The sequence below is a fragment of the Pristiophorus japonicus genome, chromosome 11 (assembly GCF_044704955.1).
Source record: "Pristiophorus japonicus isolate sPriJap1 chromosome 11, sPriJap1.hap1, whole genome shotgun sequence".
NCBI lineage: Eukaryota > Metazoa > Chordata > Chondrichthyes > Pristiophoridae > Pristiophorus > Pristiophorus japonicus.
The window spans coordinates 104494396-104638574 of record NC_091987.1 but is presented as its reverse complement, the minus strand read 5'-3'; the positions used below and the strand labels follow the sequence as shown (position 1 = coordinate 104638574).

General features: G+C 44.5%; 2 protein-coding genes and 1 pseudogene across 4 annotated transcripts; 1 reads left to right on the top strand and 2 right to left on the bottom strand.

Annotated features, from left to right (window-relative positions):
• Positions 1 to 59616: 59616 nt before the first annotated feature.
• Positions 59617 to 59854, bottom strand: LOC139276548 (U2 spliceosomal RNA; annotated as a pseudogene).
• A 17349-nt stretch (positions 59855 to 77203) lies between these two features.
• LOC139275819 (non-histone chromosomal protein HMG-14-like) lies at positions 77204 to 80284 on the bottom strand. Its single transcript, XM_070893028.1, has 6 exons — positions 80087 to 80284; positions 79237 to 79254; positions 78596 to 78622; positions 78461 to 78511; positions 78292 to 78387; positions 77204 to 78217 (listed from the first exon to the last, which is right to left on the bottom strand). Exons 1-6 carry the CDS (start codon positions 80099 to 80101, stop codon positions 78179 to 78181), a joined length of 246 nt encoding a protein of 81 aa, XP_070749129.1. The 5' UTR covers positions 80102 to 80284; the 3' UTR covers positions 77204 to 78178.
• A 156-nt stretch (positions 80285 to 80440) lies between these two features.
• get1 (guided entry of tail-anchored proteins factor 1) lies at positions 80441 to 140226 on the top strand. 3 transcript variants are annotated; one of them, XM_070893846.1, is made up of 5 exons: positions 80441 to 80505; positions 106983 to 107148; positions 121913 to 121980; positions 123912 to 124026; positions 136546 to 140226. In XM_070893846.1, exons 1-5 carry the CDS (start codon positions 80503 to 80505, stop codon positions 136617 to 136619), a joined length of 426 nt encoding a protein of 141 aa, XP_070749947.1. In that variant the 5' UTR covers positions 80441 to 80502; the 3' UTR covers positions 136620 to 140226. The 3 variants fall into 3 exon arrangements, with proteins under 3 accessions (XP_070749947.1, XP_070749945.1, XP_070749946.1); XM_070893844.1 differs by lacking the exon at positions 80441 to 80505 and adding an exon at positions 80512 to 80924; XM_070893845.1 differs by lacking the exon at positions 80441 to 80505 and adding an exon at positions 80955 to 81024.
• Positions 140227 to 144179: the final 3953 nt, after the last annotated feature.

The following is a 144179-nucleotide window of genomic DNA, read 5'->3' as shown; positions in this document are numbered from 1 at the left end:
CATTGGCCACGAGACCATCCTACGAAAACTTTTGACTGTGGAGACACCAACCCTCAGTAAGGCCATTGCAATAGCACAGGCGTTTATGTCCACCAGTGATAACACCAAACAAATCTCTCAGCACACAAGTGCTAGCAATGTTCAAAAATTAACTGGAACTGTGTTTGCGAGCAGAAATGTACAGGGCTGAACCCACGAGTCTGCAACTGCCAGCAGGCCTCAGGTGACCCAGATGACTGAGTCCGCAACAAAGGATGAATGCAAGGCAATTCACACCTTGTTGGCGTTGTGGAGGCTTCCATTCAGCCTATTCATCACGATTCAAAGGGTATGTTTGCAAGAGCTGTGGAACAATGGGGCACCTCCAACGAGCTTGCAAACAAGCTGCAAGCTCTGCAAAACCTGCTAACCACCACGTGGCAAAGGAAGATCGGTCCATGGTGGATCAAAGCAATTTTGAGCCTCAGAGAGAGGAGGCAGATGCTGAAGTACACGGCGTACACACATTTTCAATGAAATGTCCACCTATAATGCTAAATGTAAAATTGAATGGCTTATCCGTAGCCATGGAACTGGACACTGGCGCTGGTCAATCCATCATGAGTAAAAAGATGTTTGAGAGACTGTGGTGCAACAAGGCACTCAGACCAGCCCTGAGCCCTATCCACATGAAACTGAGAACATACACCAAAGAGCTCATCACTGTCCTGGGCAGCGCCATGGTCAAGGTCACCTACGAGGGCACGGTGCGCGAACTGCCACTCTGGATTGTCCCGGGCGATGGCCCCACGCTGCTTGGAAGGAGCTGGCTGGGCAAAATCCATTGGAACTGGGATGACATCCGAGCGCTATCACATGTCGATGAGGCCTCATGTACGCAGGTCCTTAACAAATTTCCTTCCCTTTTTAAGCCAGGCATTGGAAACTTTTCCGGGGCGAAGGTGCGGATGACCACTTGGTCCCAGATGCACGACCCATTCACCACAAGACGCGAGCGGTACCTCACATGATGAGGGAGAGAGTGCAAATCGAGCTGGACAGGCTGCAACATGAGGGCATCATCACCCTAGTGGAATTCAGCGAGTGGACCAGCCCAATTGTTCCAGTACTCAAAAGTGATGGCACGGTCAGGATTTGCGGCGATTATAAAGTAACTATTAATCGTTTCTCGCTACAGGACCAATACCCGCTACCTAACGCAGACGACCTACTTGCGACACTGGCAGGAGGCAAGACGTTCACCAAGCTCGACCTGACTTCGGCCTACATGACGCAGGAGCTGGAGGAGTCTTCGAAGGGCCTCACCTGCATCAACACGCACAAGGGACTGTTCATCTACAACAGATGACCATTTGGAATTCGGTCGGCTGCAGCGATCTTCCAGAGAAACATGGAGAGCATACTCAAGTCGGAACCACACACGGTGGTCTTTCAGGACGACATATTGGTCACGGGTCGGGACACCACTGAGCACCTGCAAAACCTGGAGGAGATCCTCCAGCGACTGGATCACGTAGGGCTGCGGCTGAAGAGGTCGAAATGCGTCTTCATGGCAACAGAAGTGAAGTTTTTGGGGCGAAAGATCGTGGCGGATGGCTTTCGGCCCACAGATGCCAAGACAGAGGCTATCAGGAACGCGCCCAGGCGACAGAACGTCACGGAGCTGCGGTCGTTCCTGGGACTACTCAACTATTTTGGTAACTTCCTACCGGGGTTAACCACCCTTTTAGAGCCCTTACATGTGTTATTGCGCGAAGGTGAGAACTGGGTATGGGGAAAAAACCAAGTAATTGCTTTTGAGAAAGCCAGAAACATTTTATGCCCCAGCAAGCTGCTTGTATTGTATAACCCGTGTAAAAGACTCGTGCTAGCATGTGATGCGTCGTCGTAAGGTGTCGGGTGTGTATTACAAGCTAACATTGTGGGGAAGTTGCAACCTGTCGCCTGTGCTTCCAGGAGCTTGTCTAAGGCCGAGAGGGCCTACAGCATGATTGAGAAAGAGGCATTAGCGTGTGTGTTCGGGCTAAAGGAAATGCATCAGTACCTGTTTGGCATCAAATTTGAGCTGGAAACCGATCACAAACCCCTCACATCCCTGTTCGCTGAAAACAAGGGGATAAATATTAATGCCTCAGCCCGCATACACAGGTGGGCACTTGCGCTATCAGCCTATAACTATACCATCCGCCACAGGCCAGGCACCGAGAACTGTGGATGCTCTCAGTCGGCTACCATTGCCCACCACGGGCGTGGAAATGGCGCAGCCTGCAAACTTGTTGATAGTGGCGCAGCCCGCAGACTTGTTGATGGTCATGGAAGCGTTTGAAAATGATAAATCATCTGTCACGCCCGCCAGATTAGGACTTGCACCAGCCAAGATCCTCTGCTGTCCCCAGTAAAAAACTGTGTACTGCGTGGAAGCTGGGCCAGCATCCTCGTTGAAATGCAAGAGCTAATCAAGCTATTTCAGCGGCGAAAGGATGAGTTGTCCATTCAGGCAGACTGCCTGTTGTGCGGTAACCGTGTCGTGCTACCAAAAAAGGGCAGGGAGACGTTCATCTCGGATTTCCACAGCACACACCCGGGTATAGTAATGATGAAAGCGATAGCCAGATCCCACGTGTGGTGGCCCGGTATCAACTCTGATTTAGAATCCTGTGTACGGCAATGCAGCGTATGTGCTCAGTTGAGCAACGTGCCCAGAGAGGCACCACTATGTTTGTGGTCCTGGCCCTCTAGACCATGGTCAAGGATCCATGTCGACTATGCGGGCCCGTTTCTCGGTAAAATGTTCCTGGTGGTGGTGGATGCTTTTTCAAAATGGATTGAATGTGAAATCATGTCGGGAAGCACCGCCACCGCCACCATTGAAAGCCTGAGGGCCATATTTGCCACCCACGGCCTGCCTGACATACTGGTCAGTGACAACGGGCCATGTTTCACCAGTGCCGAATTTAAAGAATTCATGACCCGCAATGGGATCAAACATGTCACCTCAGCCCCGTTCAAACCAGCCTCCAATGGGCAGGCAGAGCGGGCAGTACAATCGATCAAACAGAGCCTCAAACGAGTCACAGAAGGCTCACTTCAAACCTGCCTGTCCCGAGTACTGCTCAGCTACCGCACGAGACCCCACTCGCTTACAGGGGTGCCCCCGGCTGAGTTACTCATAAAAAGGACACTTAAAACCAGACTCTCGCTGGTTCACGCCAACCTGCATGATCAGGTAGAGAACAGGCGACAGCAACAAAATGTAAATGATGGTCGCGCCACTGTGTTACGGGAAATTGATCTGAATGACCCTGTGTATGTGCGAAACTATGGACATGGTCCCAAGTGGATCGCGGACACGGTGATAGCTAAAGAAGGGAATAGGGTGTTTGTAGTCAAACTAGACAATGGACAAATTTGCAGAAAGCACCTGGACCAAACGAGGCTGCGGTTCACAGACTGCCCTGAACAACCCGCAGCAGACACCACCTTTTTCGAGCCCACAACACACACCCAAATGATCAACGACACCACACCGGACCAGGAAATCAAACCCATCACGTCCAACAGCCCAGGAAGGCCAGGCTCACCTAGCAGCCCTGCAGGGTCAACAACATGCCAGCCCAACGAGGGCACAGCGAACACACCAGAACAGACATTTGTACCGAGGCGGTCCACCAGGGTAAGAAAGGCTCCCGACCGCCTCACTTTGTAAATAGTTTTCACATTGACTTTTGGAGAGAGGGGAGTGATGTTGTGTATCTGTAAAGCATGCACTCCCATGTTCCGCCACCAGGGAGCTCATCCCCTGAAGTCCCAAGGGATCCCAGCATCCCTTGGGAGCACTGTATATAAGCTGGCCCCTAAGGCCTGTTCCTCACTCTGAAGTGTCTTATTAAAGACTGAGGTCATGTTACTTTAACCTCCCTGTATGCAGCCTCAGCTGTGTTAGCAACACAATAGGAAGGGTCGGAGGTATACGATCGCAGGGGGTTGGTGAAGCAGGTACACTGGATCACTGGATCTCGTGGAAAAGCATTTACCTCCTGGATTCAGCGGTCCTCACCTCCCTTTAGCCTCCGGGTTTCCCGAGGCCCTGAAAACTCAACCGGCCAGGGTTAAATTTAAAATGGTCGTTCAACATGAAGCGGGTATCCTCATTGTAATATTTAAATTGCCAACCGGTCTCCTGGGAGTGGGTTGGTGCCCTCCCCCATTCTGCCTCTGTTAAAACCGGAAGTGGGCAGGATTCAGACATTTAACATTTTCACATTCCACCCGACCCAAACCTGCCAATTTTGGGATGTTAAAATTCCCCTCATGGCCTCTGCGAAAGGGTGTAGAGTTGGATGGGAACAGCAGATAACAGACCATCGCCTACAATGCAAACATTCATTTTTTTTATAGACTGTGTATACCTTTTTATCCCTTTCCTGGTTTGTTACTTCTTCATACATTCTCTTTGTGAGAAATAATTATGTTGCTGGAGGTCGTTCTTATACTTATACAGCTACATATCCCTCCATGTGTAACATTTATCACATGGCCAAGACATTTTTTTTTTCATTCCTAGAATGTGGGCATCGCTGGCAGGGCCAGCATTTATTGCCCATTCCTAATTGATCTTTAGAAGGTTGTGATGAGCCACCTTCTTGAACCGCTGCAGTGCGCGTGGTGTAGGTACTCCAATTGTGCAGTTCGGGAGGGAGTTCCAGGATTTTGTTCCAGCAACTATGAAGGAATGGCGATAAATTTCCAAGTCAGGACAGTGTGTGACTTGGAGGGGAACTTGGAGGTGATGGTATTCCCATGCACCTGCTGCCCTTGTCCTTCTAGTTGGTCGAGGTTGTGGGTTTGGGAGGTGCTGTCGAAGAAGCCTTGGCATGTTTGCTGCAGTGCATCTTGTAGATGGTACACACTGCAGCAATGGTGTGCAGATGGTTGAGGAAATTAATGTTTAAGGTGGTGGATCTGGTGCCAATCAAGCTGGCTGCTTTTTCCTGGATGGTATCGAGCTTCTTGAGTGTTGTTGGAGCTGCACTCATCCAGGCAAGTGGAGAGTATTTCATCACACTCCTGACTTGTGCCTTGTAGATGATGGAAAAACTTTGGGGAGTCAGGAGGTGAGACACTCGCCGCAGAATACCCAGCCTCTGACTTGCTCTTGTACCCACAGTATTTATATGGCTGGTCTGGTTAATTTTCTGGTAAAGACTGAACCCCCAGGATATTGATGTTGGGCCATATCTAACTCCCTCTTGAAAATATCTAATGAGCTGGCATCAACAACTCTCTGTGGTAGAGTATTCCACAGGTTAACAACTCTCTGAGTGAAGAAGTTTCTCCTCACCTCGGTCCCAAATGGCTTACCACTTATCCTTAGACTGTGACCCCTGGTTCTGGACTTCCCCAACATCGGGAACATTCTTCCTGCATCGAACCTGTACAATTCTGTCAGAATTTTATATGTTTCTATGAGATCCCCTCTCATCCTTCTAAACTCCAGTGAATACAGGCCCAGTCGATCCAGTCTCTCCTCATATGTCAGTCCTGCAATACCGGGAATCAGTCTGGTAAACCTTCGCTGCACTCCCGCAATAGCAAGAATGTTCTTCCTCAGATTAGGAGACCAAAACTGAACACAATATTCCAGGTGAAGCCACACCAAAGCCCTGTACAACTGCAACAAGACTTCCCTGCTCCTATACTCAAATCCCCTAGCTATGACGGCCAACATGCCATTTGCCTTCTTCACCGCCTGCTGTACCTGCATGCCAACTTTCAATGACTGATGTACCATGACACCCAGGTCTCGTTGCACTTCCCCTTTTCCTAATCTGCCGCCATTCAGATAATATTCTGCCTTCGTGTTTTTGCCACCAAAGTGGATAACCTCACATTTATCCACATTATACTGCATCTGCCATGCATTTGCCCACTCATCTAACCTGTCCAAGTCACCCTGCAGCCTTTTAGCGTTCTCCTCACAGCTCACACCGCCACCCAGCTTAGTGTCATCTGCAAACTTGGATATATTACACTCAATTCCGTCATCAAAATCATTGATGTATATTGTAAATAGCTGGGGTCCCAGCACTGAGCCCTGCGGCACCCCACTTGTCACAGCCTGCCATTCTGAAAAGGCCCTATTCATCCCAACTCTCTGCTTCCTGTCTGCCAACCAGTTCTCTATCCACATCAATACATTACCCACAATACCATGTGCTTTAATTTAGCACACCAATCTCTTGTGTGGGACCTTGTCAAAAGCCTTTTGAAAGTCCAAATACACCACATCCACTGATGCCACACTCAGTCAAATGCTGCCTTGATTTCAAGGGCAGTCACTCTCACTTCACCTCTGGAATTCAGGTCTTATGTCCATAGTCTGGAGCTGAAAGGTCCTGGTGGAACCCAAACTGGGCATCGGTGAGCATGTTATTGGTGAGTAAGTACCACTTGGTAGCACTTTCGACAATAACTTCCATCACTTTGCTGATGACTGAGAGTAGGCCGATGGTTATTGACCAGATTGGATTTGTCCTGTTTTTTTGTGGACAAGACATACATGGGCAATGTTCCACATTGTTGTGTAGATGCCAGTGTTGTAGCTGTTTTTTTCTTATTAATTTGTTTGCGGGATGTGGGCAGCTAAGAGTCATATGTCACCCCACTTTTTAAAAAAGGAGGGAGAGAGAAAACAGGGAATTATAGACCGGTCAGCCTGACATCGGTAGTGGGTAAAATGATGGAATCAATTATTAAGGATGTCATAGCAGTGCATTTGGAAAGAGGTGACATGATAGGTCCAAGTCAGCATGGATTTGTGAAAGGGAAATCATGCTTGACAAATCTTCTGGAATTTTTTGAGGATGTTTCCAGTAGAGTGGACAAGGGAGAACCAGTTGATGTGGTATATTTGGACTTTCAGAAGGCGTTCGACAAGGTCCCACACAAGAGATTGATGTGCAAAGTTAAAGCACATGGGATTGGGGGTAGTGTGCTGACGTGGATTGAGAACTGGTTGTCAGACAGGAAGCAAAGAGTAGAAGTAAATGGCAGGCAGTGACTAGTGGGGTACCGCAAGGTTCTGTGCTGGGGCCCCAGCTGTTTACACTGTACATTAATGATTTAGATAAGGGGATTAAATGTAGTATCTCCAAATTTGCGGATGACACTAAGTTGGGTGGCAGTGTGAGCTGCGAGGAGGATGCTGTGAGGCTGCAGAGCGACTTGGATAGGTTAGGTGAGTGGGCAAATGCATGGCAGATGAAGTATAATGTGGATAAATGTGAGGTTATCCACTTTGGTGGTAAAAACAGAGAGACAGACTATTATCTGAATGGTGACAGATTAGGAAAAGGGGAGGTGCAAAGAGACCTGGGTGTCATGGTACATCAGTCATTGAAGGTTGGCATGCAGGTGCAGCAGGCGGTTAAGAAAGCAAATGGCATGTTGGCCTTCATAGCAAGGGGATTTGAGTACAGGGGCAGGGAGGTGTTGCTACAGTTGTACAGGGCCTTGGTGAGGCCACACCTGGAGTATTGTGTTCAGTTTTGGTCTCCTAACCTGAGGAAGGACATTCTTGCTATTGAGGGAGTGCAGCGAAGGTTCACCAGACTGATTCCCGGGATGGCGGGACTGACCTTTCAAGAAAGACTGGATCAACTGGGCTTGTATTCACTGGAGTTCAGAAGAATGAGAGGGGACCTCATAGAAACATTTAAAATTCTGACGGGGTTAGACAGGTTAGATGCAGGAAGAATGTTCTCAATGTTGGGGAAGTCCAGAACCAGAGGTCACAGTCTAAGGATAAGGGGTAAGCCATTTAGGATCGAGATGCGGAGGAACTTCTTCACCCAGAGAGTGGTGAACCTGTGGAATTCTCTACCACAGAAAGTTGTTGAGGCCAATTCACTAAATATATTCAAAAAGGAGTTAGATGAGGTCCTTACTACTAGGGGGATCAAGGGGTATGGCGAGAAAGCAGGAATGGGGTACTGAAGTTGAATGTTCAGCCATGAACTCATTGAATGGTGGTGCAGGCTAGAAGGGCCGAATGGCCTACTCCTGCACCTATTTTCTATGTTTCTATGTAGGCCAGACCAGGTAAGGATGGCAGATTTCCTTCTCTAAAGGACATTAGTGAACCAGATGGGTTTTTGCAACAATCCAGTAGTTTCATTCCTGATATGAGCTTTTTATTCCAGGTTTATTTATTAACGGAATTTAATTTCCCCAGCTGCCGTGATGGGATTTAAACTCATGTTTCCAGATAATTAGTCCAGGCCTCTGAATTACTAGTCCAGTGATATAACCACTCTGCTACCGTTCTCTATAAGCAATCCTCCAACCAACGAATCAGATCAAAGCTCTGTAGCTGTACTAGAAAAGCTTGGCTGGAGGCATGGCTAGTTCTGGAGCACAAGTCTTCAGCATGACAGCCGGGATGTTGTCGGGGCCCATAGCCTTTGCTGTATCCTGTGTGCTCAGCCATTTCTTGATATCACGTGGAGTGAATCGAATTGGCTGAAGACTGGCTTCTGTGATAGTGGGGACCTCAGGAGAAGGCCAATATGGATTGTTGTAGGAGGTAGGCACCTTTAGAATATACCAGAATACTAGGCATTAGGCACCTGCTAGATATATCTAAACGCATATAAGTTTAAAGTGGCCACACATAAAATGGCTGCCCAGGCATGATGGGAAATCAGGTAGTCAAGCTGTGAACTGTTGAATGTTCAATGACCGAGCAATAACCCTGTGAGGCCCACTATAGGAATGCCTTGGATGCAGGATAAGAATAATGAGGAGAGAACCCATCTCCCGTATTCAAGGCCATAAACCAATTAATTCCCCAGGAAGAAAGAGATAAGAGAACCCATCTCCTGTAAACAAGGTTATAAACCAATTATTTCTCCAAGAAGAAAGAACTAGTGAGAGAACCTATATCAATCAGCCCAAGCTGACAAGAGACGAACACATGGTTCCTGAGACAAAAGGGGAATTCTATTGGGTTAAAAGAACCTATATGTAATCTATAATCGTTGTGATTGGCTTGTGTCCAGCCGTGATGGGCTGTGTAACTGTAGTAAACTGTTTGTAACTGTTGTGAAACATATAAAAGTGAATGTAACCCTTTGTTCTGTGGAGAGAAGCCTGGACTCAGTCTTGTGATTTCCTCCCCGCTAAGCATAATAAAGGCCGCATCAGCATTGGAACCGACTCTGAGTGTTGAGTGATTCTTCTGAGAAAACACTAACGCTAACAGTGGCGTAGTCGACGGGATTTCCCGGAGTCGCTGGACGCCCTTGGAAAAACCCGGGTGAGTATAAAAAAAAAAGATTTTTAAGTATAAAGGGTGCGGAAGGTGGAAGCTGGTAGATCGACACGAGGAGACGGTCTAATATCTCAAACGCCTAGCCTGAGCCTGAATTAAGAGGACTTTTGTCCCACGTGACGGCCAGGAACCAAGTAGGCGTAGGGAACACACTTAGACCGTGGGATCGTGATACCGAGAGACATCTTCCGGACCCAGTAGTGTAATTTGAAATACCCCGGGGTAGAACCAAGCGGTGTACAGCGGATAACGGAATCCAAGCCTGTGAACAGGGTCGGACCAACGGGCCGAGCGGTGGTAGGTAGTCGTTAAGGATACGTAGAGCACTGCGGGAATTGCTTAAACGCGTTTTTAAGAATTGTATAAGTTTGTGTAACAGCAGAACTTGTGACCTGACAGTAGCCAAGAGACAGTTTACTACAAGTCGCGCTAGAAAGAAAGCGGACCTCTGAGAGTAGATTCCTAACGGTACTAGTCCTACCCAGGAATGGCCATGAAAACAAGTAAACTCGAGTGGGGACCAGAAGGGTCGCTTACCCGCCACCTGGCGGAAAAACAAAAGAAGCTAATTGAAAAAATGATTAAAGCAGGGTGGAATCCTCAGGAACTAGTTATGTGAGGAATTATTTCGATAAAACTACGAATTCCCTGAAAGGTCATGGATCCAAAAATAGAGCCGGCCAAAACAAGAAGAGAGACTGTTGTAAATGTCTGATCGTTGAGTGAGAAGTGTCTGTGTGATTTTTGACTGCAGAATGAATTTTTTATGTTTTCATGTTCCGAAAGCTTGGTTGGAAGAGGAATGCAAGTGTCTGTTTATTTTAGAAACAGAGTGAAAGTCTTTTTTTAACCCTTTGTAATGTTGTCCTGTATGTGGGAAGTTTTAAGACATTTAAGTTAGAAACGCAGGTGTGGATTTATTCGGATGATAAGTTACGGAGCTAGGAAAATAAACAAATAAAGGATAAGTTTGTTGAGCAAAAGATTTATTTGACACGCTCACTTACTTGCCGAAAGAAAACATGCAATGATTGATTGGGTTGAAAGACATAAATTTAGTCTCGGAATGAGATAAAGAATGCTTTAAAAAAAAAGAGCTTCTAGCAAAAAAAAAAGTTTTAAATAAAGATTGAAATTACAAAGTTTGAATTGGGATTTTGAGATATTCAGAGAAGGCACAGAAAATACTGAGGTGGATTCAAAAAAAAAAATTATTAAATTAAATCTGATCAGGTCAAACTTCTGGGCGAGTGGCGAGCTATCTGCGAAGGTGTAAAAGGGACTTTTGGAAAATGTTAAAAACAGCAAGCTTTAGTAACGACTTTGAAACTAGAGCATTTTGAGATAACGAAAGGCAGCCCTCAAACTCTCAAAGCAGGACTCCATTCCAGTTATGGAGAAAAAGAAAAAGATAAAGACGCCACTTTGAAAGTAAACAAATGATTTTAAATTAACAACTTTATGGAGTTACGAACCCTCCGTGTAAAATACAAAACCTAATTTGAAGAAAGAAAAAAAAGATGTAACGGACTAAATGGAAAAAGACATAACTTACTAAATATTAGTTGATGTTTGCTATGAAAAAGATATTGGTTTAATTAGAAGGAAAAAAAAAATTGGAATAAGTAAAAAACACTCTACATGGATTCGAATTTTAAATTATGAAAAAGTTTCAATGCAGTTTGAAAAGATTTCCAAAATGGACAGTGTTTATCAAAAAAAGTCCCGAACAGTCTAAACAAGCAGGAGGGTTTTGAAGATAACGAGGAGAAAGAGAGAAATTAAAAAAAAACAGAATTGAATTTCAGTAAACAAAATTGCTATTGTATGTGTGGTCTTGTTTTAAAACAATTTAAAAAAAAATTATTTGGCAAGTACTTGAATTAGAAGTTAAGAAAACATTGGAGTTTACTCGAATGATTTATGCTGTTTTTAACGGATTCCTAATTTCGAAGCCAGTTTTGAAGGCACAAAGACTTTTTTTCAGATGATTACATGAAGTCACGTAATGACATCAGGTCTTCTTACAAACCTGGAAAGGAGTTAACCCTTTCCATTGACAGCCGTTTTATACTGAACATTATTAATTTGGATTTCTTAATAGGAAAAAAAAGACTCACCTAACAGAGGAAACAAAAATAAAAACAGAACTAGCTTATGTAATAATACTTGCCTGATACAATAAAGAAATAGATACTCAATAAAACAAATTGAAGAGTTAAAAGCTAAGATAAACAGGCTGGAAGAGATAACGGGACTAGACGGATAGTGCAGTGCGCAGCCATAGCACCATCACCTCTGGCAATAGAGCCAATGTACCCCACGGTGGGTAGGTGTAGTCCACAAACCCAACCTAACGGTAAAGCAGACAGCGATGTTTGGAGGAATAGCTTTGGCCTTGGTCATAGGAGTTTGGGTAATATTTAAGTGGGTAAAGACACGGGCGCACACCCTACAGATTCAGCTCGAAATGGTTCGATTATAACCTTGTGCTTCTGATTTTGCAGGGTGACAGGGACACTCGTAGAGCAAAAAACTTAACCCCTGGTGACGACCAGGCCGTCTGTTTAAAATTACAGATAATACTTACCGGAATGGGAATACGAAAGGCGCTACTCGTAATATAGATAGCCCTGCGACATGCACGTACCCTGGGCAACACCGACGGACAGCAGAGCACGCTGGAAATAAACAACTACCTGAACTATGGAGTCTTGTTTAATTTAACGGACGGAATGTGCATCCCAGCAGCCAAGGACTGGAGCAAGGACAGGACTTATTTTAATGCATGGTTACAAGTGAATCCTAATAAGAATCCTAATAAGAATAAGAGTATGTGTACAGTGCTCCACGGGTATAAGGAGCAGATGCATTAAATGGAGGGATGTCAAAGGGCCTGATGAATGTACTTTCGGCATAATTTGCACGCCTCCGGGACAATCCCAGCAATCAGTCATCCGCAAGAAGGGAATGGGGCTGTGTGGGTATTACGAGGAGGCGGGGGCGGCTGCAATATCATTGTATGTATGTTTCTCACCCCCTCCGACACCACGCCCCATAAGAATCACTACATTGCCCGAGGAACTGCCTTGCCCCATAACTACGAAGGGACCAGAGAATGGGATTGTAATGTACAATGAGGGGGAACTGTTGTATGATAATGTTAAACATGAAATTGTGCCTGTTCTGACCAATATTTCAGGCATCCAGATGCCGGAATACTGTACAGAACAGTCAAGGAAGATGTACAATGTATTAAGTAAAGTTGTAATGCAGCAGGCTGCCAATGCAATGGGTGCCAGTAGGTTCCGGGGACAGGGGTTAGCCCCCAAGATGAAGAGGGAAATAGTTAATGATGTTGCTACCGTTTTCAATACAGGGACCTCCGTAGTGAACTCGATAGACATACAAGGATTAAATGAGAGGGTGGAATAGCTTAGAGGGGTGATGAAGGGGTTATTGGAGAGGGTGGAGCAAAACCAGGAAGACCAAGCCAACCTAGGAAAGGAGGGTGCCAAAATCCAGCTGGATGGCATCTCAGTCCTGGAAGCTCACGCCAGAACCATCAATCACCTCATTGATAGAGAACAGGAAGATACAGGGAAAGCAAAGACAGGGGCAACTCTGTCACGCTTATGGTCTGTGGATGGTGGGACAGATCCGCCACAATCTCGACCAGATCCAACGCGGGGAAGTACCCGATTGGATAGACAGTTCACATTTAGCTCAGTTGGCTAACCAAAGGGGGACACTGGATAATTGTACTCTGAAGGGACTGACCAGAGTATACCCAGCAATTCCAGATTGCCAGATGGGTAGGACTACTGGGATAGGGATAGTCCTGATGATCCCTATAGCCACGCTGGACTCAGGGCCGTTCCCCCTATACCAACGAGAGAATATCGGAATAATACGGGAAAATGTCTCCATACGCTACTACCTGACCACCACCTCTGCCGTTCGTCGAAACAACATACTTACCGGGATTTCCCTAGCAGATTGCAAGCAAAAGGGGGAAATCACAGTATGCCCTCACCCGGTGGGCAGAGGGGAGCGAGACGAGTGCGGGTTTAACCGAACCGACGGGTGTGTACTAGAAATAGTGCCCGCACACATGCACTTCGCGAGGGCAGGCTACGGAGGGAAGGGAAGATACTGCGTCTCTACTACTGAGCGTTCATTCCAGTATAATGACCTGCAGTGCCCTATACCACAGCCAAACTTTTGCTTTACACCACTATGACCTGTCGCGATCGGGCAAGCGCATATCACCCAGGTTAGGCGCTGGAAGTCCGAAGTTATTGAGGTAACCGATCAGCTCCATGATCATTTACAGGATTATGACGAACCAGATCAGGTCCTTATCCCACATCTAATCAAAGTATTACGAGAGTTGAGGCTCAGAGTGGGTCAATCCGTAAAGCTCTACCACCAACTACAAACTAAAATCAAAGTACTGGAAGAAGATACCGAGGTAGACTTACAAAGTCAGAGTTGGTGGAGAAAGGTCTGGGACTGGGGAATAAATGTGAACATCCACCCATGGATTCGAATAATTTCACATATACTGGTCGGGATACAATTGATCTTAGCAATAACATGGGGCGTAATGGCCTGCCAGGCATGCAGACACCACGCACAACGAAGACGGACAAATCACCGTTCCCCGGATACTAAACAAGCCTGTTTTATAAGGGGGCAGGAGGATTTGGCCTTTGTCAATTCGATTTAACCGGGACTCCTGAAACCGCGTGACTGGCCAGCACGTTGAGGCAGGGAGTACCGGGCCGTGCACAAAATCTAATAAAGGTCGAATGGTCGGTTAAAAGGGGACTAGGACTAGTCCCTTTACCGAAAGGGGGAGTTGTTGTAGGAGGTAGGCACCTTTAGAATATACCAGAATACTAGGCATTAGGCACCTGCTAGATATATCTAAACGCATATAAGTTTAAAGTGGCCACACATAAAATGGCTGCCCAGGCATGATGGGAAATCAGGTAGTCAAGCTGTGAACTGTTGAATGTTCAATGACCGAGCAATAACCCTGTGAGGCCCCACTATAGGAATGCCTTGGATGCAGGATAAGAATAATGAGGAGAGAACCCATCTCCCGTATTCAAGGCCATAAACCAATTAATTCCCCAGGAAGAAAGAGATAAGAGAACCCATCTCCTGTAAACAAGGTTATAAACCAATTATTTCTCCAAGAAGAAAGAACTAGTGAGAGAACCTATATCAATCAGCCCAAGCTGACAAGAGACGAACACATGGTTCCTGAGACATAAGGGGAATTCTATTGGGTTAAAAGAACCTATATGTAATCTATAATCATTGTGATTGGCTTGTGTCCAGCCGTGATGGGCTGTGTAACTGTAGTAAACTGTTTGTAACTGTTGTGAAACATATAAAAGTGAATGTAACCCTTTGTTCTGTGGAGAGAAGCCTGGACTCAGTCTTGTGATTTCCTCCCCGCTAAGCGTAATAAAGACCGCATCAGCATTGGAACCGACTCTGAGTGTTGAGTGATTCTTCTGAGAAAACACTAACGCTATCCACTCAGCAATTCTGGTTGAAGAAGGTTGCAAACACCTTGTCGTGTGCACTCGCATCCTGGGCTCTGCCATCATTGAGGATGGGGATGTTCATGGAGTCTCCTCCTCCTGTCAGTTGGTTAATGGCCCACCATCATTCACATCATCCCTTTTGTCTCTCTAATCTCTCCTGTCTTCCACCCTATCAGAGACCTTCCCTTTTGTTCTTTATTTCCCTCCCCCTTTCAGTGCTTCTTAAGAATGTGTTCTGTCCGAACACTCTCCAGTTCTGACAAAGGATCATCGACCCGAAACATTAACTATGCTTTCTTTCCACAGATGCTGCCTGACCCGCTGAGATTTCCAGCATCTGCAGTATTTTGCTTTTGTACCATTCATGACTGGATGTGGCAGGACTGCAGAGCTATGATCTTGTCCATTGGCTGTGGGATCGCTTCGCTCTGTCTATAGTATGCTGCTTCCGTTGTTTAGCTTGCAAATAGTCCTGTGTTGCAGCTTCCTCAGGTTGGTACCTCATTTTTAAGTACGCCTGGTGCTGCTCCTGGCATGCTCTTCTACACTCCTCATTGAATCAGGGTTCAATATTTAGTGCATGACTTTACCATTTAGAATAAATGTAATGCATGGAGGAATGTCTAACCACTGGTTAGTATTGATGAAAAATATAGCTTGCTTTTGTCAAATTTTGAGTTTAATATGAGTTCCAAGTCTTTTCACTCCAGAGTTATAAAACTCTGTGGAAAACTGGAATCAAAGGGAAAATTTTCCACCATGGTGCACCATGGAGCTTGAGCGGCCAGATGCAGGGGGCAGAATACTTGATGAGTGTGAGTGCCAAAAAATTGTTGGTGGTTTCTGACCAGGCAGAGCTGGGACTCAAGTGGCTCATTCTGCTGGAGAATACAATCCTCATTAAAGGCCTGAAAAGTGTGAAAATGAAAGCATAGTTTCCAACCCTCCCCTTTCCCAATGATTACATATGAAACAAAACACTATCGCCATGGGACTTTGTAAAATGAGCAAACTTCGAAAGCGACTTCCTGGCCTTACATGCTTAGGTTCTTAAAGATGTACGCTCCTTGGTTTTGAGAATGACAGTGAAGTTGTACTTTGTTTGCCTTTTTATTTTCGTTTGGTGCTGCTGCTTTTTTTAGGCACGGTTGTCTGTGCATGACAAGAGCCTCCTTTGGAAATTCCATTGCCCCCAGGGAACGTGAAGATGAGGAGCATTTGCAGAGATCCGCTGTTATCCAAGAATGTGACCACGGATCTTGCCAGAGCTAATTGACCACCTATACCCATAACCATTGCTAAAACTGTTCAATCAAACTGGGGACCTTCCTAGTCTTTGTAACTCAGTACTACAGCACACAGTGCATTTAACCACTGCACCTTGCTATCCCAAAGCTTTCTTAAAATCATAAGGAGAGCAGTCATAGGTAGGATCTTGTGGAGCACATCCCCAAGCACATGTCTGGCTTTATCCACCCCAGGTCTGTTGGAAAAGCCGCAGGATGAGGATGGAAAGGTCTTTAATTGTCCCCATATGCAGCCACTTACCTTTAAGTGCATACATTGCATTTATTTGGACCTGCTGGCTGGATTTTATGCATCCTCATATATATGGATTATATACAATACACACCTCAAAACGCTGGAGAAGTACCACCAGCGTTGCCTCCGCAAGATCCTGCAAATCTATTGGCAGGAAAGACGCACCAATGTCAGTGTTCTCGCTCAGGCCAACATCCCCAGCATCGAAGCATTGACCAAGCTCGATCAGCTCCGTTGGGCGGCCCACATCGTCCACATGCCCGACACGAGTTTCCCAAAGCAAGTGCTCTACTCGGAGCTTCGACACAGCAAGCGAGCCTGCAGGTGAGCAGAAGAAGCGCTTCAAGGACACCCTCAAAGCCTCCTTGATAAAGTGCAGCACCCCCACCGACACATGGGAATCCCTGGCCTAAGACCGCCCAAAATGGAGGAAGTGCATCCAGGAGGGCATTGAGCAATTCAAGTCCCATCACTGAGAGCATGCAGAAACCAAGCATAGACAATGGAAGGAGCATGCATCAACCCAGGCAACGCACCCACCCTTTCCTTCAAACACTGTCTGCCCCATCTGTGACAGAGATGGTAGGTCACGCACTGGACTCTTCAGTCACCTGAGAACTCACTTTTAGAGTGCAAGCAAGTTATCCTCGACACCGAGGAACTACCTATGATGATGATGACGATGATGATGGAAACATAGGGCTAGAATTTTCACTCTTTCACTACCTGGTTTCTCGGCGGTATTGGCCGTTTTGGCCGAGAACCGGGTCAGCGAAAAATTCCCCAGCTGAGTTACACTGGCGGTTTCGAAGTACCGCTGGGGAGCGGACCGCCGGCATGTACCATCCACAGATCGCCCTGGCTGAGTGGGGACCCATCGATAAGTATGAAAAAAAATGTTAAACCGCCCACGAGGATCAGCAGAGCTGGGCAGTAGGTAAGTAGGTCTGCAAGAAAAAGGTAAGTAATTGGTTTTTTACTATTTCTCTTCAAAATCTCTTGAGGTGATTTAATTTAAGTGTCTTGGGAATGTTTATTGGATTTCTTAGTTAGGTTTTTTTTAAAATTATTTTTATTTCCTTTTTTGGTGTTAGGCCCAACCCGCAGCCTCAGTGTAAATTTTTATAGATTTTTTAATTTTTCAACCATTTTCCTTAGGCACCGTCCAATCTAGCCGAAATTGCAATTTTCTGCCCAGTTTGGGGGAGTAAGGCCCATATTTTTCGCTGGGTGGATTTCAAAAAACATTTTCAGGAAATTTTCGCCAGGCATAATTTTCCCAGCCTTAGTGGTTTTTTTGGGTGGCAGTCGGGCGCTGGTGGGCTTTGGGGAAATTCTAGCCCAATGAAACATAGAAATCTATAGTGCAGAAGGAGGCCATTTTTGCCCATCGTGTCCGCACTGGCCGACAAAGAGCCACTCGGTCCTTGGTCAGCAGCCCTGAAGGTTACATATAAACCTATGAACAGTGAACAATGGCGGAAAGGTGAAGAGCATCCAACCAGTCCGCCCCACACAACTGCGACACCCTATGCATCACAACATTTTACACTCCACCCCAACCGGAGCCATGTGATCTCCCGGGAGAGGTAAAAAACAAATAAAAACCCAAGCCAATTGGGGAAAAAAAAATCTGGGAAAATTCCTCTCCGACCCATCTAAGCGATCAAAACTAGTCTTGGAGATCACTCTGGCCATATTCGATTCCCTGTAGTACTTACCATCGTATCTGCGCCAGCCAACAAGATGTTATCCAGTCTAATCCCACTTACCAGCTCTAGATCCATAACCCTGCAGGTTACGGCACTTCCAGTGCCCATCCAAGCACCTTTTAAATATGGTGAGGGTTTCTACCTCTACCACCCTTCCAGGCAGTGAGTTCCAGAGCCCCACAGCCTGCTGCATGAAGAAGCTTCCCCTCCAATCCCCTCTGAACCTTCCACCAACCACCTTAAAACTATGCCCCCTCATAATTGACCCCTTTACCAAGGGAAATAGGCCATTGCTATCCATTATATCCAGACCCGTCACAATTTTATACACCTCAATGAGGTCTCCTCTCAGCCTCCTCTGTTCCAAAGAGAACAAACCCAGCCTATCCAATCTGTCCTCATAGCTAAGACTCTCCATTCCAGGCAGCATCCTCGTAAATCTCCTCTGTACCCTCTCCAGCGCAATCACGTCCTTCCTATAATACGGCGACCAGAACTGCACGCAGTATTCCAGCTGTGGCCTAACCAGAGTATTGTACAATTTAAGCATAACCTTCCTGTTCTTGTATTCTATGCCTCGGCCAACAAAGGCAAGCATTCCGTAAGCCTTCTTAACCACCTTATCTACCTGGCCTGCTACTTTCAGGGATCTCTGGACAAGCACTCCAAGACCCCTTTGTTCATCTACACTTCTAAGTGGCCTACTATTTAATCTGTATACCCTTTCCTTATTAGTCCTCCCCAAGTGCATTACCTTACATTTCTCCGAATTAAATTCTATTTGCCACTGTTCTGCCCACCTGACCAATAGATTGATATCCTCCTGCAGTCCATGACTTTCCTCTTCATTATCAACCACACAGCCAATTTTAGTGTCATCTGCAATCTTCTTAATCATACTCCCTATATTCAAATCTAGATAATTGATGTATACCACATAAAGCAAGGAACCCCACTGGAAACATCCTTCCAGTCACAAAAACATTCATCAACCATTAACCTTTGCTTCCTACCTCTAAGCCAATTTTGGATCCAACTTGCTACTTTGCCCTGGATCACATAGGCTTTTACCTTCGTGACCAGTCTGCCAGCCGTGACATCAAAAGCTTTGCTAAAGTCCATATACACTCGATCGTATGCACTACCCTCATCGACCCTCCTAGTTACCTCCTCGAAAAATTCAATTAGATTAGTCAAACACGATCTTCCCTTAACAAATCCTTGCTGACTGTCCCTGATTACTCCTTGCCTTTCTAAATGTAGATTTATCCTCTCCTTCAGGATTTTTTTCAATATTTTTCCCACCATTGAGGTTAGGTTGAGAGGCCTGTAATTACTTGGCCTATCCCTTCTTAAACAAGGGTACCACATTAGCAGTCCTCCAGTCCTCTGGCACCATGCCCAAATACAAAGAAGGCTGGAAAATGATGGTCAAGGCCTCTGCTATTTCCTCTTTTACTTCACTCAACAGCCTGTGGGATGCATTTCATTCGGGCCTCGGGACTTATTCACTTTCAAAGCTGCTAAACCCCTTAATATCTCCTCTCTCACTATGTTTATTTCATCCAGAATTTTGCACTCGTCCTCGATAGCAGTATCTGCATTGCCCTTTCCTTTGTGAAAACAGACACAAAGTATTTATTAAGAACCATACCAACATCTTCCGCCTCCACACAGAGATTATCCTTATGGTCTCTACTAGGCCCTACCCTTCCTTTAGTTATCCTCTTTGTGGTGTATGTAGCACACAAATCACTGACTCCACACGGTCTGGTGTTAATCTAACTGCTGTGACCTTCGTCCTTTATAGAACAGCTCCAGAGTGACTCTCAGGTGTGGTGGTCAGCCTTTTATACTGCCTCTTGCAGGTACTTTCAGGTCTCCCACCACAGCGCCCTCTGTGGTGTACCATTGTGTTTATTATACATTTAAGGTACCAGGACGATATACACATCAATACATAACATCTCACTTCCCCCGCAGGACGCAGGACGATACACACATTGATACATAACATCTCACTTCCCCCCGCCCAGTCCCGAAGCCATTGCCGGGGATCTCGCCCTTGTTTGTCCAACGGAAGGCAGGTATGCCTAGACAGTGTGTTTGTATGGTACATGTTATCTGGTACAGATGTTGCGTCAACGGGTTGCGGGTACACTGAGCAGTTACATTAAATAGTTATTAACTGATAACGGATCCCTGACTTCCTTATTAGCTCTTATCATTAATTGTACTTCATATCCATTATTTTACACAAACACAGTGACCATTCAGCATTAAAATATTAATTCATATTATAAATCCGTCATCTCACATTAACATAGCTCATTTTAGACTCGCTCTTGCCTTACAGAAGTCACTTTGTGGGGACCACCACGTGGTAAGGCCCTATTAAGACTCCCGGATGCATTTCCTTTGTAAAGCGCCAACTTTAATGCAGCAGGATTCCACGAGGCTTCTCCTTGGGCGCCGCCATCTTTGATATTCTGCTGCTCTGGACACGAGGCCACCGCCATCTTGCTCTCCGCCGCTCCAGATGCCCTCCGCCGCCGCAGCCTCCGCTCCCCTCCGCTGCCACCTGACTTGCCGCCTCTCCTGCGGCCGTCGTCGTCGCTTCTCCGGCAGCCACCGTAGCTGCCTCCCCTGCAGCCGTCGTGGCCTCTCCAACCGCCGCACTTCCAGCTGCTGCCGCCGCCCAACTCTCCCTCTGTGTGGGCCCCTCCAATCCGCCGGCCATCCTGGAACCCTCGCACCCTGCCCGCAGCACCCCGCTGGCTCACCACCCCACCAACTAGGCCCGCCTCTGCAGGGCTGCTTGCCTGTGGGGGCTAAGGCTACAGGATCTCTGTGGCATGAGGTCTGGGGCTGGGGCTTGCTCTGCTTGCCTGTGGGGGCTAAGGTTGCAGGATCTCTGTGGCTTGAGGTCCGGGAAGTGAGATGTTATGTATCGATGTGTGTATCGTCCTGCGTCCTGGGGGGGAAGTGAGATGTTATGTATTGATGTGCATATCGTCCTGGTACCTTAAATGTATAATAAGCACAATGGTACACCACAGAGGGCGATGTGGTGGGAGACCTGAAAGTACCAACAAGAGGCAGTATAAAAGGCTGACCACCACACCTGAGAGTCACTCTGCAGCTGTTCTATAAAGGACGACGGTCACAGCAGTTAGATTAACACCAGACCGCGTGGAGTCAGTGACTTGTGTGGTGCTGCAAGTCGAGGTCGTATATGCCCGGCTGATGGTGATGGCCTTTGTCAGGGTGACTGTGGGTTCCGTGGCTAGCAGCTTGTGAAGGAGGCCCTCATGGCCGATCCCCATGACGAAAACGTCCCGCAAAGCCTCGTCAAGGTGTGCGCCAAAATCACACGGCGCCGCGAGTCTCCTAAGGTCCGCAGCATATTTAGTGACATCCTGGCCCTCGGGTGTGCAGTGATGGTAAAATTTATATTTGTGAGGATGCTCTCCTTTGGTTTCAACTGGTCACGAATGAGTTCAGTCAGCTCCTCGTATGACTTGTCCCTGGCGCTCCCGGGGGCCAGCAAATCCCTGACGAGACAGTAAACCTCATAGCCACAACTGGAGAGCAATATCGCCTTACGCTTCTCTCTCAGTGTGTTCGTGTCCTCCGTCAGATCGTTTGCTGTGAAGTAGTACTCGAGCCTTTCCGTAAAGGCCTGCCAATCATTGTCCACGGTAAAATCCTTTAGCGAGCCCAGAGTAGCCATAGTTGCGTGGAATTCGTCCGCTTCCTTGTCGCCAATGTGGTGTATGTAGCACACAATTCACTGACTCCACACGGTCTGATGTTAATCTAACTGCTGTGACCTTCGTCCTTTATAGAACAGCTGCAGAGTGACTCTCAGGTGTGGTGGTCAGCCTTTTATACTGCCTCTTGCAGGTACTTTCAGGTCTCCCACCACAGCGCCCTCTGTGGTGTACCATTGTGTTTATTATACATTTAAGGTACCAGGACGATACACACATCAATACATAACATCTCACTTCCCCCCGCCCAGTCCCGAAGCCGTTGCCGGGGATCTCGGCCTTGTTTGTCCAACGGAAGGCAGGTATGCCTAGACAGTGTGTTTGTATGGTACATGTTATCTGGTACAGATGTTGTGTCAACGGGTTGCGGGTACACTGAGCAGTTACATTAAATAGTTATTAACTGGTAACGGATCCCTGACTTCCTTATTAGCTCTTATCATTAATTGTACTTCATATCCATTATTTTACACAAACACAGTGACCATTCAGCATTAAAATATTAATTCATATTATAAATCCGTCATCTCACATTAACATAGCTCATTTTAGACTCGCTCTTGCCTTACAGAAGTCACTTTGTGGGGACCACCACGTGGTAAGGCCCTATTAAGACTCCCGGATGCATTTCCTTTGTAAAGCGCCAACTTTAATGCAGCAGGATTCCACGAGGCTTCTCCTTGGGCGCCGCCATCTTTGATATTCTGCTGCTCTGGACACGAGGCCACCGCCATCTTGCTCTCCGCCGCTCCAGATGCCCTCCGCCGCCACAGCCTCCGCTCCCCTCCGCTGCCACCTGACTTGCCGCCTCTCCTGCGGCCGTCGTCGTCGCTTCTCCGGCAGCCACCGTAGCTGCCTCCCCTGCAGCCGTCGTGGCCTCTCCAACCGCTGCACTTCCAGCTGCTGCCGCCGCCCAACTCTCCCTCTGTGTGGGCCCCTCCAATCCGCCGGCCATCCTGGAACCCTCGCACCCTGCCCGCAGCACCCCGCTGGCTCACCACCCCACCAACTAGGCCCGCCTCTGCAGGGCTGCTTGCCTGTGGGGGCTAAGGTTGCAGGATCTCTGTGGCATGAGGTCTGGGGCTGGGGCTTGCTCTGCTTGCCTGTGGGGGCTAAGGTTGCAGGATCTCTGTGGCTTGACGTCCGGGAAGTGAGATGTTATGTATTGATGTGTGTATCGTCCTGCGTCCTGGGGGGGAAGTGAGATGTTATGTATTGATGTGTATATCGTCCTGGTACCTTAAATGTATAATAAACACAATGGTACACCACAGAGGGCGCTGTGGTGGGAGACCTGAAAGTACCAACAAGAGGCAGTATAAAAGGCTGACCACCACACCTGAGAGTCACTCTGCAGCTGTTCTTTAAAGGACGACGGTCACAGCAGTTAGATTAACACCAGACCGCGTGGAGTCAGTGACTTGTGTGGTGCTGCAAGTCGAGGTCGTATATGCCCGGCTGATGGTGATGGCCTTTGTCAGGGTGACTGTGGGTTCCGTGGCTAGCAGCTTGTGAAGGAGGCCCTCATGGCCGATCCCCATGACGAAAACGTCCCGCAAAGCCTCGTCAAGGTGTGCGCCAAAATCACACGGCGCCGCGAGTCTCCTAAGGTCCGCAGCATATTTAGTGACATCCTGGCCCTCGGGTGTGCAGTGATGGTAAAATTTATATTTGTGAGGATGCTCTCCTTTGGTTTCAACTGGTCACGAATGAGTTCAGTCAGCTCCTCGTATGCCTTGTCCCTGGCGCTCCCGGGGGCCAGCAAATCCCTGACGAGACAGTAAACCTCATAGCCACAACTGGAGAGCAATATCGCCTTACGCTTCTCTCTCAGTGTGTTCGTGTCCTCCGTCAGATCGTTTGCTGTGAAGTAGTACTCGAGCCTTTCCGTAAAGGCCTGCCAATCATTGCCCACGGTAAAATCCTTTAGCGAGCCCAGAGTAGCCATAGTTGCGTGGAATTCGTCCGCTTCCTTGTCGCCAATGTGGTGTATGTAGCACACAAATCACTGACTCCACACGGTCTGATGTTAATCTAACTGTTGTGACCTTCGTCCTTTATAGAACAGCTCCAGAGTGACTCTCAGGTGTGGTGGTCAGCCTTTTATACTGCCTCTTGCAGGTACTTTCAGGTCTCCCACCACAGCGCCCTCTGTGGTGTACCATTGTGCTTATTATACATTTAAGGTACCAGGACGATACACACATCAATACATAACATCTCACTTCCCCCCCAGGTTGCAGGACGATACACACATCGATACATAACATCTCGCTCTTAGTATAGTTATAGAACATCTTTGGGTTTTCTTAAATTTTACTTGTCAAGAATTTTTCATGCTCTCTCTTAGCATTGCTAATATCCTTTTTAATTTTACCTCTAAACTTTCGATAATCCTCCAGAGATTCTACAGTATTTAGCTGTTGGTATATTACATAAGCCTCCCTTTTTTTTCTTTATCCTCCCCTGTAAGTCCCTTGACATCCAGGGGGCTCGAGAATTGTTAATACCACCCTTTTTCTTTTAGGGCACATGCTTTTGCTGAGTTCTCCAGATCTCCTTCCTGAATACCTCCCACTGTTCCGACACTGATTTTCCTTCAAGTAGCTGTTTCCAGTCCACTGTGGCCAAATCATTCTTCAACTTAGCAAAGTTAGCTTTTCAAAATTTGGGACTTTTAATCCTGGTCTATCCTTGTCTTTATCATAACTACCTTGAATCTGACTGAATTATGGTCACTGGTACCCAAGTGCTCTCCCACTGATACCCCTTCCACCTGCCCAGCTTCATTTTCCAACCAAAACCGCCCCCTCCCGTGTTGGGCTCGTTACATACTAACTAAAAAAGCTCTCTTGAATGCATTTTAAGAATTCCACACCCTGTATACCCTTCACACTATATTTGTCCCAATCAGTATTAGGATAGTTGACATACCCTACTATTACTGCCCTGTTTTTTGGACTTCACAGAAATTTGCCTATATATTTGTTCTTCTATCTCCCTCCCACTTTATGGGGGTCTATAATACACACTCAATGTGATTACCCTTTTTTATTTTTCAGTTTGACCCACATGGCCTCATTTGATGATCCGTCCAACACATCATCCTTCCTCACCGCTGTATTAGTTTATTTAATCAATAATGCAAACCCCCTATTCCCCCATCTTTTTTACTCCCCCTCTCTGTCTTGTCTAAAAATCCTGTAGCCAAGAATATTGAGCTGCCAAACCTGCTCCTCTTTCAGCTATGACACTGTATTGGCTATAATGTCATACTCCTAAGTGTCTACCTGGGCTTTCAGCTCATCCATCTTATTCACTATACGCCTTGACTTGAAGTATATATTATTTAACACAGGAAGACCTCCTTGACTATTACTTACTAACTGTAGTTTCCTGTCTTACAGATTCACTTTCTACATTCTTGCTTTCCAATTTCAGCTTTACTTCCTTCCCTATTGAATTTGTTCTTGGGTTCCCATCACCCTGCCAAGCCAGTTTAAACTCTCCCCAACAGTACTAGCAAACCTCTCTGCGAGGATGTTGGTCCCGGTGCAGTTGAGGTGCAACCCGTCTGGTTTGTACAGGTCCCATTTCCCCCAGAAGCAGACTCAATGCCTCAGGAATTTAAAGCCCTCCCTCCTACACCAACTCTCCAGCCACATGTTCATCCTCGCTATCCTTCTATTCTTGTACTCATTAGCACATGGCACCGGTAGTAACTCGGAGATTACTACCTTTGAGGTCCTACCCTTTAATTTTTCTCCTAGCTCCTTGAATTCTGCCTACAGGTATCTCGTCCCTCTTTCTACCTATGTCAGTGGTCCCGATATTGATCAGGACTTCTAGCTGTTTAACCTCTCCCCCCAGAATGCCCTGTGTCTACTCTGTGACATCCTTGACCCTGGCACCAAGGAGGCATCATACCATACTGGGGTCACACCTACGGCCGCAGAAATGCCTCTCTATTCCCCTAACTATTGAATCCCCTACCACGACATCTCTTTTATTCTTCGTCACTCCCCGCTGTGCAGCTGAGCCACCGTGGTGCCTTGGATTTGGCTCTGGCTGCACTGCCCAGAGGCACCATCACCCTCACCAGTGCTCATAGAAACATAGAAATGTAGAAAATAGGTGCAGGGGTAGGCCATTCAGTCATTCGAGCCTGCACCACCGTTCAATATGATCATGGCTGATCATTCCTGCTTTCTCTACATACCCCTTGATCCCTTCAGCCGTAAGGGCCATATCTAACTCCCTCTTGAATATATCCAATGAACTGGCATCAACAACTCTCTGCGGCAGGGAATTCCACAGGTTAACAACTCTCTGAGTGAAGAAGTTTCTCCTCATCTCAGTCCTAAATGGTCTGCTCCTATTCTAAGACTGTGTCCCCTGGTTCTGGACTTCCCCAACATCGGGAACATTCTTCCCACATCTAACCTGTCCAGTCCCGTCAGAATCTTATATGTTTCTATGAGATCCCCTCTCATCCTTCTAAACTCCAGTGTATAAAAGCCCAGTTGATCCAGTCTTTCCTCATATGTCAGTCCAGCCATCCCTGGAATCAGTCTGGTGAACCTTTGCTGCACTCCCTCAATAGCAAGGATGTCCTTCCTCAGATTAGTAGACCAAAACTGAACCAGGTGGGGCCTCACCAAGGCCCTATACAACTGCAGTAAGACTTCCCTGCTCCTATACTCAAATCACTTTGCTATGAAGGCCAACATACCATTTGCCTTCTTCACCGCCTGCTGTACCTGCTTGCCAACTTTCAATGACTGATGAACTGTGACACCCAGGTCTCGCTGCACCTCCACTTTTCCTAATCTGCCGCCATTCAGATAATATTCTGCCTTCGTGTTTTTGCCCCCAGTGGATAACCTCACATTTATACACATTATACTGCATCTGCCATGTATTTGCCCACTCACCTAATCTGTCCAAGTCACCCTGCAGCCTCTCAGCGTCCTCCTCACAACTCACACCACCACCCAGTTTAATGTCATCTGCAAACTTGGAGATATTACACTCAATTCCATCATCTAAATTATTAATATATATTGTAAAGAGCTGGGGTCCCAGCACTGAGCCCTGCGGCACTCCACTAGTCACTGCCTGCCATTCTGAAAAGGAACAGTTTATCCCGACTCTATGTTTTCTGTCTGCCAACCAGTTCTCTATCCACGTCAGTACATTACCCCCAATACCATGTGCTTTGATTTTGCACACCAATCTCTTGTGTGGGACCTTGTCAAAAGCCTTTTGAAAGTTCAAATACACCACATCCACTGGTTCTCCCTTGTCCACTCTACTAGTTACATCCTCAAAAAATTCCAGAAGATTTGTCAAGCATGATTTCCCTTTCATAAATCCATGCTGACTTGGACCAATCCTATCACTGCTTTCCAAATGCGCTGCTATTTCATCCTTAATGATTGATTCCACTACTGATGTTAGGCTAACCGGTCTATAATTACGTGTTTTCTCTCTCCCTCCTTTTTTAAAAAGTGGTGTTACATTAGCAACCCTCCAGTCCATAGGAACTGATCCACAGTCGATAGACTGTTGGAAAATTATCATCAATGCATCCACTATTTCTAAGGCCACTTCCTTGAGTACTCTGGAATGTAGACTATCAGGCCCTGGGGATTTATCGGCCTTCAATCCCATCAATTTCCCTAACACAATTTCCCGCCTAATAAGGATATCCTTCAGTTCCTCCTTCTCACTAGACCCTCGGTCCCCTAGTACATCCGGAAGGTTATTTGTGTCTTCCTTTGTGAAGACAGAACCGAAGTACTTGTTCAATTGGTCTGCCATTTCTTTGTTCCCCATTATAAATTCACCCAAATCCAACTGCAAGGGACCTACATTTGTCTTCACTAATTTTTTTCTCTTCACATATCTATAGAAGCTCTTGCAGTCAGTTTTTATGTTTCCGGCCAGCTTCCTCTCGTACTCTATTTTCCCCCTCTTAATTAAACCCTTTGTCCTCCTCTGCTGAATTCTAAATTTCTTCCAGTCCTCTGGTTTGCTGCTTTTTCTGGCTAATTTGTATGCCTCTTCCTTGGATTTAACACTATCCTTAATTTCCCTTGTTAGCCATGGTTGAGCCACCTTCCCCGTTTTATTTTTACTCCAGACAGGAATGTACAATTGTTGAAGTTCATCCATGTGATCTTTAAAGGTTTGCCATTGCCTATCCACCGTCAACCCTTTAAATATCATTTGCCAGTCTAATCTATCCAATTCACACCTCATATCGTCAAAGTTACCTTTCCTTAAGTTCAGGATCCTAGTTTCTCTCTCCATCTTAATAAAGAATTCTACCATGTTATGGTCACTCTTCCCCAAGGGGTCTCGTACAACAAGATTGCTAATTAGTCCCTTCTCATTACACATCACCCAGTCTAGGATAGCCAGCTCTCTGGTTGGTTCCTCGACATATTGGTCTAGAAAACCATCCCTAATACACTCCAGGAAATCCTCCTCCACCACATTGCTACCAGTTAGGTTAGCCCAATCAATATGTAGATTAAAGTCGCCCATGATTACTGCTGTACCTTTATTGCACACATCCCTTAGTTCTTGTTTGATGCTGTCCCCAACCTCACTACTACTATTTGGTGGCCTGTACACAACTCCCACTAGTATTTTCTGCCCTTTGGTATTCTGTAGCTCCACCCATACCGATTCCACATCATCCAAGCTAATGTCCTTCCTTACAATTGCATTAATTTCCTCTTTAACCATCGGTTGGAAACGAGATGAACTCAGGGGGGGACTCCTGCACTACCTGCCGAGCATTATTCCTTCTTCTGGTGTTCACCCACTTCCCCTTTGCCTGCATGCTTTTAAGCTGTGAGGTGACCACCTCCTGAAACGTGCTCTCAGCCTCGCAGATGCACCTCATTGACTCCAGCCGCCGCTCAAGCTCCAAGACGCTGAGCTCGAGTAGTTGAATCTGGAGACACCTCCTGCACACGTGGTGGTCTAGGCCCCGCCAAACATCCAGGACTTCGAACATGCCGCAGGATGTGCAGTCCACAGGACTGAGCTGCCCTGCCATCCCTCTAGTTAGCCTTATCTGATTAAAATAAAGAGAGAGAGAGATACTTACCAATCAAACAGCCAACCACTTACCTGCCCGGACGAGGGCTATGAGCTCCACGCCAGAAGAGAACTCCTCGCCGACCTCAGGCCTTCCTGCTCCTCGAACTTCTTACCTCCCGAACTCACGGACCTCCCAAACTCATAGACCTCTCTGGCCTCCGGAACTCACGGACCTCTCTGATGATGATGATGCATCCTCAAGTAGACTTGATCTCGGCACAAGGCCAAAGCTGCACAAGTATGCATAATTATTCAATTGAGCTGACTGCAGAAAATTAGCATCAATCAGCTCACTGTCCCACTGGATAGATTTACTTCACCTTCCAGATATTTTCCCTTACTCCGACAGGTGGAACACTTCACCTCGCAACGATTTCTCGGATGGCCCGACTGAAACCTTCGAACTTGTAGATTGGAATTATCCAATCACTCCATAATGTTGCAGTCCACCTGTCCTATATTGTGATACAAAAAGAAATAGAACTTTAATCACAGCACTAAACTGTCAATCACACCTTTGAGAAGCAAACTTCTGAAGGCTGCAGAACAGGAAATCCCATCAGTGGAAAGAAAAGCTGGCAATGTAAAACAGGTTGCCAATTCGCTGTCATCCATTTTGTGCTTGCGCCCAAGACAAATTTTACCCCCCATGTGTTTCTTGCTTCCACAAGACATACCACCATTATTGATGTTGACTTCACCCTTTCCTCAGCACAAAAAAGGAGAACATTGTCCTTATTTTTCCAACAACATGAAAGTTAAGGCACAACTTGGTCGTGGTCTTCAAAATTATTAAGATAAATAATGATAAATTGTCTTAATTGGTTGGTGAGATGGTAACAAGAGAGCAAAAATTTTAAATAATCATTAAAACATTTAATGGGGAGGTTAGAGGAGGTAGAATCTCTATCAAGCCATTGTTAAGGAAAAACCCATAAATATTTTTAAAAGGAAATTAGATAGTTGTTTGAAAAAGGGTAATACTAAAGAGTGAGCAAGAAAGTAGCAGGCTGATTTTCATCAAGGACTTCACCCGCCCAAGTGCCGCCAATGGCTGCTGAGGTACCGGACGGCACTTTGGGCGGGATATTCATGGCCGAGGTCCCTGGAAGGTCGGCAGGCAGCAAATGGATGACGTTCGCCGCCAATCTGGGCGGCAGCAGGCAGGAGGTCTCATTCTCGGCGGCAGAGACGCTTGCCGCCCAAGTGCCGCCAAAGCTGGAGTCGGGCCCATAGAAGGTCGAAGACCTGAAAAAAACAACAGCAAAAAATAAAAAAAGTATCCGAAGACCTTCAGGAGACCCCATCCAGGTAAGTCGCTGTTGAAAAAAAAAATTAGAATGTTCACTTACCTTTTTTTCAAGTTCTTCATACTCACCGTCGGGGATAGACCAACCTCCTCGCAGCGGTCCACCCCCGTTCTGCTGCTGAGTCCCGCCGACTCCCGCCCGCAGGAATCTGGGAGCTTGGTGGGCGGGAGCTCAGTTGTGCCAATCGGGGCGGTTCCCGCGGCTCTCCCCTCCCGCCCGCTCCAGGCCACCCCAAAAGTGGCACTGGGCGGATCTTCAGGAGGAATGTTGGTGGCAGTGGGCGGCAGTTGGTGGCAGCGGGCGATGAGTGATGAATTTCAGCCCCTAGGTACCTGATGTGGACAAAATCACTGGTGCTGGCTTGATAAGTTTCTGTGCTGTAACATTCTATGGTTCTATAAGTAAATATTTATATGGAGCCTTTCACGGCCACTGGACATTTCAAAGTGCTTTACAGCCAATGAGGAGAATTACAAGGATGTTGCCAGGACTGGAGAATTTTAGCTGTGAAAAAAGATTGGATAGGCTGGTGTTATTTTCACTGGAATAGAGGAAGCAGAGGGGAGACTTGATTGAGGTGTATAAAATTATGACTAGACTAGGTATAGTGGATGAGAAGGACCTATTTCCCTCAGCAGAGAGGTCAATAACCAAGGGGCATAGATTTAAAATAATTGGTAGAAGGATTAGAGGAGTGTTGAGGAGACTTTTTTCACCAGAGGGTGGTGGGGGTCTACTAACTTGCTGCCTAAAAGGGTGATAGAGGCAGAAGCCCTCATCACATTTAAAAAGTACTTGGATATGCACTTGAAGTGCTGTAACCTACAAGGCTACAGACCAAGAGATGGAAAGTGGGATGTCCTCCGCCCGGTTTGGGGAGGATAATTTGAATTAGATGAAAATTTTGCACCTGTACAGATGGGGCGGAGAATTGAGAGTTATTGGTGACTTTGTTTTCGTGGAAACTTCCCGGCGCTCTCGGGCACTGTTGGAGGCAGGAGTGGGGTAGAAGAGAGTCGGGAGCAAGGCGGAAGGCGGGCGGTGTCATTTAGCGCCGTGCTGAATATGTCAATGCGGTGCTGATAACATGAGCGAGACGCGGACGTGCCACGTCGCGCTGGCGCATAGCAACGTCCCTCCCCTTCAATTAAAGGGGAGGGATGCTGCTATGCCGAGTGTGGCCTCCGCGGCGCCCACTGGGCCACCAGGGAAGGGTTTGGCCGGACTAGCAGCCTGGCAGCCAAGAGGGGGTCCCGGGCTTCCAACAGGCAGCCCGGCTGAACCGGCGGCCGCCACTGTGAGCTGACTGCAGTGTCTGCCAATAATTAAAAGAAAATTGTGGCAGTGGTGGTGTACCCGCCCCTATAAAGGCGGTCGCACCGCCCAGCCACTGGTAGCTTCCCACCTCGCGAAGCTGTCAGTGGCACCGACTGGTGGCAGCCGCGCTCCCGCGGGACAATTTCCTCCGCAGGGTGAAAAAGGGGTTGCCGCCGGGCGGGGCGGAAAGTCGGGGCGCGGCAGAAACCCGTTTCCGCCGCCCCCGGCCCAGGGGGTATTGCAGATGGTCGCACCCTCCTCCTGTCCCTGGTCGGGTAAGGCCTTACCGGCCTGTTATTGCATCTTAGAAGCAGTAATGGGCCTTAAAAAGGGGGGCAACTTCGGACCCAATGGGTCGAATTGCCTCCTTCTGTGCCACAAATTTCTATGATTCTGTGCTACCGTAGACCTGAGACTTGTCCAAAAACATCAGCTAGGTATCCAGACCAGTGCAGTTCTTTCTGCACCTGCAAAAGTATGTACTTATCTTCTGTATGCCTACTCCTAGTGGCACCCGGGCATCAATCAAATCCTCCAATCTGAGCGGGGCTGGAACCAAAGCTTGCTTCTTTTGACTGTCCTCAAAATCTAAAGAGGAGAATGAGCTAAAAGGCACTGTTGTGTTATTCTTGCCTCATTTACACGTGATTAGAAAATCAGGAAAATCATTCTTATTGATTCCATTAACAGGTAAGCTGTGACCACACAACTACCATCAGAGTTAAAACTAGGCTATAATATTTGACCATTGACTGCAACAGGAGGTCAGCACATGTGCGGCTTACTGATGCATCATGTGTGACATTCGTCTTCTCGGGCTTGCTTAATTGTCTTATAAGGTCCAAAAGGAATTTCCAAAGAACTTCCTAAAAAATGGCCACAGTTTTTTCTTCTATTTTTGCCTCTCCCAGGAGTTATCATCATAGGCAGTCCCTCGAAATCGAGGACGACTTGCTTCCACTCTAAAAGTGAGTTCTCAGGTGACTGTAAGCGGGAGATGCGGGAATTACAGTCTCTGTCACAGGTGGGACAGACAGTGGTTGAGGGAAAGGGTGGGTGGGGAGTCTGGTTTGCCCATGTCTGTGTTTGGTGTCTGCATGCTCTTGGCGATGAGACTCGAGATGCTCAGCACCCTTCCGGATGCTCTTCCTCCACTTTGGGCGGTCTGTGGCCAGGGATTCCCAGATGCTAATGGGGATGTTACACTTTACCAGGAGTTAGCATTACTAATGATCGGGGAGGGTGATGCATGAGACTGCTTTACTCAATGGATAGGGTAATAAAAGTTTTTCTTCCTTCTTAAAATATGTTAGTATTGTAACTTTAAGATGGAAACAACTCATTTCCTAGGCACTGAATTGGAGATAGGAAATGTTGTCATCTCAGTATGTCTTTGATTGTCTGAATAGGAAATACCTGTACATGGTTCATTTTCCTCTGTCCTGTTTCTGGACAATCATCAAAAGTGGAACAGACCCATTACATCAGGTCTCCAACCCTGTTGTGGCATGTTGGGATTTCCTGAGGCTTCCCCACCGGACATACCATAAGCCGCCTGGCTGCAAAAATGACCTGGAAGAGGAAAATTGTGTCCGCCTTCTATTCACGTGCAGTGTACTTCTCGGGTACCCAGAGAGGCAAATCGACCCATACATTTCCACCCATTCTAAAGGTCTAAGTTTACACCATTCAATAGGGTCCACCTCTGTTAATTAATAGTTTATCTGTACACTGATAGACATGGAGCTCATAGACGCAAATTCACCTCATTATTGTGTGCTTTGCTTCATTGTAATACTTTTTTGAGTGCATGAAATCTCTCTACTTCCTCCTCAAGCCACCTGTCACGCCAGACCACACACCGAGACAGACAAATGTTGATGCTATGACATTCTGTACTGCCTTCCAACCCTCTTGTGCTTTGTTTTCGTTATGTATGCAATAACTCGACAGACTGAATACTGTAAACTCACTCAGGTGCAAACCTGGCTCAACTTTATTCAGGCCCAAAGAGCCAACATTACATGGTGGCTTGCTTTATATACCTGGCCCGCACACACTTGCGTACAGCCCAATGACCTCCAACAGGTGGCTTGTAACCCCAAGCATACATATATGACAACATCCCCCTTCAAGATCTTAGTATTAGTCTTTTTACAAGCTAAGACGGTCCGGGGCTTTGCGCTCACGAATTGATCGTCTCAGTTCAACTCCAGTTCTGGGCGAGCGTTGAGTCAGTTATGACCGGAGGCTGGGTAGCCGATCTGATGGAAGTGGCAATGACTATATCAGAGATTGAAAGTCCAGATTAATTGATGATGGCGGAGTCCTCTGATGAATGAATATAGGTTGGTTGGTCACTGATCGTATCTTCCTCAACTTGTTCCAGTTCATCCGTGTGCCTCAGCTTTATCTGAACAACATGTTTCCTGCATGTTTGCCCATTTTTGAGCATGAAAATAAACACTCTGTTACCCTCCTTGGCCGTAACAGTACCAGCGACCCACTTGGGACCTTGGCCATAATTTACCACATATACAGGATCGTTAACAGAGATGTCGTGTGACACAGCAGCACGATCATTATACCACTGCTGAAATTGACGTTTGTTTTCAACATGGTCGTTCAAGTCAGAATGGACGACAGAGAGCTTGGTCTTGAGACCTCTCGTCATCAATAGTTCAGCAGGGGAGACCCCGGTAAGCGTGTGGGGTCTTGTCCTATAACTAAGTAATATGCATGACAAGCGAGTCTGCAGTGAACCCTGAGTTACACGTTTCATACTCTGCTTGATTGTTTGGACAGCACGCTCTGCTTGACCATTAGATGCGGGTTAGAATGGTGCTGACCTCACATGTTTAATACCATTGAGTTTCATGAACTCTTGAAACTCCAGACTTGTGAAGCAAGATCCGTTGTCGCTCACAACGATGTCAGGCAGACCATGAGTGGCAAACATGACACGAAGGCTCTCAATGGTAGCTGTGGATGTACTGGATGACATGATTATACACTCTATCCACTTGGAATATGCATCCACCACAACAAAAAACATCTTACCCAGGAAAGGACCCGCAAAGTCGATGTGGATTCTCGACCATGGTTTGGATGGCCACGACCACAGACTCAGCAGAGATTCCATTGATAGTTTGCTTAGCATGCAAGAGTTGCACTGATGTACACATGATTCCAGATCAGAGTCAATTCCAGGCCACCCATACATGAGACCTGGCGATGGCTTTCATCATGACAATACAGGGATGAGTGCTGTGTAGATCATGTACAAATTTTTTTCTGCCTTTCTTAGGCATAACAACATGATTACCCCACAGAAAACAATCTGACTGAATGGATAGTTCATCTTTGCGACGGTTGTAAGGTTTGGTCTCAGTTCACATTTCCATAGGTATAGCAGACCAATCACCACTGAGGAGACAACGTTTTACAACCGATAAAATCGGATCCTGTCTGGTCCAGGTCCTAACTTGTTGAGCAGTGACAGGGGTTCCTTCACTCTCACTAACTAACAGTAGATCTGCAGGTTGTAGCGTCTCCATCACCAGTGTGGGCAAAGGCAGACAGCTCAGTGCATCGGCACAATTCTCGGTGCCAGATCTATGGTGAATTACGTAATCATAGGCAGATAATGTCAGCGCCCACCTCTGGATGTGGACAATGCATTAGTATTGATACCTTTGTTTTCCGAAAACAATGAAATGAGTGGCTTGTGATCCTTTTCGAGTTCAAAATGAAGACCAAACAGGTACTGATGCATATTTTTAACCCCATACACGCAGGCTAAAACTTATTTTTCTACCATGCTGTAGGCTCTTTCCGCCTTTGACAAACTTTTCGAAGCATACGCAACAGGTTGTAGTTTACCCGACTCATTAGCTTGTTGGAGCACGCAGCCAACCCCATATGATGAAGCATCACAGGTCTTTACTAGAAGCTTACACGGATCATAATGTAGCAGCAACTTGTTAGAGCAAAGCAGATTTGTAGCTTTCTCGAAAGCTTTATCTTGAGACACATCCCAAACCCAGTTGTCGCCTTTTCTGAGCAGCATGTGCAGTGACTCTAATGAAGTGTTCAATCTAGGTAGGAAATTACCGAAGTAATTGAGTAGACCAAGGGACGAATGCAGCTCCGTCACATTCTGAGGCTTGGGTGCATTTCTGATGGTCTTGGTTTTCGAGTCCGTAGGCCTGATGCCATCAGCAGCAATCTTCCTCCCCAGAAATTTGACTTCCAGTGCCATGAAGACGCACTTCGAACGTTTCAGTCTGAGTCCCATTCTGTCCAGATGATGTAGAACCTCTTCAAGGTTGTTCAGATGTTCAGCGGTGTCATGTCCTGTGACCAGAATGTCGTCTTGAAACACGATGGTTCTAGGCACGGACTTCAGTGGACTCTCTATGTTCCTCTGAAATATGGCTGCAGCCGAGCGAATTCCAAAAGGACACCTGTTGTAGAGAAACAGTCCTTTATGAGTGTTGATGCACGTAAGTTTCTTCAACATGTCGACGAGCTCCTGTGTCATAAAGGCCGACGTCAGATCCAGTTTAGTGAATGACTTCCCACCGGCTAGCGTTGCAAACAGGTCATCAGCCTTCGGTAACAGGTACTGATCCTGTTTCGAAAATCGGTTGATCGTAACATTGTAGTCTCCACAAATCCTGACAGTGCAATCACTCTTCAACACAGGAACAATGGGACTGGCCCATTCATTAAATTCGACCGGTGATATGACCCCTTCAAGCTGGAGTCTGTCCAGCTCAATTTCGACCTTCTCCCTCATCATGTACGGAACAGCCCGAGCTTTGTGATGGATGGGTCTTGCACACAAGTCCAGGTGAATCTGCACCTTGGCTCCCGTGAAATTGCCGATGCCCGGTTCAAACAGCGAGGGAAACTTGATCAGCAGTTGAGCACACGAAGTGTCATCCACCGATGACAACATAGAAACATAGAAACATAGAAAATAGGTGCAGGAGTAGGCCATTTGGTCCTTCGAGCCTGCAGCACCATTCAATAAGATCATGGCTGATCATTCACCTCAGTACCCCTTTCCTGCTATCTCTCCATACCCCTTGATCCCTTTAGCCATAAGGGCCATATCTAACTCCCTCTTGAATATATCTAACGAACTGGCATCAACAACTCTCTGCAGCAGAGAATTCCACAGGTTAACAACTCTCTGAGTGAAGAAGTTTCTCCTCATCTCAGTCCTAAATGGCTTACCCCTTATCCTGAGACTGTGACCCCTGGTTCTGGATTTTCCCAACATCGGGAACATTCTTCCTGCATCTAACCTGTCCAGTCCCATCAGAATTTTATATGTTTCTATGATATCATTTCAATTCCATTTGATTTTTTGAGCCAATTTCTGCCGATCAGCATTGGACCATTTCCTGGAATGATCCATAATGGTAAATCATGAACCACACCATCATACGACACCTTGACTACTGCACAGCCAATCACAGGTATGAGTTCTTTGGTGTAAGTACGCAACTTGGCATTGACTGGACTCAGCTTAGGCTTCACAGCCTTAGTGTCCCTCAGCTTGTCAAATGTCCTTTGGCTCATTATCGACTGACTCGCATGCATGTCCAATTCCATCGATACCGGCACGCCATTTAGTTTCAACATTAACCATTATTGGTTGGTTCTTTGTCAGGAACGAATACAGTCCATACATTCCTCCTTGGGTATCTCGGGTTGCATATCCAGATCCGCGCTGGACTGGTCGTCATCATCCTCATGGTGAGTGGCAGCACGCTTGCTCAATTGTGGACACATTCGCTGAAAATGCCCCACTTCCAAACAGCCTTTACAGATGTACTGTTTAAAATGACACTGATGATGCCGATGATTGGCCCCACAACACCAACAGGGTGAAATTGATTCGTACCCGTTGGCGGACTTTGAGCAGCTACAGGTTTTGCATACACAGTCGAGTAGGCCCTGTCATAAGCTGCTCTGCCATACGATGATACAATCTTGTTTACAATACTTTCCGTGGAGCTCTGACTCTTCGATGATATCTGCCTTAAATTATCATCCATCGTCATGCATGCCTGGGGCAATCGCGATGGCCTTGCTCAAATCCAGCGTCTCCGCAGCCAATAACTTCCGGAAGATCACCTTGTGGTTGATTCCTATTACGAAGAAATCTCGCAGCATGTCTCCCAAAGCATCTTCAAACTTATATGGCCCAGCAAGATGTCTTAGGTCGCCGACGAATTCCGACACATCCTGGCCCTCAGAACGAACATGCGTGTAGAATCGATAGCGTGAGATGATGATGCCTTCTTTTGGTTTGAGATGATCACGTACCAGAGCACACAATTCCTCATAGTCCTTGTCCATTGAATGTGCAGGCGAGAGGAGATTCTTTATGAGGCCATAGATTTTTGGACCGCAAAGAGTGAGGAAAACCGCCCTGCGCCTAACTGCGTCAGTAGCTTCCTCCATTTTGTTGGCCACCAAGTACTGGTCCAGGTGATCGATAAAATCTGACCAGTACTTTCCCTCCATGAATCTCTCCAGAATTCCAATGGTGCTTATTTTGCATGCGAAGGTTCTTGAGTTACCTCATCGCCAAATGCTATGTATTTAATAACTCGATAAGACTGAATACTGTAAACTCACTCAGGTGCAAACCTGGCTCAACTTTATTCAGGCCCAAAATGCCCACATTACATGGTGGCTTTCTTTCTATATCTGGCCCGCACCCACGTGCGTAGAGCCCAACGACCTCCGACAGGGGCGCCCCCGGGTGGCTAGTAACCCCAAGCATACATACATGACAGTTTTGATTTTAGAACATGATGAACTTTTAGATAAGGATGGTATACTTTGAGCTGCAGCAATACCTCCATGGTGCAGATTGTACTATGAGCAAAGCCACCTAACTCAATCCTGTCTGACATTACTCAAAATCCTTCCCTCCCATTACTTGCTTTCATATGCCATTTATCATTTTATGAACAGCAAGAAATTGTTCTCTGACTTTTCCCCAAGGGAGGGGACAAATTTATCAGGGTTCTCAGTCCTTCGCACCGTTAAGTGATTCGAGTTGGTAAATGCATACATGCCGATGTCAGCTGAGGACAGGATCAAGCTAGCTGTGATGCCCATCTACTGAATAGCCTACCAATAATCACTGTCTTGGCTGACATGGCTAACAGAAAGTTAGCAGAAGGCTACTGGCCCCCAAGGAATTAAACCCTAATAAGCTTCAGTGCTTTCCAAAAAGGAGGAGTGAAAAAGAGAAGGTGCACGTAATGTCAGCTCCTGGGCACATGGCACAAAAGCAGATGACAAAATAGTTGGCAACAGATAAAAAAACACCCAAACAAAAATGACTGAGTAATAAGTTTTCAACCATACCTGTTAATGGAGAGTCCAGCCTCATAACTTTGTTTTGGCCTTCTCCATGGCACCTAGTGTAGCCTGTCTGCCTGTTCTACATTTACTGCTTACCCATGCTGATCCTTCATACAAACTTACAGCTTTGATTATAACTCATGCATACCCATCTCAGCAGGCCACACAGTCATTATGCAGCACATAATAAAAACCTTGCCACACTCACATCTTCTAAGGGCTTCAAGCTAGAAACAAGGCAGCAAATGGTGGCCCTTTGAACATTGGGAAATTCACCACTTTTATGATATTGGGTATGTGTTTCGTAGTGTTCAGTGGGAAAGAAGATAAATGTGTCGGCTGTGCTGACTAATACATCAGTCGCTTTTCTAATTCATATGTGGCCATCACAGTACCTGATTCTGTAATGTTAGGTATTGGTAGTCATTTTGAGCTATAGACATAACAAATACGGGAAGCAGTGATCTTGCCAACCGCTATATTGCAAGTTTTCTGAAAGTGTCCTTCCTACAGAAGACAAAGCTCTGTCCTACTGACTTAAAGCAAGCTGAGGTCGTTGTTCGAGGATATTGGCAACTAGCTGTGCCAAGAACTGAAGAATGTTCTGCAGCCTGCTGTTCTTCCTGACATGCCGACTTTCAAGTTGTGCCAACTCTACCATAAAATTGAAGTGCTTTAAAAGTAAACTTACCTTAAGATGTGAGTAAAAAAGACGACCAACATATTTCCCCCAAAATTAATGGTTTCTCAAGAATGTCAGAAATACCAAAAAAGATACATCACAACAAACAATGCTGTTAAAAAGGTATTATAAATATTACAATAAAATCCTATGCCATTCAAAATGGGTTAACAAGAAAAAAATAATAAAACAACGACGGCAACAGAAACAATGCCCCAGGAAAATCAACGCTGGAGCACTCAAAGACCCTGCTAAGAAAGCCCTATTCAGCTGGCGCCTCACAACCAACCTGATGACACCCAGTGATTCAGAGATACAGAGTACCCACAGCGTCTGGTCTGCACTCAAGGCTTCCATAATCAGCACCTGTGGAGAGACGTCCGGTCACTCAACCAGGAAACACCAAGACTGGTTCGACGAGAATGAACAGGAGATCAAGGAGCTAATAAGCCGCAAGCGCAAGGCAATCTTGAACTGGAAACAGCAACACAACTCGAGAGCAAGAAAGCAGCTCTACAAACGTCTGAAGGCCGAGGTCCAACAAAAAACTCCCGACCTAAAGAACAGATGGTGGGCGGAGAAACCGCAGGAGATCCAGCAGCTAGCTGACAACCACGACGTGCGTGGATTCTTTAGCACAGTCAAAACCACCTATGGCCCAAGCACCCAATGTCCTACCCCACTGAGGGCCAAAAACGGAGAGGTACTCATCAAGGACAGAGAGGCAGTCAGTGCCCGCTGGAAGGAGCACTTCGAAGATCTCCTTAACCGAGACTCGGTCTTCGACGCGAATGTCCTCGACTCCATCCAGCAGCATGCTACCCGCCACCACCTCAGCACAACCCCACCCAGCATGAGGTTGAAAAGGCCATCCGACAACTGAAGAACAACAAGGCCTCAGGAGCAGATGGAATCCCCGCCGAGGCACTAAAGCATGGCGGAGAGGCACTTTTGGCGCGAATACATGAACTAATTTCTCTTATTTGGAAGGAGGAGAGCATGCCAGGGGATTTCAGAGATGCCATAATCGTGACCATCTTCAACAAAGGGGATAAGTCCCATTGTAGTAATTACAGAGGAATTTTCCTGCTGTCTACCACAGGGAAAGTTATCGCAAGAATCCTCCTCAACCGCCTTCTCCCTGTCACAGAAGAGCTCCTCCCAGAGTGGCATTGTGGATTCCGCTCACTAAGGGGCACAATGGACATGATCTTCATCGCAAGTGAAATCCAAGAGAAATGCAGGAAACAGCATCAACTTCTGTACATGGCCTTGTTTGATTTCACAAAGGCCTTAGATATTGTCAACGGTGAAGGATTATGGAGCGTAATCTTCAAATTCGTCTGTCCTCAAAGTCATGATCCTGACCAACGGATCTACCACAGACCCAATTCATGTCCAAACCAGGATGAAGCAAGGCTGTGTCATTGCATCAATGCTCTTCTCGATCTTCCTTGCTGCATTGCTACATCTCACCGTCAGTAAGCTTCCCGCTGGAGTGGAGATAATCTACAGAACAAACGGTCAACTGTTTACCCTCTGTCATCTTCAGACCAGATCTAAGGTTGTGCCATCCTCTGTCATCAAATTACAATATGCAGATGACGCTTGCGCCTGCACTCACTCGGAGGACGAACTCTAAACCTTCGTCAACACGTTCACTGTAGCGTAAGAGAGCATGGGCCTTACACTAAACATCCGTAAAACAAAGGTGCTCTATCAACCTGCCTCCGCCACACAATACTGCCCCCCACGATTATCAAAATCCATGATGAGGCCTTGGACAATGTGGACCACTTTCCATACTTCAGGGGAGTCTACTGTCAACAGGGGCAGACATCGACGACAAGGTCCAACACCACAGTCAGTGTACCAGCACAGCCTTTAGTCGCCGAAGGAAGAGAGTGTTGAAGATCAGAACCTTAAAACTGACACAAAGCTCATGGTCTACAGAGCATACCTGCCCTCATATATGGTCTGAGACATGGACTATATATAGCAAGAACATCAAGGCACTGGAGAAGAACCACCAACGCTGCCTCCGGAAGGTCCTGCAAATCCATTGGACCAACATCAGTGTTCTCGCCCAGGCCAACATCCTCAGTATCGAAGCATTGACAATGCTCAATCAGCTCCAATGGACGGGTCACATCATCTGTATGCCCAATACGAGATTTCCAAAGCAAGTGCTCTATTCGGAGCTCCGACACAGCAAACGACCCCCAAGAGGGCAGAGGAAACGATTCAAGGACACCCTCAAGGCTTCCTTGAAGAAGTTCAACATCCCCACCAATACCTGAGAATCTCTGGCACAAGATCGCTCAAAGTGGAAGAGAATAATCCGGGAAGACGCCGAACACCTCGAGTCTCTTCGCTGGGAGCAAGCAGAGACCAAACCAATCCAGTGTCGAGGAAAGGGTGTAAGAAAAAAGATAGCCATCCGTGACTAACTAAGGAAATTAAGGACGGTATCTAATTAAAAACAAGCGCATACAAAGTGGCCAAAACTAGTGGGAGGACAAAAGACTGGGAAGCTTTTGAAAGCCAGCAAAGAACTACTGAAAAAAATGATTAAGAAAGGGAAGATAGACTATGAACGTAAACTAGCACAAAATATAAAAACAGATAGCAAGAGTTTCTATAGGTATATAAAAAGGAAAAGAGTGGCTAAAGTAAATGTTGGTCCCTTAGAGGATGAGACTGGGGAATTAGTAATGGGGAACATGGAGATAGCAGAAACTCTGAACAAATATTTTGTATCAGTCTTTAGGATAGAGGACACTAACAATATTCCAACAGTGGATTGCCAAGGGGCTATAGTGGGGGGAGAAACTTAACACAATCACAATCACTAAGGAGGTAGTACTCAGTAAGATAATGGGACTAAAGGCAGATAAATCTCCTGGACCTGATGGCTTTCATCCTAGGGTCTTAAGAGAAGTAACGGCAGGGATAGTGGATGCATTGATTGTAATTTACCAAAATTCCCTGGATTCTGGGGAGGTCCCTGCCAATTGGAAAACTGCAAATATAACTCCCCTATTTAAAAAAGGAGGCAGACAAAAAGCAGGAAACGAGAGACCAGTTAGCCTAACATCTGTGGTTGGGAAAATGTTGGAGTCCATTATTAAAGAAGCAGTAGCAGGACATTTGGAAAAGCAAAATTCGGTCAGGCAGAGTCAGCATGGATTTATGAAGGGGAAGTCATGTTTGACAAATTTGCTGGAGTTCTTCGAGGATGTAACGGACAGGGTGGATAAAGGGGAACCAGTGGGTGTGGTGTATTTGGACTTCCAGAACGCATTTGACAAGGTTGACAACATAAAAGGTTACTGCACAAGATAAAAGTTCACAGGGCTGGGGTTAATATATTAGCATGGATAGAGGATTGGCTAACTAACAGAGAACAGAGAGTTGGGATAAACGGTTCATTCTCGGGTTGGCAACCAGTAACTAGTGGGGTGATGCAGAGATTAGTGCTGGGACCCCAACTATTTACAATCTATATTAACGATTTGGAAGAAGGGACCGAATGTAACGTAATAGAAACATAGAAACATAATGAAGTATAATGTGGATAAATGTGAGGTTATCCACTTTGGTGGTAAAAACAGAGAGACAGACTATTATCTGAATGGTGACAGATTAGGAAAAGGGGAGGTGCAACGAGACCTGGGTGTTATGGTACATCAGTCATTGAAGGTTGGCATGCAGGTACAGCAGGCGGTTAAGAAAGCAAATGGCATGCTGGCCTTCATAGCAAGGGGATTTGAAGGGGCAGGGAGGTGTTACTACAGTTGTACAGGGCCTTGGTGAGGCCACACCTGGAGTATTGTGTACAGTTTTGGTTTCCTAACTTGAGGAAGGACATTCTTGCTATTGAGGGAGTGCAGCGAAGGTTCACCAGACTGATTCCCGGGATGGCGGGACTGACCTATCAAGAAAGACTGGATCAACTGGGCTTATATTCACTGGGGTTCAAAAGAATGAGAGGGGATCTCATAGAAACGTTTAAAATTCTGATGGGTTTAGACAGATTAGATGCAGGAAAAATGTTCCCAATGTTGGGGAAGTCCAGAACCAGGGATCACAGTCTAAGGATAAGGAGTTCGCCATTTAGGACTGAGATGAGGAGAAACTTCTTCACCCAGAGAGTGGTGAACCTGTGGAATTCTCTACCACAGAAAGTTGTTGAGGCCAATTCACTAAATATATTCAAAAACGAGTTAGATGTAGTCCTTACTAATAGGGGGATCAAGGGGTATGGCGAGAAAGCAGGAATGGGGTACTGAAATTGCATGTTCAGCCATGAACTCATTGAATGGCGGTGCAGGCTCGAAGGGACAAATGGCTTACTCCTGCATCTATTTTCTATGTTTCTATGTTTCGATGAAACATAGAAAATAGGTGCAGGAGTGGGCCATTCGGCCCTTCGAGCCTGCACCGCCATTCAACAAGATGATGGCTGATCACCCACCCCAGCACCTCCCCCCATGCCCCCTCCACATCCGCTGACCCCCCCAGCTGCAAGGACCACATCCAACTCCCTCCCGAACACATCCAATGAACTGGCATCAACAACTCTCCGCGGCAGGGAACCCCACAGGCCAACAATCCCCGAGTGAAGAAGTCTCTCCCAATCCCAGCCCCAAACAGCTCACCCCCCAACGTAGCCAAGTTTGCAGACGATACAAAGATAGGAGGAAAAGCAATGTGTGAGGAGGACACAAAAAATCTGCAAAAGGACAAAGACAGGCTAAGTGAGTGGGCAAACATATGGTAGATGGAGTATAATGTTGGAAAGTTACTGCACAAGATAAAAGTTCACTTATGCACTTTGGCAGAAAAAAATCAAAGTGCAAGTTGTTATTTAAATCGAGAAAGATTGCAAAGTGCCACAGTACAGTGGGACCAGGGGGTACTTGTGCATGAAACGCCAAAGGATAGTATGCAGGTGCAGCAAGTGATCAGGAAGGCCAATGGTATCTTGACCTTTATTGCAAAGGGGATGGAGTATAAAAGCAGGGAAGTCTTGCTACAGCTACACAAGGTATTGGTGAGGCCACACCTGGAATACCGCGTGCAGTTTTGGTTTCCATATTTACAAAAGGATATACTTGCTTTGGAGGCAGTTCAGAGTAGGTTCACTAGGTTGATTCCAGAGATGGGGGGTTGACATATGAGGAAAGGTTAAGTAGGTTGGGCCTCTACTCATTGGAATTCAGAAGAATGAGAGGTGATCTTATCGAAACGTATAAGATTATGAGGGGGTGTGACAGGGTGGATGCAGAGAGGATGTTTCCACTGATGGGGGAGACGAGAACCAGAGGGCATGATCTTAGAATAAGGGGCCGCCCATTTAAAATAGAGATGAGGAGAAATTTCTTCTCCCAGAGGGTTGTAAATCTATGGAATTCGCTGCCTCAGAGAGCTGTGGAAGCTGGGACATTGAATCCATTTAAGATAGAAATACAGTTTCCTAAACAATAAGTGGATAAGGGGTAATTGGGAGTGGGCGGAGAAGTGGAGCTGAGTCCATGATCACATCAGCCATGATCTTATTGAATGGCGGATGAGGCTCGAGGGGCCGTTTGGCCTGCTCCTGTTCCTATTTCTTGTGTTCTTGTGTTCAAACGGCAGAAAGAACGCATGACAACCCAAGCACTTCAACAAACAGGCACTTCAACCAAAGTCCTTTCAACCATCATGTGTCCAACCTGCGACAGAGACTGTAGTTCCCGCATCGGACTTGTCAGTCACCTGAGAATTCATTTTTAGTGTGGATACAAGTCATCCTCGGTTCTGAGGGACTGCCTAAGAAGAAGAAGATAAATATTACAATAATACCCTTCCTAAGGCTATTTAAGAGCTCCTGAGCCTATGCCATTCAAAATGGGTGAACAAAGAAAAAATAACAAACCTGGGACAAATAGAAACATAGAAAATAGGTGCAGGAGTAGGCCATTCGGCCCTTCGAGCCTGCACCACCATTCAATATGATCATGGCTGATCATTCCCTCAGTACCCCTTTCCTGCTTTCTCTCCATACTCCTTGATCCCTTTAGCCGTAAGGGCCATATCTAACTCCCTCTTGAATATACCCAATGAACTGGCATTAACAACTCACTGCGGTAGGGAATTCCACAGGTTAACAACTCTCTGAGTGAAGAGGTTTCTCCTCATCTCAGTCCTAAATGACCTAGCCCTTATCCTAAGACTGTGTCCCCTGGTTCTGGACTTCCCCAACATCGGGAACATTCTTCCCGCATCTAACCTGTCCAGTTCCATCAGAATCTTATATGTTTCTATGAGATCCCCTCTTATCCTTCTAAACTCCAGTGTATAAAGGCCCAGTTGATCCAGTCTCTCCTCATATGACAGTCCAGCCATCCAGTCTGGTGAACCTTCACTGCACTTCCTCAATAGCAAGAACGTCCTTCCTCAGATTTGGAGGAAAAACTGAATATTCCAGGTGAGGCCTCACCAAGGCTCTGTACAACTGCAGTAAGACCTCCCTGCTCCTATACTAAAATCCCCTAGCTATGAAGGCTAACATACCATTTGCCTTCTTCACCACCTGCTCTACGTGCATGCCAACTTTCAATGACTGATGAACCATGACACCCAGGTCTCGTTGCACCTCCCCTTTTCCTAATCTGCCGCCATTCAGGTAATATTCTGTCTTTGTGTTTTTGCCCCCAATGTGGATAACCTCACATTTATCCACATTATACTGCATCTGCCATGCATTTGCCCACTCGCCAAATCTGTCCAAGACACCCTGCAGCCTCTTAGCGTCCTCCTCGCAGTTCACACTGCCACCCAGTTTAGTGTCATCTGCAAACTTGGAGATATTACATTCAATTCCTTCATCTAAATCATTAATGTATATTGTAGAGAGCTGGGGTCCCAGCACTGAGCCCTGCGGCACTCCACAGTCACTGCCTGCCATTCTGAAAAGGATCCATTTATCCCTACTCTGCTTCCTGTCTGCCAACCAGTTCTCTATCCACGTCAGTACATTACCCCCAATACCATGTGCTTTAATTTTGCACACTAATCTCTTGTGTGGGACCTTGTCAAAAGCCTTTTGAAAGTCAAAATACACCACATCCACTGGTTCTCCCTTGTCCACTCTACTAGTTACATCCTCAAAAAATTCCAGAAGATTTGTCAAGCATGATTTCCCTTTCGTAAATCCATGCTGATTTGGACCGATCCTGTCACTGCTTTCCAAATGCGCTGCTATTTCATCTTTAATAATTGATTCCAACATTTTCCCCACTACTGATGTCAGGCTAACCGGTCTATAATTACCCGTTTTCTCTCTCCCTCCTTTCTTAAAAAGTGGTGTTACATTAGCTACCCTCCAGTCCATAGGAACTGATCCAGATTCGATAGACTGTTGGAAAATTATCACCAATGTATCCACTATTTCTAGGGCCACTTCCTTAAGTACTCTGGGATGCAGACTATCAGGCCCCGGGAATTTATCGGCCTTAAATCTCATCAATTTCCTTAACACAATTTCCCGCCTAATAAGGATATCCTTCAGTTCCTCCTTCTCACTCGACCTTTGGTCCCTTAGTACTTCCGGAAGGTTATTTGTGTCTTCTTTCGTGATTTGTAAATGTTGTTCATTTAAATATTTGCCATCAAGTATCTGATTCCCCAGCGTAGCAATCTGGCAAAGGCAAAACGGGGCTGGGAGCCTAAGCACAACACATGTTCTAGGCTCAGTAGGCCCAAGAGTTCCTTGAAAATGAGGCAGCAGCTCATAATGCATCTGCAGCAGCTGAACAATGCTCCAGTCACATAGCAACTGTTTGGAATGATCACTGTAACGAAGGACGCCATTAAATTATTTTGTTTTAAATTGGACACCACCGCAACCACCTTTCGCATCCATGATATCCCTGCTCCTTCACCCCCGCCCGCCCCCCACAGTTACATCCTGTGCCTGATATCCTTCCATCCAGGAAAATGCCCATTGCACAACAGGCTGCTGCCAGCCTTTCACTGGCTGCTCACAAAAATGCAGCCATGGCATTTACCGCACATCATGGTAGATGTGCCCGGAATCTCAGAAAATGCTAAAAAAAAAATGTTTTACAGCATGGCAGGTTTACATAGGCAGTTTCAATTCTAAACATGGGCATAGGAATTTATAATAATAATAATAATTACTTTTATAGTGCCTTTAACGTAGTAAAAAGTTCTGAAAATCTATGGACTCATAAAGAATCTTCTCTCGCCTGCAAGTCCAACAGACAAGGACGATGAGGAATTGTGTGCTCTGGTACATGACCATCTCAAACCAGAAGAAGGCATCATCATCTCACGATATCGATTCTACAATCACGTTCATTGTGAGGGCCATGATGTGTCGGAATTCGTTGCCGACCTAAGACATCTAACTGGACTGTGTAAGTTCGAAAATGCGTTGGGAGACATGCTGCGGAACTTTTTTGTAATCGGCATCAACCACGAGGTGATCCTGTGTAAGCTACTGGTGGCGGAGACGCTGGATTTGAGCAAGGCCATCACGATTGCCCAGGACAAAAACTTAAAGCAGATATCATCGGAAAATCAGAACTCGGCAAGTACTATAAACAAGATTGTATCATCGTTTGGCAGAGCTATATATGGCAGGGCCTACTCGACTGCGTATGTGAAACCTGTGGCTGCCCAAAATCCACCAATGGGAATGGATCCGATTTCACCGTGTTGGTGTTGTGGGGGCAATCATCGGCTTCACCAGTGTCAGTTTAAACAGTACATTTGTAAAGGCTGTTCAAGACTGGAGCATCCCCAGCGCATGTATCCGCAACTGAGCAAGCGTGCTGCGACACACCACGTGGAGGATGATGACCAGTATAGCACGGATCCAGATATGCAATCCGAGATACCAGAGGAGGAAGTGTATGGACTGTATTCCTTCCTAACAAAGAGCCAATCGATATTGATTAATGTGAAACTTAACGGTGTGCCGGTACCGATGGAATTGGATACGGGTGCGAGTCAATCAATAATGAGCCAGAGGACATTCGACAAGCTGTGGAATACTCAGGCTGTGAGCCTAAGCTGAGTCCAGTCAATGCCAAGTTGCATACATACACTAAAGAACTCATAACGGTGATTGGCAGTGCAGTAGTCAAGGTGTCGTATGATGGTGCGGTTCCTGATTTACCATTATGGATTGTACCAGACAATGGTCCAACGCTGTTTGGCAGGAATTGGCTAGAAAAAATCAAATGGAATTAGAACGATATCAAAGCTTTGTCGTTGGAGGATGATACTCTATGTGCTCAAGTGCTGAGCAAGTTCCCCTCACTGTTTGAACCAGGCATCGGCAATTTCACAGGAGCCAAGGTGCAGATCCATGTGGACTCGGATGCAAGATCCATCCATCATAAAGCTTAGGCAGTTCTGTACATGGTGAGGGAGAAGGTCGAAATCGAACTGGACAGACTCCAGCGTGAAGGGGTCATATCACCGGTCAAATTTAATGAATGGGCCAGCCCCATTGTTCCTGTGTTGAAGAGTGACGGCACTGTCAAGATTTGTGGAGACTACAAGGTTACGATCAACTAAGTTTCGAAACAGGATCAATATCCATTACCGAAGACTGATGACCTGTTTGCAATGCTAGCCGGGGGGAAGTCGTTCACTAAACTGAATCTGACGTTGGCCTACATGACACAGGAGCTGGTCGACTTGGCGAAGAAACTTAGGTGCATCAACATTTATAAAGGACTGTTTATCTACAACAGGTGTTCTTTTGGAAATCGCTCGGCTGCAGCCATATTTCAGAGGAACATGGAGGGTCTACTGAAGTCAGTCCCTAGAACCGCCGTGTTCCAAGATGACATCCTGGTCACAGGTCATGACACCGCCGAACATCTGAACAACCTGGAAAAGGTTCTACATTGTCTGGACAAAGTGGGACTCAGATTGAAACGTTCAAAGTACGTCTTCATGGCACCGGAATTCAAATTCCTGTGAGAAAAATTACTGCTGACAGCATCAGGCCTACAAACTCGAAAAGCAAGGCCATCAAAAATGCACCCAAGCCTCAGAACATGACAGAGTTGCGTTCGTTTCTTGGTCTACTCAACTACTTCGATAATTTCCTACCTAGATTGAGCATTTCATTAGAGTCACTGCACATGCTGCTAAGAAAAGGCGACAACTGGGTTTGGGGTGCATCTCAAGATAGAGCTTTTGAGAAAGCTACTAATCTGCTTTGCTCTAACAAGCTGCTGGTACATTATGATCCGTGTAAGTGTCTATTATTGACTTGTGATGCTGCGTTATATGGAGTTGGTTGCATGCTTCAACAAGCTAATGAGTCGTGTAAACTATAACCTGTTGCGTATGCTTCTAAAAGTTTGTCAAGGACGGAAAGAGCCTACAGCATGGTAGAAAAAGAAGTTTTAGCCTGTGTGTATGGGGTTAAAAAGATACATCAGTACCTGTTTGGTCTTTGGTTTCAACTGGAAACAGATCACAAGCTACTCATTTCATTGTTTTCGGAAAACAAAGGTATAAATACCAACGCATCATCCCGCATCCAGAGGTGGGCGCTGACATTATCTGCCTATGATTATGTCATTCACCATAGACCTGGCACCGAGAATTGTGCCGATGCACTGAGCTGTCTGCTCCTGCACACACCCGAGGTGGTGACGCCACAACCTGCAGACCTATTGTGCGTTATGCATGCTTTTGAAAGTGAAGGAACAAGTTAAGACCTGGACCAGCCAGGACCTGATATTATCAGTTGTGAAATGTTGTGTCCTTTGTGGTGATTGGTCTGCCATACCCAAGCAACTGGGTGATGAGACCAAACCTTACAACCGTCGCAAAGATGAACTATCCATTCAGTCAGATTGTTTACTGTGGGGTAATCGTGTTGTTATGCCTAAGAAAGGCAGAGAGAAATTTGTACATGATCTACATAGCACTCATCCCGGTATTGTCATGATGAAAGCCATTGCCAGTTCTCATTAATGGTGGCCTGGAATTGACTCTGATCTGGGATCATGTGTGCATCAGTGCAACACTTGTATGCAGCTAAGTAAAGCAACAGCGGAATCGCCTCCAAGTCTGTGGTCGTGGGCATCTAAACCATGGTCCAGGATCCACATTGACTTTGCAGGTCCCTTCCTGGGAAATATGTTTTTAGTTGTGGTGGATACATATTCCAAATGGATAAAGTGTATAATCATGTCATCCAGTACATCCACAGCTACCATTGAGAGCCTTCATGTCATGTTTGCCACTCATGGTCTGTCCGACATCGTTGTAAGCGACAACGGACCTTGCTTCACTCGTCTGGAGTTTCAAGAATTCATGAAACTCAATGGTATCAAACATGTGAGGTCAGCACCATTCAAACCTGCATCTAATGGTCAAGCAGAGCGTGCTGTCCAAACCTTCAAGCAGAGTATGAAACGTGTAACTCAAGGTTCACTGCAAACTCGCTTGTCATGCATATTGCTTAGTTACAGGACAAGACCCCACACGCTTACCGGGGTCCCCCCTGCTGAACTATTGATGAAGAGAGGTCTCAAGACCAAACTCGCTCTTGTCCACCCTGACTTGAACGATCGTATTGAATACAGACGTCAAAGTCAGCAGTGGTATGCTGATTACGCTGCTTTGTCACGTGATATTTCTGTTAACGATCCTGTGTATGCACTAAACTATGGTCAAGGTCCCAAGTGGATCGCCGATACTGTTATGGCCAAGGAGGGTAACAGAGTGTTTATCGTCAAGCTGAAGAATGGGCAAACATGCAGGAAACATGTTGATCAGATAAAACTGTGGCACACGGATGAACCGGAACAGTCTGAGGAAGACACAATCAGTGACCAGCCAACCTACCCTCAGTCATCAGAGGACTCTGCTGTCATCAATGAATCTGGACTTTCAATCCCTGACATGGTCATTGCCACTCCCATCAGATCGGCTACCCAGCCCCCAGTCATAACAGACTCAGAACGCTCGCCCAAGGCTGGAGTTGAACTGAGACGATCAACTCGGGAGCAGAAAGCCCCGGACCATCTCAATTTGTAAAGACACTGTTACTAATATCTTAAAGAGGGATATTGTCATGTATGTATTCTTGGGGTTACTAGCCACCAGGTGGCGCCACTGTCGGAGGTCATTGGGCTGTATCCATGTGTGTGCGTATAACAGGCAAGCCATCATGTAATGTAATCATTTTGGGCCCTAATAAAGCAGTGCCAGGTTTGTACCTGTGTTAGTTTACAGTATTCAGTCTATCGAGTTATTACATACATAACAAGATCAGTGTAGTATTTACTCTTTGGCAGTTTTTAACTGATTAATGTGAAACCATTTCTTGTGCTTAATGCCCTTTCCCCCCGGTAACTGAATCAAATAAACCGCGGGGTTTAATCGGTCTATAATCATATGCGGTCCCCACCACCTGGGCTCAAAGGCATGCTTCTTTTTCCCATAATTTGGAATTATTACTGAGTCTTCAACCTGATATTCAAAGGGAAGTACTTTCTTGACAAAGTACCTTTTAATTTGACTTCCCCAATTTGGTGGCCACAAATCGAATTATCTGATCGGTGTGATCTACCACTTGTTCCAGCCACTTGGAACTACATGGTTTAATTGTCAAGGGACTCATCCCTGTTAGTGTTAGCTGGCCTGGCATTCTTATGAGTCTCCCAGTCATGGTCAAATGTGGGGCGACCCCTGTTGTTTGTGAGGTGTGGACCTCATTGCCATTAAGCACTTTGGCAGCATGTTAGTCCATTGAGTGGGGTGGTCCACGCACAATTTTTTTAACATTATCTTGAGGGTCCAGTTCCCCCTTTCGGCCTCTCCGGATGACTGGGGGTGGTGAGCAATATGTAATTTGTGTTTTATCCCCAACATTTCCTGCAGGTGGGTAAAAATTTTACCGGTAAAGTGTGAACCTTGATCGCTGTCCACTTGTACTGGTACTCCCCACCTACAAAACACATGATTCAATAGTGTTTTGACTGCTGTGATTGCGGTGTTGGAGCGGCAGGGGAATGCTTCGATCCATTTAGTGAATTGATCCACCTCTACTAGGGCATGCTGAAAATTGCCTTGCGCCTGTGGAAGTGGCCCAATGAAGTCTATCTGGAGGTGAGTCCATGGCCCTTGAGGTGAGGGTACGCTTTGAAGCAAGGCTCGGTTAGTGCATGCGGGAGGATTGTGTTGCAGGCACGGTAGGCATCATGCCGCATATTGGTTGATTGTTTCCCTCATGGAAGGTCATCAAGCTGTGGATGCTACCTTATAGAAAGTTACCAGGGCTGAATAGTGTCCTGCTGTGGGGTGGGAGTGAAAGAGGGAGAGCAGTTCCTGACCCACCTCTTGTGGAACACACATCACTGGGCAGGCGTTTGGCTTTCTTTTGAACATCAGCAACTGCTCATCTGAGTCAGGGGCAGTGGCTAGTATGGTGTTGGGAGACCAGGCTGTTGGTTGAGGAAGGGGTCTGTCTTCCTCGTGCCACGCGCTTACAACAGCATATGACCAGTATTGCTGCTGCAGGGATTTTAAATCTAGGTGATCTGTTGGGGAGGCCTTGCTAACAGCATTTCAGGGCTCAACAAATATATCCTCTATCTCCCCATCAATTGCAGCATCCTTGGCTGCTCTGTCTGCTCTGGAATTTCCCTCACCATGTGGACCCCTTTTTCTATGGGCTGCTACCTTTCCTATGAGCAGTCAGTCGAGGAGGCGGGAGCTCGGAGCAGCGTGAGTCCGGGGTCGGCGAGAGGCCTATAAAGGCCAGCGGGAGTCGAGCAGTTAGAGCCGTCAGTCGAGGAGGCGGGAGCTTGGAGCAGCGCGAGTCCGGGGTCGGCGAGAGGCCTATAAAGGCCAGCGGGAGTCGAGCAGTTCGAGCAGTCAGTCGAGGAGGCGGGAGCTCGGAGCAGCGCGAGTCCGGGGTCGGCGAGAGGCCTATAAAGGCCAGCGGGAGTCGAGCAGTTCGAGCAGTCAGTCGAGGAGGTGGGAGCTCGGAGCAGCGCGAGTCCGGGGTCGGCGAGAGGCGTGCCGGTGCAGCTACAGGGAGAAGGCAAAGAAAGAAACAAAGGTGACGTCACAGCCTAGGGGGTAAGTGATTGGCTGGTGATTGGTGAGTAGTTTTTCTTTTTCTTCTTATATTAGTCAGTAACTTTTAACATTGTTGTTGCCAATTTAAGGGTATCTAAGGGTTCAGTCATGGCAGGAGAGCTCGGTCGGGTGTTATGCTCCTCCTGTACCATGTGGGAACTCAGGGACACTTCCGGTGTCCCTGACGACTACATGTGCGGGAAGTGTGTCCACCTCAAGCTCCTGACGGTCCGCATTACGGAATTGGAGCTGAGTGTGGATTCACTCTGGAGCATCCACGATGCTGAGAATGACGTGAGTATCACGTGTAGTGAGTTGGTCTTACCGCAGGGAAAGGATCCACAGCCAGATAGGGAATGGAAGACCAGCAGGAAGAGTAGTGCAAGGAAGGTAGTGCAGGGGTACCCTGCGGTCATCCCCCTGCAAAACAGATACACCGTTCTGAGTACTGTTGAGGGGAATGACTCATCAGGGGAGGGCAGCAGCAGCCAAGTTCATGGCACCGTGGCTGGCTCTGCTGCACAGGAGGGCAAGAAAAAGAGTGGGACAGCAATAGTGATAGGGGATTCAATGGTGAGGGGAATAGATAGGCGTTTCTGCGGCCGCGGCCGAGACTCCAGGATGGTATGTTGCCTCCCTGGTGCAAGGGTCAAGGATGTCTCGGAGCGGGTGCAGGACATTCTGAAATGGGAGGGAGAACAGCCAGTTGTCGTGGTGCACATTGGTACCAACGACATAGGTAAAAAAAGGGATGAGGTCCTACGAAACGAATTTAAGGAGCTAGGAGCTAAATTAAAAAGTAGGACCTCAAAAGTAGTAATCTCGGGATTGCTACCAGTGCCACGTGATAGTCAGAGTAGGAATCGCAGGATAGCGCAGATGAATACGTGGCTTGAGCAGTGGTGCAGCAGGGAGGGATTCAAATTCCTGGGGCATTGGGACCGGTTCTGAGGGAGGTGGGACCAGTACAAACCGGACGGTCTGCACCTGGGCAGGACTGGAACCAATGTCCTAGGGGGAGTGTTTGCTAGTGCTGTTGGGGAGGATTTAAACTAATATGGCAGGGGGATGGGAACCAATGCAGGGAGACAGAGGGAAACAAAAAGGAGGCAAAAGCAAAAGACAGAAAGGAGATGAGGAAAAGTGGAGGGCAGAGAAACCCAAGGCAAAGAACAAAAAGGGCCACTGTACAGCAAAATTCTAAAAGGACAAAGGGTGTTAAAAAAACAAGCCTGAAGGCTTTGTGTCTTAATGCAAGGAGTATCCGCAATAAAGTGGATGAATTAACTGTGCAAATAGATGTTAACAAATATGATGTGATTGGGATTACGGAGACGTGGCTCCAGGATGATCAGGGCTGGGAACTCAACATTCAGGGGTATTCAACATTCAGGAAGGATAGAATAAAAGGAAAAGGAGGTGGGGTAGCATTGCTGGTTAAAGAGGAGATTAATGCAATAGTTAGGAAAGACATTAGCTTGGATGATGTGGAATCTATATGGGTCGAGCTGCAGAACACCAAAGGGCAAAAAACGTTAGTAGGAGTTGTGTACAGACCTCCAAACAGTAATAGGGATGTTGGGGAGGGCATCAAACAGGAAATTAGGGGTGTATGCAATAAAGGTGTAGCAGTTATAATGGGTGACTTTAATATGCACATAGATTGGGCTAGCCAAACTGGAAGCAATACGGTGGAGGAGGATTTCCTGGAGTGCATAAGGGATGGTTTTCTCGACCAATATGTTGAGGAACCAACTAGGGGGGAGGCCATCTTAGACTGGGTGTTGTGTAATGAGAGAGGATTAATTAGCAATCTCATTGTGCGAGGCCCCTTGGGGAAGAGTGACCATAATATGGTGGAATTCTGCATTAGGATGGAGAATGAAACAGTAAATTCAGAGACCATGGTCCAGAACTTAAAGAAGGGTAACTTTGAAGGTATGAGGCGTGAATTGGCTAGGATAGATTGGCGAATGATACTTAGGGGGTTGACTATGGATGGGCAAGGGCAGACATTTAGAGACCGCATGGATGAATGACAACAATTGTACATTCCTGTCTGGCGTAAAAATAAAAAAGAGAAGGTGGCTCAACCGTGGCTATCTAGGGAAATCAGGGATAGTATTAAAGCCAAGGAAGTGGCATACAAATTGGCCAGAAATAGCAGCGAACTTGGGGACTGGGAGAAATTTAGAACTCAGCAGAGGACGACAAAGGGTTTGATTAGGGCAGGGAAAATGGAGTATGAGAAGAAGCTTGCAGGGAACATTAAGGCGGATTGCAAAAGTTTCTATAGGTATGTAAAGAGAAAAAGGTTAGTAAAGACAAACGTAGGTCCCCTGCAGTCAGAATCAGGGGAAGTCATAACGGGGAACAAAGAAATGGCAAACCAATTGAACAATTACTTTGGTTCGGTATTCACTAAGGAGGATACAAACAACCTTCCGGATATAAAAGGGGTCAGAGGGTCTAGTAAGGAGGGGAAACTGAGGGAAATCTTTATTAGTCGGGAAATTGTGTTGGGGAAATTGATGGGATTGAAGGCCGATAAATCCCCAGGGCCTGATGGACTGCATCCCAGAGTACTTAAGGAGGTGGCCTTGGAAATAGCGGATGCATTGACAGTCATTTTCCAACATTCCATTGACTCTGGATCAGTTCCTATGGAGTGGAGGGTAGCCAATGTAACCCCACTTTTTAAAAAAGGAGGGAGAGAGAAAACAGGGAATTATAGACCGGTCAGCCTGACCTCAGTAGTGGGTAAAATGATGGAATCAATTATTAAGGATGTCATAGCAGTGCATCTGGAAAATAGTGACATGATAGGTCCAAGTCAGCATAGGTTTGTGAAAGGGAAATCATGCTTGACAAATTTTCTGGAATTTTTTGAAGATGTTTCCAGTAAAGTGGACAAAGGAGAACCAGTTGATGTGGTATATTTGGACTTTCAGAAGGCTTTCGACAAGGTCCCACACAAGAGATTAATGTGCAAAGTTAAAGCACATGGGATTGGGGGTAGTGTGCTGACGTGGATTGAGAACTAGTTGTCAGACAGGAAGCAAAGAGTAGGAGTAAACGGGTACTTTTCAGAATGGCAGGCAGTGACTAGTGGGGTGCCGCAAGGTTCTGTGCTGGGGCCCCAGCTGTTTACATTGTACATTAATGATTTAGACGAGGGGATTAAATGCAGTATCTCCAAATTTGCGGATGACACTAAGTTGGGTGGCAGTGTGAGCTGCGAGGAGGATGCTATGAGGCTGCAGAGTGACTTGGATAGGTTAGGTGAGTGGGCAAATGCATGGCAGATGAAGTATAATGTGGATAAATGTGAGGTTATCCACTTTGGTGGTAAAAACAGAGAGACAGACTATTATCTGAATGGTGACAGATTAGGAAAAGGAAAGGTGCAACGAGACCTGGGTGTCATGGTACATCAGTCATTGAAGGTTAGCATGCAGGTACAGCAGGCGGTTAAGAAAGCAAATGGCATGTTGGCCTTCATAGCGAGGGGATTTGAATACAGGGGCAGGGAGGTGTTACTTCAGTTGTACAGGGCCTTCGTGAGGCCACACCTGGAGTATTGTGTACAGTTTTGGTCTCCTAACTTGAGGAAGGACATTCTTGCTATTGAGGGAGTGCAGCGAAGATTCACCAGACTGATTCCCGGGATGGCGGGACTGACCTATCAAGAAAGACTGGATCAACTGGGCTTGTATTCACTGGAGTTCAGAAGAATGAGAGGGGACCTCATGGAAACGTTTAAAATTCTGACGGGTTTAGACAGGTTAGATGCAGGAAGAATGTTCCCAATGTTGGGGAAGTCCAGAACCAGGGGTCACAGTCTGAGGATAAGGGGTAAGCCATTTAGGACCGAGATGAGGAGAAACTTCTTCACCCAGAGAGTGGTGAACCTGTGGAATTCTCTACCACAGAAAGTAGTTGAGGCCAATTCACTAAATATATTCAAAAGGGAGTTAAATGAAGTCCTTACTACTCGGGGGATCAAGGGTTATGGCGAGAAAGCAGGAAGGGGGTACTGAAGTTTCATGTTCAGCCATGAACTCATTGAATGGCGGTGCAGGCTAGAAGGGCTGAATGGCCTGCTCCTGCACCTATTTTCTATGTTTCTATGAAACAGGACTGGGATCGCTGTTTAAGGTATGACCAGAGCAGGCGTAACCAGGGCCCATGGTCCAGGGCCTTACCGTCTATCATACAATAATCATTTTTGTGGCATAGGGGCAAAGAGAGCATGGTGTTTATAGCATAGGCACTATCTGACCAAATATTCATGGGTCTATCTGAGGTTTCCTTTGCAGCAGTTAGAAGTGCGGCGATTTCTGCTTATTGTGAAGACTGTCTGTTGCATCTTCGCTGGATGATTCTTTCTGGCAATACCACAGCATATCCGGTGTGAGGGGACCCTTCAATGTGATATGAGTACCCATCGATATAGACATCTGGGGCACCCTGTATGGGCTCTTTCTGCACAGGATGGGTCTCAAAGTTAATCGGAGGTAACGGACATTCTTGCGGGTCCACCTCATAGATCAGAAATTGTGGCAGCAATGTGGTGGGTTTGGAAATGGTATCAATGTCTCTCTCCACAAATTCCAATGTCTATTTGCTGAGGCGCTGTGAGGAAACTAGCCAATTTCCAGGTTTCATCAGTAGTTTCAGAGGTGTGTGACAGCTGTGCAGGATTGTAGCCTGTAACCCAGTAATAAAGGTAAAGTGATATACCGCCCAGAAGGTGGCCAGTAGGTGGTGCTCGCATACGGTATATGTTTTTTCTACCCCCTGCAGAATTCGAGACGCATATGCAATTGGCTGTAGTCGATCAGTAAGCGTTTGGCACAGAACTGCAGTGAAGCTTTGTTCTGTGGATCCGACCTCAATGGAAGGGCTGCGTAGGATCGGGAGGGATCAGACATGCGGCCCGTATCACTGCAGTTTTTAATTTAGCCATGGACTGGGTGTGGGCATCGGTCCATGCCGGATGTATGTTATCACCCTGCAGTTTTATCAAATCATACAGAGACTTTGTGCATTCTGCAAAGCCAAGGATAAAGTTCCTTTGGCACCTCACCAGACCGAAGAATGATCGTAGGGCTGTTTTGGAAGTGGGTACTAACAGTTGCTGTATTATCTCCATCTTGTGAGAGTCGGGGGACGATCCCTCTGGAGAAATGGACACTCCTAGTGACCCGTTCTTTTACTAATTGAGCCTTACGAGAATTCACCTTTAATCCTGCCTGAGCCAACAATGTCAAAAGTTCATGCAAAAAGGAGAGATGCTCCTCCATGCTGCCAGTTGCCAGCAGTAGGTTGTCTACGTGCTGCAGCAAGCAGGTAAGGCAGGAAAAGTCTTTTAAAATTGCAGCCATTTTTGTGAAAAATCATCAGGGCATTGAGGAACCCCTGAGGCAGGCATGTCCAGGTGTAGCTCTAGTCCTCAAATGTGAACGCAAATTTGTACTGGTCTTCCCCTGTAACAGGGATACTCCAGAATCCATTGGCGATGTAGAGGGTCGAGAAGTAGGAATTTGAGATAATAGGATGGGAGTTTCTCTTACTACCGGTGAGCAGGCTGGTGTTACAGAATTTAACTTTCTGTAATCAATTTATTTTTTTTTTAATTCGTAGCCAATCTTTCCAATTCTTTGTCAAATCACAAACGTCAGAGGTCACCTTGCACACATCAAGGATCACTCTGCGCCAATGCTCTTAGCCAAAAGGCCTAGAGCCACTGCACTGTTCCTGGAAGTACTGCAATACCAGGTTCGTGCCATGGAGGTGGATGGGTCAGGCCCCCCACACACCTCCGTGGAGGTGGATGGGTCAAGCCACCCCACCCACCTCCTATTTCCAAAAAGCATAGGAGAACCACCTTCCTGATCCAGGGAGAACCACTTTGGGGTCATGGTTACTCCCCTGTCAGGTCAGTTACGCATGATCTTAGCCAAAAGGCCGAGAAGTTAGTCGCCAGCTGCTATCAGGTTTTTTAACCAGCCATGTGGGTGAATTGGTCGTGAGGGTGCCTGTCCTAAGAACACCCTGCTCGACTAGGGATTTTATGGTGTCTCGGATGTAAGGATGACTCTCCCTTGGGATGGGATACTGTTTAGTGAATGAGTGGGGGGATTCCTCAATAGATGCTTCGCCTGCCATTTTTCCAGTCATGCTTGCATGTGGCGAACATCGCTAGGTGTTCTTGAATTAGTTTTGCCACAGCTTCATTGGAGGGTCATACTCAGATAGCTTTTTAATAGCAAAAACTGAGTGAGCATCTGAAATTTCTATCACTCTTGCATTATCTCTTAATCCCATGCAAACACAGTCCCGATTGTAATCTATCACCGCGCCAAACTGATCCAACACATCAGTCCCTACAATTCCCCTTCCGTCGGAGGTGGTCATCAGCATAGGTGCTGGGACCTTACAGGTGAGGCCTCCCAACTGAAGTTCAGTGGCCTTCCCTGTATACGCGGTGGTTGTATCAACGTTAAACCCTTTAAGGGTCATACAACCCTTGCCCTTCGCTGCATGGCTTTCAGGGTATGGGGTGTGGATGATGGTAACGGCTGAGCCAGTATCAATAAGCATCATCTGCTGCCTGCCCCCTTTTAAGACAACAAGGACTACTGGTCTCCCGCTTACCACCAAGTCAGATCTCCACTTCCGCCCAATCTTTGGGGGGGCCGAACCCCGTCATAGGGTGGATCCTTGAAGGGATTTCTCTAATGAATGTGCATCAACGATTGCGTGCACCGGTAAATGATTTTGCTACCCCACGCCTTGCCGCCGCCCACTGCCCCCCGCCCCTGCAATTTGTACTTTCATGAGGGTTATAAACTGGTCCAATCGTTAATCTGACCTAGAGAGCCTGGATTTGTCCCTCTGAAGGTATTTATGCGTGCACCATGGCCCGGTGCTTGTCTGGGTCTGCTGCAGTCTTTTGCTAGGTGGCCTACCTTCTTACAATTAAAGCACTGTCCCTTAAAGGGGTAGTTTCGAGATCCCTTCACCATTGACACTGGTTTATTTGCGGTGGGTGGTGACTTCACCTTTAACTGGTCTTTTACCATTTCCCAGACTATTTGAACACATGTCTCTATATCTGTCCACTGATTGGTGGGCCTCATAGCTATGCCCAAGGTGGTTTTAACTAAAGGGTGGAGTTGGGTCAGGAACATCGACTTAAATTGTTCCTGATTCTTTCCTACTGTAGCATTTGCAGGTGCCTGGTTCTGCGCACATTGATAGATATCGTACAGACGATTATTGAAGGCTCTTGGAGTCTCATCTGGGTGCTGCTTGGTCTGATTAAGCAGAGCCACTAAGTTTTGGATCCCTAAATGGTTTAGGATCTCAGTCGTGACAGCATCGGCCACTGGAGGACTGCTTCTGGCAGATTATCTTCAGGGAAGTGGAACAGTCCAAAAGGAGGACTCGTGTTAAGTCGCTTCTAACTCGCAGCAACTTCTCCTGAAACTTTCCCACCTCCTGTTAACTCCCTGTGGGTCATCCCCATCATTATTGGGCTCCAACTGGTGGCTACCTGCCGTGGCATTAGCACCAGATAGGGGCCATGAGTCGATATGGTTACTGGTGATGTGGCCATGCGCATTACGTCATGAAGAAGCGGTTACTACTGCTAGGTTGGCCCTGATGTCTCCAAGGTATCCCATCCTTCACCACCCTCCTGGGGATTAACTTTCTCTTCCCAATCTGTTTCCCACTTGTCCCCTTCTGTTGTCTCTGTTATGGCTCCCCGTGTTACTGCGGATACCAGGGCCTGCTTCTCCCCTAACTACTTTTTATCCTCGCTATTTCTAGTTGGCACCGAGAGTAGAAACATAGAAACTTAGAAAATAGGTGCAGGAGTAGGCCATTCGGCCCTTCGAGCCTGCACCAACATTCAATATGATCATGGCTGATCATGCAACTTTAGTACCCCATTCCTGCTTTCTTTCCATACCCCTTGATCCCTTTAACCATAAGGGCCACATCTAACTGCCTTTTGAATATATCTAATGAACTGGCCTCAACAACTTTCTGTGGTAGAGAATTCCACAGGTTCACAGTTCTCTGAGTGAAGAAGTTTCTCCTCATCTCGGTCCTAAATGGCTTATCCCTTATTCTTAGACTATGACCCCTGGTTCTGGACTTCCCCAACATTGGGAACATTCTTCCTGCATCTAACCTGTCCAGTCCCGTCAGAATTTTATATGTTCTAGAGATCCCCTCTCATTCTTCTAAATTCCAGTGAATATAAGCCTAGTCGATCCAGTCTTTTTTCATATGTCAGTCCTGCTATCCCGGGAATCAGTCTGGTGAACCTTTGCTGTACTCCCTCAATAGCAAGAATGTCCTTCCTCAGATTAGGAGACCAAAACTATACATAATATTCAAGGTTTGGCCTCACCAAGGCCCTGTATAACTGTAGTAAGACCTCCCTGCTCCTATACTCTCGCTATGAAGGCCAACATGCCATTTGCCTTCTTCACCGCCTGCTGTACCTACATGCCAACTTTCAATGACTGATGTACCATGACACCCAGTTCTCATTGCACCTCCCCTTTTCCTAATCTGTCACCATTCAGATAATATTCTGCCTTCCTGTTTTTGCCATTAAAGTAGATAACCTCACATTTATCTACATTATATTGCATCTGCCATGTATTTGCCCACTCACCTAACCTGTCCAAATCACCCTGCAGCCTCCTAGCATCCTCCTCGCTGCTCACACTGCCACCCAGCTTAGTGTCATCTCCAAACTTGGAGATATTACATTCAATTCCTTCATCCAAATCATTAATGTATATTGTAAATAGCTGGGCTCCCAGCACTGAACCTGGCGGTACCACACTAGTCACTGCCTGCCATTCTGAAAAGGACCTGTTTATTCCTACTCTTTGCTTCCTGTCTGCCAACCAGTTCTCTATCCACGTCAGTACATTACCCCCAATATCATGTGCTTTAATTTTGCACACTAATCACTTGTGTGGGACCTTGTCAAAAGCCTTTTGAAAATCCAAATACACCACATCCACTGGTTCTCCCTCGTCCGCTCTACTAGTTACATCCTCAAAAAATTCTCGAAGATTTGTCAAGCATGATTTCCCTTTCATAAATCCATGCTGACTTGGACTGATCCTGTCACTGCTTTCCAAATGCGCTGCTATTACATCTTTAGTAATTGATTCCAACATTTTCCCCACTACCGATGTCAGGTTAAACCGGCCTAGAATTCCCCGTTTTCTCTCTCCCTTTTTTTTTTTAAAAGTGAGGTTACATTAGCTACCCTCCAATCCACAGGAACTGATCCGGAATCTATAGAATGTTGGAAAATGATCACCAATGCATCCACTATTTCTCGGGCCACTTCCTTAAGTACTCTGGGATGCAAACTATCAGGCCCTGGGGATTTATCAGCCTTCAATCCCATCAACTTCCCTAACACCATTTCCTGACTAGTAAAGATCTCCTTCAATTCCTCCTTCTCGTTCGACCCCCGGTCCCCTGGTACTTCCGGAAGGTTATTTGTGTCATCCTCAGTGAAGACAGAACCAAAGTATTTGTTCAATTGGACTGCCATTTCTTTGTTCCCCATTATAAATTCACTTGATTCTGACTGCAAGGAACCTCCATTTGTCTTCACTAATCTTTTTCTCTTCATATATCTATAGAAGCTTTTGCAGTCAGTTTTTATGTTCCCTGCAAGCTTACTCTATTTTCCTCCTCCTAATTAAACCCTTTGTCCTCCTCTGCTGAATTCTAAATTTCTCCCAGTCCTCAGGTTTGCTGCTTTATCTGGCCAATTTATATGCCTCTTCCTTGGATTTAACACTATCCTTCATTTCCCTTGTTAGCCACGGTTGAGTCACCTTCCCCATTTTATTTTTACGCCAGACAGGGATGTACAATTGTTGAAGTTCATCCATGTGATCTTTAAATGTCTGCCATTGCCTATATACCATCAACTCTTTAAGTATCATTTGCCAGTCTATCCTAGCCAATTCACATCTCATACCATCGAAGTTACCTTTCTTTAAGTTCAGGACCCTCGTCTCTTAATTAACTCTGTTACTCTCCATCTTAATGCAGAATTCTACCATATTATGGTCACTCTACCCCAAGGTGCCTCGCACAACAAGATTGCTAATTAATCCTCTCTAATTACACAACACCCAGTCTAGGATGGCCAGCCCTCTAGTTGTTTCCTCGACATATTGGTCTCAAAAAGCATCCCTTATACACTCCAGGAAATCCTCCTCCACCATATTGCTACCAGTTTGGGTAGCCCAATCTATAAGTAGATTAAAGTCACCCATGATAACTGCTGTATCTTTATTGCACGCATCCCTAATTTCCTGTTTGATGCCATCCCCAACCTCACTACTGTTTGGTGTTCTGTACACAACTCCCACTAGCGTTTTCTGCCCTTTGGTGTTCCGCAGCTCTACCCATACAGATTCCACATCATGCAAGCTAATGTTCTTCCTCACTCTTGCGTTAATCTCCTTTTTAACCAGCAACGCTACCCCACCTCCTTTTCCTTTCCGTCTATCCTTCCTGAATATTGAATACCCCTGGATGTTGAGTTCCCAGCCTTGGTCACCCTGGAGCCATGTCTATGTAATCCCAATTACATCATATCCGTTAACAGCTATCTGCACAGTTAATTCATCCACCTTATTATGAATGCTCCTCGCATTGAGACACAGAGCCTTCAGGCTTGTTTTTTTTTAACACTCTTTGTCCTTTTAGAATTATGTAATGTGGTCCTTTTTGATTTTTGCCTTTGATTTCTCTGACATCCATTTTTCCTTATCTCCTTTCTACATTTTGCTTCTGCTCCCATTTTACTTCCCTCTGTCTCCCTGCATAGATTCCCATCCCTCTGCCATATTAATTTAAACCCTCCCAATGGCACTAGCAAACACTCCCCCGAGGACATTGGTTCCGGTCCTGCCCAGGTGCAAACTGTCCAGTTTGTACTGGTCCCACCTCCCCCAGAACCGGTTCCAATGTCCCAGGAATTTGAATCCCTCCCTCTTGCACCATTCCGCAAGACACGTATTCATCTCAACTATCCTGCTATTTCTACTCTGACTAGCACATGGAACTGGTAGCAATCCTGGGATCACTACCTTTGAGGTCCTAATTTTTAACTTAACTCCTAGATCCCTAAATTCAGCTTGTAGGACCTCATCCTGTTTTTTTATCTATATCATTGGTACCTATATGCACCACAACAACTGGCTGTTCACCCTCCCCCTCCAGAATGCCCTGCAGCCGCTCTGAGACATCCTTGACCCTTGCACCAGGGAGGCAACATACCATCCTGGAATCTCGATTGCGGCCGCAGAAATGCCTAGCTATTCCCCTTACAATAGAATCCCCTGTCACTATATCCCACTCTTTTTCCTGCCCTCCCATGCAACAGAGCCACCCATGGTGCCATGAACTTGGCTGCTGCTGCCTTCCCCTGATGAGCCATCTCCCACAACAGTATCGAAAGCGGGATATCTGTTTTGGAGGGAGATGACCACAGGGGACCCCTGCACTACCTTCCTACTCTTGCTCTGCCTGATGGTCACCCATTCCCTATCTGCCTTTGTAACCTTTACCTGCGGTGTGATCATCTCACTAAACATGCTATTCACGATATCCTCAGTGTCGCGGATGGTCTCGAGTGAATCCATGCGCAGCTCCAATGCCACAATGCAGTCTGACAAGAGCTGGATACACTTCCCACATAGTAGTCAGGGACACTGGAAGTGTCCCTGATTTCCCACATAGCACAGGAGGAACATGACATTGGTCTGGGCTCTCCTGCCATGACTTAACCCTTAAATTAACTTAATTTAGCAACAATGCCAAAGGTTTCGTACTGATATGAAAAAGAAAAAAAAAAGAAAAAAGAAAAACTACTCACCAATCAACCAGCCAATCAGTTACCCTCTTGGCTGTGATGTCACACTTCGATTTATTTTTACTTCTTTGTTTTATCTTTGGCTTCGATCTCCTGCTCCCGAACTCCGCGCCCTTTTATCAGGGCCTCGATCTCCCGAACTGCTGCTCCTCCTCCCGAGTTCTGCGCCCTTTTATCAGGGCTTCGATCTCCCGCTCCCGAACTGCTGCTGCTCCTCCCGAACTCTGCATACTCTTTTATCAGGGCATTGATCTCCCGAACTGCCTCCCTATGTGGCTTCTTAATTACTTCCCTTAATGCGCCCGTAACATCTTCTACCTCTTGCCAGAGCCCCAAATTTTCCAATTTATATTTTTTAACTCCATTTAAATTTGAAAGGCTTCGTTGCTGTAGCAATGAAGCTACCTGTTTGACCCCTCTTTCTAATTGCCTAATACTGTAGTTTAATTGATCTATTTCTTGTCTCAAATGCTGTATTTCTCCTTCCTTTAACTGCCGAATAAGTTGAAGGCTTTCTTCCTTTTGCTCTTTTATATTTTGAATCTCTTTTTCATTTAGTCAACCTTCTTTTACTTATGATTCTTTTAAATCTTCTATCTCTTTTGCCCTTTGGTCTTTTAAATCTTGTGTCTCTTTCCTTAAATTTTGAATCTCTTTTGCATCCTGCCTCATTAATTTCTTATATCTCTGAGCACAGCAATGTGCGATGTATGCCAAGAGACAGTTTACCCATTTTGGCCTTAGCTCTCCTTGATTTACTTTCTCCTGGATAAATGCCAGGAGCTCCCCAAAGGATGCATGTTGGCCCTTACAGAAATATGCTGCCTGTGCCTGTAACTCTTATATGTCCTTTAAGGATACCTTTTTGTATACTTTCTCCTGATAGACTATCTCTATATCTTTTGATGGCTTTCTGCACATGACTGATCCCTTCATCCTGTGTCTTTTGAATTTAACTACTGCTTGGTCCCGACTTAAACAGTTCCAACTATCGAGATGACTGCTCCTTAAGACGCAACTTCTCCCGATCCATTTAAAAGTTTATAGTTTACACATTGTAACACAGGTTAGAATCGCAACTCCCAAGATTTCCACTTGTTCAAAAGAATGATCAAAAGCTGTCTTGTCAGATCCCGGACGAGCCCCCAATTTTGTAAGATTTCTAAATCTCTGGCATTAAATTGACAGCAAGACCGATTCTTTTGAAACAATTTGGAATAGCTTATTAAACACACACACATGCATATCTATCAGAGGAACAGCACTTGTCAGCTATCCTACGGACTCTACTTAGTTACAACAGATACAATGATGTTACAATAAAAAAGCTATACCTTACTTCCCTCTGGCAAAGCATAAGCACATGGCGTTCGTCCTTACTTCTGCTGTGGAGGGAGGTTCCAGCTTTGCCCTGTGCTAAGGAGAAGAAAGACCCAGCAATCTTTGTTTGGATTATTATACCCTTTATGGTCATTGTTTCTCCGAAAGCCTCAGGATTGGGTATTATTTTCAGGGCCATTCCTGATTGGCTTCTCCTTTTACATGTGTCTGTCTGGAGGGCCGGTGCCATTCCTTGATTAGGTTAATGGCTTTCCAATTAACATCTTTTCTTTGGTGAGTTTCAAAGCCATGCTGACATGAACTTGGGGAAGTCATCCATTTTGTTTCTTTTAACACTGCAGCCTTTCCAAATAATCTACACTTTTAACATTTATATATATATATATAGAATCAATTTTATCATTACTAAACACTTTTATTCTTACAGTTGTCTTCTGGTTGTTGGGTTTAAATAGGATATTGTTCTTAAGTGGAGGTATTATAGAATATTGCCATGCATCTTTTATCTCTAATACAAGTTCGTGGACTAGGAAACACTGAAAATGTTTGGTTAATACGCTTTATTAAATCAAGTCAATGACATAATAAAACAACCCCTTGCAAGCAGTGCATATGAGCTGTAGGTACCAATTTAAACATTTTAACACACATACCAAGGACTCCTTCATGAAGTCGCAAACGTGTCGTCTTGATTGCTTACGTTAGATTCAGCAAGACTAGATTGAAATTCCCCAAGAGCTCCAGTGTGTTGTATCTTTTATGGGTTTAATTATGTAGGAAAAATGTGGGTACCAGATGTCATCACGTTCTGTGTGTATGCTGTTGACATGTAAGCTCATTTAGATAAGATAAACTGCTAACATTTGTTGTGCATGCCTTTAATGTCTTACACTGTTTATTATACTCTGGACATTCCACACAAGTTAGCATTCAAGTCTTATCTCTTCCCACTACATCCATAACACAAGCCTATTCATACCGTTGCCTCCCTCTGTATTCTTGACTGATTTACTATATACTCCTCTATTCCTTATCTCTTCTCATGAAGGGTTAATAAGGTAATGTCTCCCATACTCGAGGCCTAACCTTGTATAACTGTTGCAGAATTGAGTACTCATACGTGGATATATATTTTAAAATCTTACTATAGCTATTCTACCTATTGCACCTGTGTTTACACTGGCCTGCTCTGAATTGCTATCTAGTTACTTCTCCGAGAAAGTACAAGTGCTTGAATTTTGGGTGGGAAGAACTCAGTGACACCTTCAACATTCAAATAACCTACAGCCATGCATGAATAATTGCAATTGGATTAGGCACCAGAGAACTGCGGGCGCCTGTGGAACCATACCCTAGCATGGTCTTCATCTTCAGTAAGAGGAAAGAAAAAGAAAGGCTTGCTATTATATAGCACTGTGATAGATCAGGTATCTGTACTATTTATTGTCCTAGAACTCCATAGTTGATCTCCAATGATATGGCAACTGCAAAGTCAAGACCAAGGCTCGTCATTTCCTCAGAGCTGTTCCTGCATATAAACGTGGTTTATACTGTATTCCAGTAAAATTATGACAGTAGAGCAGTAACATCCTGAGGAAAATCTTGGCCCGAGTGTGGTGTTCAGGTGGTGGGGTTACTGGGGAGTAATTGAGTGTCCAAATTTAATTCAATACCTCCTGTGTCAATGCCTATTCCTGTATCTGCATGAATCTCTCTCTCTCTCTCTATATATATATATATATATTTGTTTCCGTCTGCATCATAGGTTTAAGCAATTAGAATCCTGCAATGTCATTGGTTAACGGACAGAAAACAGAGAGTAGGGATAAACGGGTCATTTTCAGGTTGGCAGTCATAACTAGTGGGGTGCCGCAAGGATCAGTGCTGGGCCCTCAGCTATTTATAATCTATATCCATGACCTAGATGAAGGGACTGAGTGTAATGTATCTAAGTTTGCTGATGATACAAAGCTAAGGGGGACAATAAGCTGTGAGGAGAACACAAAGCATCTACAAAGGGATATAGATAGGCTAAGTGAGTGTGCAGTAAAGTGGCAGATAGAGTATAATGTAGGGAAATGTGAGGTTATCCACTTTGGTAGGAAGAATAAAATAACAGAATATTTTTTAAATGGTGAGAAACTTTTAAATGTTGGTGTTCAGAGAGATTTGGGTGGCCTGGTGCAAGAAACACAGAAAGCTACCATGCAGGTACAGCAACCAATAAGGAAGGCAAATGGCATGTTATCCTTTATTGCAAGGGGGCCGGAGTATAAGAGTAAGGAAGTCATGACACAATTATATATGGCCTTGGTGAGACCACAACTGGAGTACTGTGCACAGTTTTGGTTTCCTTATCTAAGGAAGGATATACTTGCCTTGGAGGCGGTGCAATGGAGGTTCACTAGATTGATTCTTGGGATGAGAGGGCTGCTTCATGATGAGAGATTGTGTAGAATGGGCTGATATTCTCTGGAATTTAGAAGAATGAGAGATGATCTCATTGAAACATATAAGATTCTGAAGGTGATTGACAGGGTAGATGCTGAGAGGTTTTTTTCCCTGGCTGGAGTGTCGCGAACAAGGGGGCATATTCTCAGGATAAGGGGTAGGCCATTTAAGACCGAGATGAGAACTAATTTCTTCACTCAAAGAGTTGTGAATCTTTGGAATTCTCTGCCCCAAAGGGCTGTGGATGCTGAGTCTCTGAATATATTCAAGGCTGAGATAGATAGATTTTTGGGGTCTAGGGGAATCAAGGGATATGGAGATGAGCCGGGAAAGTGAAGTTGAGGTCGATGATCAGCCATGATCTTATTAAATGGCGGAGCAGGCTCAAGGGGCCGTATGGCCTACACCTGCTCCTATTTCTTACGTTCTTAACATCGAATCGGAGGAAATTTCTGCTCATTCAACATGGATGCCGGACAAACATTGACAAGTACAAGTCCTGGTTCTTCGGAGAAACAGAGGCCTTCAAATAAAAATGTTCATGAAGGCATTAAAAGACACTAAAAATAATTTAACAGAAAAAGGTAATCATGTTATTGTCAACTATGCAATTTTTTATTTTGCTTAAACCATTATTTTTGAACTTTAAACATTTCAGTAAATGAGAAAAAGTGCTGGACGAAAAAAAATTTCAGAAAGGATTTTGAACCACTCGTGGAATTCCAGTGGTCAAATTGTGAAATCACCCTGCTGCACAGGAGGGCAGGAAAAAGAGTGGGAGAGCTATAGTGGTAGGAGACTCTATTGTAAGGGGGATAGATAGATGTTTCTGCGGCTGCAATTGAGACTCCAGGATGGTATATTGCCTCCCTGGTGCAAGGGTCAAGGATGTCTCGGAGCGGCTGCAGGACATTTTGGAGGGGGAGGGTGAACAGCCAGTTGTCGTGGTGCATATAGGTACCAACGATATAGGTAAAAAACGGGATGAGGTCCTACAAGCTGAATTTACGGAGCTAGGAGTTCAATTAAAAAGCAGGACCTCAAAGGTAGTAATCTCAGGATTGCTACCAGTGCCACTTGCTCGTCAGAGTGGGAATTTCAGGATAGCTAAGATGAATATGTGGCTTGAGGAGTGATGCAGGAGGGAGGGATTCAAATTCCTGGGACATTGGAACCGGTTCTGGGACCAGTACAAACCGGACGATCTGCACCTGGGCAGGACTGGAACCAATGTCCTGGGGGGAGTGTTTGCTAGTGCTGTTGAGGATGGGTTAAACTAATATGGCAGGGGAATGGGAATCTATGCAGGGAGACAGAGAGAAGTAAAATGGGGGCAGAAGCAAAAGATAGAAAGAGGAAAAGTAAAAGTGGAGGGCAGAGAAACTCAAGGCAAAAATTAAAAAGGGCCACATGACAGCAAAATTCAAAAGGGGCAAAGTGTGTTAAAAAGACAAGCCTAAAGGCTCTGTGCCTCAATGCGAGGAGTATTCGGAATAAGGTGGACGAATTAACTGCACAGGCAGCTATTAACGAATACGATATAATTGGCATCACGGAGACATGGCTCCAGGGTGACCAAGGCTGGGAACTCAACATCCGGGGTAGTCAACATTCAGGAAGGATAGACAGAAAGGAAAAGGAGGTAGGGTAGCATTGATGGTTAAAGAGGAAATTAACACAATAGTAAGGAAGGACATTAGCTTGGATGAGGTGGAATCTGTATGTGTAGAGCTGCGGAACACCAAAGGACAGAAAACGCTAGTGAGAGTTGTGTACAGACCACCAAACAGTAGTAGTGAGGTTGGGGACAGCATCAAACAAGAAATTAGGGATGCGTGCAATAAAGGTACAGCAGTTATCATGGGCGACTTTAATCTCCATATAGATTGGCCTAACCAAACTGGTAGCAATACAGTGGAAGAGGATTTCCTGGAGTGTATTAGGAATGGTTTTCTAGACCAATATGTCGAGGAACCAACTAGAGGGCTGGCCATCCTAGACTGGGTGATGTGTGATGAGAAAGGACTAATTAGCAATCTTATTGTTCGAGGCCCCTTGGGGAAGAGTGACCATAATATGGTAGAATTCTTTATTAAGATGGAGAGTGACACATTTAATAGAGACGAGGGTCCTGAACTTAAAGAAAGGTAACTTCGATGGTATGAGATGTGAATTGGCTAGAATAGACTGGCGAATGATACTTAAAACGTTGATGGTGGATAGGTAATGGCAACCATTTCAAGATCACATGGATGAACTTCAACAATTGTACATCCCTGTCTGGAGTAAAAATAAAACGGGGAAGGTGGCTCAACCGTGGCTAACAAGGGAAATTAGGGATAGTATTAAATCCAAGGAAGAGGCGTACAAATTGGCCAGAAAAAGCAGCAAATCTGAGGACTGGGAGAAATTTATAATTCAGCACAGGAGGACAAAGGGTTTAATTAGGAGGGGAAAAATAGAGTATGAGAGGAAGCTTGCTGGGAACATAAAAACTGACTGCAAAAGCTTCCATAGATATTTGAAGAGAAAAAGATTAGTGAAGACAAACGTAGGTCCCTTGCAGTCAGAATCAGCTAAATTTATAATGGAGAACAAAGAAATGGCAGACCAATTGAACAAATACTTTGGTTCTGTCTTCACGAAGGAAGACACAAATAACCTTCCAGAAATACTAGGGGACCAAGGGTCCAGTGAGAAGGAGGAACTGAAGGAAATCCTTATTAGGCAGGAAATTGTGTTAGGGAAATTGATGGGATTGAAGGCCGATAAATCTCCAGGGCCTGATAGTCTGCATCCCGGAGTGCTTAAGGAAGTGGCCCTAGAAATAGTGGATGCATTGGTGATAATTTTCCAACAGTCTATCGACTCTGGATCAGTTCCTATGGACTGGAGGGTAGCTAATGTAACACCACTTTTTAAAAGAGGAGGGAGAGAGAAAACGGGGAATTACAGACCGGTTAGCTTGACATCAGTAGTGGGGAAAATGTTGGAATGAATTTTTAAAGATGAAATACAGCGCATTTGGAAAGTAGTGACAGGATCGGTCCAAATTAGCATGGATTTATGAAAGGGAAATCATGCTCGACAAATTTTCTAGAATTTTTTGTGGATGTAACTAGTACAGTGGACAAAGGAGAACAAGTAGATGTGGTGTATTTGGACTTTCAAAAGACTTTTGACAAGGTCCCACACAAGAGATTGGTGTGCAAAATTAAAGCGCATGTTATTAGGGTAATGTACTGACATGGATAGAGAACTGGTTGACAGACAGGAAGCAGAGAGTCGGGATAAACAGGTCCTTTTCAGAATGGCAGGCAGTGACTAGTGGGGTGCCGCAGGGCTCAGTGATAGGACCCCAGCTATTTACAATATACATCAATGATTTAGATGAAAGAATTGAGTGCAATATCTCCAAGTTTGCAGATGACACTAAGCTGGATGGCAGTGTGAGCTGTGAGGAGGATGTTAAGAGGCAGGTAAAATTTATGTCACTGATCCTGGTCCAGATTCTGTATTACTTGGAGAATTAGGGAAGCACTAAGTCTTTCATTATTTTCATATACCAAGAGGAAGTCTAAGTTAAAAGTTCTGTAATCAACTCTATTATGAATATAATTTAGGCCAATCAGGTAAAATTGTGACATAAGCTTTGCAAATATGACAAGTATTTCACCAAGTATGATGCCTGAATTGTGACGGACATGTGCTCGATGCAAGACCTGTATATATACCAAAAGATCTCTAATGGCATTGCTCATGGTGAGTTGGAGAATAGGCAATTTTATAACAAGAAAAATAATTGCATTTATATAGCGCTTTTCAGGACACTGTACGTCCCAAAGCGCTTTTCAACCAATGAAGTACTTTTTGAAGAGTAGTCACTGTTGTAATGTAGGAAACATGGTGGTGGGAAGGTGATGACATCACATTTATAGTGTAGCTCACTGGTAGTTTCCAGAAGGCTGTTAGCAGTGGGAAGTTGGAAAAGTAACTATCTGACAGCATGGGGTGGGGGCAAGGCAGCACTGGTTTGGATGTTTTTAATAGATCTCTGTAAATAGTGAATTGTTTTTCAGCTGGTTCCTGGAAAAATACCGTTCTTGTTAAATATACAAGTATTACAGCTACATACATAAGGTTAGCTTCCACTGTCTTTCTAGAATGCTGTGGCTCAGTGGTAAGCACTCTCACCTCTGTGTTATCAGGTTATAGTTTTAAGTCTCACTTCAGAGACTTGAGCACAAAATAATCTGACTACTGTTGGAGCACTACACTGTCGGGAGATGCCGTCTTTCGGATGAGACATTAAACCGAGGCCCCGTCTGCTCTTTCAAGTGGACGTAAAAGATCCCATGACACTATTTCGAAGAAGAGCAGGGGAGTTATCCCTGGTGTCCTGGCCAATATTTATCCCTCAATCAACATAACAAAAAAACAAGATTATCTGGTCATTGCTGTTTGTGGGAGCTTGCATGTGTGCAAATTAGCTGTCGCATTTCCCACATTACAACAGTGCGTACACTCCAAACGTACTTCATTGGCTGTAAAGCGCTTTGAGACATCCGGTGGTCATGAAAGGTGCTATATAAATCCAAGTCTTTCTTTATAATAAACATATACATCCTTTAAACAAATGTATTTTATTTTATAGCAGAAAAAAATGTAGTCAGAATTTTTAGCAACTCACAGAACGTGGGTAGAAGTAGAAGGACTTGCAACTAACAGTCAATAAATGGCTAGTCTTCATAAGAACATAAGTAGGAGCAGGAGTAGGCCATTTGGCCCTTCGAGCCTGCTCCACCATTCAATAAGTTCATGGCTGATCTTCTACCTCAATTCCACCTTCCCGCACTATCCCCATATCCCAAAAATCGATAGCTCTGTCTTGAATATACTCATTGACTAAGCATCCACAGCTCTCTGGGGTAGAGAATTGCAAAGATTCACAACCCTTTGAAGAAATTCTCATCTCAGTCCTAAATGGCCAATCCCTTATTCTGAGACTGTGACCCCCAGCTTAAGACTCCCCAGCAATGAGATCACCTCTCATTCTTCTACACTCTGGTAAATATAAGCCTAGTCTACTCATAGGACAATCCCTTTATTCCAGAAATCAGTCTAGTGAACCTTCGTTGCACTCCCTCCAAGGCAAGTATATCCTTCCTCAGCTAAGGTGACTAAAACTGTACACAGCCCTCCAGGTGTGGTCTCACCAAGGCCCTTTATAATTATAGTAAGACTTCTTTACTCTTGTACTCCAATCCCTTTGTAATAAAGGTTAATATAACATTTACTTTCCTAATTGTTTGCTGTACCTGCATGTTAATTTTCAGGAGATTGGTTGACTTTTAGTTCCGTTAGTTTCTCCAGACCAATTATAAACATCAGATTCAGTGTTACACAATTAAAAAAATAAACAAGTTGGAAGAATTACCACTAAAAATACCAAAGCACATTAATGACTTACATATTGGGTGCTAGCATCTAGTCCATCACTAAAACTATAGGATTACACAAGACACACATGAAAATACAATGTAGATGCTGGAATTTACACATGGTGTTTCATCTTTTTTTTATTCAAGGTGAGGAAAGGAAATGGAGTTCTTCCCCTATCAGACATCCAGTGTTAGAATAAAGCTCTACTTTGGTCTAACATGCTTTAGATCTAACCTCACAAATACCCCTACTGCAATGAAATTTTTTTTTACTCTCTCTATGTCCAATACCAGCAATCCTTTAATACATATCCACTAAGAGCCAGCTTGAGCCATCCCAAATACATTTCACATAGAACCCAGATAGAGAAGTTTCATCCATCACTGAACTACTTTAATCAAATATTTAATCATAACCTATTCAGGTAATTATTCCTTTAGTTTAGAACTGAGTATCAGAAGTAAATGCATCTTTCTGTAATGGTGATTACACAATTAACCCATGATTAAGTTATATTCAACAGGTAACAGTTGCATCTTCACGTGGGAATGATTGGTTATAGGATCGCTCGTTACCTCCAGATCCATACTCAACTATTCTAACACTCTCCTTGCCATCCTCCCAGCTTCCACCCTCCATTAACCTTAGCTCATTCAAAACTCCGCTGCCCACATCCTAACTTATAAGTCCTGTTCACCCAGCACCCAATGCTCACTGACTCCCAGTTCAGCAATGCCACAAATTTAAAATTCTCAGCCTCGTGTTCAAATCCCTCCATGGCCTTGCCCCTCCCAATCTCTAACATTCTCCAGCCCTACAACCCCCACAGAACCCAGTGTTCCTCCAATGCTGGCTCTTGTGCATCTCAAGATTATTGTTGCCTCACCATTAGCAGCTGTCCAGGCTATGTAATTCCCTTCCTAAACCTCTCCCATCCAGATTTGTGAATATTAAGGGAATCAAGGATAGTTCAGGAAACTGGAGTTGAGCCATGATCTTATTGAATGGCAGAGCAGGCTCGAGGGCCCTGCTGTTAGAAATCAGGTATGCCTAAAAATGTATAAAACTGATATGCTATGTTTAAATTGTTCTTAAAAACTGCAGACGGAATGTCTTTGGATTAGAGAAATGCTAATGTCTTAGTTTCCAATGGACGGTATAGTTTTTTGTATTATATACAATCTCCCTGTTGCTAAGCAATTATATTTCTAAGTTAAGACTTGAACCTTATTTATTTATTTTATGTATAATGCAAAGGGTAGGATTTGAAGTTGACTTAACAAAACTGCTGGTGAAGATAATGAATGGAAGTTGAGTTAGTGCAAACATGTTACATCGTAAAACAGATGATTCTAAAGTGGGCAGTTTTCTGCTTTGGGCTCATGGGATCAGAGAGGATAGGGAGATTTCCCAAAGAAAACCTGGGTTAGTGTAAACAGAGTGACATGTGATCTCGAGGGCGAGCTGTGTTTCAAAAATCAAGACAAAGAACTAGAAGTCTTATTGAATATTAAGTTTTATGGGGAACCTTTATAGATCAAGAAAAAGGTCTAGTCAATATCCAGGGTCAGGCTCACCCCTAAAAATAAGTGAAGCCTAATCAAGATTGACCCTACAAATGGTGTGTGGGGAGAGCAAAACACTTGAGTGATCCCATGCTTTACCGAAGGAAGCTCCAAACAGAAAGAGATTGCAAGCCAAATAACTTTACGTGTGCCAGCTGTTTGGGATGAGTATTAACTATGTTTTTGCTATATATCTAATGTGTTATATTCAATCTTAAACTCTGATTAAACACAATATATCAATCAGATTGGTTTTAGTCAATCCTGATTATTAAAGTGAAGAGATTGGCTTAAACTGGTCATATTGCCAACAGCTCCTAATTCTTATCATCCTACAAGACTAAAACCTACCTCTTTGACCAAGCCTTTAGTCACCTGTCTTAATATCTCCTGATGTAGCAGGATAACATTTTCTGATAATGCTCTGGTGAAGTGCCTTGCGCCATTTTGCAACATTAACGGCGCTTATATAAATGCAAGTTGTTTGCGCTCATATGGTTGGCTTTCTTCTCAAAATCCATGTTCCACATCTTATTCAAACATTTTATTTGAAAAAGATCAGCCCATTTGTAGAAATCCACAAAGTCCACATTTAAGCCATGTATTTTATTGATTTTTTAAAATTCACCATTACACAGACACAGCTATGAACAGTCTGTACAATCCTACACAGAACCTGTACTGAAATAGAAACTGTATGCCTCCGATACATGTAATTAAGTGTTAATACCATAATTCTTAAGTTCCAGTGACTTTTCAGCATGATGTTTTTTTGAAAACAGAATGTCAGTAACTATGGGACAGAAACATCAACCAAATATGTATAACACTCCTGTTATGCACCCATGGTGGTCAGTTTTCACTGCAGGCAACTTCACCTATTCACACCGCTGACAAGTCACACTATAAACCCCCAAAACTATCTTACTGAACCCATTCACAGCAGTTTCACAAAAGAAAAAAGAAATCCAAGAAACACTATCACAGATATAGCCAAGACAACATTGCCACAGATTATTAAGAGGAAAATCTGTGACTAAAGCAGGTTTTATTAGGCAAAGTTATCCATTAAAATTTCAACAACAGGCTCACAAGTTACCTACCATTTAGGTTGTTTTAACATACAAATGCTTCTAAAATCTTAAAAAGCCAAAATCAAAACTTTTTTCCCTTAAATGTCCATGACAGTCAGGATAACAAACTGTCCCCACCCTTATCCATGGAATGTTACATTATATCTAGATTTAAAAAGTGACTTTCAAACTCACTAACTTAACTCAATAGTGTGTTTGTGGATTTCATGGTAAAATCCCTGTAACATCCAAGAACAATTCTTTTTTCTTTAATATAAAACAATTAACATTTACAGACATTAACATCTTTAGATGCAAAATGGGGGCAGGGGGAGAAGAACAGGTGTCGATGTGCTGGGATTCCTTCCTATTTCAAAATGTGTTGCCTATTATTGAACTACTAAAACCTTGCATTTACAAAATAGTTGATAAAAATATTCCTCTGAATTGTACAAGAGGTACATCGACCAATGATAAAGGGGCAAGACAGATGTTATTCTGACTTGGCTTCATTCTCTCCAGCAGTGGGTGCCTGCAAAATATAAATTTGCATTAATACCCAAAATAAATAAAAATTCACATGATCATTTTGATTAACTTATTTACCTCATTGCTTTTCCGTTCACCATTTTCTGAGGGTACAGAATCATCGATGGTTTCTTGATTAGCCTGTGGTTTTGCTGCTTTGGCCTTGCTTTTTTTCTACAGAAGAAAATCAGTTCAATGGCATGTTTCAGAAAATGTTTCAGAATTTAAAATAAAAACTAAAACTCACTTTAGCAGCCTGTTTCTTTTTTGGATTTTCACTGGATTGTTTCGAAGGTCTCTGAGAAGGTAAATGTAAAAGTCAGCCATTTTAAGAAAATATAACTTTACTTGAATTATTAAGTACATTTGCTTTACGCCTTACCAGCCTCAATTCCATGGTACTTGCGGGCTACAGCAAAGAGAGAAAAATATTTAGTAAGTTTACAAAAACACACACCCTCCCCATAAACTAACATTCAGCACTTAATCCTTTTAAGTATTGTACAAGCACTTCAACACCAACAACTCTGCAACGAAGCTCAGCATCTTAAAACCGACAACAGGTGGAAATACAAAAATTAAACTGGGGCCCAACAAGAAAGGGTCGATTCTGAGCTCTTTGGGCTTTCCTGACAACATAAACAGGGCATTAATGCTGTCATGTGCAAGAAATGCAGTGCAACTTCACTTTGCGGACACAAAATTGACAGCAATCGACACTTTCAGTCGTGGTGCAGTACTATAGAGGGGACAATCACACATTTTGGCATGGAGCTGCATTTCGAGCTACGAATGAATGATGTTCGTAAAGGGCTAAACGGTTAGATAGCACTTTTACCAATTCTATTTATAGCATGGAGGTAATGAGCTCTGATTTTCCACTTAATGTTCCAAAACACATCAAACCTGTTGCACAACTGCAGTACAAGACACAGCAGAATTTTGTAGTACTTCGCTCGAACTACCAAGCGGACTGGGCTAAAACTACTTAACAATCTCCCATACATAAAAAATACATCTTACCCTGTCGCCATCTGAGGCCTGTTAAATAAAGGATACAGCCGTTAAAAAATAATAATTGAATAGCGCAACAACGACGTCACTCACCGAGGAAGGGGGGAGGGGGAAGAGAAAGAGAGGAGGAGGAGGAGGGAAAGCCTTCAGGACAAGGATGGTACTGCTGAGTGTTTGCAAACAGTGCAAGATCTCAAACAGACGCGGAGGTTGCGGAGCGCAGCGAGGGACGTAATGCAAATCCTTCCCGCCTATTTGCAACCTGCTGGACGAACTTCAGAACTCCGTGTTGCATTCTCTCCTCTCCTCCCCTCCAAATGGTTACAGAACATTCGAGATTCTGAATGAAGAAGAAACATGGCTCTTTAACCACCTTCTTCACCAACCTCCCCCCAACCCCCCGAGTCGCTTTGTCTGTGAAAAGCCCGCCTAAAAAAAATGCAATAGATTTTTAAAAAAGCATTTGCAATTTTTTTGGAGAGGGGGGGGGTGGTGGGCGAGGATAATAATACACCTTCGTTTTTAAGACATTTACTGAATAGGTTTTGACCTTGCACAAAAAAACAAAGTAGCAGATAGTGGGTCTCCATTCATGGAAGCGCATTTTCTTTTCTAGTCTGCTTCTGCAATGGGATTTCTTCAGTTTAAAAAACAATTCGATTTTTTTTAAAAACAGTAACAGGATTAAAAAAAATCCAGCGCATTATTTAAATCAAATTGCTTCATCCAACATTACAGAATTCTGGATACAATTACATTTAAAAAGTCAAACATGCAAATAATCGTACACCTTTTTTTAAAAAATCCACTTATGCCCCCCATCCTCTTTAATAAAAAGAATTAAAAAAACACTACTCACCGCCTTCTTAGGCATTTTAAAAAAATGTATAAAATGCAAAATTTAAGATTAGATGCAGAGAGAAGGGGGGAAAAAACAACTAGAATGCAAACAGATTGCACGCCTGAAACATCAACTTATTCACAGCCCGAGTCCTAATGAACTAGCTTGTTACAATACAACTATGGAACGTTAATACTCCTAGCCAACTAGTTCCAACCAGATCCCTGCCTCCACCGAGTGTTGCCAGTGCCCGTGATGTATCCCCGCCCCCGATTGGCCAAGGCCGCTCATTAGCACGCATTCAAACCATAACCAGCGATCCGATTGGCCGATGGCGGCTGTCAATCACCGATCGTCCCCCCCTGTTTCGAGCCTGGTCGAGGCGGCCGTGCAGAGATTGCGAGCACCCTGCTGATTGGAGCTGCTCCTCTCACATGGTCTCTTGCCGCTTAACAAAGGCGCCGTGAAATAAATGTGTTTGTTTTTTTCTTAAAATTGATTATTACCCACGCATCTACAAAATGTTTATTTGCAAAGCGCGTGCATTTAAATCAATTGCATTTCCTCTCCTCCCATCCGCTTGCGCAGTTTATTTTATGTCACCCCGTGTCTTTACGCAAACAGGCTGGCTGCACTGTTTTTTAAAATAAAAAGAGGCTGGTCGCTTGAATTGGGGCTTCATTTTAGAGGAATGGCTGCAGCTTGACTTCCATTTACCGTGTTGTCGTGGTCTTTTGGGGTGGGGTTAGGATAGAGAAACTTCAATATGGCGGAGAGCTGTGCGTGGTTGTTAGTGCTTGGCTCAGTTTTGCTATGCAGTCTGTTCAAGATGCTGCTTCCGACCCTTTCCTCACTTGTGAGTATCCATTTGCAAGCCTAGACTAGCAGTAGCCGTTAAAGTGCCAGCATTAGACGGTCACCGGCATGGTTAAAACAATACTTGACCATTTCAAATGGTGAGGTGTGCCCCTTTTTGTACAAATATTGCAGTGAAGACAGAATTAGCAGCGAAAAACGTAGTAAGGTTTTGGAAGGGGATCTGATATTTTATAGTGTGCTGTTCTATGCTGAATAATCTAATGCATTCCAAGCAAAAACCTTTATTCGAGAAGCGTGTCTTCCAACATTGAGTCACTGGTAATTTATACTATACCTATAAATAGAGGCAGAATTATTTAGAATAAAATCTGCAGAGAAACGTGTGCCATTAACCAAAATGAGTGATTCTTGTGACCTATTACATTTAGTCTCAAACGTGGGTGGTGGTGGGTTTGGCTTGGGTAGACGAGTAGCTGCCAATAGAAAGACACATTTTTATGTATGGTATGTCTTTACTGTTTGCAGACCTGTGATTATATAACTCCTTTTCATTATTGGTGTAATCTGTCGAGAGCACCATGGTGGCTTCTTGCCTTGTTTATTTTGTAGATTGAGAAAGTTGATCACAGAGACTGAAGTACAATGTTTATATTTCTCATTTTAATAAAAACAGTATTGGGTGGTAAGCGCAAAGTAAATATCTCATAGGAACTAACAATTTTAAAAATTAAGACTTTAAATTGTTGGTTTTGCAATGCCATAGTGAAAATGCTTTGCTAGTTTAGTTTTAATCTATTGTATGGATTCAGAATGTTGATTTAACAAATGTGGAAGTGTTGTATGAAAGTGCAAATTGAATTTTGTGTAAACTTCATAAAACAATTTCTGAAAGCATTCAGTCTGATGGCAATTTTCTGCTTATTTAAAATTGATCAGTTTGATTTTGAATCAGGTGAATCAAATGCAATTAATGATTGTAGCTCATTTGACAAGAAAAGGTTGACTGAGTTTATATTTTACTTCAGCCATTTTCATGCTAAAAATGATTGACGGTTGGGGGGAAGCAAACCCCTACCTCCCCCCTCCCCATTCAAATGTTGGTACAGACAAGATGGGTCAAATAGCTGTGGTGTAAATTTCTAATTTCTAGGAAATTGGGGCTTAAAACTATAAATTGTCATAGCTTATTTTTTTTGTTAAAAAATGTATGGAAGGAAAACTGAAAATAGTGTAACTAAGAATAAAACAGACTAACATTTTTGGGTGGAGACTTCAGAATATAAAAGTGCATCTTGTAGGAAAATGGGTGTCAAAAATTGCATGGGGAGTATTTCTCTTCCCCTGAACATGTTCACACACACAGTGGTATGCATTGTTGTCACCTAGTACAGTTGCTGTTCTTAAACTTTGCGTGCCACTGCTTGAATTTAATTGAGAAACGGCGTAAGATGGTGTAGTAACATAAAATGGCAGTCTATAAGTACCTGAATGTACAGAATACTCCCAAGATTCCTGGCAGAAATTTGGGGAAAAGGAACAAATTCCAGTTATCTGAGCATGTTAACTTCTTCATTCAGAGAGTACCTTTTTTAAGCCATTTATCACTGCATTTTAAAGTAAATGGTTGTGTGGCAGAAATGTGTTCATCCGGGTTTTTAAAAACAGAAAATGGCATCATAACAGAAAATACTTATGTTTTAACTTCAAAATATATAGATTCACTGCAAAATGTATATGGAATCATACAAAAATTCTGACACATCGTGTCTCTGCCAGTTGAAAAAAAGCTACCCAGCCGAATCCCACCTTCCAGCACTTGAGTCTATAGCCTGGTAGGTTGTGGCACTTCAAGTGCACATCCAAGTACTTTGTGATGAGGGTTTCTGCCTCTATGTTCCTTTCAGGCAGAGTTCCAGACTTCCACTGCCCTCTGGTTGAAGAAGTGGTTCCTCATCTCTCCTCCAATCCTTTTACCAACTACTTTAAATCTATGCCCCCTGGTTATTGATCCTTCTGCTAAAGGAAATGGGTCACTGCTATCCACTCTAAGCCCCTCATAATTTAAACACCTGAATTAAGTCTCCCCTCAGCCTCCTCTGTTCCAAGGAAAACAACCCCAGCCTATCCAATCTTTCCTTGTAGCTAAGTTTTTTTCAGTCCTGGTAACATCCTCATAAATCTCCTCTGCACCCTCTCTAGTGTAATCACATCCTTCCTGTTTTGTGACCTGAACTGCATGCAGTACTCGAGCTGTAGCCTAACTGGTGGTGTATACAGTTCTAACAGAACATCCCTGCTCTTGTATTCTGTGCTTCGGCTAATAAAGGAAAGCATTCCGTATGCCTTTTTAACTACTTTATCGACCTGTCCTGCTACCTTTTAAGGACGTATACTCCAAAGTCCCTCTGTTCGTCCACACACCTCTCTATTTTCCCATTTATTGTGTATTCCTTTCTTGCCTTGCCCCTCCCCAAATGCATTACCACATTTTTTCCAGATTGAAATCCATTTACATAGAAACATAGAAAATAGGTGCAGGAGCAGGCCATTCAGCCCTTCTAGCCTGCACCGCCATTCAATGAGTTCATGGCTGAACATGAAACTTCAGTACCCCCTTCCTGCTTTCTCGCCATAACCCTTGATCCCCCGAGTAGTAAGGACTTCATCTAACTCCCTTTTGAATATATTTAGTGAATTGGCCTCAACTACTTTCTGTGGTAGAGAATTCCACAGGTTCACCACTCTCTGGGTGAAGAAGTTTCTCCTCATCTCGGTCCTAAGTGGCTTACCCCTTATCCTCAGACTGTGACCCCTGGTTCTGGACTTCTTCAACATTGGGAACATTCTTCCTGCATCTAACCTGTCTAAACCCGTCAGAATTTTAAACGTTTCCATGAGGTCCTCTCTCATTCTTCTGAACTCCAGTGAATACAAGCCCAGTTGATCCAGTCTTTCTTGATAGGTCAGTCCCGCCATCCCGGGAATCAGTCTGGTGAATCTTCGCTGCACTCCCTCAATAGCAAGAATGTCCTTCCTCAAGTTAGGAGACCAAAACTGTACACAATACTCCAGGTGTGGCCTCACCAAGGCCCTGTACAACTGTAGTAACACCTCCCTGCCCCTGTATTCAAATCCCCTCGCTATGAAGGCCAACATGCCATTTGCTTTCTTAACCGCCTGCTGTACCTGCATGTTAACCTTCAATGACTGATGTACCATGACACCCAGGTCTCGTTGCACCTTCCCTTTTCCTAATCTGTCACCATTCAGATAATAGTCTGTCTCTCTGTTTTTACCACCAAAGTGGATAACCTCACATTTATCCACATTATACTTCATCTGCCATGCATTTGCCCACTCACCTAACCTATCCAAGTCACTCTGCAGCCTCATAGCATCCTCCTCGCAGCTCACACTGCCACCCAACTTAGTGTCATCCGCAAATTTGGAGATACTGCATTTAATCCCCTCGTCTAAATCATTAATGTACAATGTAAACAGCTGGGGCCCCAGCACAGAACCTTGCGGCACCCCACTAGTCACTGCCTGCCATTCTGAAAAGTACCCGTTTACTCCTACTCTTTGCTTCCTGTCTGACAACCAGTTCTCAATCCACGTCAGCACACTACCCCCAATCCCATGTGCTTTAACTTTGCACATTAATCTCTTGTGTGGGACCTTGTCGAAAGCCTTCTGAAAGTCCAAATATACCACATCAACTGGTTCTCCTTTGTCCACTTTACTGGAAACATCCTCAAAAAATTCCAGAAGATTTGTCAAGCATGATTTCCCTTTCACAAATCCATGCTGACTTGGACCTATCATGTCACCATTTTCCAGATGCACTGCTATGACATCCTTAATAATTGATTCCATCATTTTACCCACTACTGAGGTCAGGCTGACCGGTCTATAATTCCCTGTTTTCTCTCTCCCTCCTTTTTTAAAAAGTGGGGTTACATTGGCTACCCTCCACTCCATAGGAACTGATCCAGTTTGACACTTTTCTGCCCAACGAACCAGTTCATTGATATCTTCGAAGAATGAGAGGGGATCTCATGGAAACATATAAAATTCTGACGGGATTGGACAGGTTCGATGCAGGAAGATTGTTTCCGTTGTTGGGGAAGTCCAGAACCAGGGGTCACCGTCTAAGGATAATGGGTAAGCCATTTAGGACCGAGATGAGGAGAAACTTCTTCACCCAAAGGATTGTGAACCTGTGGAATTCCACCACAAAGTTGTTGAGGCCAGTTCGTTGGATATATTCAAAAGGACGTTTGATGTGGCCCTTATGGCTAAAGGAATCAAAGGGTATGGAGAGAAAGCAGAAATGGGGTACTGAAGTTGCATGATCAGCCATGATCATATTGAATGGTGGTGCAGGCTCGAAGGGCTGAATGACCTAATCCTGCACCTATTTTCTATGTTTCCTGCAGTCTAGAGCTTTCCTCCTCACTGTCAACCACACGGTCAATTTTTGTATCATCTGAAAATTTCTTTATCGTGCCTTCTACATTTAAGTCTAAATCATTAATATATACTACAAAAAGTAAGGGACTGAAGGCTATTTTCCTTTTAAATAGCCCTCGGTCGATCCTTAGTGGTATTCTGATAGTTGCGTCTTTTTCAACCACTGGAATGTCGCTGGTGCGTGCTCCCGCGGTTTTCAGGTGCTCCATGTTGGCGGGGCGAAGTGGAGCGGGCGGTGTGCGGCAGAGACGACCAAGCGACTTGGGAATCTTCGGCTCCCAAGTTGTGTGCGCAGCTGCCAAGCTTCGCTCCCCTGAGAGTCACTGACGCGAGGCCAGAGACTGTGCTGGCCTGAGATCGTTGTTTGTTGGGGGGGGGGGTGAGGAAAGAGTGAGATCGCTGTGGGGTCGGTGGGGGAGAGTGAGATCGCGGAGTTGTGGGGGGGGGGAGAAGAGTGAGATCGCTGTAGGGGGGCCGAAAGCGAGATTGCTATTGGGTGGGGAGGGGGGGGGGGTGTGTGTGTGGTGGTGAGATCACTAGGGGGTGAGAGAGATTAAAGGAGTAAATAGGCTTTATTAGACCTTTTTTATATTATTGCCTAACACTAGAAAATACTATCCATTTAAAAATACATCAAACTGTGGAGAACTATAAAGATCTGTGTAATATCAAACAAACCTGTCAGATCTGTGTCCATACCGCCCACTTAAGATCCAGTAAGACCTGCTTTTTCAGGACGGTATTAAGGTCCGGTGGTAAACGGATCTTAATGATGAAACTTCCATTTTGGGCGGTAATATATGGGCGGATAGTATCGAATACCGCCCGGCGGTAATGACTGGAATTTACCGCCGGGCGGTAAATGGGCGATTTGAGAGGAAACACTAGCCCCGAGTACCGAGCTCTGTGGAACCCCATTGGAAATGGGTTTCTAGTTTTTAAAACTCCCTTCAACCCTTGCTTCCTGCCACTGAGCCATTTTTGGATCCAATTTGCCACTCTCCCTTTGGATCACATGGGCTTTTACATTTTTAATCAGCCTACCATGTGGGATCTTTTCAAAAGCCTTGCTAAAATCCATGTAGTCTACATCAAATGCACTTCCCTCATTGATCCTCCTTGTTACCTCCTGCCTCGGGGGTGGGAATTAGCAATATGCAGTACTCTATATTGGCAGGAAGGGAAAGGACAAGTGCCACCATACTTATGGTGACATTGACTGGGCGGCATAGCTTACTGCCATCTGTTGTAATATGTGGGGTCTTCAGTGGCTGCAGCTCTATACTCCAAAGTTAATATTTCTCTGAAGAGGTGAATATTTTTCAAATTTATATTTTTGTATTGCAAAAGGAAATAGTTTGAAAAAATAGAATGTTACTAAATTCTTTGAAGAATGTAAAATTATTAAATGAGCTGTATATGGGTCTTAACATTGTTTTGGAAGTATACACATTCCTCCAAAAGAAGATACTTAACAAATAAGCTCTTGTAGACTGCCTTTTTGACCGATCCACCATGATGGATCTAGCTGTGAGCCAACTGCATCCCTTCAGTTTTCTATGTACTGTTTTTTTTTATTCGTTCCGGGATATGGGCGTTGCTGTTAAGGCCAGCATTTATTTACCATCCCTAATTGCTTTTGAGAAGGTGGTTGTGAGCCAGCTTATTGAACAACTGCAGTCCTTATAGTGAAGGTACTTTTAAGGGAGGGAGTTTCAGGATTTTGTGCTGTTAGGGAGGGAATTTCTGGGTTTTGACCCAGCGACGATGAAGGAACGCTGATATATTTCCAACTCAGGATGGAGGGGATCTTGCAGGTGATGGTGCTCCTATGCTTCTGCTGCTCTTGCCCTGCTAGGTGTTAGAGGTCGCAGGTTTGGGAGGTGCTGCTGAAGAAGCCGTGGTGAGTTGTGGCAGTGCATCTTATCGATGGTATACACTGCAGCCACGGTGTGGCGGTGGTGGAGAGAGTGAATGTTGAAGGTGGTGGATTGGGCCTCAATCAAACGGACTGCCCTGTCCTGGATGGTATTGAGCTTCTTGTGTTGGAGCTGCACTCAAAAATGTGATAGGCTGGGTTTGTTTTGAGGCAGAGGGGAGACCTTATTGAGGTGTATAAAATTATGAGGGGCTTGGATAGGAAGGACCTATTTCCCCTAGCAGAGGGATCAACAACCAGGGGGCATAGATTTAAAGTAATTGGTAGGAGGTTTAGAGGTGATTTGAGGGGCAATATCTTGATGGGGTTTTGGAACTCTAGAGGCAGAAACTCTCGCCATATTTTAAAAGTATTTGGATGTGTATTTGAAGTGTCGTAACCTACAGGGCTACGGACCAAGGGCTGGAAAGTAGGATTAGGCTGGATAGCTCTTTGTCGGCTGGCACGAACATGGGCCGAAATGGCCTCCTGTGCTGTAAATTTCTATGATTCATCTCGGCAAGTGGAGAGTATCCCATTACACTCCTGACTTGTGCCTTGTAGATGGTGGAAAGGCTTTGGGTAACTGCCTTTAGACTGCAGATCTGCCCAAACGTTGAGTTATTCGGCCTAACTATGTTGCAAATGGTGGCTTGAAACGGTAATCAGAATGCTATTCGACTGCCGATATAAAATAATTTAGCAGCAAGTTTCTCTATCAAAACATCACAATACTGATGAATGCTGCTGTCAAGAGTCAATGGAGCTGCATTTTTTGATAGCTGGTAATTATTTTCATATTATTATGGCATTGGAAAACTTGTTATGTTGACATTTCGTTTCTTGAGAAATTCAACCAATGGCAGCAAGCACTGACATTTTAATCCAGTGATCAACTTCTAATCTCAATTGTGCAAAGCAACTGTGGATGCTGCCAGGTAATGGAAAATAAGCAGTTTAAAACTTTCTCATGCTAGCTGAGTGATTAAAGGACCTGTTGCTTGATGCTGCATTTTACCAGAGAAATGATTAGTGACCACTAAGGTTCTGTGTATTCAAAGTGATTGCATTTATATGTAAACTCTGATTTTTATTTTGTTTTCCTAAAGCAGAACATTAGAGAACAACTGTTGGAATAACTGTATGTATTCAAAATGAGCAAAAGCCATTGAGATCATACTTGTTGGCTCCATCCTTTGGCTGATTTCATGCCTATGGAACAACCAGTCCTTCAACTGTTTCCTGAGGCAAAAACTAGAGAGCAATTCAATTCAATGCCAATTCAGGAGTCTTAAAATTCCTCTCGGATCCCACAAAGACAACTCTCAGGAGATGAGGATGAAAGGACCGAGTGTAATGTAGCCAAGTTTGCTGATGATACAAAGATGGGTAGGAAAGCAAATTGTGAGGAGGATGCACAAAATCTGCAAAGGGATATAGACAGGCTAAGTGAGTGTCAAAAATGTGGCAGGTGGAAAAATGTGAGGTTATCCACTTTGGCAGAAATAATAGAAAAGCAAATTGTAATTTAAATGGAGAAACATTCCTAAGTGCTGCATTACAGAGAGACCTGGGGGTCCTTGTGCATGAAACACAAAAATTTAGTATGCAGGTACAGCAAGTAATCAGGATGGCAAATGGAATGTTGGCCTTTATTGCAAGGGGGATGGAGTATAAAAGCAGAGAACTCCTACAACTGTACAAGGTATTGGTGAGGCCACACCTGGAGTACTGCGTACAATTTTGGTCTCTGTATTTAAGGAAGGATATACTTGCATTGGAGGCTGTACAGAGAAGGTTCACTAGGTTGATTCTGGAGATGAGGGGGTTGACTTATGAAGGTAGGTTGGGTCTATACACATTGGAGTTCAGAAGAATGAGAGGTGATCTTATTGAAACTTAGAAGATAATGAAGGGGCTCGACAAGGTGGATGCAGTGAGGCTATTTCCACTCGTAGGGGAAACTAAAACTAGGGGACATAGTCTTAGAATCAGGGGCCGCCCATTTAAAACTGAGATGAGGAGAAATTTCTCTTCTGAGGGTTGTAAATCGATGGAATTCTCTGCCCCAGAGAACTGTGGAGGCTGGGTCATTGAATATATTTAAGGCGGGAATAGACAGATTTTTGAGCGACAAGAAGTTATGGGAAGCGGGCAGGAAAGTGGAGCTGAGTCCATGTTCAGATCAGCCATGATCTTATTGAATGGCGGAACAAGCTGTCTAATCCTGCTTCTATTTCTTATGTTACGTTCTTGTATCTGAAACTATTCTAGTGTACCCTCTCCAAATCCTTCATGTCCTTCCTAAAGTGTGGTGCCCAGAATTGGACACCATAGTCCTGCTGGGGTGAGCTAATGTTTTATATCGGTTGAGCATAACTTCCTGGCCTTTGTACTCTATGCCTCTATTTTAAAGCCCAGGATCCCATATGATTTATTAATTGTTTTATTAACCTGTCTTGCCACCTTCAGAAATTTTTACATAGGCACCCCCTGGTGTGTCTCTGCACCCCTTTAAAATTCTACCATTTAGTTTGTATTGTCTTTCCTCATCCTACCAAGATATATCACCTTGGACTTTTCTGCATTAAATTTTCATCTGTCATGTGACTGCCCATTCTACCAGCCTGTCTATGTCCTCCTGATGTCTATTACTATCTTCCTCACTGTTTACCACACTTCCAATTTTCCTGCATTTCCAAATTTGAACCTTGTTTCCCCATAGACTAACAAATTGCTTATTTTTATAGGCTATCTCGGCAATCGAAAAACATGACACACTCATTAGGACGTCTTTGATCCTTTTCTAGTTGTGAGCAGGGGATAAAATTCAGACACTGGCAGTCAGGCTTTTGAAACCGAATGCTGCAAGGTCGTTGGACAGCAAAGGCTGCAGGAACGTTGGAATGCAAGAGTGTAGATGGACTTCATTCATTTTGTTTAAGTCAAGTCAAATGACCTGAGGTTGGAAAGGGTAACGTTTGCTATTTGTGTTACTAGTTGGTGATCTGTGGTGTTGCACACGGGTAGTCAAGACCAATTTGAATTTTTCAGGTCAAGCGAGGTTCGAGGGTAGGGATTAATATATCCAGTGTGGGTAGAGAGGAGGAGGAAGCCAGTAGGAAGAGAGGGATGAGGAAGGGAATGCTGGGGAAGGGGCTAGGAGGACTGAGTAATAGAACAGCCAAATTATTGCGGGGTGGTGGGGCGCTGCAGGTTTCTCTGGATAAGTAATACAGGCAGGGGCTATTGTAAAATGGGAAATGAAATAGGGCAGGTGCAGCCTGTGAAGAGAAATCTTGCCCAGCAAAGGGGGAAATCTTTCTCCGTTGTTTGGCCACTTCTTATTTTGAAAACTCATGGATTCTTGTAATTTGTAGTGTAATTTCTGCATAAAATGTTTGGGATTTCTGTGAAGAGTGAGGGCCTAACCTGTACTGTTAGTTCTGGCCTGAATTTCAATTCTTATGTCAGGTAGCACTACATTAAAGTGCTCAGCATTTGCAATATTCGATTATACACTCACCATTTTTGATATTTAGATTATATAAAGATATGTTTCACTGATTTTAATTAAGTGAATCTGATTATTACTGGAGCTGAGTATGTTCACTCGCATTGAAATGATACAGCTCAAAGATCTATTATCAAGCCCTGTCTCATTGAGACACAAATATCTGGTTTGAGTTACAAGGGGGTACTATTGTTATACAATACAGTAACACAGGAGTGTAAGATGTAGGGCAGTGTAAACCAACACCCATAAAAGTAAGATGCTCAGATCACTTACAGGAGTAACTGATACCACTGAACCGGAGACCGTATCTACGACATACCCCAATTTGTAATAGACTGCCAGGAATTGGTCTCTCCAACCTTCTCCAGAATCTTGTTCCACAGGTTGATCACCTTCTGGGTCCCCACCCCCCAACCTTGCCTTCTGTTTTCTCATCTTGTATTAATGGCCCCTGGTTTTGCACACTATTTACTTCTATAATGTCCAGGCATTTAAGAAATACTTGGAACACATTGCAGTCTGAGTCTCCCTAGAGAGTACAAACCCAAGTCTATGTTTCTAGCTCAATGATCGCAGGATAGGCATCATCCTTATTGCCCCTCTTTGACTCTTCACCAGAGTCGTAATGTACTTCCCTTCCCTCGCCGACTGTCTGTCCCACCTGTGACACAGTCTGTGGCTCTCATATTGGACTATTCAGCCACCAAAGAACTCACTTCAGAGTGGAAGCAAGTTTTCCTCGATTCCGAGGGACTGCCTGTGAATGTACTTCCTGAGGTGGGGTGACCAGAACTGGACTCCATATTCCAAATGTGGTAATATGAAACTTGCACAGTTGACTAGTCTTTTTTGCATAAAAAAAAAATTGAATTCTCCAATAATTTGAATTCAGCAATGTAAATAACATTCTGAAAAAATTCAGATAACTTGAATTCTTCAATTAGGAGGAACTTATATAAATGTTATAGTTGTGGCCCTCATTTTGTCATAAATCATATTGATGCCCAGAACCCTGTTTGATTTGGTTGTGATTCTCCTGACACGGAGCTTGTAACCTTAAGGCAGCAGTGAACACTCCCAGATCTTTGTTACCCTCGTTTACCGTTAACCAACATTCACTCATGTTATGTGCCAAGTCTTAGATGGGTTTTAAGGCTGGTCTCAAAGGGGAATAGGGAGGCCGGGAGGTTTAGGAAGGGATTTCCAGAGCTTGGGGTCGAGACGGCTGAAGGCACGACCTTCATTGATGGGGCAAAGGGAATTTGGAATGTACAGTACTTCAGAGTTGGAGGAATGCAGAGCTTTTGGAGGCTTGTGGGGGTAGAGAAGGTTACAGAGATGGGAAGGGGCACAATGATGAGATTTTTAAACTTGATGTGTTGGGGAACCGGGAGCTAATGTATGTATCCACGGGGGTTAGTGAGTGGGACTTGGTGCGGGTTATGATGCAGACAGCAGAGTTTTGGATGAGTTGATTTATGGAGGATGGAAGTGTGGCCAGGGCGGCATTTGGGTAGTCGAACCTGGAGATTATAACGGTATGGAAGACGGATTTTGCAGCAGATGAACTGAGGCAGGGGAGATTGTTATGTCAGCAGTCTTTGTGATGGACAGGTTATGGGGTTGAGTACTCGGTTCAGGTCAAATAGGACACCGAGATTGTCAACAGTCGGGTTCCAGTTGAAATAGGAAGAGGGATGGAATCAGTGGCACGGGTACAAATGTGACGGGAGCCAAATACAATGGGCATTGGTCTTCCAGGGTCACTATTCTGGAGCATGGATAAATGAATGTGGGCAAGTGGAGAATGGTGGTCCGTACCATAAGATTTCAAGTTGATTATCAGAACCAAAATGACCTTGCATATGCTGGCGCCTACTGTGTGCCTCATGAAAGAGATCCTTAAAATGCTATAGGGTGCCAAGTATCTGGCAAAGGTTATTGACGGGTGTCAGTAAGCATAAAGGCCCAGTCAGTCTGCATTTGCTATGCTATTGGGGCTGCACGTATTTACAAACATGCCTTTCAGAACGAAGAAGACATCTGTCACATTCCAGCGGCTGGTGGATTCAGTTCTGACGTGGGTTGGAGATTATGTCGTAGCATATATTGATGACTTTGCCATATTTGGTTGCATATGTCTCTACGGTACCATCCCGTCTTATGCAAAGCAGGGTTGACGTTTTGAAGCCAGAAGATGTAATATTGATTATAGCTGAGGTATTGTGTTTGGATCCCCTACCCACATGCTGACCCAAACAGGTGAGCATGGATGCCATTGTGCTCTGGGCCTGTCCCAGGAAATGGGTATGCACATTCCTCAGGTTGGAATCAAACTACCTGCACTAAAAGCCAAACCCCATACCTAATGAAATCTGCTGAAACAGAGAATGATTTTGATAGTTTAAAAATATCCTGCGTACAGACTTGTCCTAATTATTCCCAAGCTTTCACAGTCTACTGCAACATATTGAACAGATGCGCTTTAGTGTTTTACTGAGCCAGGTGAACGATCTTGAAGAGGAACACCCAGTTAACACGATTGAAGAATAATGATTTGTCATCTGACTACTGCAGAAGCTACACCCATATTTATACGCCACTTCATTTACTCGTATTCTGAGCATAATCCTTAGTGACAACAGTCAACTCATAACAAAATGTGCATCTGCTGGGCTTAGAGCATTGCTCTTCATGGAGCTAATGAGATTAACATTATGGTGGTTCCCTAAAACAGGAATACTGGCACGCAGTTATATCAGAAATAAATACAGTTTCCGTACTTATTGCAGTATCAAATTCAAAAAGGGGGACAGTAATGCGACAAACATATGAAGCCTTTTTGCCTATTTTTACCTTGGTTTTTGCTCATTTAACTCCACCATTATGCATTTTGGAAGGATGAATGAGGAGAGGCAATATAAACTAAATGGTACCATTTTAAAGGGGATGCAGGAACTGAATGACCTGGGGTTCAGATAAACAAATCTTTGAAAGTGCCAGGAAAAATTGCTAAGACTTTTTAAAAAAAAAAACTTCTGGGATCCTAGGCTTTATTTACGGGGATGTTGCCTGGACTGGAGAATTTTAGCTACGAGGACAGATTGGATAGGCTGGGATTGTTTTCTTTGGAACAGAGGAGGCTGAGGGGAGACTTGATTGAGGTGTATAAAATTATGAGTGGCCGAGATAGAGTGGATAGGAAGCACCTATTTTCCCTTAGTACAGAGGTCAAGAACCAGGAGGCATAGATTTAAAGGAATTGGTAGAAGGATTAGAGGGGAGTTGGAAAAGATTTTTCAGAGCGTGGTGGGGGTCTGGAACTCACTGCCTGACAGGATGGTAGAGGCAGAAACCCTCACCACATTTAAAAAAATACTTAGATATGCACTTGAGGTGCTGTAACCTACAGGGCTATGGACCAAGAACTGGAAAGAGGGATTAGGCTGGATAGCTTTTTCGACCGGCGCAGACATGATGGGCCAAATGGCGGCCTCCTGTGCCATAAATTTATATGATTTTATATTTGGAGGCATAGAGTACAAAAACAAGGAAATTATGGTGAACTTTATAAGTCACTGGTTAGGCCTCAGCTGGCGTATTGTGTCCCATTCTGGGCCTCTCGCTTTAGGTAGGATGTCAGCCTTCCATGTGAAGGCACTGCCTCCAATGGTGAGGTGAGGGGGGGAAAGGTGAAAGGTGAAATGGCTAGAGTCAGAGGAGCAGAGTTTGGTGGGAGTGTTGTAGGACTGGAGAAGGTTACATTTATAAGAGAGGGTTGATCCCATGAAGGCGTTTAAACTCATTGAGTAAAAGATCCAAAAAATATAATGAACAGGACATTGTGTTATTAAACTCTTGCTGTCTGAATTTGAATCCAGCATAAAATGAATGAACATTTAATTTCGCTGGCTGTAAGAGTCACACGAGTTCGTGTTCATTCCAGTTCTTGGTAGGTTCACATCAACAGAGCAAAATATCTGTGCAGAATTTGGCACAAATGAGACTAAACTGGAAATGTTGCTCTTTGGGGCCAAGCTAATAATGTGCAGAAAATGCAAAGCTCATACTGATTATGCAAAGATCATGCTGTTTAGGGCATGTTTTTTCTGTGATTGCAATGGGTAAATTGTTCAGCAAAGTAGAAGGAACTTTGTGTGGTGTACTCCTGTATATAGTTGACATAAAATAGAACATTGTATCATTCCCCAGTGCTGATATATTTCATGTTGATGACCATGAATGGCCACAGATTAGTAGACGCATAGAGATTGTGGCAGCACGAGGAATCTCGCTTCTATTGGAAAGATGAGATTTTATTACAGACAAGGTTTACCATGTTGGTACAAAGCTTTTTCATGGGCTGTTCTGTCTGTATTGTGCACTATTTATGGTTGTATTGTGGAAGGAGGGAGTGGCAGCACAGTTGGATACGTCCATTAAAAAGCCAAATGGAATCTTTTGCAGTGAGCAGAATACAAAAGCAAGGAAGTATTGTTGAACTTTAGGCAACAGTTGAAATATTATGTACTCTATTATAGGAGTGGAAAAGGTGTGTAGATTCACTAGGATGTTAATGGAGATCAGGATTTGGTAATGCAGTGAGATTTGAGAAGTTGGGTCTTGTTCATTAGTGCTGCGAAGACTGGGGTGGTATATTAACCCAGACCTTCAAGTCTAGCAAGGGTAAATTGTGGTCGAGATGATAGCAAAAGGTCATGAATTTAAGATGACAGGTTTGTAAAAAAACTTCCTGGTACAGAGTAAGCTTGGAATGTGGAATTCACTGCCTCAAACTGCCATGTCCATAAGTCCTTTTTTTTTACAACAAAATTAGATAATTGCCTTAAAAAAAAAAGTGGTATGAAGATTAAGAAGAGACTGGCTCGTGGAGAAAAACACCATCACAGACTTGATGAGCTAAATGGCTTGTTTCTATGCTGTAGTATTCTGTGCAGATGATTTTGGAATGAAGAGTAAGCAGTCTTTAAATGGTGGCTCATGTTGGAACCAGTGACTAGGAAGAATGGGATGGAGGTCTTGCAGTGACAATTTGAGGAATTCGTATAGAAAAGCAGGTCCTTAAGGATGGTAATCTCAGCTAGGCCAAGTTGGGGAAAAAGCAGACTGGACACATCAGTGTGCGGCTTGACAAGATGATGTAAAAGGGAATGATTTCAGATTTTTTTGAGTGTTGGAATGAGTGTGCAATCAAAATGGTATGGCATTTTTAGAATGAATTAATCATTATAGTTACGTTAATCATTTTTGCATAAAGGATGCAATGTTGGATCTGGCACAGGGTAATGGAAGCAGGATTGGTAAATGACCTAAAGACTGAATAGCTTATTTTCTGTTTTCAACGTGAATCTAATTTGTTTATGGTTAAAGTTAAGTTGTGCTGGAAATTAGCACATTTCAGTGAGATGAAAGGGAGCCGAGCCCAGATTAGTTAGTTGTGGGGAGCAATGGCAAATTGTACAGTGGGAGTGAGATATTTAAATATGAAATCAATAAGGTGCAGGTTGAATATATTCTGACTAGCAGTAAAGTGAGTGAATCAAAGGCTGGGGCTCCATGGATACATAAGAGGCTAGAGCAAAATTGAGGATTTTAAAAAGGCATTTGATAATTATCAGCAGGATTATTTAAACATAGAGAAGAGAATCATAAAGGGAATTCAGGATTCCTGAAAGAAGACTGCCAGAAATAACAAGGATGTTTGCAAACATATGGGATACAAGGATAGTCACGGTTTGGGACCACATAGAGATGATGGCCAAATGAGAATGGGAATGGTGGAGGCGCTTAATTTCATCTCACTTTTTACAGAAGATGAAAGTGAAACTGGATAATGTGGAAAAAGTCACGACTGACAAATATTCAAAATGCAACTGTATTAACGTTAATGCAACTAAAACTAGACACAGATGGCATTGATCCCAGATTAAGGGAGGGGAAAAGAGTGTAGGTGCGAACCATAATTTTCCCAAGTTATTTGGTAAGAGGGAACAAATTCAAAAAGACTGGAGGTTACAGTCCTGTTGAGGAAAAGAAAACCCTTTTAAGCGGCATAAGCTAATTAGGAACTGTCAGCATGGAATTTTGAAGGGTGGGTATTGCTTGACCAGTTGAATGTTTGAGGGCTTCACAGCGCATAGAAAGAATGTAGTGAATGTTTTGAACAGGTATTTTCAGAAGACCTATGACAATAGACTCTTGTGTGGCATCTTATGAAAATGGTAAGTGCACATTGTATGAAAGGAATTGTAGCTGCATAGAGAGATAGCTGGGGGATATAGAAAGGAAGCGAGTAGATTTCATATTTAAATTGGCAGCATTGGGTAATGATGTACACTGGGGAGCTCTGCATTTATAAACATGGATTTGAACATTGGTACAAGAGGAATTGTATCAAACTTTGCTGATTGCACCAAATTAAATGGCACAGCAAACTAAAAGGGAGAATGCAGGAAATATGCAGAAGAACATGTAGAGGTTAGTGGAGATTGCTGGCAGATGCAGTTCAATGTGGAGAAATGGGAGATGCATTTTCAGGGAAAAAGATCAGCTAAAGGAAGTATATCTCGAGCAATAATATTCTTGTAAATATCTAAGAGTTCCGATTCGACAGGTCTTTAAAGGTGAGTGTAGGTAGAAAAACTACACAAACTGCAAATGGAATGGAGTTTTTGGGGCATTGAATATAAAAGTGAAGCAGTAATCTTAAATTTGTATGAGAGATTGATTAGGCTAGGTAGAATTTATAGCACAGAAACAGGCCATTCAGCCCAACTGCTCTATGCCAGTGTTTATGCTTCACATGAGCCTCCTTTCACCCTACCTCATCAAAGCCCCATCAGCAGATCCTTCAATTCCTTTCTCCCTCATGTATTTATCTATTTTATAGTTGCATGTAGTTCTAAGCACCACATTATAGGATGAATATTCGAACCATGGAAAGGGTAAAGTGAAGATTCAGTAGAATTATACCATAAATGTGATGTTATAGAATATAAGCTTGAAAAAGTGGTACTTTGTCACTGAAACAGTGAAAGTTAAGGGAGGAATCTAATGACCATTAAAATTATGAAACGTTTTCTAAAGAAGGTAAATAGAGAAGGATTGTTTCCACTGGTTGGTGAACCAATGACCTGGGAGTTGGCATTATCAATACTACAAAAACGATTTGAATTTATATAGTGGTTTTAATGTAATAAAGCATCTCGGGGCACTTCACTGGAGCATTATCAAACAAAATCTGACACTGAGCCACATAAGAAGATATCAGGCTAGGTGAGTTTGTCAAAGAGGTAGGTTTTAAGCAGTGTCTTAAAGGAGAGAGTATATATACTTTGTACCAACAGTAATCCTTGTCTTTAATAAAATCTCATCTTTCCAATAGAAACAAGATTCCGACTGCTGCTACAATCTCCATGCTTCTATTAATCTATCAGATTGTCCCACACTCATGGCCATTTTTGGTCAACAAGTTGTATTTTTATAGTGCCTTTAACATAGTAAAACAACCCAAAGCTCTTCACAGGAGTGTTATTAAATCCCAAGCCGCATGAGATTTAGAACAGGTGAGCAGAAACTTGGTCAAAGGAGCTCTGCACTGCTGTAGCTTATCTTTCACCCCATTGTATTCCAGCCTCTTGAGATAAAGGCCAACATTATTAAGCCTTATTAATTATTTATAAGGAACCTCTTTTAAAGGAGGAGAAGAGAGAGTGACCGAGAGGCTTCGGGTGGGAATTCCAGAGCAAGAGGACGAACGCAAAGATCTCGGTGGATTGTTGGGCTGGAGGGGGTTCCAGAGCTAAGGAGTGGCGAGGCCGCATGAGAATTTTAAAATTGCAGCATTGCAGGTCCGGGAGCAAATGTAGATCAACGAGCACTGTCATGGTCGGTGAACGTGACTTGATGCGAGTTCATCATTCATAGGCAGTCCCTCGAAATCGAGGAAGACTTGCTTCCACTCTAAAATTGAGTTCTCGGGTGACTGTACAGTCCAATACAAGAATTACAGTCTCTGTCACAGGTGGGACAGACAGTCGTTGAAGGAAAGGGTGGGTGGGGAGTCTGGTTTGCTGCACGCTCCTTCCGCTGCCTGTGCGTGTTTTCTGCATACTCTCGGCGATGAGACTTGCGGTGCTCAGTGCCCTCCCGGATGCTCTTCCTCCACTTAGGGCAGTCTTTGGCCAGGGATTCCCAGGTGTCGGTGGGGGTGTTGCACTTCATGAAGGAGGCTTTGAGGCTGTCCTTGAAATGTTTCCTCTACCCACCTGGGGCTCACTTGCCGTGTAGGAGTTCCGAGTAGAGCGCTTGCTTTGGGAGCCTTGTGTTGAGCATGCGGACAATGTGGCCCGCCTAGTGGAGGTGATCGAGTGTAGTCAGTGCTTCGATGCTGGGGATGTTGGCCTGATCGAGAACACTGACGAAGGTGTGTCTATCCTCCCAGGAGATTTGCACGTAAGCGTGACCATCTTTAAAAAGGGGGACAAGCCTGACTGCGGCAACTACAGAGGAATCTACCTGTTGTCGGCCACTGAGAAAGTCATCGCTAGAATCCTCCTCAACCGTCTTCTCCCTGTGGCTGAAGAGCTCCTCCAGGAGTCACAGTGCGGATTCTGTCCGCTACGGGGTACGCCGAAAATGATCTTCATGTGACGACGACAAGAGAAATGCAGGAAACAGCACCAACCCTTGCACATGGCCTCCTTTGACCTCACAAAGGCCTTTGACACTGTTAACCGCGAGAGATTATAGAGCATCCTACTCTATTTTGGCTGCTCCCAAAAGTTTGTCGCCATCCTCTGCCTGCTCCATGACAACATGCAAGCCATGACCTGACCAACGGATCCACAACAGATCCAATCCACGTCCGGACTGGGGTTAAGCAGGGCTGCGTCATCGCGCCAACCCTCTTCTCGATCTTCCTCGCTGATGCGAGTTAGGATAGGGCAGCAGATTTTTAGATGAGTTCAAGTTTACGGAGGGTGCAAGGTAGGAGGCTGGCTGAGAGAGTCTCAGAATAGTCGAGTTTAGAGGTAACAAAGGCTATATATAATAACAAACGTTCGGAATTTTGTCGGAAGAATGCTTTACCACAGGAGGTTATTGTTGCATACACTGTCCATAGGGAGGAACATAGGAACAGGAGGCCCATTCAGCCTCTTGAGCCTGTTTTGCTATTCAGTTAGATCAAGGCTGATTTGTAGCTTGGTTCCATAATCCCTAATTCCTTTGCCTAACAAAAGTCTGTCAATCTCAGTTTTGAAATTTTCAATTGACCTAGCTTTTTGGGGAAGTGCGTTCCAGATTTTTCACTACCTTTTGTGTGAAGAAGTGATTACTGAAATCACCTTTAAATGGCCTAGTTTTAATTTGTAGGTTATACCCCCTTATTCTGCACTCCCACCACAGGAAATATTTTCTCTATACCCTAACAAATCCTTTAATCATCTTAAACTCTTCAATTAGATCACCCTTTAATCTCCAATATTCAAGGGAATACAAGCCTAGTCTATGCAACCTGTCCTCGTAATTTAACCCTTTTAGCCCTGGCATAATTCTGGTGAATCTGCACTGCACCGCCTCCAAGACCAATATATCCTTTTCTGAGGTGCAATGCCCAGAACAGAATGCAGTACTCCAGCTGGGATCTCACCAGAGCTCTGTATTGCTGGAACATAACTTCCACCTATTTGTATTCCAGCTCTCTTGCGATAAAGACCTTATTAATTATTTTTTGTACATGTTCACTACATAACTTTGTGATTTCTGTACTTGGCCTCTAAATCTCTTTCCTACCTTCTCACTATTTAGATGATACGGTACTCTGATCTATCTTGGGGCCAAAGTGGATGACCTCACACTTTCCCACATTGAACTCCATCTGCCACAGTTTTGCCCACTCACAATCTATCTGTGTCCCTTTGCAACTTTCTACTATCATCTACCCTATTTACTGTACTACTTAACTTCGTGTCATCAGCAAACTTAGATAAACAGCTCTCTACTCCTTCATCCAAGTCATTTATAAATATAGTGAAAAACTGTGGCTCCAGTACAGATCCCTGGAGACACCACGAGTCACATCCTGCCAATTTGAGTACATACCTATTATCCCGACTCTCTGTCTTCTACTAAATTCCCTGTCCAAGCCAATAGGCTGCCTCCAATTCAATGTGCTCTAATTTTTTGCGAAGTCCCTTGTGTGGAACCTTGTTGAATGCCTTCTGGAAGTCCATATGAATAAATCCATAGATGCTCCCTTATCAACCATGTTTGTTACCACCTCAAAAAATTCAACTAGACATGACCTAAATTGACCAACTCCATGCTGGTTCTCTGATCGGTTCATATTTGTCCAAATGCTCAGCCACTCTCTATCCCTAGTAATAGATTCTAGTACCTTCTCTGCAACTGACGTTAGACTAATAGGCCTGTAAATTTTCTAGTTTCTCTCTCTTGCCCATCCTAAATAGTGGAGTGAAATTGAGAATTTTCCAATTCATGGGGTCAATTCTTGAATCGAGAGACTTTTAGAAGATCATGACGAACGCATCAACAATTTCCTCACTTGCTACTTTTAATACCCTGGGTTGGAAATCATCGGGTCATGGGGATTTGTCTACCTTTAATCTCATTAGTTTCTCCATCACCATTTTGAAAAAAAAAATCCTGTGTCCTGTGCAGCATCAGGTGTTTGCGGAGAATTTGGTGGTGTGTTTCATTATGGTGTTGGGGCTGATCGTGGTGGGATTCTAAGGACCAAGGTGAGATTTTTTTCAAGGGCACCGATGCTGCTGGATTAGATGGCAGGTGAGGTTAAGATGACAGAAGCGCCCTGTCAATGGTGAGCGAGGTTACTCCAAGGAGGTGACGGTGAATGGAGCGTTCACTACAAACACTTCCAAAGTGCAGACAGCTCAATCTCTTAAACATGAAGGCTTTAGCTTCTGACATTGGAAAGTGAACAGCTGTGAAATGGTAGCTTTTATACCACTTCTGCAGCTATCAACTAGCGAAAGCAATAGTCACTGAGAACCCAACACACTTACTTACCTGGCGTGAAACCCGAGGGACGGCAAAGCCGTCAAAAGGTTGGTAAAATTATGTGCCTGCTTTTAAGCCTCTTAACTATCATTTACGTACCTTTTAATGCTACCCAAGCGCACAGCTGACAGCTGAGAAACTCACACGGAGGCGGGTTCAGAGCGGTTCAAATCGGGGCCATTTTGACAGCGGGCCCGCCTCCAAACCCGCACTCGCAGGGCTGGTAAGATTCCAGCCTAAGTCTCTCCGCCTCTCTACCTCCTTTTCAGACGCTCCTAAAATCCTGCCTCTTTGACAAAGCTTTTGATCACCTGACCTAATCTCCTTATGTGGCTCAGTGTCAAATTTTGATGATGCTTCTGTGAAGCGCCTTGGGATGTTTTACTATATTTTAAAGATGCTATATAAATGCATGTTGTTCAGGTTACTACAACTTGCATTTATATAGCGCCTTTAACATAGTGAACCGTCCTGAGGCGCTTCACAGGAGTATTATAAGATGATAAAATTTGACACCGAGGCACATAAGTAGAAATTAGCGCAGGTGACTAAAATGTTGGTCAAAGAGGTAGATTTTAAGGAGCGTCTTGAAGTCCTTGGATAATGACTGACTGAAATATTAGAAAAGCCTCTTCCTTTTCACCCCACTACTGCCACCACTTTACTAGTGCGATCTGCTCCTGCACTTCCTTTGCCTTATGTGGGGTTTTTGCCAAATTGTGCCAGAGTAGACAATTTTCTATAAACGGTTAACTCCTGAGAACTAAGTAGATTAATCGTTTCCTGAGTCAGTACTGCCATGAATCCATTCATTTCAACAATTAGCATTGATTCAACTGAAATTAAATTGGTCGCTTTATAGACTGAAACAGAGCGCAGTGGTTGAAGGACTGCATATCTAGCAGGTGTACTTTTAGTTGTGGAGAAAACATCACCACGAATGTCGGGTGATAACATCTTGGGTTCCTGAAAGTTTGTCCTTTTTCTCTTGACCTTTCCAGAGCGAGTGAGTCTGCATCTTTTCCTGATGCAGGATGGTGTAAATCTGGTCCACATGTACAATTAATCTTGCATGAGCAAATTGGATTGGGGATGATTTTAGCTTTCAAATCCAGCTCTAGACAACAAGGTCTTTTCCCATTTGTTGTTGGAACCAAATCCTAAGATTTGTTTTTCAACTGACCCAAGTTCTCGGGGAAAACTATATAATGACCTTGTAGACAAAGATGGATGGATATCTTTTGTAAAGTCAGCTCGAAGCTTTAATACCAATGTCATAACAGATTTCAATTTTTAATCCTTTACTTAGTCATGATATTTTTGTGACTTTAATTAAAAATGAAGGTTAGAATTAATTAAAATGAGGGCTCAAATTGTTTTTATTTTCTGCCCTCTTGGGGTTTCTCAATTAATTTCTTTGCCAAGTGGCAGCCATCCTGCTCCCCAGCTTCTCTGTGCTGCTCTTAAACTGTCCACTAGGAGTTGCTCAAGAAGGACCCGGTTAATGTTACTTGCCATCTTATTGTTGACTTGTGTGCTGCTCTTGAGCCAGACACTGGGAGGTATAAGAGAATACTGTGGATTTGCTTACCCCGAGATATTTGCTTCCCCAACAAGCTGCTCGAGTTTGAGAGGAGCCACAAATGTGAGCCAACATCCTATTGTCTATGGATCTGGCTATTTAACTTCATTAAGTTCAATTAAAGTGAGGATTCTCTTTCTCCCCTCCCCTCCCTCCCTCCCACTGCAATTTTGGCCTGAAGCTGGTGGTTAATGTTTGGGTATGGTTCAAAGGGCATTGGCAGCTCGCCCAAGTACTGTATTGTTCTTGGAATGAGAACTAGGTAGCATTTATTGCCCATTCCTAGTTACCCTGATGGTGGTGGACTTTCTCCTTGAACTGCTGTCATAATGGGGATGGTGCTCCTATAGTGGGGTTGGGTAGGGAATTCCAGGATTCTGACCGAGTGACGATGGGAGAATGGCAATGTATATCCAAGTTATGGTGCACGACTTGAAGGTGATGATTTCCCAACATTGTTGCTCTTGGTGGTCAAGGTTACAGGAGAGGGAGATGCTGTCAAAGTAACCTTGGTGAGTTGCAACGGTGCATCCTGTAGATTATACATACTGCAGCCACAGTGCGCCAGTGATGGAGAGGGTGGATACTGTGTCCAGTGGGAGGGGTATCATTTGAGCAAGCTGCTTGGTCCTAGATGATATTGCACTTTTGAAACTTTGTGGTTGCATTTGCTCAGGCAAGTATTCCATCTCAGTCATGACTTGAGCCTTCTAGATGACAGAGAGGCTTTAAGGGGTCTCTGTCCTGCTCTTGTAGCTGCATTGTTGATGTGGTTGGTCCAGTTCAGCTTTTGATTGAACCTCAGGATGTTGATGGTGGGTGCCTCAGTGACGGTGACAATTGAAGGTCAAAGTGGATGGCTGGGCTTTCTCTTGTTCCAGCTGGCCATTTCCCACCACTTGTGCGGTATAAATGTTACCTGCCATTTCTTATACTAAGTCTGGATATCTGGGTCCTGTTGTATACTGGCTTGGGCAGCTTCATTATCTGAGGTATTGTGAATGGAGCTGAACACTAGTGTTGTCAGCAAACAGCTCCACTCTTGACCTTTTATGATAGAGGGAAATTTATTAATTAAACAGCTGATGATGATTGAGCTGAGGAAGCTTCCTTGAGGAACTCCTGCAATAATGTCTGGTCTCTGGTGTCTTTGTGTCAGGTTTCACTCTGGCCATTAGAAGATTTTTCTATTAACCCAGTTCAGTTTTGTAAAGCCGCCTTGGGGAATGCTTCCTTGATGTTGAGGGCAGCTAATCGCCTTTCCTCTGGCACTCGACTCTTGCATCTATGTATGGATCATTGCTGTGTTGAGTTGTTCTAGCAGAATCTTGATGAGTCATCATCGTAGGCAGTCCCTCGAAACGAGGATGACTTGCATCCACGCCGAAGAGTTCACAGGTGTTTCAATGATATTCCGGATCCCGAATTACATCCTGAAGGGTGGAAGATGCCTGTGCGTGGATTTTTTTAATGTGTGGTGGCCGTTGCACACCAGCCACCACACAGGCTTGATAGAGCTAGGTCTTGGTTCAGTGGCAAGGATTAACCAAGAGGACTGGAGACCAGCTCTGCTACACGGATTGAGAATGTATAAAAGGGTTGCGAAAGTGGTAGATGGCTAGAGAAGGTGGCAAAAGGATGGATATAGGGAATCATGGGAAAATAGCTAAAGAAATGGTCAAGATGCAGACAACTGCAGAATCAACAGAAAAAAAAGGGGTTACCAAGAGTTGAAGTTGAGGTTAGACATGGGTCATGAGAAAGCCCAAGCACAAAGAAAGAAAGCAATCCTAGATAGGAAGGGAAAAGTAATAGCTTCTGCTGATAAGGAGGAAGAGAAACTAATTGGGTTCTTTACTGATAAGGGAAGACAGTGTAGCAAAGCTATAACTAACCTACCTGACACCAGCCCTAATTGGGAGACTTTCTTGCCTGCCATTGGACGTACTCTGGGTGGGGGTGCGGGGGTGGGGGGGGAGAGAGAGGAGGCAGGCAGAAATGGATTGGATAGACCAAGTGCTAATCAAATGTGTTCTGTTTTGAAAATGTATATCTACTGTGCTTTTCGCGCTGAAAAGGGGCTTGTCCAGGGGAAGGTAAACAGGCTCTGATTGAGAGTGTCCCTTTGTCTTGACAAGTCCCGGCTGGAGAATCTTCAATAAAGGTCTTTTACAGAAAAGGCAAGAGGTGTTCGCGTGTCAGTGTATTCGCTGAAACAGATTGAGGGAAAAAGAATCCGTATCAACAGGATCTCGTGCACACACACATCGCAGTGTGGGCTGGGCCATGCTGCCCCTCGGCCCTCGTCTCTTCTGGGCCCCGAACTTTTGCCTCTCCTGGATCACATCCCTCCACGAACTCTTGCCGCTCCTTCGTCCCGATCTCGCCGCTCCTGCTGCACCTGCCCGTGCTGCAATCAGCCATCGCCCTCCTGCACCAGCCCGCACTGCTCCCTGCAGTGGTATTGCTTGATGACACTATCCAAGACTCCTATCACTACTTCAATGATTGGGAGGAGGCTGATAGGGCAATGACTGACTGGGGTCAATGTGTCTGTTTTATGTGTGGGTTGAACTATCTGGACAATTTTCCACATTGTCTGGTAAATGACAGTGTCATAGTGTACTGCATCAGCGTGGCTTGGAGAGGGATTAGTTCCCTTGCACAAGTCTTCAACACTACCACCAGGATATTGTCAGGGTCTGCCACTTAGTGCCATGTTAACTGCACTGAATTCTGCTGAAGACCAATAGATGGTAGGGACCTCAGGCCAAGTAGGATCATCCATTCAGCACTTTTGGCTGAAGATGCTTACAAATATTTTAATTCTGCCAAAGTGGTCATTCTCTACGTGAGCCTAAATAATGATTATTGGCAGGTCAGTTGACCTAAGGATGGAGTATTATTGCAGCCAAGTCTGATTCTGTCTCTTCCTATTGTGTGATTTGGGTGAGGGGAGGTATCAATGTGTTGAACATCAGTTTCTTTAAATGGGCTAGAAATGAGGATTTCAAATACTTGAGTACAGATTGGTAAGTCCAGGGGAGCTACGATCTCCTTGATATAGTTCAACTTGTACCCCAAAAATAAATAACACTATCTGTGGTGTTTGGTCCTGGCATACCATTTACAAAACACATAGTCCATCTCGATGACGATTAATAATATGTAATGCCACTTAAAACGCATCAATGTAGCTTTATATATTTGTTTCTTGCTGCCCTCATTAGGGGAGGGCTATTCAAACTACAAATCGCCTCCATAACACTTTTTGTTTTGAGCTATTAGTGATTTGCTTACCAAGAAATGGTCAGCAGACCGGTTCATGCCTGCTCCAACATTGGAGGAACAGGACAACAGAGCAACAACTCTTCCTGGATTTTTACAGTATTATTATTATTTTGCATGTTGATGGGAATCATGCGCTCAACAGGTGCAAAGGATGTTTAATCAAATGCATAGATAGATAAATAAATAGTACGTTATTAAACATGCTCAGAAATGATGCTACCTCTTTCTAATGAATACTTGCCTTTTTCAGATAGCCAAACTTCTGCAGAAAGATGGGGAGACTGAGCTCCAAATGAGATTCGAAATTGGAAACATGAAGCAGGAGTTGGCAACGATCAGCATGATGGATGAGTTTGCTAGATACGCACGCCTGGAGCGCAAGATCAACAAAATGACCGATAAACTGAAAACCCACGGTACTGAGAAACCCGTATCTCCATTTTTACAAAGATTGCAGCAGTCAAAAACACATCTCTCCATTGCTTTTTTGAGAGTTATGGAGAACTAAAGGTGTGTTGCCCCCATTGTGTCTCTTCCCTCTCTCCTCCAACCACCAAGTGCTATCACTTGGACATGGAAGGGGAGGTGGAAGATTTGACTCCTAAATGAGATTGGTCTGAAGTTCTTGCTTCTCCAGGATGCACCTGGTCTCCCTCCATCACCTCCTGAGCCTGGAGAGCTTTTAGCAATTCAGTATTATTCTGTCTTCTGGAATGGGTCACACCTGAATGTAACGTGGGCTTCCCCACCCCCCCGCCCAAAAAATCTTTTTTTTTCTCTCTGCATTTTACTTATCTTCCTCCCTTTCTCTGAAAACACTGACTCCCTCAGCGGTATAGTTCTATAGGGGCTCTCTGGTGCTTTGTTCCAGTACTCATTATTCATGTGTGAGCCAACAGACTGTGGAAGACATCATGGGCAAGCCTAGTCCTTCACACATGCCAACTTTCAGGGGTCACTGCATGTAATGATCAAGAGAATTTCTAACACCGCTCCACCCTCGCCCCCGATCCAAGGATGCTTCAGCTAATTGTACGACCTATAGAATTATAGAAGAATTACAACACAGGAGGTGGTCATTCGGCCCATCATGTCCATGCCGATCAAAAAAAGAGCCATCCACCTTCCACCACCAGGACCTACCCTGTAGGTCACGGCTCTTTAAGTGCACATCCGAATACTTTTTAAATGGGTTGAGGGTTTGTGCCTCTACCACCCTTTCAGGCAGTGAGTTCCAGACTCCCACCACCCTCTGGGTGAAGAATTGTTTCCTCATCTCCCCACTAATCCTTCTATCAACTACTTTAAATCTATGCCCCCTGGTTATTTACCCCTCTGCTATGGGAAATAGGCCCTTCCTTTCCACTCTAAGCCCCTCAATTTTAAACAATTCAATTCTATATCTCTTCAGCCTCCTCTGTTCCAAAGAAAACAAGCCCAGCCTATCCCATCTTTCGTCTTGGCTAAAGTTTTCCAGTCCTGGCACCATCCTCATAAATCTCCTCTGCACCCTCTCTAGTGCAATCACATCCTTCCTGTAATGTGGTGACCAGAACTGCATGCAGTATTCAAGCTGTGGCCTAACTAGTGTTGTATACAGTTCTAGCACAAGGTTCCGTATGCCTTTTTAACTGCCTTTTTAGCTACCTTATTGACCTGTCCTACCTTTAAGGATCTGTGGACAAATACTCCAAGGTCCCTCTGTTCCTCTACACCTCTGTATCTTCCCATTTATTGTGTATTCCCTTGCCTTGTTGCACCTCCCCAAATGCATTACCCTCACTTCTCCTCCAGATTACATAAGAAATAGGAGCAGGAGTAGGCCATACGGCCCCTCAAGCCTACTCTGCCATTCAATAAGATCATGGGTGATCTGATCATGGACTCAGCTCCACTTCACTGCCCGCTCCCCATAACCCCTCAATCCATTATTGGTTATGAACCTGTCTAACTTTGACTTCCACAGATTTACAGCCCTCTGAGAGAAGACATTTCGCCTCATCTCCGTTTTTAATGGGCAGCCCCTGATTCTAAGATGAAGCCCCCTAGTTCTAGTCTGTCCTATCAGTGGAAACATCCTCTCTGCATCTACCTTGTCAAGCCCCTGTATAATGTTACACGTTTCGATAAGATCACCCTTCATTCTTCTGAATTCCAATGAGTAGAGGCCCAACCTACTCAATCTTTCCTCATAAGTCAACCCCCTCATCTCCGGAATCAACCTAGTGAACTTTCTCTGAACTGCCTCCAAAGCAAGTATATCCTTTCGTAAATATGGAAACCAAAACTGCATGCAGTATTCCAGGTGTGGCCTCACCAATACCCTGTATAACTGGAGCAAGACTTCCCTGCTTTTATACTCCATCCCCTTTGCAATAAAGGCCAAGATTCCATTGGCCTTCCTGATCACTTGCTGTACCTGCATACTATCCTTTTGTGATTCATAGAAACATAGAAAATAGGTGCAGAAGTAGGCCATTCGGCCCTTCTAGCCTGCACCGCCATTCAATGAGTTCATGGCTGAACATGCAACTTCAGTACCCCCTTCCTGCTTTCTCGCCATACCCCTTGATTCCCCTAGTCGTAAGGACATCATCTAACTCCCTTTTGAATATATTTAGTGAATTGACCTCAACAACTTTCTGTGGTAGAGAATTCCACAGGTTCACCACTCTCTGGGTGAAGAAGTTTCTCCTCATCTCGGTCCTAAATGGCTTGCCCCTTATCCTTAGACTGTGACCCCTGGTTCTGGACTTCCCCAACATTGGGAACATTCTTCCTGCATCTGACCTGTCTAAACCCGTCAGAATTTTAAACGTTTCTATGAGGTCCCCTCTCATTTTTCTGAACTCCAGTGAATACAAGCCCAGTTGATCCAGTCTTTCTTGATAGGTCAGTCCCACCATCCCAGGAATCAGTCTGGTGAACCTTCGCTGCACTCCCTCAATAGCAAAAATGTCCTTCCTCAAGTTAGGAAACCAAAACTGTACACAATACTCCAGGTGTGGCCTCACCAAGGCCCTGTACAACTGTAGCAACACCTCCCTGCCCCTGTACTCAAATCCCCTCGCTATGAAGGCCAACATGCCATTTGCTTTCTTAACCGCCTGCTGTACCTGCATGCCAACCTTCAATGACTGATGTACCATGACACCCAGCTCTCGTTGCACCTCCCCTTTTCCTAACCTGTCACGATTCAGATAATAGTCTGTGTCTCTGTTTTTACCACCAAAGTGGATAACCTCACATTTATCCACATTATACTTCATCTGCCATGCATTTGCCCACTCACCTAACCTATCCAAGTCACTCTGCAGCCTCATAGCATCCTCCTCGAAGCTCACACTGCCACCCAACTTAGTGTCATCCGCAAATTTGGAGATACTACATTTAATCCCCTCGTCTAAATCATTAATGTACAGTGTAAACAGCTGGGGCCCCAGCACAGAACCTTGTGGTACCCCACTAGTCACTGCCTGCCAATCTGAAAAGTACCCGTTTACTCCTACTCTTTGCTTCCTGTCTGACAACAAGTTCTCAATCCACGTCAGCACACTACCCCCAATCTCATGTGCTTTAACTTTGCACATTAATCTCTTGTGTGGGACCTTGTCGAAAGCCTTCTGAAAGTCCAAATATACCACATCAACTGGTTCTCCCTTGTCCACTCTACTGGAAACATCCTCAAAAAATTCCAGAAGATTTGTCAAGCATGATTTCCCTTTCACAAATCCATGCTGACTTGGACCTATCATGTCACCTCTTTCCAAATGCGCTGCTATGACATCCTTAATAATTGATTCCATCGTTTTACCCACTATTGAGGTCAGGCTGACCGGTCTATAATTCCCTGTTTTCTCTCTCCCTCCTTTTTTAAAAAGTGGGGTTACATTGGCTCCCCTCCACTCGATAGGAACTGATCCAGAGTCAATGGAATGTTGGAAAATGACTGTCAATGCATCCGCTATTTCCAAGGCCACCTCCTTAAGTACTCTGGGATGCAGTCCATCAGGCCCTGGGGATTTATCTGCCTTCAATCCCATCAATTTCCCCAACACAATTTCCCGACTAATAAGGATTTCCCTCAGTTCCTCCTCCTTACTAGACCCTCTGACCACTTTTTATATCCGGAAGGTTGTTTGTGTCCTCCTTCGTGAATACCGAACCAAAGTACTTGTTCAATTGGTCTGCCATTTCTTTGTTCCCCGTTATGACTTCCCCTGATTCTGACTGCAGGGGACCTACGTTTGTCTTTACTAACCTTTTTCTCTTTACATATCTATAGAAACTTTTGCAATCCGTCTTAATGTTCCCTGCAAGCTTCTTCTCGTACTCCATTTTCCCTGCCCTAATCAAACCCTTTGTCCTCCTCTGCTGAGTTCTAAATTTCTCCCAGTCCCCGGGTTCGCTGCTATTTCTGGCCAATTTGTATGCCACTTCCTTGGCTTTAATACTATCCCTGATTTCCCTTGATAGCCACAGTTGAGCCACCTTCCCTTTTTTCTTTTTACGCCAGACAGGAATGTACAATTGTTGTCGTTCATCCATGCGGTCTCTAAATGTTTGCCATTGCCCATCCACAGTCGACCCCTTAAGTATCATTCGCCAATCTATCCTAGCCCATTCACGCCTCATACCTTCAAAGTTACCCTTCTTTAAGTTCTGGACCATGGTCTCTGAATTAACTGTTTCATTCTCCATCCTAATGCAGAATTCCACCATATTATGGTCACTCTTCCCCAAGGGGCCTCGCACAACGAGATTGCTAATTAATCCTTTCTCATTACACAACAACCAGTCTAAGATGGCCTCCCCCCTAGTTGGTTCCTCGACATATTGGTCTAGAAAAGCATCTCTTATGCACTCTAGGAAATCCTCCTCCACCGTATTGCTTCCAGTTTGGCTAGCCCAATCTATGTGCATATTAAAGTCACCCATTATAACTGCTGCACCTTTATTGCATGCACCCCTAATTTCCTGTTTGATGCCCACCCCAACATCACGACTACTGTTTGGAGGTCTATACACAACTCCCACTAACGTTTTTTGCCCTTTGGTGTTCTGCAGCTCTACCCATATAGATTCCACATCATCCAAGCTTATGTCTTTCCTAACCATTGCATTAATCTCCTCTTTAACCAGCAATGCTACCCCACCTCCTTTTCCTTTTAGTCTATCCTTCCTGAATGTTGAATACCCCTAGATGTTGAGTTCCCAGCCCTGATCATCCTGGAGCCACGTCTCCATAATCCCAATCACATCATATTTGTTAACATCTATTTGCACAGTTAATTCATTCACCTTATTTCGGATACTCCTTGCATTAAGACACAAAGCCTTCAGGCTTGTTTTTTTAACACCCTTTGTCCTTTTAGAATTTTGCTGTACAGTGGACCTTTTTGTTCTTTTTCTTGGGTTTCTCTGCCCTCCACTTTTCCTTATCTCCTTTCTGTCTTTTGCTTTTATCTCCTTTTTGTTTCCCTCTGTCTCCCTGCATTTGTTCCCATCCCCCTGCCATATTAGTTTAACTCCTCCCCAAAAGCACTAGCAAACACTCCCCCTCGGACATTGGTTCCGGTCCTGCCCAGGTGCAGACCGTCCGGTTTGTACTGGTCCCATGCACAAGTACCCCCAGGTCCCGCTGCACTTGGCAATTTTTCTCCATTTTAAATAATAACTTGCTCTTTGATTTTTTTCTGCCAAAATGCATGACCACACTTTCCAACATTATACTCCATCTGCCAAATTTTTGCCCACTCACTTAGCCTGTCTATGTCCTTTTGCAGATTTTTTTGTGTCCTCCTCACACACTGCTTTTTCGTATCTTCGTATCATCAGCAAACTTGGCTACATTACATTCGGTCCTTTCTTCTAAGTCGTTAATATAAATTGAATCCCATTTTCCATGATTCTGCCCAATTGACCAGTCCATTGATATCTTCCTGCAGTCAAAAACTTCCCTCCTCACTGTCAACCACATGCCAATTTTTGTATCATCTGCTAACTTCTTTAACATACCCCCTACATTTAAGTCTAGCTCTGAGCCCTGTGCAACCCCACTGAAAACTGCTTTCCAGTTGCAAAAACACCCATCAACCATTATCCTTTGCTTCCTGCCATTGAGCCAGTTTTGGATCTAATTTGCCACTCTCCCTTGGATCCGATCTGCTTTTACTTTTTTGATCAGCCTGCCATGTGGGACCTTGTCAAAAGCCTTGCTAAAATCCATGTAATCTACATCAAATGCACTACCCTCATTGACCCTCCTTGTTACCTCCTCAAAATATTCAGTCAAGTTAGTCAAACATGATCTTCCCTCAACAAATCCATGCTGACTGTCCTTGATTAATCTTTCTAAATGAAAGTTTATACTGTCCCTCAGAATTGATTCCAATAATTTGCCCACCACCGAGGTTAAACTAATGCCTATAATTACTCGGTTTATCCTTTCCTCCCTTTTTAAACAATGGTGCAACGTTAGCAGTTCTCCAATCCTCTGGCGCAACTCCTGTAGCTAGGGAGGAGTGTAAAATGATGGTCAGAGCCTCCGCTGTTTCCTCCCTTGCTGCTTTTAGAAACATAGAAATCTACACTGCAGAAGGAGGCCATTTCAGCCCATCGTGTCCGCACCTGCTGACAGAGAGCCACACTGCCCTCAGTCAGCAGCCCGAAAGGTTACATATAAACCAATGAACAATGAGCGGACAGGTAAAGAGCACCCAGCCCAACCAGTCCACCCCACACAACCACAATACCCCATGCATTGCAACACTTTACACTCCACCCCAACCGGAGCCATGCGATCTCCTGGGAGAGGCAAAAATACAGATTCAAATCCCAGGCCAATAGGGGGGAAAAAAATCTGGGAACATTCCTCTCCGACCCATCCAGACGATCAAAACTAGTCCAGGAGATCAATCTGGCTGTATTAGTTTCAACAAGAGGGTATTCAGTCTAATCCCACTTACCAGCTCTAGGTTCGTAACCATGCAGGTTACGGCACTTCAAGTGCCTATCTAGTCACCTTTTAAATTTGGTGAAGGTTTCTGCCTCTACCATCTTTCTAGGCGCTGAGATCCAGACCCCCACAACCCTATGCGGGAAGAAGCTTCCCCTCATATCCTCTTTAAACCTTCCACCAACCACCTTAAAACTATGCCCCCTCGTAATTGACCCTTCCACCAAAGGAAATAGGCCCTTGCTATCCATTATATCCAGGGCCCTCAAAATTTTATACACCTCAATGAGGTCTCCCCTCAGCCCGCTCTATTCCAAGGAGAACAAACCCAATCTGTCCACATAGCTAATATTCTGCATTCCAGGCAGCATCCTAGTAAATCTCCTCTGCACCCTCTCCAGTGCAATCACGTGCTTCCTATAATACGGTGACCAGAACTGCATGCAGTATTCCAGCTGTGGCCTAACCAGTGTATTATATAATTTAAGCATAACCTCCCTGCTCTTGTATTCTTTATCACGACTGATAAAGGCAAGCATTCTGTATGCCTTCTTAACAATCTTATCCACCTGGCCTACTTTTTAAGGATCTGTGGACAAGAACTCTCAGGTCCCTTTGTTCATTTACACTTCTAAGTGGCCTACCGTTTAATGTGTATACCCTTTCCTTATTAACACTCCAAGTGCATTACCTCACAATTCTCTGAATAAATTCCATTTGCCACTGTTCTGCCCACCTGACCAGTAGATTGATATCCTCCTGCAATCCATGACTATCCTCTTCATTAGCAACCACACAGCCAATTTTAGTATCAGCTGCAAACTTCTGAATCATGCCCCCTATATTCAAATATAGATCATTGATGTATACCACAATAAGCAAGGGTCTCAGTTTTGAGCCCTGCGGAACCCCACTGGAAACATCCTTCCAGTCACAAAAACATCCATCAACCATTACTCTGTGCTTTCTACCTCTAAGCCAATTTTGGATCCAATTTTTCACTGCCCTGGATCCCATGGGCTTTAACCTATGTGACCAGTCTACCTTGTGGGACCTTATCAAAAGCTTTGCTAAAGTCCATATACACTACATCGTACACACTACCCTCATCGACCATCCTGGTTACCTCCTCAAAAAATTCAATCAGGTTCGTCAAACACGATTTTCCCCCAACAAATCCATGCTGACTGTCCCTGATTAATCCTTGCCTTTGTAAATAGGTTCATCCCGTCCTTCAGGATGTTTTCCAATAATTTTTCCCACCAGAGGTTCGTCTGACAGGCCTAATTACTCTGCCTATCCCTTTCTCGCTTATTAAACAAGGGTACCACATTAACAGTCCTCCGGCACCATGCCTGAATCCAAAGAGGACTAAAAAATGATGGTCAAGGCCTCCGCTATTTCCTCTTTTGCTTCACTCAACAGCCTGGGTTGCATTTCATCTGGGCCTGGGGACTTATCCACTGTCAAAGCTGCTAAGCCCCTTAATACCTCCTCTCTCACTATGTTTATTTCATCCAGAGTTTCACACCCCTCCTCGATAACAGTATCTACATTGCCCCTTTCCTTTGTGAAAACAGACACAGAGTATTCATTAAGAACCATATCCACTTGTTTTGCCTCCACTCACAGATTACCTTCATGGTCTCTAATAGGCCCTACCCTTTCTTTAATCCTCTTGCTCTTAATACAGGTTGAATGCCCAAGATCTGGAATAGAAAATAGGTGCAGGAGTAGGCCATTCGGCCCTTCGAGCCTCCACCACCATTCAATAAGATCATGGCTGATCATTTACCTCAGTACTCCTTTCCTGTTTTCTCTCCGTACCTCTTGATCCCTTTAGCCGTAAGGGCCAAATCTAACTCCCTCTTGAATATATCCAATGAACTGGCATCAACAACTCCCTGCGGTAGAGAATTCCACAGGTGAACAACTCTCTGAGTGAAGAAGTTTCTCCTCATCTCAGTCCTAAATGGCTTACCCTTATCCTTAGACTGTGTCCCCTCGTTCTGGACTTCCCCAACATCGGGAACATTCTTCCTGCATCTAACCTGTCCAGTCCCGTCAGAATTTTATATGTTTCTATGAGATCCTCTCTCATCCTTCTAAACTCCAGTGAATACAGGCCCAGTCGATCCAGTCTCCTCATATGTCAGTCCTACCATCCCGGGAATCAGTCTGGTGAACCTTCGCTGCACTCCTGCAATAGCAAGAACATCCTTCCTTAGATTAGGAGACCAAAACTGAACACACTATTCCAGGTGAGGCCTCACCAAGGCTCTGTACAACTGCAGTAAGACCTCCCTGCTCCTATACTCAAATCCCCTAGCTATGAAGGCCAACATACCATTTGCTGCCTTCACCGCCTGCTGTACCTGCATGCAAACTTTCAATGACTGATGTACCATGACACCCAGATCTCGTTGCACCTCCCCTTTTCCTAATCTGCCGCCATTCAGATAATATTCTGCCTTCGTGTTTTTGCCACCAAAGTGGATAACGTCACATTTATCCACATTATACTGCATCTGCCATGCATTTGCCAACTCGCCTAACCTGTCCAAATCACCCTGCATCCTCTTAGCATCCTCTTCACAGCTCACACTGCCAGCCAGCTTAGTGTCATCTACAAACTTGGAGATATTACACTCTATTCTTTCATCCAAATCATTAATGTATATTGCAAATAGCTGTAGTTTCAGCACTGAGCCCTGCGGCACCCCACTAGTCACTGCCTGCCATTCTGAAAAGGACCTGTTTATCCCGACTCTCTGCTTCCTGTCTGCCAACCAGTTCTCTATCCACGTCAGTACATTACCCCAATACCACATGCTTTAATTTTGTACACCAATCTCTCGTGTGGGAACTTGTCAAAAGCCGTTTGAAAGTCCAAATACACCACATCCACTGGTTCTCCCTTGTCCACTCTACTAGTTACATCCTCAAAAAATTCTAGAAGATTTGTCAAGCATGATTTCCAATGTTCTGGACTCGGGACCAATTGGTGGCAGGGTTGTCCGGAATCCGGACCCACCGACCCTGTAGACCTCTGGGCCCGCCACTGCCTGACCTCGGGCCTCACCTTGCTGCCGCTGACCTTAACCCGCCACCGCTGCCCTTACTTCGGGGCCGCCTCACCGCCCGCCCCAACACCTCCATGGCGGCAGGGCCCACTCGCACACCTTCTCGGCGGCGGGGCCCCGCCTGACGACCTCCTGGACAGGGCCGGCGACCCGAACTGCTCCTCCGAGAGCAACCCCCTCCTTTCTGAGATTCCAAAATCTGGAAAAACCCGAACCTGGGCTTGTGCATTTCCAGATTTCGGACATCAGAAACACGTTCCGAAGTCCGGAAATGCACAAGCCCAGGTTCTGAGGTTGCCGGATTCCGGACGCTCGACCTGTATATTTATAGAATCCCTTTGGGTTTTCCTTAAATTTACTTGACAATGTTTCATGCTCTCTCTTAGCATTCCTAATATCCTTTTTAACTTCACCTTTGAACTTTCTATATTCCTCCAGAGATTCTACAGTATTTTGGTATATGACATAAGCTTCCCTTTTTTTTACTTTATCCTGCCCTGTAAGTCCTGAGACATCCAGGGGACTCTAATTGTTAATACCACCCTTTTTCTTTAAGGGCACATGCTCGTCCTGAGTCCTCCGGATCTCCTTCCTGAATACCTCCTAATGTTCCGACACTGATTTACTTTCAAGTAGCTGTTTCCAGCCCACTGTGGCCAAATCACTTCTCAACTTAACAAAGTTAGCTTTTCCCCAATTTGGGACTTTTATTCCAGGTCTATCCTTGTCTTTATCCATAACTACCTTGAATCTGACTGAATTATGGTCACTAGCACCCAAGTACTCTCCCACTGATACCTCTTCCACCTGCCCAGCTTCATTCCAACTAAAGACATCGGCCTTTTGGCTAAGATCTGCATAACTAACCTGACCAGCCACCATGACTTCCGGGTGGTTTCTCCCTGGTCAGGAAGGTATATGCTTACATTTTTGTAAACAGGAGGTGGGTGGGATGGCTTGACCCATCCACCTCCACGGAGGTGTGTGGGGGACCTGACCCATCCACCTCCATGGCACGAACCTGGTATTGCAGTACTTCCAGGAACGGTGCAGTGGCTCTAGGCCTTTTGGCTAAGAGCATTGGCGCAGAGTGATCCTTGACTGGTGCAGGGTGACCTCTGGCGTTTGTGACTTGACAAAGAATTGGAAACGATTGGCTACGAATTTATAAAAAAAAAAAGACATCTTCTCCCCCCACCCGAAGACCACCCCAAAGACTGTTTTGTTTGCCATCTGGGGAGTGCACCACCCATTGCTGTGAGGGGAGACCTGCCCTCGCAGTTTCCCTCTTTCCCACCCCCCCCCCTCTCTCTCTCTCTCTCTCTCTCTCTCTCTCTCTCTCTCTCTCTCTCTCTCTCTCTCTCTCTCTCTCTCTCTCTCTCTTTCTTTCTCTGTCTCTCCCCTCTCTCTCTCAGAGCCCTTCCTCCCAATTGATTGAAAAAAGAAACAAAAAAAAAACAATTAAGACAACTGAGTAGAGGGAGCAAGGCCCCTCCCCAATTGCCAACTAGGGGAGAGGAGTGCCTCTTTCAGAGCTCCCTCTGTTAAATACTTAAACGAGGCCACTTAAGACCATTGAGGCCTGTGACTTTGGGGTGGGTGTAGCCCTTAAAGGGACCCCATGATGGCGACCCCATCTACGCCGGTGGCAGGGCCAGCTAGGACATATGCGCAGGCGGCGTCCACATCCACGGCACCTCCTGCTGCCCTGCCACCATTCAGACTGATAACTAAAAAACACGGGGTCAAGAGCTACACTCACCCCACAACAAAAAAAAACTAAATCCAGAACCGCCCCCTCCCGTGTTGGGCTTGCTACATACTAACTAAAAAAGTTCTCTTGAATGCATTTTAAGAATTCTGCACCCTGTATACCCATCACACTATATTTGTCCCAATCAATATTAGAATAGTTGAAATCCCCTACTATTACTACCCTATAGTTTTTGGACTTCACAGAAATGTGCCGACATATTTGTTCTTCTATCTCCCTCCCACTGTTTGGGGGTCTGTAATACACGTCCAGCAGTGTGATCACCCGTTTTTTATTTTTCAGTTCAACCCATATGGCTTAATTTGATGATCCCTCTAACATATCATCCCACCTCACCGCTGTAATGGTATCTTTAATCAATACTGTGACCCCACCCCCCTTTTTTACACCCCCTCTCTGTCCTGCCTAAAAATCCTGTAACCAGGAATATTGAGCTGCCAAACGTGCCCCTCTTTCAGCCATGTCTCTGTAATGGCTATAATGTCATACTCCCAAGTGTCTACCTGTGCTCTCAGCTCACCCACCTTATTCGCTATACTCCTTGCATTGAAGTATATACCATTTAGCACCGGAAGACCTCATTGATTACTGCTTACTAACCCTTGTTTCCTCTGTCTTACAGATTCACTTTCTATGTTCTTGCTTTCGATTTCAGCTTTGCTTCCTTCTCTATTGAATTTGTTCGCTGGTTCCTATCCCCCCCCCCCCCCCCTGCCAAGCCAGTTTAAACTCTCCCCAACAGCACTAGCAAAACTCCCTGTGAGGATATTGGTCCAAGTGCTGTCGAGGTGCAACCCGTCCGGTTTGTACAGATCCCATTTCCCCCAGAAGTGGTCACAATGCCTCAGGAATTTAAAGCCCTCCATCGTGCACCAACTCTCCAGCCCCATGTTTATCCTCTCTATCCTTCTATTCTTGTATTCATTAGCATGTGGCACCGGTAGTAATCCAGAGATTACTACCTCTGAGGTCCTATCCTTTAATTTTTCTCCTAGCTCCCTAAATTCTGCCTGCAGGACCTCATCCCTCTTTCTACCCATGTCATTGCTCCTGATATGGACCACAACCTCTAGCTGTTCACCCACTTTCCTACCCCCACCCCCCCCAGAATGCCCTGCATCAGCTCTTGACATCCATGACCCTGGCACCAGGGAGGCACCATACCATCCTGGAGTCACATCTACAGCCGCAGAAACTCCTCTCTGTTCCCCTAACTATTGAATCCCCTACCACGACAGCTCTTTTATTCTTTGTCGTTTCCCCCCCCCCCCCCCCCCCCCCCCCCCCGCCTGGTGCAGCTGAGCCACCCATGGCGCCTTTGACTTGGCTCTGGCAGCACTCCCCAGAGACGCCATCGCCCTCACTGGAGCTCGGAAGAGAATATCGGTTAGAAAGCGAGATAGACTCGAGCGAGAGAGGGCTCCTGCAATACCTGCTTAGAATTCTTCATCCATCTGCTGGTCACCCACTTCCCCTCTGCCAGCACGCTTTTAAGCTGCGGGGTGACCATTTCTGGAAATGTGCTATCCACGTAGCTCTCCGCCTCACGGATGCACCGTATTGACTCCAGCCACCACTCGTGGAGCTTGAGTAGTTGAAGCTGGAGACATCTTCTGCACACATGGTTGTCTTGGCCACGCCAAATGTCCAGGACGTCCCACATGCCGCAGGACATGCGCGCCACAGGACTGAGCATACCCTGCCATACCTCTAATTAGACTTATCTGTGAGAAAAGAGAAAGAAAGATGCTTAATCAGGCAGGGTTTATCCTCCCGCTGCTGGCCGACCCCCAGGCATCCTGCTGCTCACCAATCTCCAACTGTACAGTGCTCCCTCTTGTGGCAATGAATCCACAATTTTCTGGCAGCTCTCGGATTCTGTCTCTCGGACTCTCTCCCGAACTCCGGATTCTGCTTGGATATATTTCATCCAGTCCTGGAGATTTTATCTACTTTCAAAGATGCTAACCCCCTTAATACTTCCTTTCTTACTATGCTTATCCCATTCAATATTTCACACTCTTCCTCCTTAACTTCAACATTGGCATCATCCCCCTCTCTTGTGAAGACAGCCGCAAAGTATTCATTAAGTACCTTACCCGTTTTCTCCGCCTCCGCACACCATTTTGGTCCCTAATAGGCCCTACTCTTTCCTTAGTTATCCTCTTGCTCTTTGTGATTATAAAACATCTTTGAGCTTTCTTTGATTCTACATGCCAGTATTTTTTCATGCTGTCTATTTGTTTCCCTAATTTCCTTTTTAATTTCACCCCTTCACTTTCTATACTCTTCTAGGCTTTCTGCAGTATTGTGCTCTTGATGTCTGATATAACCATCCCTTTTTTGCCTTGTCTTACCCTGTATGCACCTATACTGCTGCCCTTGCTCAGATTGGCTAATTCAGCCTAGGTTCAAATCTCTGTGTTGGCCTGGGATTTTACCTCCATCTGTTGAGGTGGCCTGTTTACCTTTACCAAAATTTTATGTGAGCAGTTAGCTGGAAATTATGCATTCAGTGCAGCCGATTTTTCAGTTTTTTAGGTACAGAAAATAATTTGCTATTTATTTGTATTAAGATTTTAATAAAACGCGACATATATTTCACACCATGCTTTATATAATTAGGCATGTCAAGGGCACTGTCCTGCAACTGACTTTCATGTTCTGTGCCAGGGTGGGGGAAAACCCAGACAGATTATCTGTTCCTGATCACTGGCCAGTGACCTCTGGTAAGAAATGTGCATATTTAAACCTTGAGAGAAACCAACATCGTGGTTGACTGACATTTACCCAAGTGGCCACATTTTGTCTTCCATTCGCTGTCACGTTTTCTTGCACTTACTTGCATACTCTTTGATTCTCTCCCTCTCTTGTGCTATTGTTCTACTTAATTTACAATGATTCAGAAACTCCGAGAAGCACCATAAAACCTTACAGCACAGAAGGAAGCCATTTGGCCCGTCGAGCCTATGCTGGCTCTTTGAAAGAGCTATCTAATTAGTCCCACTCTTTTCCCACAGCCGTGCAACTTTTGTCTTTCAAATTATATATCCAATTCCGTTTTGAAAGTTGCTATTGAATCTGATTCCACCACCTTTTCAAGCAGTGCATTTCACTCGATGGAAATTGGTCAAATTTGGAGATGATATCGAAATATGAGGAATAGTTGATTCTGATTAGGCAACTCAGAAAATAAAATTGGATGCTACAGTGAGGAACATCTTTCTAAATGGACAAGGGCTCAATTTTGATCTTGTAAAATGATGAATTCTGGTTTGCACTAGTCAAGACCTCACTAGTATTAAATAAAATTAAATCTTTCAATTGACAAACTGTGCTGAGCAAAATGTCGTCTTTTTTTATAGTCAAAACAAGAACCGCACAGTTAGCGAAGATCAAATGGGTGGTGAATATTGTCTTTTATATTGTTCAGGTAAGTGTCTGTTTTTAAAAATACATGTATTTTGAATTTTTGTAATATGTTCATCGAAAGAACTTATTAGCCATCTCATTGCTATTAGTGGGATGTTGCTGTACAGAAAATGGCTGCATTACAAAGTAATGGTTTGAGATGTTTCTGAAAGGCATAAAGGACTACATAAATTCAAATCTGTTATAGAGAAATTGTTGCTCATTTTGGATGCGGGATGTCATTGAGAGATTGAACTTTTTATTTTCATTTTTGTTATTCCGTATCAGCGTTAAGCTCTCCTAGATGCAGAGTTAAATATATATCTTGCCTATTCTAACATTGTGCCTCAATCCCAAATTTAAAAAAAGAAAGCCTTGCTGCGTCAATGGCCCGGAATTTGCAGTTGTAATGACTCCGCATTTGCCATCATTACCACATGGTAATGATGGCGTACTGAGTCATAACTACTGCCGAACAACCATTCTGGCCTTGTAAAACTAATTTAATATTTGTGTAATGTCACAATATTTAATTTAAAGTTTGTTTGATAATTTGGCTTCGACTGTAATCCCATATGTATGTCCCAGACTTTATTTTGCTCTCTGTAAAATGATTTTAAAAAGTGAAAGATAATCCGTGCATTTTACTTTCTGGTTTGCTGTCTGTGATTCTTTAATGTGATTGGCTGCTTAGCTAACTTGATGTCACTGTTGCTAGACATTAGAGATCCCCTAGACTTGGCGCCAGATTTAAATTAACATGAGTAGCGGTGAAATCCACGCCACAGATATCGCTAGATCTTTGTGGGCAACTTTCTTCGGGGTCAGTGATGAGCGCCATCTCTTCGCCACTGACTGCAAAATCCGGGCCAATGTGGTATTTGCTTCCCACATCAGCCATCCCCACTTCCTTTTGAGTTTGTGTGTGCAGCTTTGATCTGCAGTCCTGTGGAGTCTAGGATCTAGACTGCAGCCCTGTTAAGATTGTCCAAGCTCATTGCGCAAGGATCCATACTTCTGGCAAAGAGATAAGACTTTCACATTTGTTGTTTTGTATGTGCGAATTCAAATATACAGCCAGTGAAAGGGCCATAAGTTAACCTGCTGTGTTGTGTGCTCGTCTAATATATTGCGAGATATTAAAATTGAAGGGTAGAGTCAAGCCTGGGTTTACTCATGGGAGCCACATGGTTCAGAAAGAAATCGGTGCAATCCTTCGAGCAGATTACCTACACGGTTCAGAAATGGAAGGAAAGTCCTGGTCATCTGCAGAAGCTGAATCGAGAATCAGAGTAGAAATTGAGATTGGGAGGTAATGCAGTAGTTGTAATATGTTCTAACACAAAATAGGACTGTCCATATTTTTCCCTTTGCCAATGGAAGATTGCAGGACAAATCACAATTCATTATTATATTTAGGATGTATTGAAAGCCTTGTGCATAGCATGCACTTCTTGCAGTGGTCACATTTACTTCCTGGAACACTTGCCCCCTCAAATTCAAAGAACACCACTATTATAGAACAGCCTATTCTGTGACTCATCGCAGGAGACCTGCTATTATGTAATGGCTGACACAAGACTGAATTGCAGGTAAAGCGAACCTCCAGATTGTTCAGAGATCTTTGATGCTGACCTTTTTAAAATTGAGGTTTGAGTCCACAAATTTAATGTAGGTGTTGCAAGTGTATTGCTGTATCACACATCGAGTCTCTGGTCTTCGTTGGATTGTTGAAGGGAGATACTAAATTTGGGTGAAGTGTTTTTCCACCAAGGGTGGAGCATAAGAGATTGAGCCAGACTGGGCTATTTTCTCATCTGTTTCACAGTTTGTCTCCAGGAGGAAATGATGTACGCCATTAGATCGAGGGGGAAGCAATCTAAGTATGCTCACTACATTATTCTGTGCTGGAATTCCCATTGTGCAAATGATTGTATTGTGCTTTTCCTTCAGGCAGCTTTAATGATTTCCCTGATATGGAAATATTATTCGGAACCAGTTACTGTGCTCCCGCACAAATGGATTGCGCCTTTGGAGCGGATGGTAGCTTTCCCAACTGGAGTCGCAGGTGCAGTATGATTAGGAATTGTTTCATTTAACAAGAATGATTTAAAACATTAGATTTCTGGTGAGCAAGAGCCAAGTCCAAGGCACCATGGGTGGCTCTGCTGCACAGGGAGGAGGGACAAAGAATAAAAGAGCTATAGTGGTAGGGGATTCAATAGTTAGAGGAATAGAGAGGCGTTTCTGCGGCTGTAGATGTGACTCCAGAATGGTATGGTGCATCCCTGATGCCAGGGTCAAGGATGTCACTGAGCGGACGCAAGAGTGGGGTGGGGGGGGGGTGGTATGAACAGCTACAGGTCGTGGTCCATATCTGGACCAATAACATGGGTAGAGAGAGGGATGAGGTCCTGCAAGCAGAATTTAGGGAGCTAGGAGAAAAATTAAACAGTAGGACTTCAAAGGTAGTAATTTCAGGGTCACTACTGATGCCATGTGCTAATGAGTGCAAGGATAGAGAAGATGAACATGTGGCTGGAGAATTGGTGTAGGAGGGTGGGCTTTAAATTCCTGAGACATTGGGACTGCTTCTGGGAGAGATGGGACTTGTACAAACCGGACGGGTTGCACCTCAACAGCTTCGGGACCAATATCCTCGCGGGGAGTTTTGCTAGTTCTGTTGGGGAGAGTTTAAATTAGCTTGGCTAGTTTAAACTCTCCCCAGGGGATGGGAACCGGAGAACAAATTCAATAGGGAAGGAAGTAAAGCAGAAATTGGAAAGCAACAATGTAGAAAGTGAATTTGTAAGACTGCGGAAACAACAGTTGGTAAGTAGTAATCAAGGAGGTCTTCTTGTGTTAGATGGTAAATACTTCAATGCAAGGAGTATAGTGAATAAGACTGAGAGCACAGGTAGACAGAGACATGGCTGAAAGAGAGGAAGGTTTGGCAGCTCAATATTCCTAGTTACAGGATTTTTAGACTGGACAGAGGGAAGTAAAAAGGGGGAGGGGTGGGGGTCACAGTATTGATTAAAGATACCATTACAGCGGTGAGGAGAGATGATATGTTCGAGGGATCATCAAATGAGGCCATATGGGTCGAACTGAAAAAGAAAAAAAGGGGTGATCACACTGCTGGGCATGTATTATAGACCCCCAAACAGTGGGAGGGAGATAGAAGAGCAAATATGTAGGCAAATTTCTGTGAAGTCCCAAAACCATAGGGTAGTAATAGGGGATTTTAACTATCCTAATATTGATTGGGACAGATATAGTTTGAAAGTGTATATACATAGAGCAGGTCTCCAGTCGTCCTGGTTAATCCTTGCCACTGGACCAAGACCTAGCTCTGTCAAGCCTGTGTGGTGGCTGATATGCAACGGTCACCACGTGTTTTTAAAAAAAAAACATCCATGCACAGGCATCTTCCACTCCCTCCATTGGAGGTCAGAACTGGAACATCGGGTCCTTAATTGAAACATCTGTGAACTCATATGGAAGCAAGTCATCCTCGTTCGAGGGGCCGCCTATGGTAATGAAGGGTATAGAGGGTGCGAAATTCCTAAAATGCATTCAAGAGAACTTTTTTTGTCAATTTGTAACAAGCCCAACACAGGAGGGGGAGGTTCTGGATTTAGTTTTGGTGGAAGGGGTGTCAGTGGGAGAGCACTTGGGTGTCAGTGACCATAATTCAGTCAGATTCAAGGTAGTTATGGATAAGGACAAGTATAGACCTGGAATAAAATTCCCAAATTGGGGAAAAGCTAACTTTGTTAAATTGTGAGGTGATTTGGCCAGAGTGGACTGGAAACAGCTCCGTGGGGGTAGATCAGTGACTGAACAGTGGGAGGCATTCGAGGAGGAGATCTGGAGGGCTCAGGCCAAAAATGTGCCCTTAAAGAAAAAGGGTGGGAATAACAATTCTAGAGTCCCCTGGATGTCAAGGGACCTACAGGGGAGGATAAAGAAAAAAAGGGAAGCTTATGTCCTATACCGACAGCTAAATACTGTAGAATCTCTGGAGGAATGCAGGAAGTTTCGAGGTGAAATTAAAAAGGATATCAGGAATGCTAAGTGAGAGCATGAAAAATGCTTGGCAAGTAAAAGCAAAGAAAAACCCAAAGATGTTCTTTTAATATATTAAGTGCAAGAGGATAACAAAATAAATTGTAGGGCCTATTAGAGACCATGAGGGTAATCTGTGTGTGGAGGTGGAAAATGTGGGTATGGTTCTTAATGAATACTTTGCGTCTGTTTTCACAAAGGAAAGAGGCAATGTATCGAGGAGGTGTATGAAACTCTGGATCAAATAAGCATAGTGAGAGAGGAGGTATTGAAGGGTTTAGCAGCTTTGAAAGTGGATAAGTTCCCAGGCCCAGATGAAATGCATCCCAGGCTGTTGAGTGAAGCAAAAGAGAAAATAGCGGAGGCCTTGACCATCATTTTCCAGTCCTCCTTGGATTCAGGCAGGGTGCCGGAGGACTGTTAATGTGGTACCCTTGTTTAAGAAGTGAGAAAGGGTTGGGTTTAGTAATTACAGGCCTATCAGCCTAACCTCAGTGGTGGGAAAATTATTGAAAAAATTCCTGAAGGATAGGATAAATCGACATTTAGAGAGTCACGAATTAATCAGGGACAGTCAACACGGATTTGTTAAGGGAAGATTATGTTTCACTAACCTGATTGAATTTTTCGAGGAGGTAACCAGTAGGGTTGATGAGGGTAGTGCGTATGATGTAGTGTATATGGATTTTAGCAAAGCTTTTGATAAGGTCCCACATGGCAGACTGGTCACGAAGGTAAAAGCTCATGGGATCCAGGGCAAACTGGCAAGTTGGATCCAAAATTGGCTTACAGGTAGGAAGCAAACGGTAATGGTTAATGGATGTTTTTGTGACTGGAAAGATGTTTCTAGTGGGGTTCCGCAGGGCTCAGTACTGGGTCCCTTGCTTTTTGTGGTACACATCAATGATCTTGATTTGAATATGGGGGTATGATTAAGAAGTTTGCAGGTGACACTATTAACCACACAACCAATTTTAATGAAGAGGAAAGTCGTGGACTGCAGGAGGATATCAATCTACTGGTCAAGTGGACAGAACAGTGGCAAATGGAATTTAATAGAAACATAAATAGGTGCAGGAATAGGCCATTCGGCCCTTCGAGCCTGCATCGCCATTCAGTAAGATCATGACTGATCATTCCTTCAGTACCCCTTTCCTGCTTTCTCTGTACCCCTTGATCCCTTTAACTGTAAGGGCCATATCTAACTCCCTCTTGAATATATCCAATGAACTGGCATCAACAACTCTCTGCAGCAGGGAATTCCACAGGTGAACAACTCTCTGAGTGAAGAAGTTTCTCCTCATCTCAGTCCTAAATGGCCTACCCCTTATCCTAAGACTGTGTTCCCTGGTTCTTAACTTCCCCAACATCGGAAACATTCTTCCCGCATCTAACCTGTCCAGTCCCGTCAGAATCTTATGTTTCTATGAGATCCCCTCTCATCCTTCTAAACTCGTGTATGAAGGCCCAGTTGATCCAGTCTCTCCTCATATGTCAGTCCAGTCATCCCTGGAATCAGTCTGGTGAACCTTCACTGCACTCCCTCAATAGCAAGAACGTCCTTCCTCAGATTCGGAGACCAAAACTGAACACAATATTCCAGGTGGGGCCTCGCCAAGACCCTGTACAACTGCAGTAAAACTTCCTTGCTCCTATACTCCAATCCCCTTGCTATGAAGGCCAACATATCATTTACCGCCTGCTGTACCTGTATGCCAACTTTCAATGACTGATGAACAATGTCACCCAGATCTTACTGCACCTCCACTTTTCCTAATCTGCCACCATTCAGATAATCTGTCTTCACGTTTTTGCCGCCAAAGTGGATAACCTCACATTTATCCACATTATACTGCAGCTTCTTAGCGTCCTCCTCACAGCTCACACCGCCACCCAGTTTAGTGTCATCTGCAAACCTGGAGATATTACACTCAATTCCATCATGTAAATCATTAATATATATTGTAAAGAGCTGGGGTCCCAGCACTGAGCACTGCGGCACTCCACTAGTCACTGCCTGCCATTCTGAAAAGGACCCATTTCTCCCGACTCTCTGCTTCCTGTCTGCCAACCAGTTCTCTATCCACGTCAGTACATTACCCCCAATACCATGTGCTTTGAGTTTGCACATCAATCTCTTGTGTGGGACCTTGTTAAAAGCCTTTTGAAAGTCCAAATACACCACATCCACTGGTTCTCCCTTGTCCACTCTACTAGTTACATCCTCAAAAAATTCCAGAAAATTTGTCAAGCATGATTTCCCTTTCATAAATCCATGCTGACTTGGACCAATCGTATCACTGCTTTCCAACTGCGCTGCTATTTCAACCTTAATGATTGATTCCAACATTTTCCCCACTTCTGATGTCAGGCTAACCGGTCTATAATTACCCGTTTTCTCTCCCTCCTTTTTTGAAAAGTGGTGATACATTAGCAACCCTCCAGTCCATAGGAACTGATCCAAAATCGATAAACTGTTGGATAATTATCACCAATGCATCCACTATTTCTAAGGCCACTTCCTTAAGTCTCTGGGATGTAAACTAGCAGGCCCCGGGAATTTATCGGCCTTCAATCCCATCAATTTCCCAAGCACAATTTCCTGCCTAATAAGGATTTCCTTCAGTTCCTCCTTCTCACGAGACTCTCGGTCCCCTAATACATCCGGAAGGTTATTTGTGTCTTCCTTTGTGAAGACAGAACCGAAGTACTTGTTCAATTGGTCTGTCATTTCTTTGTTCCCCATTATAAATTCACCCGAATCCAACTGCAAGGGACCTACGTTTGTCTTCACTAATCTTTTTCTCTTCACATATCTATAGAAGCTCTTGCAGTCAGTTTTTATGTTTCCGGCCAGCTTCCTCTCGTACTCTATTTTCCCCTTCTTAATTAAACCCTTTGTCATCTGCTGAATTCTAAATTTCTCCCAGTCCTCCGGTTTGCTGCTTTTTCTGGCTAATTTGTATGCCTCTTCCTTGGATTTAACACTATCCTTAATTTCCCTTGTTAGCCACGGTTGAGCCACCTTCCCCTTTTTTATTTTTACTCCAGACAGGGATGTACAATTGTTGAAGTTTGTCCATATGATCTTTAAAGTTTTGCCATTGCTTATCCACCGTCACCCCTTTAAGTATCATTTGTCAGTCTAATCTAGTGAATCTGCGCCTCATACTGTCAAAGTTACCTTTCCTTAAGTTCAGGACCCTAGTTTCTGAATTATCTTTGTCACTCTCCATCTTAATAAAGAATTCTACCATATTATGGTCACTCTTCCCCAAGGGGCCTCGCACAAAAGATTATTAATTAGTCCCTTCTCATTACATATCACCCAGTCCAGGATGGGCCAGCTCTCTGGTTGGTTCCTCGACATATTGGTCTAGAAAACCATCCCTAATACACTCCAGGAAATCCTCCTCCACCGCATTGCTACCAGTTAGGTTAGCCCAATCAATATGTAGATTAAAGTCGCCCATGATTACTGCTGTACCTTTATTGCACACATCCCTTGTTTCTTGTTTGATGCTGTCCCCAACCTCACTACTACCAATTTGGTGGCCTGTACACAACTCCCACTAGCATTTTCTGCCCTTTGGTATTCCATAGCTCCATCCATACTGATTCCACATCATCCAAGCTAATGTCCTTCCCTACTATTGCGTTAATTTCCTCTTTAACCAGCAACGCCACCCCGCCTCCTTTTCCTTTCTGCCTATCCTTCCTGAATGTTGAATACCCTTGGATGTTGAGTTCCCAGCCTTGGTCACCCTGGAGCCATGTCTCTGTGATGCCAATCGCATCATATCCGTTAACTGCTATCTGCAGTTAATTCGTCCACCTTTGTCATGTATTCAACCAGCATTGTAACCCATGTATAATCTGACCTAAGTTGTACACTGTGAGAACAATGACCACTAGGTGGGAGACACTCCTAACCTGGACCTTCAGGTATAAAAGGGGAAGCTCCACCCACCTTCATCACTTGAGTGCTAAGGAATAAAGGACAGGTCACAGACTGACCTCTCAAGCATGGGCCTCGTGTGCATTTATACTGTATAATAAGGACGTATCAACCTTATTCCGAATACTCTTCGCATTGAGGCACAGAGCCTTCAGGCTTGTCTTTTTAACACACTTTGACCCTTTAGAATTTTGCTGTAAAGTCGGCCCTTTTTGTTTTTTGCCTTGGGTTTCTCTGCCCTCCACTTTTACTATTCTCCTTTCTATCTTTTGCTTCTGCCTCCATTTTATTTCCCTCTGCCTCCCGGCATAGGTTTCCATCCTCCTGCCATATTAGTTTAACTCCTCCCAAACAGCACTAGCAAAAACTCCCCCTAGGACATTGATTCCGGTCCTGCCCAGGTGCAGACCGTCCGGTTTGTACTGGTCACACCTCTCCAATGCCCCAGGAATTTGAATCCCACCCTGCTGCACCACTGCTCAAGCCACGTACTCACCTGAGCTATCCTGCGATTCCTACTCTGACTAGCACGTGGCACTGGTAGCAATCCTGAGATTACTACTTTTGAGGTCCTACTTTTCAATTTAACTCCTAGCTCCCTAAATTCGTCTCGTAGGACCTCATCCCATTTTTTACCTATATTGTCGGTACCTATATGTACCACGACAACTGGCTGTTCACCCTCCCCCCTTCAAAATGTCCTGCACCCGCTCCGAGACATCCTTGACCCTTGCACCAGGGAGGCAACATACCATCCTGGAGTCTCGGTTGCGGCCGCAGAAATGTCTATCTATTCCCCTTACAATTGAATCCCCTATCACTATCGCTCTCCCATTCTTTTTCCTGCCCTCCTGTGCAACAGAGCCACCCATGGTGCCATGGACTTGGCTGCTGCTGCCCTCCCCTGATGAGTCATCCCCCTCAACAGTACCCAAAGCAGTGTATCTGTTTTGCAGGAGGATGACCGCAGGGGACCCTTGCACTGCTCTTCCTGGCACTGCTCTTCCTGTTGGTCTTCCATTCCCTATCTGGCTGTGTACCCTTTTCCTGCGGTAAAACCAACTCATGAAACGTGCTATTTACTTCATTCTCGGCATCGTGGATGATCCAGAGTTCATCCTCCCGCAGCTCCAGTACTGCAATGCGGTCCGTTAGGAGCTGGAGTCGGATGCACTTCCCGCACACATAGTCGTCAGGGACACCGGAAGCGTCCCTGACTTCCCACATTGTACAGGAGGAGCATAACACATGTCCGAGCTCTCCTGCCATGACTTAACCCTTAGATAAACTTAATTTGGCGGCAACAATAATGCTAAAGATTACTTATTGATAAAGAAAAAAGAAAAGCTACTTACCAATCACTTACCTCCTTGGTTGTGACGTCACCCTTCGATTTCTTTCCACTTATTTTTTGCGCCTCTGCTGCAGCTGCACCAGCTGGCCACTCCGACGCACCACGTTGGTCCCCGAACTGCTGGGACTTTTATAGGCTGCTACTGCTCTGACTCCCGCCTCTCCGACGCACCTTGCTGGTCCCTGAACTGCTGGGCCTTTTATCTAACTCCTTCTTGAATATATCCAATGAAATAGCATCAGCAACTCTCTGCAGTAGGGAATTCCACAGGTTAACAACTCTGAGTGAAGAAGTTTCTCCTCATCTCAGTCCTAAATGGCTTACCCCTTATCCTTAAATTATGTCCCCTGGTTCTGGACTTCCCAACATCGGGAACATTCTTCCGGCATCTAACCTGTCCAGTCCCGTCAGAATTTTATATGTTTCTATGAGATCCCCTCTCATCCTTCTAAACTCCAGTGAATACAGGCCTAGTCGATCCAGTCTCTCCTCATATGTCAGTCCTGCCATCCCGGGAATCAGTCTGGTGAACCTTCGCTGCACTCCCTCAATAAGAAGAATGTCCTTCCTCAGATTAGGAGACTAAAACTGAACACAATATTCCAGGTGAGGCCTCACTAAGGCCCTGTACAACTGCAGTAAGACCTCCCTGCTCCTATACTCAAATCCCCTAGCTATGAAGGCCAACATAACATTTGCCGCCTTCACCGCCTGTTGTACCTGCATGCCAACTTTCAATGACTAATGTACCATGACACCCAGGTCTTGTTGCACCTCCCCTTTTCCTAATCTGCCACCATTCAGATAATATTCTGCCTTTGTGTTTTTGCCACCAAAGTGGATAACCTCACATTTATCCACATTATACTGCATCTGCCATGCATTTGCCCATTCACCTAATCTGTCCAAGTCACCCTGCAGCCTTTTAGCATCCTTCTCACAGCTTCCACCGCCAGCCAGCTTAGTATCATCTGCAAACTTGGAGATATGATGCTCCATTCCCTCATCCAAATCATTAATGTATATTGTAAATGGCTGGGGTTCCAGCGGCACCCCACTAGTCACTGCCTGCCATTCTGAAAAGGACCCATTTATCCTGACTCTCCGCTTCCTGTCTGCCAACCAATTCTCTATCCACGTCAGTACATTACCTCCAATACCGTGTGCTTTAATTTTACACGCCAATCTCTTGTGTGGGACCTTGTCAAAAGCCTTTTGAAAGTCCAAATACACCACATCCACTGGTTCTCCCTTGTCCACTCTACATCCTCAAAACATTCCAGAAGATTTGTCTAGCAGGATTTCCCTTTCATAATCCATGCTGACTTGGACCGATCCCGTCACTGCTTTCGAAATGTGCTGCTATTTCATCTTTAATAATTGATTCCAACATTTTCTCCAGTACTGATGTCAGGCTAACTGGTCTATAATTACCTGTTTTCTCTCTCCCTCCTTTCTTAAAAAGTGGTGTTACATTAGCTAACCTCCAGTCCATAGGAACCGCTCCAGAGTCGATAGACTGTTGGAAAATGATCACCAACGCATCCACTATTTCTCGGGCTACTTCCTTAAGTACTCTGGGATGCAGACTATCAGGCCTCAGGGATTTATCGGCCTTCAATCCCATCAATTTCCCCAACACAATTTCCCGCCTAATAAGAATTTCCTTTAGTTCCTCCTTCTCACTAGATCCTCTGTCTCCTAGTATTTCCGGAAGGTTATTTGTGTCTTCCTTCGTGAAGACAGAACCAAAGTATTTGTTTAACTGGTCCGCCATTTCTTTGCTCCCCATTATAAATTCACCTGATTCTGACTGCAAGGGACCTATGTTTATTTTCACTAATCTTTTTCTCTTCACATATCTATAGAAGCTTTTTCAGTCAGTTTTATGTTCCCAGCAAGCTTCCTCTCATACTCTATTTTCCCCCTCCTAATTGTCCTCCTCTGCTGTATTCCAAAATTCTCCCAGTCCTCAGGTTTGCTGCTTTTTCTGGCCAATTTATATTCCTCTTCCTTGGATTTAACACTATCCTTAATTTCCCTTGTTAGCCACGGTTGAGCCACCTTCCGTGTTTTATTTTTACTCCAGACAGGGATGTACAATTGTTGAAGTTCATCCATGTGATCTTTAAAGGTTTGCCATTGCCTATCCACCATCAACCCTTTAAGTATCACTCGCCAGTCTATTCTAGCCAATTCATGTCTCATACCATCGAAGTTACCTTTCCTTAAGTTCAGGATCCTAGTCTCTGAATTAACTCTGTCACTCTCCATCTTAAAGAATTCTACCATATTATGGTCACTCTTCCCCAAGGGGCCTCGCACAACAAGATTGTTAATTAGTCCTTTCTCGTTACACAGCACCCAGTCTAGGATGGCCATCCCTCTAGTTGGTTCCTCGACATATTGGTCTAGAAAACCATCCCTTGTACACTCCAGGAAATCTTCCTCCACTGCATTGCTACCAGCTTGGTTACCCCATTCAATATGTAGATTAAGGTCGCCCATGATAACTGCTGTACCTTTATTGCACGCATCCGTAATTTCTTGTTTGCTGCTGTCCCTAACCTCACTACTACTGTTTGGTGCTCTGTACACAATCCCACTTGCGTTTTCTGCCCTTTGGTATCCGTAGCTCCACCCATACAGATTCCACATCATCCAAGTTAATGTCCTCCCTTATTATTATTGCATTAATTTCCTCTTTAATCAGCACCACCACCCCACCTCCCTTTCCTTTGTGATGTCATGCTTCGATTACTTTCTACTTTTTTGCCTTCTCTCCCTGCTGCAGCTGCACCGGCTGGCCTTTTAAAGGCCTCCCCATACTGCAGCTTCATCTCATGAACTCCCCGCTGGCTCCTGGACAACGGGCCTTTTATAGGCCTCCCCACGCTGCCGCTCCGCCGCACAAACTAATTCTGAGAAATGTTAGCTTATGCACTTGGGGAGGGCTAATAAGGAAAGGGTACACACATTAAACGGTAGACCACTGAAGTGTAGATGAGCAAAAGGACCTTGGAGTGCTTGTCCACAGATCCCTGAAAGTAACAGGCAAGGTGGATAAGATGGTTAAGAAGGCATACAGAATGCTTGCCTTTATTGGCCGAGGCATAGAATACAAGAGCAGGGAGGTTATGCTTAAATTGTATAATATATTGGTTAGGCCACAGCTGGAATACTGCGTGTAGTTCTAGTTGCCATATTATAGGAAGGACATGATTGCACTGGAGAGGGTGCAGAGGAGATTAACGAGGATGCTGCCTGGAATGGAGAATCTTGGCTATGAGGACAGATTGGATCGGTTGGGTTTGTTCTCCTTGGAACAGAAGAGAGACCTCCATTGAGGTGTATATATAATGGATAGCAAGGGCCTATTTCCCTTGATGGACGAATCAATTATGAGGGGGCATAGGTTTAAGGTGGTTGGTGAAAGGTTCAGAGGGGATTTGAGGGGAAGCTGCTTCACGCAGAGGGTTGTGGGGGTCTGGAAATCGCTCTCTGGAAGGGTGGTGAAAGCGGAAACCCTCACCACATTTAAAGGGTGCTTAGATGGGCACTTAAAGTGCCGTAACCTGCAGGGTTATGGACCTAGAGCTGGTAAGTGGGATTAGACTGGATAACCTCTTGTTGGCTGGCGCAGGCACGATGGTAAGTACTTCAGGGAATATAATACGGACAGTGTGATCTCCTGGACTAATTTCGATCGCCTGGATGGGTTGGAGAGGAATTTTCCCAGATTTTTTCCCCAATTGGACTGTGTTTTTATCTGTTTTTTGCCCCTCTCCGGAGATCGTATGGCTCCAGGTGGGGTGGAGTGTAAAATGTTGCAATACATGGGATATCGCGGTTGCGTGGGGCGGACTGGTTGGGCCAGATTCTCTTTACCTCTCTGTCATTGTTCATAGGTTTATATGTAACCTTCAGGGCTGATGGTGTGGCTCTTTGTTGGCCAGCGTGGACACGATGGGCTAAAATGGCCTCCTTCTGCGCTGTAAATTTCTGTTTCTATGTTTTTCTTTTTCCTTTTTCTTTCTTTCTCTCTTTTTCCCCACGGCCAATTCCATTGATGCCAACAGCCCCACGGCACCTCACCTAAGTGGCCCTAATGGTGCTGGGGAAATTCATTATATTGGAAAAAAAACTAATACCATGGTGATGATTAAGTTGGTTCAGTTCAGCCAAAACCTCCATTTATGTCGGAGATTATATTTTTCAAACCCAAAAAAAAGGAATACCAATGGATGTGAAAGAATAATTTTAATCCTAGATTAAGTATTTAAGTTAGTATCCTGTAACATCTAAGCCTGCGGTGTCTCTTTACCCCTATGCTGTCTCCACTTAAAGTGGGATGTGACCATATGGTGAGAGCGTGTGCACTCCATATCTGGTAAATAAGAACTCTTCTCAGTAGCTAGGCATGAAGACTTGTAAGCATGAGGATAGGTTTTGTACACGTGGGACACCTGGCTGACCAAAGCAAAATCATTGCAGCAAGATCAGCAGAAATTTGGCAAAAAGTTAACTCCCAATAGTCAAATTCTTGTGGCTGCTGGCAAAAATGTTGGGCAGACTTGACATTTATCTTAATTTTATAAACATCACTGTTTAACCTGTTCAGTGAGAAGCACACAAAGACTTGTCCGCCCATCGAGCCTGCACTTCCACCTACCATGTACACTGCCATATTCTGATTTCACAGCAACACCACCGCGGGAACAGTTCTGCAAAACATCTCCACGAGCCCTTAAAGTAATTGAGCAAAAATCCAGAACGTCTATCTTCCTAGCTACCCTTATATCTCCGTCGTTCAACTCTGTCCTGTCGTTTTATGTCTTTGTGATACCAGCAGCACAGCAACTACAAACTATTTGATCATTTGTGTACACTTTTTAAGAATCTTCACACCCATTCCTAAGTAAGTGTGTGTGTATATCAGCTCATGTTTGGAGCAGTTAATCGGTTGCAGCTTGCTGGGAATCGGGAATCAGTTTGTCACGCACACCATTCTTGTAGTGGGAGGGAGGGATGAGCAGGAAGCTTTATTTTGGCTTTCTTTGTGTTGTGTGCCTGCTATTCCTCCAGTTTACAGATGGCAGCACAGATCATGCTTCGTGTTTGTGACCGCGGGTGTAAATTCTTGTTATTGCACAGGACTTTGTGTTAAGATGCATATATCTTGTTTTGTTTTATTTTGTTTGCAGGTGGAGTTGGAATTACCTGCTGGCTCCTGGTCTGCAATAAAGTTGTGGCTGTAGCATTGCAACCGTTCAGCTGAAATGTGACCTTGGAAAATCAGCTAACCTGTATTTTATTGCTTTGGTAGACCTCCTCCCCCTCCCGCTCCCTTCCAGGTTAAGCTCTTTACAAAAAAAAAAATGGTTTCCTTTGTGGTTTTTAAATTGCTTGCAATGTCGTTTTGTAATGCAATTTTTTTCAATAAAATACTGCACTTGATTTGAATGGGGGAAGTGAAGAAAGGCCCAATAATACATTTTGTAAAGCACATAAATTTTGGAGACCAATATAATAGAATTGGCAGTTTTTAGTTGTTCTGGAACTAGCAGAGGACTTTAGGAATAGTTGAGGATGGCAATCGCTGATTTAAAAAAATTAAAATTAAGTTTTGGGAAAGTGCTCGTTAGTCATGGTGGTTGTGATGCCAATCTGTGCTTTTTTGGTGGTCTGCGTGTACCCATTCATGCCTGGTGTTGAGTTCCTTGGTTTTGTAAAGGAGCTGCACCATATTCATTTGATCATTGTTTTGCATTAATTGCAATTTGGGTTAAATGGCAACTCTTTGCATTTGCAATTTTAAGTACAAAATACAATGTCCAGTGCCAACAGGAAACTAATGAATTGAAATCAGAACCTGAATGGAGGGTTTAAGCCCATGTCATTTGCAAAGGTGGGTGAGAGGGCAGTGCAAGATTTCATGCTACTGTGATAAGACAAAAGTTCAACCAGCCCAGAGATGTTGATCTTTTGAGATTTATTGTACATGCAGTATTGTATCAAATGGATTCTGTCCTGGATCCCAAGGAAAGTGCTGAACGCTTAAGATTTGCAAATAAGTTGTTTTACTTTTAGTAAGGACGAGGGGCGGGGGGTTGATTTATTTATTAATTTAGGGTAATGTCTGTTACTAGAAATGTAAATTTGAAGAATCTAACATTTTAAGAGTGTGTTCCAACCAATTTTACACTTTGCAACTCCCGCATATTTTTAGCAGGAACTTTCAGAAAAGTTGTAATGAAGGGACCATTTGCGAGTAATAAAAGTTAATCTGTTAAATGTCCAGTCTTGCAATATGTATAGTATTAGTGTATGTCGACACTATACTCCAGTGAGACTCAGCCCCTTCTTGAAGAGAGGAGCAGATTAGAAGTGGGGAAAGTTCACTACCAAACTAGGAAATCTGCTTCCATTGGCTGTGCTAATGCACCTAGGCCAGAGCAGTCGGAAATTTTCATCTGTCTGCAGGTTGTCTAATTAGCTTTTTAAACAAAACTTACATTTTCTGATGGGAGCTTTTTATACACTTATCAAAGTGTTTGAGTTGCTCTTTGTTTTATGGTTCAGAATTGTTGGTTAGAAGCTCCGCTGATGGGACAGTTGGGAAAAATGTACACCATGATGTACTACTGAGCCACATAGACCCAGGATTTCAATCTGGAAACTTTGTGATTAGCTGTCTTGGCCATATTGACAGTGAGGTACCATAACTTTGAATTTTTCTGCTCCAGAAACAGGTAATCCATGTTCCAGATCATGATAGTTATCCAATAATTCCTGCTGGGAATGTGAGAGGATATTGGGTGAGAATAGGATGAAGCATGGGGACCACTATCTTGGCACATGCATGAAAGTAGCCCATTAGGTGGTGGTCTTGGAACCATATCCCAAGGTGAAACACCACGTTTAGCAGAGATGGGGAGATAATTGAAGGGAAACATGCAAGCTGGAGGAAGCCTGGCGGCAGCGAGCAACTATATGGAGCAAATCTTGTGCAATATCGTGAATGGGAATAGTGCACTCTGTGTGTCTGTTCCAATTCACGATGTCACTTGATCAGATGTTTTTGAAAGCAGTGACGGAGAGATACTGATCAGTGTGATATCTTTCGGGCAAGAGTTTTTGCTGGTATGAAAAATGTAAAAATATTCTTGCAAGAAAATAATTGATTTGACTATCGAAAGTACATTTAATTTTGGGTTCCTTGTAATAAATTTTCTCATCAGCAATTCACGATGGGCAGACATATTTTTCAGAAAATTGAGTGGGATTTCCTTTCTACTACTTTTAACACACACATTAGTGGATACAGTAGAGGGAGTTGCAAAGCTGTAAGTCAATAGAAAAACATTTTAAAATTCCCAGAGCATGCTTTTTTCCCGTTTGCTGCCCCAGGTTGAGGGAATTGGAAGAGTTCTTGCTCCCAAGCCTCCCTCAACGCTGCTTTGATCTTGTTGCTAGGTGCTGTGTGGTCCGAGGTTTCAGGAATGACTTTGCTTCCATTATTCCCTTCGGTTGCACTGGGCCCCAGGCCTTCATGCAGGATAGCTCCTATTGGTATTGCACACTCATTACAATTGCACAATGACAAGTGATTACACCTATGCAGGTAAGATTCAAGTACAATGAGGCAGTGTTGAGGGATAGAATCGGTATTGCTGTGGCAGTTAGAAGATGATGAAATGGTCATTTTGTGATGTCCAAGTACAGTAGTTTGCAAGATTCAAGAGGGTATGAGGTTTAAAAAAGCTGTAGTTTACTCAATTATATTTTCTATTGGGTGTGGCATGTCCTTTGAAACCTGCGGATATAGATGTATTAGAAGTACCAAGAGTGTGTTTTGCCCTTGAAGCTACTGTCAATCTTTAACCTGAGCATAAACATGGCTTCCAGGACATGCTGATGTAAATGTGTTCATTTTTAGAATCCTCTAAGCATGTAAGAAGCAGTCTCTATCGTCTTTTAACTGCCTTCACTTTTCTAAACAAAAGAGAATTTCTGGCATGTTTTGAGTTACAAAATGTTTGTTTCAATGTTTGAGTGTTGTTTGAAGTTGAAGTTGAACGCAATGAACATTGTATTCATGTATTGACCCTTAACCTTTGTCTTTATGTCTCCACCAAGTATTTGTTAAAATAGCAATTGTTTGGGAAGAAGGAGACTGCCTACAGATTGTTGCTAAGCTGGTATATTCCTTTGATGGAATGGTTTTTCTCTTGCCAGTGTAATTTTCTCCCCTCCTTGAAATCAACTTCATGTTGAGGTGCACTTTCCATGGGCAGTGAGTGGGTAGCCTATGGTACCTTGCCCAAGTAGCCATTCTTCCGTGGGCTTCGCACAAAATATTGTGGCTGCAAGAGAATGTCCTTGGTGTATGTTGCATCAGTGTGTTTTTGTTGCACCGATAAACATAGGGCTTCACATTTAATGGTCCGGTGCATTGGAGCTGCAGCATATAATGCCTCAAATGGGGAGGACACCAGTTTAAATCCCCTCCCAATCTGCTGAGTCCCTGACCTTGGTGATTTCTCTGTGGGGAGGTACTATGTTAAGACGGGGGACCTTTTTGTAGGGGGGGGGGGAGGTTCAAAGGGCAAATTAGAAAAGGTTACTTGTACGTCCCTTCCCCAGCAGCACTCCGTGATGCCTTCAGGGTGTGTATTACCTCTGAGCCAACGAGAAGTAAGATGGGATGAACTTTGTTATGTAAAATAAATTGGTTTTAGTTGGGGGGACAAAATGGTTAGTTGAAGATGGCTGCACTATATAGGCAGTAGAAATAGATGAAGCAAATCTACAGCAGTATTCTGTCTTAGTTATATTGTGTCTGGCTGTAATATCTGTTAATAAACAATTTTAACTCAGTACTACATGTTGATTTTTGTGTGAACATTTTGTAATGTCTAAAATGAACATTCAGCAGTGACATTGGCTTTCCTTTTTATTGATCTACATGGATACAGTTTAAAACAGAAACTTAAAAATGTTTCGCGAGTTTTTGTCCCACTTGAGACTTCCTAAAAATCATTTTTTTTTAAAGTGACAGTTTAAACACCTTTTTAACAAGGTCTCATAAATGGATTCTATGCAGCAATTGCATTTGTGAATATTTCATTTCATTAGTATGCAGGTTTTATGTGGCTGAGAACTAAATATGCAGATTGATGTTCGAATCGTGGAAGTGGCCACCCTACATTTATTCTCTCCTAGTTAATAGTACCATCCCTCCATTTAATGGCATTTCTACCTTATTTGGATGGATTCTGCACAAGATCTTCTATACTGAGATAATTGGGACGTTTTGCTATGTTAAAGGTGCAATATAAATAAAAGTTATTATTATAGTGTAAAGAGCAGAGAAGGGGAAGAATTTCTGAAGTGTGTTCAGGAAAACTTTCTTGATCAGTATGTTTCTGACCCAATGAGGAAGGAGGCATTGCTGGATCTGGTTCTGGGAAATGAGGTAGGTAAAGTGGAGCAAGTGTCAGTAGGTGAACATTTAGGAAACAGTGAGCATAGTATCATAAGGTTTAGCTTAGCTATGGAAAAGGACAGAGCAATCTAGAGTCAATATACTAAAGTAAAAATACTTAATTGGAGGAAGGGAAATATCAGTGGGATGAGAACGGATCTGGCCCGAGTAAATTGGAATCAAAGATTTACGGTCAACACTAGTGTAAAATGGGGTGCTTTTGAAGAGGAAATAGTTTGGGTACAGTCGAGGTACATTCCCACTAGAAAATAAGAGGGGCAAAGAGAGGATGTGAAAATAGAATGGTAGCTAATATGAAAGGTAATCCAAAAGTCTTAAAGGCATATAAATAGTAAGAGGGGTGGGGCCGATTAGGGACCAAAAAGGAGACCTACGCATGGAGGCAGAGAATATGGCTGAGGTATTAAATGAGCACTTTGCACCTGTCTTCACCAAGAAGATGCTGCCATGGATGTAGTAAACTAGGAGGTAGAGGTATGAGAAATATGGCATGTTTAAGCCAATTTCTGCAACTTTAATAATAAGGATCAACTGTAAACCAATCTGGTGGATATATTGTGTTTAATCAGAGCTTAAGACGGAATATAACGCAGTTGTATGTTTTTGCTAGATAACTAGTAACAGTTAATACCCACCCCGATCGGACAAACGGCTGATGCATGTAAACAGTTCTCTCTTTCTTGCAGTCGCTTTCTCTCATCTTGAGCTTTCTTCGGTGGAATCACTCAAGCATGGGATCACTGTGTTTGACCAGCTTGACTTTGATTCCGCTCTTCCCTCACACGGTCTGTGATTACAAGCTTCCGGAAGGTCACGTTTAACCTATTTTTAGGGGTAGGCCTGAAACTGGATATTGACAAGTCCTTTTGACCTATAGAGGTTTCCCTAAAACTTTAATATCCAATAAGACTTCTAATCCTTTGTCTTGATTTCCATTTCAAGAACCCGCCTTAAAGTTGTCTTCCAATTTTGACCATATGAGAGTCTGTTTACACTAACCCAGGATTTCTTCCTGTGGAAATCTCTTATCTATCTTGTCCCTATCCGCTCTTTGATCCCATGAGGCCAAAACAGAAAGCTCCTCGTTATCTCTTTTACAACTTAGCAACATGTTTAGGTTAACACCTACAACTTCCATTCATTATCTTTGCCAGCAGTTTTGTTAAGGTAACTTCAAACCCTACCCTTTGCATTATACATAAAATACATAAACCAGGTTCAAGTCTTAACTTAAAACCAACAGATAATCGCGTAGCAACAGGGAGACTGTATCTAGTACAAAGAACTATACCATCCATTTGTAAACACGTCTCTGATTTGGATAGATGTTCTGTCTGCAGTTCAAAAGGACGATTTAAACACAGCATTTGTATTACATTTGTAACAGTTTTATACATTTTTAGCTATACCTGATTTCTAACAGGAGGTACAGAGGAGAATTGATGATGCGGAGGTACTAGAAAGGCTGGCTGTACTTAAATAGATAAGTTACAGGACTGGCTAGGATACAACCTAGGACACTGAGGGAAGTGAAGGAAGAAATCATGGAGGTAATCTTCCAATCCTCCTTAGCAATGGGAGAGGTGCTAGAGGACTGGAGAATTGCAAATGTTACACCCTTGTTCAAAAGAATGGTGTAAAGATAAACCCAGCAACTATAGGCCGGTCAGTTTAACCTCGGCAGTGGGGAAGCTTTTAGAAACAATAATCGGTGACAAAACTAAGCCTCTTGGACAAGTGTGGATTAATTGAGGATAACCAGCACGGATTTGTTAAAGGCAAATCGTGCTTAACCAATTTAATCGAGTTTTTTGATGAGGTGGCAGAGAGGGTTGATGAGGGCAATGCAGTTGACATGGTTGTACATGGATTTCCAAAAGGTGGGGACAGTGGCAGCTGATGAAATTGGCTAAAGGACATCTGTGGTTGGGAAAATGTTGGAGTCCATTATTAAAGAAGCAGTAGCAGGACATTTGGAAAAACAAAATTCAGTCAGGCAGAGTCAGGATTTATGAAGGGGAAGTCATGTTTGACAAATTTGATGGAGTTCTTTGAGGATGTAATGAACGAGGTGGTTAAATGGGAACCAGTAGATGTGGTGTATTTGGCCCTCCAGAAAGCATTTGACAAGGTGCCACATAAAAGGTTACTGCACAAGATAAAAGTTCATGGGGTTGGGGATAATATATTAGCATGGATAGAGGATTGGCTAACAAACAGAAAACAGAGAGTCGGGATAAATGATTCATTGGTTGGCAGCCAGTAACTAGTGGAGTGCCGAAGGGATCGGTGCTGGGACCCCAACTATTCACAATCTATATTAACGACTTGGAAGAAGGGACTGAGCGTAACGTAGCCAAGTTTGCTGACGATACAAAGATGGGAGGAAAAGCAATGTGAGGAGGACAACAAAAATCTGCAAAAGGACATAGACAGGCTAAGTGAGTGGGCAAAAATTTGGCAGATGGAGTATAATGTCGGAAAGTGTGAGGTCATGCACTTTGGCAGAAAAAAAATCAAAGAGCAAGTTATTATTTAAATGGAGAAAGATTATAAAGTGCCGCAGTACAGCGGGACCTGGGGGTACTTGTGCATGAAATACAAGGATAATATGCAGGTACAGCAAATGGTCAGGAAGGTCAATGCTATCTTGGCCTTTATTGCAAAGGGGATGGAGTACAAAAGAAGGGAAGTCCTGCTACAGCTATATACGGTATTGGTGAGGCCACACCTGGAATACTGCATGCAGTTTTGGTTTCCATATTTATGAAAGAATATACGCTGTGGAGGCAGTTCAGAAAAGGTTCTCTAGGTTGATTCTGGGGATGAGGGGGTTGACTTATGAGGAAAGGTTGAGTAGGTTGGGCCTCTACTCATTGGAATTCAGAAGAATGAGAGGTGATCTTATCGAAACGTACAAGATTATGAGGGGGCTTGACAAGATGGATGCAGAGAGGATGTTTCCACTGATGGGGGAGACTAGACCGAGAGGGCATGATCTTGGAATAAGAGGCTGCCCATTTAAAAATTTCTTTTTTTGAGGGTTGTAAATCTGTGGAATTTGCTGCCTGAGAGCTGTGGAAGCTGGGACATTGAATAAATTTAAGACAGAAATAGACAGTTTCTTAAACGATAAGGGGTTATGGGGAGCGGTTGGGGAAGTGGAGCTGAGTCCATGATCAGATCAACCATGATCTTATTGAATGGCGGAGCAGGCTTGAGGGGTCATATGGCCTACTCCTGTTCCTATTTATGTTATGTAAACAGAGAGTAGTGGCGAATAAAAACACAATGCTGGAAATCTCAGCAGGTCAGGCAGCATCTGTAGAG

Excerpts from the sequence above, each read along its gene's own strand:
- LOC139275819 (XM_070893028.1), bottom strand. Across the intron at positions 78,388-78,460 it reads AAAAGAAACAGGCTGCTAAA|AAAAAAAGCAAGGCCAAAGC; the intron begins GTGAGTTTTAGT and ends TTTCTTCTGTAG. Across the intron at positions 78,218-78,291 it reads GTGAACGGAAAAGCAATGAG|GCACCCACTGCTGGAGAGAA; the intron begins GTAAATAAGTTA and ends TATATTTTGCAG.
- get1 (XM_070893844.1), top strand. The coding sequence starts at position 80,835 with ATGGCGGAGAGCTGTGCGTGGTTGTTAGTGCTTGGCTCAGTTTTGCTA. Across the intron at positions 107,149-121,912 it reads CGATAAACTGAAAACCCACG|TCAAAACAAGAACCGCACAG; the intron begins GTACTGAGAAAC and ends CTTTTTTTATAG. Across the intron at positions 124,027-136,545 it reads TTTCCCAACTGGAGTCGCAG|GTGGAGTTGGAATTACCTGC; the intron begins GTGCAGTATGAT and ends TTTTGTTTGCAG.